The sequence below is a fragment of the Gossypium hirsutum genome, chromosome D07, assembly GCF_007990345.1.
Source record: "Gossypium hirsutum isolate 1008001.06 chromosome D07, Gossypium_hirsutum_v2.1, whole genome shotgun sequence".
Lineage (NCBI taxonomy): Eukaryota > Viridiplantae > Streptophyta > Magnoliopsida > Malvales > Malvaceae > Gossypium > Gossypium hirsutum.
In genome coordinates this window covers 4,411,042-4,555,220 of record NC_053443.1, presented here as the reverse complement: position 1 = coordinate 4,555,220, position 144,179 = coordinate 4,411,042, and the positions used below count along the sequence as shown (strand labels likewise).

General features: G+C 32.3%; 11 protein-coding genes, 1 long non-coding RNA gene and 1 pseudogene across 15 annotated transcripts; 7 read left to right on the top strand and 6 right to left on the bottom strand.

The window, feature by feature from the left end:
• Positions 1-223: 223 nt before the first annotated feature.
• On the bottom strand, positions 224-941 carry LOC121219483 (transcription factor MYB82-like; annotated as a pseudogene).
• A 21,805-nt stretch (positions 942-22,746) lies between these two features.
• On the top strand, positions 22,747-23,807 carry LOC107953686 (auxin-responsive protein IAA9-like). Its single transcript, NM_001327612.1, is given in 4 exon segments — positions 22,747-23,170; positions 23,254-23,489; positions 23,570-23,654; positions 23,731-23,807. Coding segments are annotated over 4 exon segments (708 nt in total). The 5' UTR covers positions 22,747-22,835; the 3' UTR covers positions 23,783-23,807.
• An 8,155-nt stretch (positions 23,808-31,962) lies between these two features.
• LOC107953685 (beta-1,4-mannosyl-glycoprotein 4-beta-N-acetylglucosaminyltransferase) lies at positions 31,963-35,252 on the top strand. Its single transcript, XM_016889069.2, has 2 exons — positions 31,963-32,425; positions 33,818-35,252. Exon 2 carries the CDS (start codon positions 33,907-33,909, stop codon positions 35,005-35,007), a length of 1,101 nt encoding a protein of 366 aa, XP_016744558.1. The 5' UTR covers positions 31,963-32,425; positions 33,818-33,906; the 3' UTR covers positions 35,008-35,252.
• Positions 35,253-42,491: 7,239 nt separating this feature from the next.
• LOC107953684 (BRAP2 RING ZnF UBP domain-containing protein 1) lies at positions 42,492-46,460 on the bottom strand. The gene is made up of 11 exons (XM_016889068.2): positions 45,376-46,460; positions 45,090-45,198; positions 44,893-45,007; positions 44,690-44,787; positions 44,355-44,461; positions 43,959-44,208; positions 43,652-43,705; positions 43,364-43,507; positions 43,157-43,221; positions 42,911-42,965; positions 42,492-42,828 (listed from the first exon to the last, which is right to left on the bottom strand). Exons 1-11 carry the CDS (start codon positions 45,660-45,662, stop codon positions 42,670-42,672), a joined length of 1,443 nt encoding a protein of 480 aa, XP_016744557.1. The 5' UTR covers positions 45,663-46,460; the 3' UTR covers positions 42,492-42,669.
• Positions 46,461-48,126: 1,666 nt separating this feature from the next.
• LOC107953688 (probable clathrin assembly protein At4g32285) lies at positions 48,127-50,685 on the top strand. Of its 2 annotated transcripts, none has more exons than XM_016889071.2 (2): positions 48,127-48,402; positions 48,634-50,685. In XM_016889071.2, the coding sequence occupies exon 2, from the start codon at positions 48,680-48,682 to the stop codon at positions 50,579-50,581; it is 1,902 nt and encodes a 633-aa protein (XP_016744560.1). In that variant the 5' UTR covers positions 48,127-48,402; positions 48,634-48,679; the 3' UTR covers positions 50,582-50,685. The 2 variants fall into 2 exon arrangements, with proteins under 2 accessions (XP_016744560.1, XP_016744561.1); XM_016889072.2 differs by having other exon boundaries at positions 48,581-50,685.
• A 569-nt stretch (positions 50,686-51,254) lies between these two features.
• Positions 51,255-54,229, top strand: LOC107953690 (actin-related protein 6). The gene is made up of 8 exons (XM_016889074.2): positions 51,255-52,114; positions 52,370-52,589; positions 52,677-52,740; positions 53,039-53,123; positions 53,228-53,278; positions 53,372-53,434; positions 53,517-53,664; positions 53,776-54,229. The coding sequence occupies exons 1-7, from the start codon at positions 51,420-51,422 to the stop codon at positions 53,644-53,646; spliced, it is 1,308 nt and encodes a 435-aa protein (XP_016744563.1). The 5' UTR covers positions 51,255-51,419; the 3' UTR covers positions 53,647-53,664; positions 53,776-54,229.
• Positions 54,230-54,339: 110 nt separating this feature from the next.
• Positions 54,340-68,413, bottom strand: LOC107953689 (WD repeat-containing protein 11). Its single transcript, XM_016889073.2, has 20 exons — positions 67,176-68,413; positions 66,098-66,572; positions 64,740-64,827; positions 64,471-64,652; positions 64,186-64,322; positions 63,290-63,356; positions 61,527-61,695; positions 61,323-61,437; positions 60,458-60,533; positions 60,183-60,365; positions 59,013-59,173; positions 58,558-58,663; positions 57,930-58,134; positions 57,545-57,831; positions 57,295-57,416; positions 56,193-56,337; positions 55,989-56,081; positions 55,407-55,480; positions 55,093-55,146; positions 54,340-55,013 (listed from the first exon to the last, which is right to left on the bottom strand). The coding sequence occupies exons 1-20, from the start codon at positions 68,150-68,152 to the stop codon at positions 54,725-54,727; spliced, it is 4,005 nt and encodes a 1,334-aa protein (XP_016744562.2). The 5' UTR covers positions 68,153-68,413; the 3' UTR covers positions 54,340-54,724.
• A 1,230-nt stretch (positions 68,414-69,643) lies between these two features.
• On the top strand, positions 69,644-73,780 carry LOC107953691 (protein LURP-one-related 5). The gene is made up of 2 exons (XM_016889075.2): positions 69,644-70,162; positions 73,238-73,780. The coding sequence occupies exons 1-2, from the start codon at positions 69,929-69,931 to the stop codon at positions 73,661-73,663; spliced, it is 660 nt and encodes a 219-aa protein (XP_016744564.1). The 5' UTR covers positions 69,644-69,928; the 3' UTR covers positions 73,664-73,780.
• Positions 73,781-83,010: 9,230 nt separating this feature from the next.
• Positions 83,011-86,144, bottom strand: LOC107953692 (glucan endo-1,3-beta-glucosidase 11). Its single transcript, XM_016889076.2, has 3 exons — positions 85,690-86,144; positions 83,739-84,775; positions 83,011-83,385 (listed from the first exon to the last, which is right to left on the bottom strand). Exons 1-3 carry the CDS (start codon positions 85,739-85,741, stop codon positions 83,308-83,310), a joined length of 1,167 nt encoding a protein of 388 aa, XP_016744565.2. The 5' UTR covers positions 85,742-86,144; the 3' UTR covers positions 83,011-83,307.
• An 8,288-nt stretch (positions 86,145-94,432) lies between these two features.
• Positions 94,433-96,009, top strand: LOC107953693 (thylakoid lumenal 16.5 kDa protein, chloroplastic). Its single transcript, XM_016889077.2, has 4 exons — positions 94,433-94,952; positions 95,209-95,348; positions 95,439-95,511; positions 95,612-96,009. Exons 1-4 carry the CDS (start codon positions 94,568-94,570, stop codon positions 95,719-95,721), a joined length of 708 nt encoding a protein of 235 aa, XP_016744566.1. The 5' UTR covers positions 94,433-94,567; the 3' UTR covers positions 95,722-96,009.
• LOC121219482 (methyl-CpG-binding domain-containing protein 10) lies at positions 95,951-97,550 on the bottom strand. The gene is made up of 6 exons (XM_041097730.1): positions 97,544-97,550; positions 97,042-97,103; positions 96,879-96,995; positions 96,655-96,842; positions 96,397-96,575; positions 95,951-96,051 (listed from the first exon to the last, which is right to left on the bottom strand). The coding sequence occupies exons 1-6, from the start codon at positions 97,548-97,550 to the stop codon at positions 95,951-95,953; spliced, it is 654 nt and encodes a 217-aa protein (XP_040953664.1).
• Positions 97,551-100,268: 2,718 nt separating this feature from the next.
• LOC121219272 (uncharacterized) lies at positions 100,269-101,093 on the bottom strand. The gene is made up of 2 exons (XR_005915935.1): positions 100,660-101,093; positions 100,269-100,565 (listed from the first exon to the last, which is right to left on the bottom strand). It is a non-coding gene; the product is annotated as an uncharacterized lncRNA (long non-coding RNA).
• Positions 101,094-135,698: 34,605 nt separating this feature from the next.
• LOC107953694 (axial regulator YABBY 5) lies at positions 135,699-139,201 on the top strand. 3 transcript variants are annotated; one of them, XM_016889080.2, is made up of 8 exons: positions 135,774-136,011; positions 136,165-136,241; positions 137,228-137,347; positions 138,119-138,239; positions 138,325-138,373; positions 138,456-138,531; positions 138,647-138,716; positions 139,000-139,201. In XM_016889080.2, the coding sequence occupies exons 2-7, from the start codon at positions 136,167-136,169 to the stop codon at positions 138,704-138,706; spliced, it is 501 nt and encodes a 166-aa protein (XP_016744569.2). In that variant the 5' UTR covers positions 135,774-136,011; positions 136,165-136,166; the 3' UTR covers positions 138,707-138,716; positions 139,000-139,201. The 3 variants fall into 3 exon arrangements, with proteins under 3 accessions (XP_016744567.2, XP_016744569.2, XP_016744568.2); XM_016889079.2 differs by having other exon boundaries at positions 135,831-136,006; XM_016889078.2 differs by having other exon boundaries at positions 135,699-136,241.
• The last annotated feature ends 4,978 nt before the right edge of the window (positions 139,202-144,179 follow it).

The window sequence follows — 144,179 nt, the reverse complement described above, 5'->3', positions numbered from 1 at the left end:
CATAATTGAAAAACCGAACCACACGTTCCATCCATGCGGCGGCGCTCTCATCGTCCTTCTCTTGTTTGTTTCCATCCAAATCAAACCCATCAGTTGTGTTGAAAATGGGGTGATGATCAGAATCATGTGCTTGCCTTGGTTTCTTGCTATCCTGATTCTCTATATGATTGTCCTCCATATTGTCATTATGTTGGTGTTTGAGTCAATAGTTTTTCTTTTCTTCCTAAAAGCTTTTCTTGTTCAAATGGGTATTCCAATAGTTCTTCACCTCGTTGTCAGTGCGACCAGGAAGTCTACCAGCAATTAAGACCATCTACATTGTTAAGTTCATAAAAAGGAAAAAAAAAACCAATCATCAAATACACTAACTCGAAATGAAATATATAACATTGGACAAAAGTATAAACCATGCTACCATTAACGTCATTTTAGAATTCAAACTACTAAGTGCATTATTCTTTAAAAGATAACATTCATTCAAATCTCAATCCCAATATCCCTTGCAGGAAAAGAAAGAAAGCAAATACTAACCGGTTACCAAGAAGCTTGTGCATTCGGATAATAAGGTCTTCTCCTCCTTGGACATTCCACCTCGTTTGATATTGGTCTCAGGTAATTCTTCCATCTAAGTCTACAACTTTTCCCTCCTCTCATCAATCCTGAAAACGTGTACAACATTCCATCTGAGCTATATGTATATAATTGATAATTCGATATATATATCTATATATATATATACCTGATCGTTTAGATACGGTAGCCCAATTGCCTTCACCATAAGTCTCAACATAATTTTTCAAAATCAAGTCTTCTTCTGGTTTCCATAAACCTCTTTTGGACTGTGACTTCTTTTCCTTGCGGTTTTCCATTATTCTCAGTTTGCTTTCTCTCTTGTTGACCCACTCACTATCACGCTCTTAATGAAAGATGACCATTGATATACCGAGTTAAATGAGAAAGAGATCATTATTATTATATATATATATATAGGAAAGGACAAGTCTATAGCCTACTGAGATTTATAAAACAGTCGTGCATGAAAGGGTTCACAATGGGAGGGCCCCTTTTGTTCATTACTTTTTTAACTTTTACTTCACACGAGCTCTCTAATCTGTAAAAGCAATTTACCAAAGCAAATATTTGAGTTACCACTTTCACTTTCTCCTAGATTCATGAGAGAAGGAGAGAGAACCATAAACATGTCTTATTAATTACTGTGTTACCATGGTGACATATTTTAAGATTGGCATTCAACCCAACATGTCTCATTATTACCAAATAATATTGTCGTATCCTAATAGGAAATGTACATTGCCATCATATATAATTCTTATTAATCTTGTTGCAAACCCACTATTTCCATAAGTAATTCATCTTTAAGCTCCTTGCTTAACTTCATTAAAGATAAAGAAAAAATATATAACAAAAATAGTATTGAGATATGTTAATGTTCTGAGGCACCACTACATGTATGTCTCCCCATTGCAGCTTTGTGAGCCCCATGAAATGACATGCATTACCATATAGTGTGTTTTTCCCTTTTTTTGGTGTGTGGGTTGTCGTATAAGTTGGAGAGGTTTTTTCTATTTGTTTAAAAGATGTGGAGGGAAGATGAGAGCAAGGCTAGCTTTTCCGTCAGGACGATAGGAAATTTTTGTGTTCTTATAATGGTCATATTCTATCAATTAGTCCATCCATTTTACTTAACTTACTGGAATACTCCCTCTACTTTAGTTAAGATTAAATTTAGGCTTTTAATTTTATGGGTTTATAAATCACATTAATATCAAATAAAATATATAAAAAACCCTAAAATTTCTTAAATTTAAGAAAATTCTAAAAAGTTCAGTTCTTTTTTCTAATTTTTTTAAAGAAATAGAATATTCCAAAAATCTAAAAAATCCTTTTTATTGATTTTTGAAATTGTAATTAATTTTTAGTGACTAAAAGTGGAGTCCAAATTATAACAAACTTTGTCTAAAGCCGAATCCAGATGGGTGAGGCTACCAAACCTTGGATGGTGTAATTGAAATGAAGAAAATCTTTGCTTTTGATTGCCCTATTTTCTTTCTACTCAGAAGATAAAACAAAGTAGAGGCAAACAATCATACCTCTTATCATTATTTTTTCTTTCTTCCCCTTATCATTTTTATCTTTGAATAAAATACCTCTTATCATTGGGTTATCAGCAATGGGACTTTATTTTCCAACCAAAAAGCCTCTTCCTGTTCGGACCATCATTCCACAAAGGAAAGCTTTTGTGAATGTCGTCTTATTTAGGCATTCATTTCCATAATTTTAATCCCTTGAAGAATATTTCCAACAAATTTACCACACAAATAGAAAATCTTATTTGACTTGCGGTTACCTGGGAATGTGTAACAACTAGGACCATCATTCATGTTCTTAAATGAAAGAAAACACAGAGGGTAACATGGCGTTGGCCCTTGGGCAATTTAGTTCAGGATATGCCTATAACCTCGATTGTCGTGTCACCTTCAAATACTCTCACTCTCACAGATAATCTCATTTATTGAATCATCTGTAAATACCTTAATTCTAAACCTAGATAACACAAAATCATAAAGCATGCAAATTCAAATACAACTAGGAAGTGAGTTCAAGAGAAGACAGGTATTTGAAGTTAAAAGACATAGAAGAACAAGAAAGTTGGTTGCCAACTTGATAGTTGGAAACTCTGTATATGTCAGAAACTACTGCTACATTATTATTCTCTTGTATATATATACACAATTATACATATATCATATATATGGTCTGCAATTTGCTTTTTTTCATGTCATTGTCACAACGTAAAGGTGTCCCAACGTTCACATCCCTTTACTGTCTCATACGATTGAGAGGTGGAGAAAAATAAAATTAAAATAAAAAGATAACTTTACGTGAACATCTCTGCAATCTAGATTTTTGGGTTTAAATTCTTCAATATAAGGGTTAGTGGGATTTTTTTGTATCTGTACACACTATCAAAGCTGCAATAAAATCGCAGTCTATATCTTCCCAGTTACTCCCTTTCTCACACACAACATAAGCAAAAACCAATGATGGGATATGCAAGTTAATTACTTAGGAACCTAAGGACTGGTTTTTATTTTGTTACAAAAAAAATGTGTGCACATATCACGAAGTGTGTGAAATACTTTTAAGCTGGCATGTTGGGATAAGCTTTTAGATCAGGATTCCCTTCACTTTTCCCCTCATTTCTACAATGAGGTTTCACATAAAATCTCCCCCACACGTGAAATCTGCAATGAGGTTGTTCACATCTCTCTCTTCTTATTCAGATATCCTTCATTTGTTTAAACATACATGTATCGGTCCAAAGTTATGATACTTCTCTCCTGCCAAGATTCTGCATTTGAGTCATGGGACATGATGACAAGATTCACATCTACTGTACATATAGTTGCTGACTCACCTTATCTACAATACGTATATAATAGAGCGAGAGGCTATGAACATCAGTGTTAGGAATATTAATGTTTTATCTATATATTGTTCTGTCCTATTACTATAGTTGATCGCGAATGTTGGATTGTGGCATTCGTTCATAGGGACCATCCAATTTGAGAAATTTATAATAAAGGCGGTAAAAGGTAAATTTCATCAACATGATAAAGGTTTCAGTCTCAGCATAAATATAACATTATGATACATTGACAATTTGCTCTGTCACAATTTAAATACGATATATCTAGAGTGGTTGCAAGCATTTAATATAATAAGGAAATCAGCTCCGAATGGTCCAAACCTATTCGTGAAATAATTTATTATTCTGAAATACTCTCAAAACAGAAATTGACGAAGAGTCATCCGCTTTCTAAAAAAGTTGCTGGTAGCCAGTGGAGTTTCAATGATGACAGGCATTGTCATTGATCCATCACTATTTGTGATATATGAATTATAGTATGTGAAGTGATGATGTAATTAAATTTACATGTAAGCTTTAAGGTACTAAATAGAATAATAATCAAAAGTATAATGTTATGTGCAATTAAATGATCTTGTATAAGAATCGAATAGTTGATAAGTGAAATAAGTGCTAAATTTAATAATAAAGGCGGTAAAAGGTAAATTTCATCAACATGATAAAGGTTTCAGTCTCAGCATAAATATAACATTATGATACATTGACAATTTGCTCTGTCACAACTTAAATACGATATATCTAGAGTGGTTGCAAGCATTTAATATAATAAGGAAATCAGCTCCGAATGGTCCAAACCTATTCGTGAAATCATTTATTATTCTGAAATACTCTCAAAACAGAAATTGACGAAGAGTCATCCGCTTTCTAAAAAAGTTGCTGGTAGCCAGTGGAGTTTCAATGATGACAGGCATTGTCATTGATCCATCACTATTTGTGATATATGAATTATAGTATGTGAAGTGATGATGTAATTAAATTTACATGTAAGCTTTAAGGTACTAAATAGAATAATAATCAAAAGTATAATGTTATGTGCAATTAAATGATCTTGTATAAGAATCGAATAGTTGATAAGTGAAATAAGTGCTAAATGTTGGTTTGAGTGATATGAGTGGTAATAATTAAAATTTTGACTAAAACAATTTTGGATAGCATTAATAGTAGTTCAATTTTGAAAATTCACCAAAAATTGTAGAAATTGAGTTAAATATTGAACCAAACATGAAATTGAAGCCTATTGAGTCTAGTTTAATATAGAAGAAACGGTGTAAGCAATCAAAATTTAATATTATGAGATAAATAAATTTAAGTGAGAAAAGATCAGATTAATTTTGGGTTCCCCTATTCTGATTTTGAAAATTCATTAAAAATTGTAAATAATAATAATTCAGAGTTGATATTTATATGCCTAAAAATATTAATAACACTATTTTTAATAGTAACAAATAAAAACATTATACGATATCGATACTATGATATAAATAATTTTTAGCGGAGATGGGTCAAAGCTACCTAGCAACAGATCATGGGAAGATTTGAAGAAAAAATCGTATTAATTGGCTTGATTTAAAATTTTGATCATAATTTTTATATTAAGGATGAGATGTCTAGCTTCAAAAACTTCAAATTGAACTTAATTATCAATTCTGATAAATGAGATACAAATAAAAGCATGACAGTTGCACAATGAACTGCACTATTTTGAATTGTTAAGATTTAATATTTATAGACTAAATTGTAAATAAAGCAAAATTATGTTAAAATATGAAAATCGTGAAATAAATACCCGTGTGAATAAAGGTCGTAATTAGTCAGGAAATGGAAGAATAAAGATAAAGTTCTTGAAAAGCTTGATGTACGATTTTATATGTTCTTATAATATTAAATAATGGACTAGAAATGAAAGAAATATAAAAAAAAGTAATACATTCGTGGAAATCGTGAAATAAAGTATTCATCATTAATTATTGTGAATTCGGTATCGTGAAAATCTTTTGACTAATTACTGTACAACTATTTAAGTGATCTCGTGCATCAAATATTGTGGTATGACTAAAGAAGACTTTTCATCAAGAAAGGAAACTAGAAAGAAGCCTAGTGCGATTATCTTACCTTGTTTACAAGATGTGTGATCGCATATAATAATGTATAAGTATCTCGCACATTATTCTATTACATATTAAATTAATTCATTGGGTAAAAGTTTAGTGAACCATTCTCGTCACACTAGCTTGATTCATGAAGATAAATATCTATTATTGAATAAGTGACATAATTGATAAATGTCTAGATGAGATAAATATCAAAATGGTGGAACATCTCAAACAATATCGAGTATTCATTCCTCATAGTGGAGACTTCTTCTATGAACACTGTCATCAGCACGTACTCTTCTATAGTTTTGGATGAATATCGAGTATGTCGTGCTTCTTGAGGCATTGTCTCCTCTATTGAATAGGTCCTTCAAGGAAAGGTGTAAAACATGTTAAACTATACGAAATAGGTCGTATGGCAAATTGCCTGTTGGCTGAAGAAAAAACGAAATTCACAAATTGTCAAGACTTTGAATAATGTGAATTATGTTGTCAAGCTTTATAAAAAAAGAAGAAGTAATTTTTGTTTTAATTATTGGGTTTGGTTAATTATTGAATTAAAAAATAATTTATTAGCATCATACTGTAGCTAAATTAAATATAAGAGAAAATATTTGGTTTAATAATAGTAGAGTTTTTAGATTTACAAGCAATGCAATGGGTTGATAAGTATCATAAGGGTATAGTAAAATGGTTGGTATTTGGTATACTAGTAATGTGTTTTTTTTATTTCACAAGCAGCACATGTGTCTCTTTTTTAAATATTTTATTATACTCCTATACGACATTTGTCAACCCTTGACCTTATCTGTGGAGTCTAAAAACTCCACTAGCAGTGTACAAAAAGATACATGACAACTAGACCTAATTAAGGGATCCGCCCGAAAAGTAGGAGGGTTTGAGAAAAATATATGCCCAGAAAATTGACTTGGACAAAATATAAGACTTGTTTTTTAAATGGGTTGGACCTCAAGTAAGTTATTTTGGCTCAAGCCCGGCACGACTCGAATCTAACTAATTCTTTTTCTTGTTGTTATTTTGTTGTTGTTTTGATGACATTTTGCTATTATATTGTTATTATTTTGTTGTTATTGTTTTGATATTGTATAACTCTTATTTTATTGTTAATTTTGGTACTATTTTAGAGGCATTTGCTTGTTAAGTTGCAACTATCTTAGTGTTATTTAAGTATAAAAGCTTTTTGTAATATATTTTTAATTTGTTAAGAACCATTTATTTTAGTGTATTTAATGTATGAGTCGGGTCAAGTTCAAGTTTAGCATTTTTTATCTGGATCGGGTTGTAGACTATTTTTCGAATCAAATCGAGCCTAAAATTTTATATCGATCCGACTCAACCTATAATCAGATCTAATGACAAAAACTTAAAATTATTCGTGAAATAGCAAAAAAAAATACACTGCAAACTACCCGATACTAATTTTAAATAATAGTTATTCTTTAAAAGATTATTTTCAAAGCATTGGGTGGAGATATTTTGTTACATATCTCTTATATCTTAATTTTCTCATTTTTTTTCTCAAAAATCTTATCATAATGTTTATCCCAAATTTCAAAATTTTATACAATTATAGATAAAAGGTGTGCAAACATTTAATAGGCAATTTATACATCACATCCAGTGTAACACCCCCTAACCTTAAACCGTCACCGGAACAGAGTTACGAAGTATTACCGAACATATTAGATAACTTATAACTAATTCACAAGTAAATAACATACATAGCGTACTTTAATCAATACATCACCTAGATACATGCCACATTATCAAAAGAAAGGTACATCACTAAAATTTCTTTGAGGTCGGGATTGCTCTGAATGTTGGACCGGTCACTGGCTTTCTACTAACCTGCGCACGGAAACAACTATACGCTGAATATGGGTATACTCAGTGGTGTCGAAACCATTTTTTTTGAAATTTGAAAAATGGGTATCGATTTTGAAAACAGAAAACTCTGGGAGTCGCCACCGATCTTTTATTAAAGTGTGATTGGTTCACCATTAAAAATAAATTTTAGGTCTGCGAGATTTGAGAAAACGAGTTCGGGAGTCGGTTACGCACGAGGAAGGGTTACCACCCTCGTGATGCCCAAAATTGGTACCGAATTGATTGTTTAATGTTTTCATGTCGAAATTTTGAAAAGATTTTAAAATACGATCCTTTTATCTTGAATAAAATGAATTGTATGATAAGGCTTGCTTATTTCAAAGAAATAAATTGTCACACTCAGTAAGTTAGGGTGCAACGTTTTAAATCCTCAAAATTAAATTTATCTCTTGACTTTTAAAACCTATGCATTTTGAGAAGGATTTCCGATTATCTGGGTCAAATGAGAAATCAAGACCCAATAAGTTAAGGTTCGATTTCACAAAATTCCCAAATATCGAATATTGCCTTTATTTAGAAGAACCCTCGTCTCGAGAAAATAACATGTCATACCCAATACGTTAGGGCACAACATATCGAATTCCCGAGAATGAGCTTTTTACTTGTGTTTAAAAAAGGATGCTCGGTTATCCAAATTCATCGGAGAAATTGAAGCCCAGTAAGTTAGGGCACAATTCTCTCGAGGATCATGAACACCAAACATTTGAAAGTTTATGGATAAACGATTTCAACATTTTCCTAAATGGATGTAACGCGATTGAAGGGCAACGTATTATGCAAAAGTGAATTTGAAAATAAACATACGTTAACGAATCATGAATAATAAATAAATACAAACTAGCATGGCGATAATAATAATTTCAATCATACAATATACCAATATCGATGTCAACATTTGACATAAAAAACGAGCTAATTAATGCAAACACAAGCCAAGTGTATAAGCTTTGAAATTACCAGAAAAATAAATGATATGAAAGGAAAGGAAATTGTGAATCAATAAAGCGTATATGGAAATATTAACATAAGTACTATGCAAAAACAAAAAACAAAAAAAACAAAATTTGAAATAGATTAAAATGGAGTTTAAAACAAATACTATGCGAAGTAGATTTTGAATAAATGCTATGTATGAAGAAAATCGAAAAATTGATATATACAATAATATATGAACAAATAATACATATGAAATAAAAAAAACTTAAAATGAACGATAATATGCAAAAGAGTTGAAGTGGATGATTTGAAATAAAACAAGCTTTGAAAGGAATTATATACATGAGAATAAATATAATATCATATGTATATGTGTAATATAAATTATGCATAAATAATATTAAATTTATATAAAATTATAAAATAATAAATTTGGATAGTAATACATGAAAACTTTAAATAATGATGTGATAAATTTTAAAACAATAATATGTTATAAATGAAAATAATATTGATGATAAGCTAAAAATATATATTAAGTTAAAAAAAAATAATGTCAAATTTTAAACTAATATCCAAGAATAACAGAAAAAAATTTTGAAACAGAATAAAAACCAAGTATATTAAATTATATAAATATAGACAAAATTATATCAAACTCGAAATAAATAAAAAAATAAAAAAAAAGCAAAATTGAGGATCAAAACGGCATGTGCGAATAACACGATGGATCAAAAGGGGAAATAATCCCAACACCTCGAAACGCTGCACCTTAAGAAGGACTAAACTGAAACAACAATAAAATATGCGGGGCAAATTTAACAATAAAGGAAAAATCAGATTAAAACGCTGAAACAAATCAGGAGGATCGATGGCGCAAATATTCCCTCCAAGACCAAAGCGCGCGGATTTGGCCATGCGTCGGTCGAGTCATCGGGTCAATGCCAATACGGTGCCGTTTCAAGGCCACTGAAGCAGGCCTTAAACGGCGTCATTTTCCCCACAACAGATACCTTACTCTAAAACCCTAAAATTAGCAGTTAACCTTAAACAAATCAAAAAAAATCTAAACCTTTCTCCCCCCTCCCATTCCAAAGTCGTGCCGCTTAGAAAAGGGAGTTCTCCGATCCCTTGAACCGCCGTTCGACTCCGATCACAACGGAGCAAACGACGATTCCAATCAGGTAAAATCACTTTCCTTCAGCTTTCTCTCTTAAATAGTAAATCAAAAGAAAAATAAATCAAAGATTGAAAGAAAAAAACCAAGAATCGATAGAAAATTTTCAAAATAAAATCTAAAAATCACCTTTTTCTTTCAATTTTTTCGTTCTTATTGATATTCTGTGTTTTTTTGATACAATATGCCTCTCCCTTTTATAGATTTTTTGACATGGCTTTATATTGCCAAAAAAAAAATAGAAAATCCCCCCACGAATCCCTTTTTACATTTTTCTTCTTTACCCCTCTTTCTCTGATTTTGCTTTTGTTGTCTGTTGCTGTGTGCGTTGCGTTCGTTTTTTCGTTTGTGTTGTAGGTGTACGGTGCTCAGCCAGCCTGGAGGGAGGACGCGCCTGGTGCGTGCGGAGGGACAGTGGCTACTAGCACACACGAGCAGACGAAACTGGTTGCCACATGCGGCGGCTGGAGTTTGCAGATGCCCTAGGGTTTCTGCTTGTGTTTTTTGTTTTGGGCTTCAATATAACTGGGCGAGTTTCTGGAAACGGGTTAGGGATTTGGGCCGTTCGGGTTAGATTTAACTGATTTGGAATCTGGGCTTGTTTTTGTAATTGGACTTTTTGGACATTTAATTATTTTTTTGGTTTTTATTTCTTTGTGATTTTGGGCCCGGGCAAATTGAGCCTCTTACAAGTGGAATTACCATAATTCAAATTTATAACATTAATCGATAAATTATATACATTTTTATTTTATGTCTACAATTATTCATTAATTATGTCATACTTTAAATCAACTTGATCATTAATAACAATAAGCAATATTTCACTATCTCAATTTCATTGAATTTTTCACATCTCATTCCAATAGTTCATTTCAATTCATATACAATTCATTCAATTTATCACTATATTCAATATAATTCTATTGCAATTTGTACTCACTAATATCATATAACAAAAATTTACTATTAATCACATCATGAACTTTGGGTTCATATCTTCAAATCTCATATCTCGATTTCCAATTCACATATCAATTCACAATTTCACTTTCTCATTTCTTTCCATAGCTCAATCAATCACACTTATTCAAAATTTCTCATTTCAATTATTTACCCCTATTAACAAGACTTGGACCTTGACGGATATATGGATCCAACCAAACACACCAGAATATCCAACAACACACCCCGAATAATATAAATCCTCCTTAACACACCAGTATATCATATCCTCCCAAACACACCAATAAGGCATTAGATGCCTCTTCGGATAAACCGAAGCATATATTAACAGAATCATCTTCTCGGCCGAACTACAAATCTCCCCATCACATCACAAATCCTATGGCATGCCATTTGTATCCAATCTAGTCCGATAAGTTAATAGGGTATTATTTTACTTTTCCAATTTCGAATTCATTTCCACAACAATTTCAAATATTCAATCAATTCAAAACATCTATTATTTCAATTCACAAACAATTCAAAATTATTTAATTCAATATCGATAGTCACCTTATTTTTATTTATTAAACATATTATTCAAAATTCAACAATTACTATTAATAAATTCAATACCAATACGTATTTATCATTCAATTCAATCATGATACTTACCTCAATTTGCTTATCATGTATATTAATTTAAATTTTAACAATTAATAATTAAATTCGAATTATGGTAATACTAACCAAAATTTTCTCGAATCACTCCTTGTCCACCTTCTCATTTCCTTTCTCGGACAATAACTCTTGCACGACATTAGCAATTAAATTTGGAACTTTTGAAACCCCTAAGCATTGGTTCACTTTCTTTTTCTTCATTCTCTTTTTCTTTCTCAATTTTCATTTTGCTTCTCTGTTTCTTTCTTTCTCATTTCTATTCTTTATTTTATTTTATATATATAATAATATAATAAAATATATTAATAATATTGTTGATACCATTTTTTTGATGAAAACGGAGTCGACTTGGATTTTAAAAATGAAAACGAAAATGGGAGTCGCCACCAATATTTTTTGATGAGGTGTGATCGGGTCACCTTAAAAAATGGTTATTTTTAATAAACGATTTGCTTTTATTAAAACAATGCTTTTTGGTCTGCGAAATTCAGAAAAACAAGTTCGGGAGTCGGTTACGTACGAGGAAGGATTAGCACCCTCGTAATGCCCAAAAATTGGTACCTAGTTGATTAATTAGTGTCTTAGTGTCGAAGATTGAAAATTTTAAAGAGTTTTAAAAATACAATCCTTAAAAAAAACTCGAATAACGTAGATTGAAATTTAAGATTTTTTTGTTCCGAAGGGATATCACATCCTGCACGTTAGGGCGCGATACTTTAAACCATCGAAGCCAAGATCACCTTATGGTTTCAAAAAAACATACTTTGAAGTTTTAAGAGGATATTTGGCTATTTGGTCAAACGAGAAATCAAAACCCAGCACGTTAGGGCACACTTTCTCGAATTTTCAAATGCAAAATATTACCTTTATTATGAAATTTTAGAAGGATATTTTAGCTATTTGGTCGAACGAAAAAAATCGAAACCTAACACGTTAGGGCACGTTTTTCGAACTTCCAAACGTGAAATATTGCCTTATTTTGAAATTTTAAAAGGATATTTTTAGCTATTTGGTCGAACGAAAAAAATCGAAACCCAGCACGTTAGGGCACATTTTCTCAAACTTCCAAACGTAAAATATTGCCTTATTTTGAAATTTTAAAAGGATATTTTAGCTATTTGGTCGAACGAAAAATCGAGACCCAGCAAGTTAGGGCACGTTTTCTCGAACTTCCAAACGCAAAATATTACCTTATTTTGAAATTTTTATTTGGATAAAAAGGAAATGAAATGCCTAAAAATGTACGCTTAATGTATTAGGTTTATTAGTGACATTGTTTAACACGCAAAAGGAGTTGTACATGGCTAAATACAATAGTGCGACATACGTTTTAAAATAACCGTGATATAGCATGCATAATAAAATATACATATAGCGTCGAGGCTAATAAATCTTAATATATACGCGCATGAATAAGATTAATGATATAAATAACAATATAATAAAAACAATAATAATAATCAACGATAACTATGATAACTATAAATCTAAGTTTTGAAAGTACTTGAAAAATAATAAATAAATAAATGATAGAAATGAAATTGCAATAATGATGGCAAAAATAAAATGAACAAAATCGATACTAAAATAATAAGCAAATAAATAAAATAAAATGAAATGAAATAAATAATAATAATGTAAGCTTGATCAAAAATCACAAATAAGTAAATAAAAAATATTAAATAAAACCTTCTTTTTAAAATAAATAAGTAAATAAACAAAAACAATTAAACCGACAAGGGACTAAATTGAAAACGGATCCAAAATCTGGGACTCAAATCGAAAATAAATAAAAGTGGGTGGTTCGGGACTAAAATAGAACGCGTATAAAGCGCGAGGGACTGACTGGGAAATATCCCCATCCCTTATGCGCGTCGTTTCAGCACGGACCAAAATGAAATAGGCCGAAAATTCGCGGGGCAATAACGTAAAAGAAACGAAGGCCAGATTGCATTAATGCATAAAAGCGGAGGGACTTAACATGAAAATAGCCCCTCAAAGAAAAAACACGCGGATCCCCTAGCGGGTTGGGTCGCGAGTGCGGGTCATGGGGCTAAACGACGTCGGTTCGCGTCTGGGGAGGTCACCCGAAACGGCGTCGTTTTATATCTAATATGAATTTCAAAAAAAAGAAAAAAAAACAGTTTGCTTCATTTTTTCACAAAAAAACAGATGGCTCAGCCTCTCTCTCTCTCCCTCGCAGGCTCTAAGCCCGGCCGATAGGGCCGACGCCGGCGCCGCCGTGACCCCACCGTCATTGGTGATTGGGGCAACGCAAAGGTCGCGCTTTTGGTCCGTTTTTAAGGCGCTTGAAGGCCTAAATCTCTAGGCTTCAAGGCTGAAAGGAGAAGACCCCCTGTTTTCCCCCTTCACGTCCCAATTTCGATGACCGAAATGGCCGGCTAAGGGCTTTTCAGGCGACCCTTCGGTATTATCCTTCCTCCTTTAGGCTTGTTTTCTTTTTATTTAACAGATTCGTAAAACAAAAGAAAAATAAAAAAATGACTAGTAAATAGATTGAAAAAAAAAGAAATATCAACCTCTGTTGTTCTTATTTCTGATATTCTAATATGTGTCCGAACCCATACAAAGAAAAAGCTTGTGGCTTTTATAGCCAAATTACAGACTCTTTGATGATTGCTTTTGTCGTTTTGTTATTGTTTTGTTGTCTGTTGTTTCGACTTTCTTTTTGTGTTTTTTATTTTTCTTGTTTTGTGTTTGCGTGTGGCTCTCTCTTGCAGGTAGTCTGACGCGCGTGAAGGGCCGACGACAGGCGAGTAGTGGCGGCGGTGGTGCTGACTCGCGTCGCTGGAGGCTAAAGACCTAGGTGCGGGGCACCTAGGGTTTTCCCTGAAAGTTGGCATAATTTTTGGGCCATTTGGGCTTAGGGTTAAAATTTGGGCTGAGGGTTTAATGTTTGGGCTGGTTTAGTAATTGGGCTAGGATATTTTATTTGCTTTTATTTTGGCACTGGGCCCGGGCATAAATAGGTCTGTACAAATATAATATAAAAACATACTTACTAATTAAGTAAATATAATATAATATATATTTTAAATTAAAAATATCTTAGATTTTTCAATGTTAAACCGCCTCAACTTTAAACAATGGCATAATTGCTTCTTTGATCCCTTTAATTTTTCTTAATCTATAATTAAACTTTTATCTCTATTATAATTTAATCTTTTTTTATATTTAACCTCAATTTAGACAAATTCACTTAATTAAAACCTAACTAACTACACAACTAACTTCGTAATATTTATAATAAATATTTACAAGTCCGATTTATCGGAATGAAGTCCTGGGAATACATTTTTTTAATTCAATTCTTTTTAATCAATTAACCATCGGAACATTAAAATTTCTTAACGAAACTTTAAAATTACCTTAATGACACTCTGCAAATATTTATAAAAATATTTACGGCTCAGTTTATAATATCGAGGTCTCGATCCCTCGTTTTTGACCCAATTTACCTAATAATTTCTTTTAAATCACAAAATTCACTAAAATTTTGAAATATTTCTAAAATCACGCTTAACTTATAATTATTAATTAATAAATTTTCTAAATTTTTCATCGGATTTAGTGATCTCAAATCACTGTTCTGACACTACTGAAAATTGGGCTGTTACATCCAGACTAGTTATATTCTATGATTATTAGAAAAGTGAAATCATAATATTTTTTTATTATCAATTTGGTACCCTATGATTTTAAAATATGAAGGAATTTGGAGGAGTGGGTGCTTACCTTCATCCAAAATGCATCAACGTATTAATATCAAAATATTATTATTACAATTTTTGGGTATCTGTAATTAAATTTGAACATACTAATAAGACATATGATATAATTTTGATATATATATATATTCATCAATGTCATCCTTGTATTATATCTAAAATTGTGATATGGAATAGACATAGGATGCTTTTTTTCCACCACCATTCATGTTGGATTCTTTTCTTCATTTCTCTTACGGACCCAACATAGCAAAAGCTAATGTCTAGTAACAGCCCTACCGTTGTTATTAATAGACTGTAAAATCTATTTAAATATTTTCAAGAAGCTATTGCGTTTCATTCTCATCCTATCCACCATACCACTACACACCCCTAATGGACCAACCATGTTATTAATGTACTCAACAATTTCATAATTTGTACCAAAATTCATCCTTTATACGGAAAATAGACTACAATTTTGCTATAACCAATTTCCTTTTGATACAAGATGGAAACTTGACATTTATAGGCCAACAAGATATGGGTTGTTGGAAAAGGACCCATGACTTGAAAAACATGGGTTGGAGGATTCATCACTCTATTTGGGCCTCATAAGATTACAAATAATTAAAATATGGGTCAACTACGATCAATGTCACTAAACTATTGATAAGTTTACATTTTGGTTACTCTAACTTTAAAAATTTACAAAATGGTCATTTAACTATTCAAAATTTTTTGTTTAAGTCACCGAGCTGTTAAAACTGTTGTTGTATGTCCTTTTTTGTTCGCACAGTTTGTACCAGTTGAAACCTCTCATTGCCTTTCTCTTCTACAATTCTATTTTTTTTTTCAAGAAACAACTTTGAACGTCACGAATCTACGAACCAAATGCAACCGGTTTTCTTCTCTGATCTTCGGCACTGACTGTTAAATCGACTTGGATCTAAGATATGCTCTTCTATTTGTTAATGGATACCGAGACACAGTACCAATTATCGAATGGCTGCTTGGAACTTACTAGTCGGACTTCAAAAAAAAAATTTAACGACCCAATAACTAAAATAAAAATTTTTGAATAGTTCAGTGACTTAAATAATAATTTTTAAATAATTTGATAATCATTTTATATCTTTTTGAAGTGATTGAAGTTTTATTTTTAATTGTATATAGCACATAAATATATAGAAAGTAGGTTAAATATAATTATGATAGAATAGAATATATAAATACACAAATTACTGTATCTACTGAAATCCCAATTCCAATGTCCTCCCACAAGTTTTAGGTGGAACTGTTTGTGCATGGCTTGATTTAGAAAAGCTAGGCTGTCTAAAGGGACAAGAAGGCAGTACCTTTAAATAAATTTCACATTTCACTTTCACTTTTACTTTTACTTTTATATAATACTATTGTCTTTAAGACTTGTTTGGTTAGCTTGAAATTGGCGTCATAATTTGTTTATCTAATATTCGAGTTTTGATAAATAATGGTTTTTTAGATGATACCTTTCACAAATATTACTTTTTATTAATTATTTTTATCCTCACTCAACAATTTGTGGTTTTAAAATAATAATAAACTATCACCCGCATTCCTGTTTTGCTCAAATAGATTCCTTTTTGTTAATTAAGTCAATTTTGCATTTTCATCACTCCACCCTTAAAATGTGTTTGATCACCGAACGGAATGCTGGCATGACTCGGTATAATAATAAATTTAGCCATCAATGTTTACCAATTTTACTAATTTAGTCTTGGTTTTGAAAAATATATTAAATTTAACCCTCAATATTTACACATTCTATCAATTTAATATTGATTCTAAAAATTAAAAAATATTTCATATAAATATATGAAATATTGAAAATTTTATTTTTTTAATTTTTAGAATCAATACCAAATTAACATAACATCGAGGATTAAATTTGTTGATTTTTTAGAGTTAGAATAGGTAAAATATTAAAGGCTAAATTTAGAATTGAAAGCACATTTTCAAAGTTTGTCGCATCGAACTACTAATAAAACGGCATTATCCCACGCAAAATGTTCATTTTACGTTTCGAGCAATGTGTGAACAATTTTAGGGTTGAAAAAAATGTTTAGGACGGAGTGTATGCGGTAAGCTTGTTGACCTGGGTTTAGTAAAGTTCCCTTTCATACTTTCTTTATGATTTTAATGATAAATAATTTATTTAAAAAATTAAAAAAAAGGAAATTATCATATAAGATTATATTTATATTTTAAACACGGATTACTTCTAACTTTCCCTTCATTTTGTTTCTACTATAATGTTGCAAATCAAAATTGTCTTTTTATAATTAACACAAATATGAATCTTACCTTTAAAATATTTACATTACACATATTAATTAAGTGGATAAACATTACTAAGATATATATATATATATGGTTTAGGGGTAAATTTGATCTAATATTAATATTGTTCTAGAAATTTTATTGAGATTGTCTCCATAATTTTTCTCAGTAGTCACTCTTCAAAAGATTGGAGTTTGCAAGATTATGTTACAAAAGCATACAATGTGGAGTTATTCAAAAAAATGATTTGTGTTTTGTATTTAATTTTTCATTATCTATTAGATTAGATTTTAACATTGATTATCTTTTAAGTCTATTAAAATCATTATTATTTCTTAAATCATAAATATTATAAAAATAATGACTATTTTATAATATAATAACTTTAATTAGGAAAAAAAACAAATGAAAATTTTGTTAATATATTGTTAATGTTGTAAACTTCTTTTTAAATGTATACACTAGTCGTATGGTATTAGAAATTTTTACAAAGTGTAAAAATATTATTTAAAAAAATTATGAGTTTATTTTCACCTTATTAAATAATTTAATATATAAAATAAAGCCATGGGTAAAAAATATTTATAGTCTAAAAGCGGAAATGAGAGGCAGGTTTGAGTTTTGTGTCATCTCTTTGTCCCCACGTGCGGATGTTTTGGGCAAATCCAGACAAACAGATTTCGTTGTTTCTTTGTTTAAGTTCTTCAAATTTTGACAGAATCCAGGTTCCTTTATGTTTCCACTTCAATTTGATTTCCTATTGGAATTTTTTTTTATCTTTATTTATATTTTCAAATTTTAATATATTACAAAATGTGTAATGTTATTTTTTATATAATAGTGAGAATTTAATTATTAAATTTAAGTTTGAGTTTGAGTTTGAGTTATAATTAAGCATGGGGGACCGTGAAAGTAAATGTAATGAAAAATGCATTTTATAAAGTAGAAGGAAATAATAAATTTGATTTGTTGCATTGATGTATGAGCAGAAACATTTTAGGTTTACCTAATATTAAATATCCATGTCCTTTTTATATGCTATATTGATTATCTTTTAAGGAATCGATCTTCATTATTTATACTTCTTATGAGTAGAGTCTTAAAATTAATTATGTTATTATAATTATTAGCCACAATGATTAACAGCTCATTTAGCTTATGTTTTAGAAGCTTGATATTAAACTTTAATCAACTCATTTAGGAAAATAATAATGTTTTTGTTCATATAAATCTCGTTAAGGGAGAAGAAAGTGGTGATTTCACTTAAACATGCGGACTGCTAGAACGATAAGAGAAGGAGGAGGAACTGTGAGGACCGGGAAAGTAGAGTGCAGGGAGTAATTATTCAAGGTTGCTAATTAAAGGGAGAAGATCATTTTTCCTTTTATCTAGAGGGTATTTTTAGGGAAAGTCATTTTCTTTGATAGTGGTGACATGACAAAGTAATTATCATTAAGGAGTACTCAGGAGTATACATAGTGGGGATCATTTTGTTATTCCTTTTGATGGAGTATGAAGTTATTACACTGAGGTGGATCTAAGCAGTCCTCAAAGAAGTGTTCACATTTGGAGAAATGTTCACACTAAAAAGCATGTGACCATAGTAGTGGGTGGCCTAATGTAAGGGGATGTTTCCTCTATTAATTAATGGTCTCATGACGAGTGGCTAGAACCAAAAGACTTATTAGATGAGAACGAGAAGTGAAGAATTGTTTTCAAGTGTCCAGCCCGAGTGGGGTATAATAGTTCTAAAAATATAAAAATCTAGGTTATTTGTGGTTTAAATGAAAAGATATGGTATAATTGATTGTGGTTGACTAAAATGAATAACCCCAAAAAGAGGTTTAGGGGGACCTCTTAGGAGATGGTAAAAATCAAAGCTCCCAAACAACCTAGTCGATAGACCGCCCCTCACCTACATTTGGAGACTCATTGAAAATAGCTTAACAACGCAACGAAATGAATGGTGGAGAGATTGATTTGAATTCTTAACCATCCAAGTCGCCCCATTGGATTGGACTCACTTCGATTTGCCCATGCATTTTGATTCAGTAGACACCCTGCCACTCTTTCACTCCAATTCTTTATAAAATTTTGGTCCCCCTTGTCTCCGTTATAATTAACTCGCTTTAAATGCCTGGACCAATATTAGATGTTGTAAAAATATCATGTCACATCAATAGATGGAACTCAAAATCTATAAATCATATAAGTTGAATACAAAATCAGTAAAAAAAGAAGAAGGAAAATTCAATTCTTTTTTATTATTTTAAATTTTTTTTAATTATTTGGTACATTAACCATGTTTTTTAACTCCATAAATAAGATAAAAATTATCATTTTATCTTTCTTTTGAATAAATTATTATTTATTTAATTATATTTTGAATTCTGTAGAAATTGAAAATCCAAAGTTGATTCAATTATTTCAACAATGTCAATTCATTGGTTTGTTGGAATGTGTGTGACCATCATTGCACCACCGCATGAGTCGGGCGGGGCATGGATGTCACAGTGGCCTTCGCCTGTCTTGGGGTAGCCTCCCGCATGGTTCCCTCCTTCCTAAAACTAGTTTTATAAAAAAAGAAGAAAAGAGAGATAAAATGAAGTGACTTATGCTTGTTATTCAGCACTAAAACATAGCACAAACAAGGCACATAGCGAAAAGGTGTTTTTGTTTCAAACATGACAAACTAATCTTTTGGGGCAGACATTAAGACAAGTTTGCTGTGGATTGCAGTCTCCACCATTATTCTAGGGGTTAAAAAATACCCATCCATTCCTTTAACAATTATTCTTTAAGGTGTTTGTATGTGCGGTTCATTATAAAAATATGTTCACTTCAAATCATGTATTTAATACCCTACGTGCTGATTAATAAATAACACAATTCTGTTCTCGTCGTGCATTGCATTGTTTATATTTGTTGGCTATCAATTAGGGATGCTGGGTAGCTGCCTGCTTCCCTACCAACTTCATTACTTTCAATCAAAGCAAATTTTTCACTTAAAATCGTCAGATCCCATCATTTTAACAATTGCATGCCGTGGTTGTTCTAAAAACCCTGTTGCGGAGAGCTAAACTTGTAGTACCACAAAACTACTAGGGATGCATCATTGTTAAAAACAATACTTAATGTCCCTAAAAGGCTGTTTAGCATTAATGATACACAAAATTAAGCCAAAATATAAGGAAATAGAACTTGTCGGCCAACAAAACCACAAAGAAAGCCCAAAAATAGCAAAAGAAAATGTCAAAGAGAAAGTAAGTTTTGCCAAAACACACATCCCTTCAATATTTAAATATAAATGTCTTATATCAAATTTACAATAAAATCCTTGAACTTAGAGTTCAATCCCTACGGTCCAACCAATTTATTACTTTAATACAAACTTCAACCAAGTATTAATTTAATTATAAAGTATTCAATGTTTTTAATTAATATTTTAAATTTTGACAATCAAAATATTAGTATTAAATTTAATTATTCGATTAGATTTTAATTTTATATAATCCTGAATATAGAAGATTCTGGAATAAAAGAGTGTAGCAATTGTTTTGGAATCAAAAATTGACATAATGTCAAATTTACATCTTTTGTTAATTTAATTTTTATTTAGTTGTAATTAATTTTGACTCTTAACCTTTTTAAAAAAAAGTTAAATTTGATCATCAATCTTTTAAAAATGAGTCTAATTGATCTTTTTAACAAAAATATTGTCTAAAATGTTAAAGTTTTAAATATAACAGCTCGCATGACAATTCACTTATATTTTTTTTTGTGAATTTTTTATAATTTTTAAATCATTATTTATATGGTATATAAAACAAATAGTACCATTTTAACATGAAATGCATATGAACTATTATATCGTAAAGAATTAATATTTTAATTGACATTTCTTTTAAAAATACAATTTAACCTTATTTAAAAAATAATGGTTAAAATTAACTAAACAAAATAAATATCAAATTCACAGAAAATATAAGTATTAAAGACTCATTTCAATGGGTTAAACATTGTGCGAAGGGGAAAAGAGAAGAGTAATGAAATGAACCAGATTGGGTAAGTTTTCCTCTAAAAAATGGGTAAACTACGTTAGAGATGATTATAAAATAGTGATTCCTATTTTGGTTATTCTAAATTTTTTAATTAATTTAGTCACTTTTGTTAGAATACTTTCTCGAAATGATGACTGGACCTACCACAATATAAACATTACAAATTAAAAATTATTCTTTTAATCCCTTTAAAAATTAATTTTTTGCTCTTCCCCTTCCCTTTCCTCTAATCTTCTTTTCTTATTTTCCTTTCACATACCTTGTCGCTAGTGAACAATGTCTTAAAAATGATCGTGAATGAGATAACACTTAAGTGACCATTTTGAAAAATTATACTAACTTCGTGATTAAGTTGATAAAAAAATTTAAAATGACAAAAATAAAATCGATGCTATTTTAGGATACCCTCCTATGTAGTTTACCTGACGATGAAACCAAAGACGTGTCGATCATCTTTTTTAATGCATAGGGAAATGAAGAAAGAAAAAAGGGTGGCCCTTTCTGCAGGTTTGACTATCAATTTTGTACCTAGTCAGGAATTAAAGTCTTCTTCTTTAATTTCAATCTCATAAATACCCTAATCTTTTCTCACTCTCCCTATACCGCATTGTTTCACACATGAATCTGCCCATCCACTCAACTCCCGCTTTGGGTTTTAACCCACGCAGTTTTGAGACCTAAATATCTGCTACTTTTTTTCAAATAAAAATGTTAAATTTAGGTATTTTTTAATAAAAGTATTGATTAAAACGTTAAATTTTTAAATATGATAATCCTCATGTACTTCTTGCTTCTTTTTTTGAATTTTTTTTATAAATCTTAAATTATTTGTTGATGTAACATATAAAATAAATTGCGTCGTGTCGGGATGAAGTATACGAGAATTGTCACACTGATTTTCATGCTAACATTATTAAAATTTAATTTTTTAGTCAACATTTTAGTTAAAAAATGATTTAATTCTTTTTTTGAAAATTTATTAGCCAAATTTAATTAAAATAATAATAAAATTAACAAAAGAAAATGTAAATGATAAGGACTAAATTTGAGATTATACCTAAAAAAATAATAATGTATTACCTTAATAGAGGTTAAAGTTTCAGTGTTGGTGTAGAAGTGGGCGTTAAGAGTTGAAAGAAAGGCGGGGAAAACATAGGGAAGAAACTCCCAGTTTTGGTGCCCGTGAAATGGTTTGGCAGTGTAGTGAGCAAAGGTACAGAAAACAATGGGAGAAGCAACCTAAAAAAGGAAGAGAAAGAGGGGACAAATAGGTCGGCTAAAAGTGAAGCAAAACATGGACCCACTTCACCAAATGCTACCCTCTGTCTGCTATATGTCCCCATCCCTCAATCTCACCCTTCTTCTTTATATTAAAATCCCCCCCTCCCAACTTTGTTACCAATAAACCTAGATTACTATTGCACTCTTTGCTTTGCTTTCCTTCTCTCAAGACTAATAGCATTTGTCATTTAAAGTTGGGTTTTTTTTGGGGGAGGAAATCTTTGTTTTTTTGTTGTTTGTTCTGTGGTGTGCATGGAGCTCCAACTGGGACTCTCTCTTCCATCCACTCCTATTTTTCCTTTCAAAATGTTGGACCTCAACAGCTATGGTTATGAGCTTAGGGAGGGTTTGGGTCCATTTGGCATTAATGTTAATAACAATTGCGACAGTTGCAGCAGCAGCTGCAGTTCTAGCAGTAGCGGCGGTGCTGATGATGGTGGTGGTGGCACCAAAAAACGACGCCTCTTTGATGAAGAGAATCGAATTGTTCCTAAAACGTTGCCTCTTTTGTTTTGGACAAACCAACGACCTAATGATGAAGATGAGCCGAAAGATGTCGACGACCACTCTTCTTCTGCCATTTTCAAGTACTTCACTTTCCCTTTCATCTCCTTTTTCTTTTTATTTCGTGCGCCTGTCTGTTATTGAATTGAATCTTTGGTTTTGATAGGAATGATGGAGAGGGTTTAGTGGGGTGGCCACCAGTGAAAGCGTGGAGGAAGAAGGTGCGGCGCCGCGTAGCCAATGTAAGGGCGGCGGTGGAGAATAGCTGTGGTGGTAGGGCTTCAAGTTCAACGTACGTGAAGGTAAAGATGGAAGGAAATGCAATTGCAAGGAAAATTGACATTAGTCTTCACCACTCCTTTGAATCGCTCACAACCACCCTGATGAGAATGTTTGATATATGTAAGTATATATAATAAAACAAACCCTATAGACCTTGCTTCAATTCAATCCTAGTTTCAAACATTCTTGTTTGGTAACAGCTGATGAGAATGGGCAAAAGAGCTTTAAACTCACTTATCTGGACAGAGAAGGAGACTGGCTGCTTGCTGAAGATGTTCCATGGAGGTAACTTTTTCCTTGTTATTTTATTTTTCCTGTTTGGTTACATAAAGGCTGATGAAGAAGTTTGGGTTATTTTCAGGACCTTCATTGGATCCTTGAAATGCATCAAATTAATTCGAAGCAGATGCTAATAAGTTAGTGATGGGATGGATGAAACTTGAAAGAATGGTCATGGCCTTTTCAATTCTGCTTCAATGTAAACATATAGTAAATGAAACACAAGTTCTTGTTTAAGACACAGGTATGTAGATTTGAGTGCAATAATGATACCCTGCTTCAATTATTCCAAAAACCTTCCCTACCAACTTCATCAACCTTTCAATATTTCTTTACCCAGAATTCCATTTTTCAGCTAAAACTGAAATTATGAGAACGAATCAAAATACAGTGCTACAGTTCTATTGATTTGATAAATGCATACTCTGTTTTGATACACCTCTCAAAATCATGATATTGTATATACATGAATATGAAAATTTAAATAAAAATTAAAGTACTTTTTTTTTATTAAATTGAAAGGGGAAATTATTATGTATCCTTTATAAATTTAAAGGGTACGAATACTTTGGACATAAATTCAAATATAAAAGAAAGAGAAATAAAGCAAAGTTGGTCCAAATCCAAACTCTAATGGGATACCCATAAATATAATCCCACCTTAACCTGGGCCGTCACTTATAAAGTAAACAACTTGAAAATAACAAGAAATATTGTAACCAAATGTAAGAAAATGTAAATGTTAAGGGTGACATTATGCCAATTGAAAATAATCTCTCTTTCTCATATATATATATATATATATGAAAACTATTTGGTATATTAGTAAAGTTTTTAGACTCTACAGGTAGGGCCTTATAAGGGTATAATAAAATATTAAAAAATAAATATTTTAAAAAAAGAGACATTATAATTTTTTAAAATTACTTATGAAATAAAAAAAGCACACTGTTATTGTATCAAATACTAATCCATATATATATATACACACACAAAAGTATATCTATCACACGCATGTGCATGCGAAAATTACTTTGATATAAACGTACGTGTGTGTAAAAATTATAATTTTTTTTTGAAAATATAACATATTGTTTGAAAATAATAATACGACATATTGATATATACAAAATTATAACAAAACAATAAAATAAACTAGTTTAAATTTTAAGTTGAAAGAAATAATATAAGTAGATACAATTTTTAATGTCACTTAATGCGTAAAATGACACACAAGATTTGTTAACGTAGTTCAAATAACAATTCTACTCAATAGAGTATTACTGAGTGAATGATTTATTCATCAATGGATTCGAAACCATATTAGCTAAAGCCCAAACTGACCGTACAATGTGAAGCGATTGCAACCCCAAAGAGATCCCCACTTGTTACAATCACTCAACCCCAAAACACTTCACTCATAAAAATGTTCAACTCTCCGAGAAATTCTAAATAGATAGTGTAATAAAATAAAGCATTAACCAAGAAATTCAAGATAGATAATAATTTTGGCCAACCTTGCCTTTTTTGCTATAAGCCTATGCATTTCATCTATTAATGCCAACTCACTCATTAAAAACTCTAAGATTTATCCTTTTGTGTAGCCACAACAAAGGGGCTTAGTGCATCTTCTATCCTGACATCAGTGAGAAGAGAAGCTGAGTGAATAAAACTATTCACCCTGTGAGTGGAAAATAGCTTTTTGAGATCTTGAAAGACTTTGGAATAGTAGCCATGTTCTCCTTAAGCAACCCCACATCGTGTTAATCCATCAAAATGTGATAAATAAGAGGTAGAAATGGCAAGAATTCTCGAGTAGCTAAAGACTCAGCATGGACAATTTGACTAAATATTAACTCATCACCTGCACTAGTTTCATGTTCCCCTCATTCATCCTATCTTGTCCCAATCTCTGTTTCGATAAAGGTTGGACCACTATACTCAAACTCCTCTTTAGCATTCTTCTCTATGTCAGGTGAATCTGTCTCCAACTCCTTAACCTAAGGATCCTCTTCTTTTTTCCATTGCTATGTTTGAACAGGAGAAACAACATCCTACTGTTTAGTCATCTCATTAATAAATTTTTTAGGCCCCAAAATACCATGAGAATGGTAATTCGGGATTTTGAAAATTTCATACAAACTGTTCTCAACCAAGGATTTCTCATTGTGTTATAATTGGAATGTTGTTTTTCAAGGAAAATGTATAACATTTATAATCCCTATATTTTTCACAAGGTTAAGATAGAACCTACCTCCTAGCTAGTTTTTATGGCTTAACTAAAACCATCTAGCCTTTACAAAGGCTTAACTAGAAACCTTTCTAATCCATTAAAGTTTTTTAGGTAAAAAACCTTAAAGTGATCTCTTTACAATAAAGACAAGATGAATAAACCAACAATCAACCTCTAATAAGTGTGTTTTTGCAAATTAAAGCTCCAAATACAAAAATATGAGAGTAGTAAAAGATATTAAAATATGCTCTCAAAGTTAATACACAAGAGAAAAATGAGAAATGAAGAATTTCAAGCTTTTCCTTGATTTTGATTCTTGGATATCTATTATGTCTTCAAGTGTTATTGACTTGTACTTATACCCTTTTGAGTGATTTTTGGATTTTTAGAGTCATTAAATGGAAATTAGAGCTGTTGGAGCCATTAATTTGAGCATTAAATGCAATTGTGGAGTTATATGTTCCAATACATGGCTTCAAGTACCAATACATTTCTTTGAAAAAATATGATTCTTAGCTTGTATATATCGAAACTTGTGGCAATGTTCTGATACCTCAATGTTATATTTTGGTACCTTTGTAATCATATTTCAATATGTTTTGTTGCCTTGAATGGAATAGTATTTACTTGCTATGATCTAAACCACTAAAGGGTATGTTCCCATATCTATATATGGACCAGAACATTTACTTGTAAGTTTTAATACATTTCAAGTCAGTAGGTTACTGAGTCTGTATATTTTAATATATAGGAGCATGGTTCCAAATTTGCTTAAAATCAATTTTTAGTGAAATAACATGTAGTTTTGTAAATTTGATTAAGAGATTATTATTTTATATCAAAACATTTAAAAAGAAAAGCTAACAAACTTGTCAATGGTTTGTTCTTGAGCCTCTCGATCACTAGGGGGGTTTGCTCTTTATTGATTTCTCTGTTTATTTCATCATGCACCGAATTGTCATCTGATATCTCCATTGGCGATGAAGAAACCCCAACTCTTCTTCTGGTTGATTGTTTACCATGGTTAATTTTGACAAAGAAAAAAATCCTTAAAAAGGAAATATAGAACAATCGAGCAATGGAGAGACGTGATAGAAAGAGAGAGTAGTTAAGGAAACAAGCTTATCTTTAATAAAAAAGATAATCAGTCATCCAATAAACAACCCCTTCTTTATACATTTAGTGCCAACACCTAAAAACATTCCAAGGGATAATCAACATTTGAAAAATAAATAATAAAAATAATAGATGTCGGAAATAAGCAGTAATTAATCTATGAAATGTGCCCTTTGACTACCCAAGGCAAGTCACATTCGGCATATACCAATAGCACTCCTTAAATTTTCAAACCTCTTTGAATGAAAATATCCGCAAGCTGATTTTTAGTCGAAATATGTTGTAATGCTACCCTTTTTGTCTCCACAAGTTCACGGACAAAGTGACGTCTGATATTGATATGTTTAGTACAAGAGTGCAACACAGGATTTTTAGAATTGTTAATAGCATTGGTATTGTCACAATATACTGTCAGAACATCTATTCATCCTAAGTAGCTATGCGCAGGAGTTCCCAGCTCCTATGTATTCTGCTTTAGCTGTGGATATTAATGAAATGAACTTAAAAACAAGCACTTAAGATGCTTTTCCATGATCAATACTACCGGCCTAGTTTACATCGCTATAACCAACAAGTGTTAAATTAGTGTATTTAGAAAACCATAGTCCAAAATCAAATGTAGTTTTCGCATTTTGCTGCCTTGTGATGAGACTCTTTCGGATTGGCTTGGTACCATGCATATACCACAACACTCCAACAAATATCTGGCTTGCTAACTGTTAAGTATAGTAAGCTCCTAACGATTCTTCTGTAAGATTAACAGTCTATTGAAATACCATTTCTGTCAATACTCAACTTTTCACTTAAGCTCATAGGAGTTCTAGCATCTTTAGCTTACTCAAAGCCAAATTTCTTAACCATATTCAACACATATTTCTCTAGGTTAACAAAGATGTCTTTTTCAAGTTGTTTAACTTGCAAAACAAGAAAATAAGTAAGCTCACCAACGATGCTCATTTCAAACTCCGGACGTATTAGTTCCAGAAATTCATCTTTAGCTTTGTTAAGGTTGGATCCAAAAATGATTTCATTTACATAGATCTGCACAATGGTCATGCTGCTCTTGGTCTTCTTTACAAATTAAATCTTGTCCACATTTCTCTATTTGTAGCCTTCTTGCAACAAAAACTATGACAAGCGCTCATACTAGGCTCGTGGAGCCTATTTTAATCCATACAAGGTCTTAGATAGTTTGTAAACATAGTCAGGCTTATGAGGTCCACAAAACCTTTCCTGTTTCTCCACGTATACTTCCTTATTAAGAAGTTCATTAAAAAATGCACAACGTTAAGGTGACATGCAACAAGAAGTAAAAGTCGAATGGATTCTAACTTGGCTACTGGTGCAAAGGGTTTTTATTTTTATTTTACCAAAATCAACACCTTCAACCCATGTATCACCTTGTGCCACCGCTTGAGCTTTGTTACGAGTGATGTTTTCCAAGTTCATTGCTCTTATTTTTGAAAATCCACTTGGTTTGTATCACATTGTAGACTTGAGGACGAGGAACAAGTGTCCAAACATCATTTCTTGCATTGCATTCAACCAATGTTCATCTTCCAATGCTTCCTCAATTTTCTCTAGTTCGGTGGTCGAGACATAACAGCTTGTCTTATTCATGTCTCGATAGTTAATCTATTTTTCCCTGATTCTTCTACCACCAGAAATGCTGCCAATAACATTATTAGGAGGATGATTTTTATGAATTCTTGCAAAGGGTCTCGGTTTTGAAACATCCTAAGACTGATCTGATTCTACTTCATCAGTTGTTCCATTTTCTGTTCGATCTTTTATTACAACAAAAGCATCATCTTTTGTTTCCTCCACCAATTTGCTCTCATCAAATGGAGAGTCATTTGATGAAAACTAGAAATATCTAAACAAAACCCAAAATGGTTAAACCACCCTTCGATGAAAACTTACACCTAACAAGACTTGAAATATTTAGAAAACCTTTGGAGGAAAAGCCAAGAAGAACAATGAAGTGTGCTTTTTTTTTTTTTTTAATTCCCTCCTTTTTAATTAATAAATAAAAATTTAATTATTTTAAAATAATATTGAAATGCTATAAAACTAAATTCTAATTTAATTATATTTGACTTCAAGTATAATTGAGTATTTTAAAATTATATTTATATTCAATTCTATATTAACTTCAGATAAATTCATTAAATTATTTTTATTTAAAATTAATTAATTATCATTCTTTAAAATATATTTCCCATATAATGCAATTTTTAATTTAAATTAATAATACTTATGATAATTTATAACTAATTAGATTTTTTATTTTTATTGAAAATTATAAAATAAAGGGTAAATTACACCCAAGGTACTGAACTATCAATAAGTTTACGTTTTGGTCACTCAACTTTATATGTTACTAAATTATCATTAAACTATTAGAAAGTTTTATTTAAGTCATTAGATTGTTAAAATTATTGGTGTATGACTTTCTATATTCACACTGCTTGCATTAATCAAAACCTCTCATTTCCATTATCTTTTAACTGTTCAATTTTTTTATAAAACAACTTTAAATGTCTTGAATCAACAAACCAAAATTCAAATAGTTTTTTTCTTCAATCTCCGAAACTGACTGTTAGATCAACTTGGGTATAAGGTATGTTCTTCTACTTATCTATGGGTACTAATTCACTGTATCGATTGTCCGATTGTCGCCTGGAGCTCGTTACCTAGACTTTTTCTTTTAAAAAAAATCTTAATAGCTTAATGACTTTAATAAAAACTTTCAAATAGTTTAGTGATTTAAATAAAGATTTTCGAACAGTTTAATAACCATTTTGTAACTTTTTGAAGGTGATGACCAAAATGTAAACTTACTGATAATTTAATAACCCCGAGTGTAATTTACCCTACAATAAAAAAGGAATGGATATAAAAAAATAAATAGAATAATAATTAATTAGAAAAGGGCAAATTCATATTTTTATTTAAAATTTATTTAATAAATAAACCTTAAAGTTAATATATTTTGATACGTGGGTATTTTTCAAACAATAGAAAACTATGGTGATTTTTTTAGGGATAAATCCCAAAAATTATACATGAACTATGGTTTAATGTGCAATTGTATACATGAACTTTGATTTTATGCAGTTTTGTACGTGAAATTTTGATTTGATCCAATTCTTGTAAATTATTAACACAATTATTGATATAACATCATTTTATGTTTATATATTACATACATAAATAATTATATTTATCCAGTATAAAAATAAACTGATGTATTTATTTTTTTGAACCAAAATTAGAGTTTTACTTATATAATTACACATTAAATTAAAATTCATGTATAATTGTCAGATTTATTTTTTTTACCAAGCCTTAAAGTTTGAATTTTTTTCTAGTATTTTATTAAATAAATTTTAATGCTTTTTATACAATAATTTAACAATTAAATTGCGAATTAAAAAAAATATAATAATTTTCAAGTTGATTCATAACCATAATAATGACCCATACCTATTTTTTTTAATGGGTGGAGAAAGAGAAAGTGGATGCCTAATTTTTTCCATTCAAAAAAGTGTTGGTTGCTAATAATGGTGGCCGCCTCTGAAGAATAAATGTGCCAAAACTTAGGCTTGGGCTTCAATATATTTTTTAATTCTTTAGTTTATCAACCATCAAATGATTTTCAATTTTTTATTATTATATAAAAATTAATTAATATTTTATAATACTTAACAAAAGTTTAGATATATAAATGTATTTTTTATATTAAAAATAAAATATTATTATATATTTTAAAAAATTAATAAATCTAAAATGATACATTGAAACATTCATATATTAATACGTACTACTATTAATAAAAAAATGATATATATATAACGATACAATATTTACTATTTTACTTATTGCATCAATTTAATCAATTATATTATATATAGTATAAAAAATAGTAACTTATTTAATAAAACTTTAGCTTTTGTATTGTGTATGGATCTTAATTTAGATTTATTGTGAATATATTTTAATTTTTAGTGTGTTAAAATACATATATTTTGACAAAATTTAAAATTTAGTCTTAATACTTCAAAGTCAGAAATTAAGTCATCTAATTTTTTTATTTAAAAATTTTAATCTAATCATTATGATTAAGTCGTTCTCATGTGATGTAGCATATGGTTAACAGAAAGTAAACATATTAAGTTGACAAAATTTAACGGAAACTACTAACAACAATAATGATTGGACTATCATTTTCAATTTGAAAAAGCAAGAGGATTGCATTTTGAACATTTAAAGTATAGAGATTAAATCTCTATATTTTGTATTGAGTAGACTTGATCACAGGTCGGGCTGAAGTAAACTTTTAGGCTCGAGCCTGACCTAGAGTAAAAGTGCTAAATCTGAGCCCGATCTAGCCCGCTCGTATTAATTTTTTTAGATTTTTTTATAAAAACAAATTAAAAAATATAATACATCAAATATATTAAAAATACTAAAACAATTGTTTCCCAACAGACTGAAAATATGTTAAAAAAATCTTTATACTTAAATAGCACTAAAATAGTTACAACTTAGTAAGTAAACGTCTCTAAAATAATAGTAGAATTAATAATAAAACAAAGAGTTATATAATATCCAAATAATAACAATAAAATAGTAACAATATAATAATTGAGAAATGGTAACAAAACAACAACATAAAAACAATAAAACAGCAACATAAAGCAGTAAAACAGTAGGGGAAAAAAGTTTAGCCTTATTCGGTGATGCTCGAGCTAAAATATTTTATCCAAGGTCTAACCTATTTAAAAGACGAACCTTATTTTTTGTCAAAATCTATTTTTCGAACATTATACTTTTATTCAAATTTTCAGTATTTTAAACGGCCTGAACCAATAACCCGGTCATAATTGAGTTTATTGTAGTTATAGTAGTTGGAGCATGTGAATGTGTTGTATTTATACTAGTACGTAACATTGTAGAGGTGAGCTGAAGCATACAAAAATTGGAAAGGCTATAACAGTCATTTGGCTGAACGGCACAGCAGCCCACGTATGACATAATTGATCATACTCCAATGCCATGTGTGTCTCCTCCAGTAATATATATATCACCAAACAGGTAAAACAAATGAGAGCGGTACAACAAACTGTAAATTACCCCAATTGTCCCTCTCGCCATTCTCAAGTGGACTGCACAGTCTCTCTCTCATATCATATCTCTTCGTCTTGACAAAAATACTAATTTTTTTCTCTCTTTATCCCTCCCTTTCTTTGCATGTCCCCAGCGTTTCAGGTAGGTGAAAGTAGAGTACTAAACAAATTTCTTTTTAAAAAATAGTGGGAAGGATTAAACTGTAATTTCCGGATGTTCTGGCGGGAATCCCATCGGCCCTCGAATCTCTCCGTTCTCTGTAGCATTCAACCTTCAAAAAGACTAAAAAACAGAGGTGAACTTTTTCTCTCTCTCCCTTACAATGTCTCATTTCTGTCATTTTTTTAAAAATAGAAGATACATTTTTAATCTTTAAAGTGACTACTATTTCATAGTAAAACAACAGGTTTTGGCCTTTAAATCGGACTCGTTTTTCTTTTTTTTTTTTGGGGGGGGGGATTTTTGGTTTTATGAGTATTATTTTGAGTTGAATGCTGAATTTCCCCTCATTTTTTAGTGTTTGGATATGGAATATCGAACAAAGTGTAAATCCATTGGGGTTTCATGTTTGCTTGCAATAATTTTGAACTGCGGCGCCGTTTTTTTTCTTGTGAAATTGGATTAAAATTAGAGCGGAAATATGGGGCATAAGAGTTTAATGTTACTCAGAAGAGGTGTTGCGGTGAAGTGAAAAGGTAAACTCTTTTTATGATTTTAAAAAGGAATTAATTAAGGTTTTGAACTGGTAATTAGACCATTTGTTATAAATAAATAAAAATGAATAGTCTGCGACTGTTTTAAGAGAATTACCAGATCCAGCTTATAAAGTAATAAATGCATTTTTATAGTACAATATTGGGTGGGGAAAGAGCCCCTGCTAACGCACTAGTATTACACGATACCTTTAACCACTGCAATTCGCTAAAAATTTAGCATCTTTCTTTGTTTTTGAACGGAGAGTTTTGTCCTGGTTAAACTTTTATCCCATCACCTATGGCATATTTGATTGAATTTAAGCATCTTGTGGAGCATGACTCGCATTTCATGCCAAAACAGACAATGAGATCACAACGAGCAGCCATGGTCACGATGAGAAAAAAATCTTCATCCCGGCGACACTACGAGATATGAAAATATGCAGCTGATTCCTTCGAAAACAATTTTGAGATTATTTCCTAATTCCTGCGTATTTAATATTACATTGCATTAATTAATATCTAAAATGTATCTAGGGTAAGTGGACACTAAGTATAGTTACTTTAGAGCTATTGGGATTAGTGTATGAATTAGACCTAGATAAAAAAAAATAACGGGAGACTCTTTTCGGGGTTTCGAATTTTTTTTATTTTGATTCTCTCTCTTGTACTTTTCTCATATTAGTGAAATATTTTTTTGCTCGTACCTTTTTAGAAGAGTTTTTTCACATAAAATTTATGTGTTTGATATTTTTAATTTATTTGTTATTTTACTTGTTTGCTTACACGTGTTTATCCCAACACATCTCTGTCCCTATATAATGCTAGATTTATGCTTTTTTCAGTATATGGTTTATAATGGGACAAAAATTGCCTGCATTGTTATTTGTAGAGAGAATCGATGCTTGTCTTTTAACTTTCATGAAAACCAGTTTTGGGTAAATTTGACATATTTGTTACTTTAGAACTAAAATTTTGGTGAATTTGTGCAGGCTATCTCGGTGCCATGATTGTTTGTTTGTTAATTGAATAAGCAAAGCATGCCAATTGCTGTCTTTCCTAAGCTTTTCTACTTCAAAGCATGGCAACACGACTCCGCCGCCTCACTACCAGAAGATCACCACCTAAGCTTCTTTTTTTCGCCCTCTTGATGCTTGCGCCAGTTTGCGTGATTGGCATATATAACTATGGCCAGAAGATATCCAACTTTTTTCGGCCGCTCTGGGACAAGCCCCCTCTGCCATTCAGACGCCTACCTCACTATTATGCTGAAAATGTTTCAGTGGAACACCTTTGTCGCCTCCATAATTGGTCCATACGTTCACAACCACGCCGTATCTTCGACAACATCATCTTCAGCAATGAACTAGACTTGCTTGAGATCAGGTGGCACGAGCTTAACCCCTATGTTTCGAAATTTGTAATCATGGAGTCAAACACCACTTTCACCGGCATCCGCAAACCTCTATTCTTTGCATCAAACCGTGCCAGGTTTGCCTTTGCCGAGGAGAAGATCGTCTACGGTGTATTCCCTGGCAGAATTGCATCCCCTGGTTCGCTCAAAGATCCATTCGTTCTCGAATCACTCCAACGTGGTGCTATGAACGGATTGCTTCACAGTGCCGGGATATCTAACGGAGACCTTGTAATAATGTCGGACACAGATGAGGTCCCAAGCCCCCACACACTGAAACTACTACAATGGTGTGATGGAGTACCACCTATATTGCACCTTGAGTTGAAGCATTACATGTATTCGTTCGAGTTCCCGGTGGATTACAGCAGTTGGCGAGCCACGGTTCAGATCTACACCCCACAGACTCGGTACCGGCACTCACGGCAATCGGATGTAATATTTTCGGATGCAGGATGGCATTGCAGCTTTTGCTTCCGTAGCCTGGAAGAATTCACGTTGAAGATGACTGGTTATAGCCATGCAGACAGAGTAAAGAGGAAAGCGTTTCTAAACTACTCTAGAATACAGAGAATCATATGCAGGGGAGATGATCTGTTCGATATGCTCCCAGAAGAGTATTCCTTCAAGGAGATGATTAAAAAGATGGGTTCCATTGCCCGTTCAGATTCAGCAGTTCATCTTCCTTCATATTTAATACAAAATGCAGATAGGTTTAGGTTTCTTCTCCCCGGGGGATGTAAAAGAAACATGGTGCAGTTAAAGTAGGTTCTTTTTTGTCTTCGGAAATTTCAACTAGGAAAATTAGGCTGGGCTTGGATTCTCTTAAAATTTCATGATAAATAGTATAGTGATGGGTTTTAGGCCTTTTAAGGGTTTCCATTATCTGAGCTAAATTTTCATTCTCAAATGTGAATTTTCAAAGGCCTCAGCAGGCTATATAAATACTGCTCCTTGCCTTGCTTGGCTTGGCATTAATGAACACGTAGCTTTAGGCTATATTTTAGATTCAACGTCTAAGATTAGTATTTATCTACAGACTCTTAAATAATTTAAGCTTTATATACCTTTATTCCTTAAGATTTATAATAATCTTCGTAACTCTGGTTTTACCGGAGAATTTTACTGTGCTAACAAGGCATGAAGTAGATAGGCTTCTCCATATATTCTACGGATTGAGCCAATTCAAGTGAATTAAATGAACCCCATTTAATTAATTAACCTCTATAGAACATTCCGTGTGCATTGATCACAGATTTTGACCCGTAACCCGCGACCCATGAGACTTTGACATTAGTCAACTGCAGCGATGAATGCATACCTTAAACCCAAATACCCTTAACGAGAAATATCTGAAGTTGATCTTCCTCTGCTAAAAGCTGGTGCATAACAAGAAGACTATTAAAGGTTTGAGGACCTCGATACAACCCTGTCTATGTCAACTTGTAGTAAAACCAAAAAAGGTGTAGAAAACGTGGAAAATATGAAAATGATTCTCCTTATTATTTACAGAATAGGAAAAATGCTTATATACATGAAGCAAACAGCTAACGAAGCTAACAGAAAATTACAGCTAGATAACAACTATATAACAGCTAGATGATATCAGCTAGATGATGGTTAAGTTTGTTATAAACTAACTAACAAACTTATAACTTAATTAGCTAATACACCCCCTCAAACTGGAGAGTGGATATTCTTCATTCCCAGCTTGACCAAATTTGCCTCAAAAGGAACTGCAGCAAGGGCCTTGGTAAAGATATCTGCAAGTTGATCTTTGGATGAACAAGGAAGCAATTTGATAACACCCTGAGTAGTCTTTTCTCTAATGAGATGACAATCTATCTCTATATGTTTTGTCCTCTCATGAAAAACAGGATTCGCAGCCAATTGTAAAGCAGAAGCATTATCACAATACAATGAAGTTGGACGAGAAACAGGCTGATGAAGATCAGTCATCAAAAAATGTAGCCACTGGATTTCGCATGTTATGGATGCAAGTGCTCTATACTCCGCTTCTGTGGAAGAATGAGAAACAGTAGTTTGTTTCTTTACCTTCCAGCTAATCAATGATTCACCATAGAACATACAATATCCAGTGATTGACCGTCGCGTATCCGGACAACCCGCCCAATCTGAATCACTAAAGGCTTTGAGAACTAGTTGAATTTTTGAACTAGAAAAGAACAAACTAGATCTAGAAGATCCTTTCAAATATCGAAGCACTCTATGAGCTGCCTACAAGTGTGAGAGTGTAGGCTTATCGAAATGCTGACTCAGTTGTTGTACTGCAAATGATATATCAGGGCGAGAAGACTACAAATAAATCAATCGTCCAACAAGTCGTCTATATGCAGTAACATCAGAAAGATATTCATGAGAAGCATCCTTTGACAGTTTGGTTGTAATAGGTGTTTTAGCAGGTTTGCACTCCAAGAAACCAAAATCAGAAAGAATTTCCAAGACATATTTTCTTTGGGACAAATGAATACCAGATGAACTTCGAGCTACCTCTAACCCCAAAAAATACTTTAAATCTCCAAAATCTTTGATCCGAAATGAGGTATCCAAGAAGGCCTTGACTTTGTTAATCTCATCCATGTTGTCACCAGTTAGAATCACATCATCAACATAGATTAACAAAGCAGTAAATGAAGTAGCTTCATTTTTCACAAATAAGGAATAATCAGCCATGGATTGCACATATCCAATAGATAACAAAGCTGATGTAAGCTTTGAAAACCATTGCCTACTGGCCTGTTTAAGTTCATAAAGTGACTTTTGAAGTTTACAAACCTTATTCATACCCAAATCAAATCCAGGAGGAGGAAACATATAAACTTCCTCATCAAGGTCTCCATGTAAGAAGGCATTATTAACATTTAACTGTTGGGGAAACCATTTCTTTGAAGCAGCCATAGCAAGTAACAATCTGACAGTTGTAATCTTTGCTACAGGAGAGAAAGTATCAAAGTAGTCAATACCTTCAGTTTGCGTGTAACCCTTAGCAACCAAACGAGCCTTATAACACTCAATAGAACCGTCTACTTTGTGCTTAATACGGTACACCCATTTGCAACCAATGGCTTGTTTCCCAGGTGGTAAATCAACAAGAACCCAAGTGTTATTTTGTTCAAGAGCTAAAAGTTCAGCCTGCATTGCTTCTCTCCATTGGGACTGTTTGTTGGCTTGATTAAAAGTTTGAGGTTCAATGGCTGCAGTGATGGCTGAGGTAAAATGTAAATGAGAAGTGGAGAGGTTGGCATAGGTAAGATAATTAGCTAATGGATAAAGAGTGGAGTGAGGTTGGCTTGGTGGACATAAATGGCATTGATAGTCCTGGAGGTAAGAAGGTGGTTTTCAAGTGCGAGACGGCCGAGAGGATTAAGTTGATAAGTTAGATTGAGGTGAGGGAATAGGTTCAGGAGGTGGTATATCAGTATCATAAGACATTGAAGGATCAAAAGTAATATATGGGATAGTGTCAAAGGAAGGTGTGACAGTTGGAAAGGTGGTTTCATGAAACATGACATTTCGAGAGATGAAAATGTCATGAGAAGCAGGATCAAACAAAATATAGCCTTTGACATTAGGTAGGTAACCAAGGAAAATACATTCTCTGGCACGAGGATCAAATTTATGTCTATTGGATTGTAAGGTGGTGGCAAAGCTTAGGCAACCAAAAACTTTTAAGGCTTGATAATCTGGTGGAGTAGAGTTTAGTTTTTCAAAAGGGGTAAGATTGTTTAATAAGGGTGTTGGTGTACGATTAATAAGAAATACAGAGTGTAAAATGGCATGACCCCAGAAAAGCTCAGGTAATTTGGAATGGAACAACAAGGCACGAGACACATTAAGGATATGTTGATGTTTACGCTCCACTAAACCATTTTACTGTGGAGTTTCAACACAAGAGTTTTGATAAATGATACCACGAGAAGCATAAAAAGGTGGGATATTAAACTCAGGACCATTATCACTTCGAATAGTCTTGAGTTTACAACCAAATTGTGTGTCAACCAAGAGACAAAAATTTTGAAGATGAACACGAGCTTCATATTTTGTTTTCATAAGGATAACCCAAGTAAAACGACTAAAATCATCCACAATTGTTAAAAAATAACGATGGCCAGTAATGGAAACAACACCATTAGGCCCCCAAATATCAAAATGAATCAAATAAAAAAATTTATTTGATAGTGAATGGCTTACAGGAAAAGAAAGTTTCTTTTGCTTTGCCAAATGGCAGGTTTTACAAGGAGAATCACTCGAAAAAGACAAGTTGAGAATAGATGATGACAGCAACTTGAGCCTTGAATTTGAAAGATGGCCAAGTCGATGATGCCACAATGTGAATGATGAAGAAATTTGTAATGCAGTAGGGGTTGACACTGAAAAAGAAGCAACAGGGCAGTCCAACAAATAAAGACCAGACAACACTCTAGTTGTACCAATCATCTTCATAGAGGGGAGAGCCTGTATTTCACAAGAAGATTTGTGAAACACAAAAGAACAAGATAAGGTGGATGTAAGTTTAGTGATAGAAAATAGATTAAAGGCAAATTCAGGAATGTATAGGACATTGGTAAGGTAAAGATGTGCAGAAAATATAACAGTGCCAGAGAAACGAGCAGTGACTTTAGTACCATTAAGTAATGTAATATAGATAGGTTTTATTTCAGTGTAGGATGCAAAAGAGGTTAATGTGTGTGTGATATGGTCAGTAGCACCAGTATCAACTCTCCAATAGGGTGAATGAAAAGATATAGGTGTAGAAGATATACCTTCAATAGAAGCAAGGGTGAGAGATGGAGTAGCCAGGACTTGGTTGGTGAGGTGTGGTGTAGGTTGTGATTGAGTGTGATTGGTTGATTGGTTCGAGGAAGAAAGAAGCAATGCCAACAACTGAGTTATCTGCTCCTGAGTCAAAGTAACACCAGAACCTTGTGATGTAACAGGCGGAGAATATCCAGTAACAGAATCAACCGTGTTTGTATCAATTTCCTCAAACACATTATGAACACGAGAGGTTGAATTACGAGACCTATAGCCAGGTGGAAATCCATTCTTATGATAACAAGTATCCACTGTCTGTCGTAAACCACCACAAAAGGTACATTTTCGAGTATCAGTCTTGGAATCAGAAGATCGAGAAGAAGCCTGAGATGGCCTCTTGGAAGATTGACGAACAGCATTGCTCGAAAAAACAGTAGAAGAGGGATCAAGAAGCTGTCGCTCTTGTTGAATCACCATAGAAAAAGCTTTATTGATAGTCGGAAGAGGATCCAGAAGCATGATTTGAGATCGAACAGAAACATATTGCTCATTCAATCCTTTGAGAAAACGAATGACATAGTCATTATTGTGATACTTTCGATGGTGGGAAAAGCACCACACGAGCACTGAACACGGCACGAACACGATGAAAGTGGACGAAAATTTAACAACTCGTCCCAAAGAATCTTCAACTCAGTGAAGTAATCAGTCACAGAGCGTTCTTCCTGTTTGAAAACAGAAATTTCATCGTGAAGATCAGATATACGGAAGACATCACCCTGCGAAAACCTCTCATGAAGATCGCGCCAAATCTCATGCGCGGTATCAATCCAAAGAATACTGTTAACAATGGATTGTGAAATAGAATGATGCAACCATGAAATCACCATGTTGTTGCACCGCTCCCACGCCGGATAGATCGAATCTGTGGTCGTCGGAGGAAGAATAGAACCATCAACAAACTTCAATTTGTTTTTAGAAAGAAGAGCCATTTGCATCGCTCTCGACCAAGAATTGTAATTAAGGCTGGTTAATGTTGGAGTAACAAGAACAAGCAATGGATTTTCATTTGGATGAAGAAAATACGGACGGGAAGGAAGCAATGGATCGGAAGTTGCCATTGAAAGAGCAAATCAAGAAAAACAGAGTGTTTGGCGAAAAAGAAAAATGAAAGAAAGAGAGAATTTTACATCTGATACCATGTAGAAAACGTGGAAAATATGAAAATGATTTTCCTTATTATTTATAGAATAGGAAAAATGCTTATATATATGAAGCAAACAGCTAACTAAGCTAGCAGAAAATTACAGCTAGATAACAACTATATAACAGCTAGATGATGGTTAAGTTTGTTATAAACTAACTAACAAACTTATAACTTAATTAGCTAATAAAAGGTACTGTTTATCCTCAATCTCAGTAATCCAATCACCCCCAATTGATGCTAGAAAGAAATTAGCCATAATATTCCTCATGACCTGGAATTGAACAACACTCGTTGTAAGGAACGATCCAACCAAGCAAAACGCATAAGATTCCACCGATATCGATCCTTCCCCCCATTCTCCCATGCTTCGTCCTCCTCATCCCCAATCTCCTCTTCCATAAGCAGATCGAAAGATACAATCAACTAAATGGAAATCAAATGAACAAGAAAATAAAATAAAAATAAAAAAACATGCCAAGATAGCAGACAAAGAAAACATGCCGCAAAAGCAGACTGAAAATCCTATAGATTCAAGACTTTTCAATAATCTTATATTTTATCATCTTACACTTTCGAATAATTTTCATCTTCATTTTTTGCTTTGATCTCAGTCTTTTTTTTTTCTTATACACTAAATAAATAATCCATTTGTAGGTTTAAATCGCCTTGTTTATATGCTTTCTTCTTTGTTTTTACTTCATTAACCGTGAGGTTTATTTGCAAATTTTTCGATTTCAACAGCTTTTCATTCTTTTTGGCTTTTTTTTTTTGATGATTTATTCTGGATTATAATTAGATATCATGAACTTGAAAGGTAAAAAGAAAGAGGGAGAAAAAGTAATGGTGGGAAATATTTTAAAAAAATATTTTTAGTTGTTACAATTTATATTAGTATTTGATTTATATATTTTGATATCCATGCAATTAAATTTTTTTAAAAAAATTAAATATATTTAATAAAATTACAAAAAAAGGTACACTTTGAATGGATATAGATGAAATGACATCTATGTTCGTATAAAAATTTATAATTTTAAGTTGTCAGATCATCATAAATTTAATCTCTGCTCAGGGTAATTTACCAATAAAAGTCTTTTTTTTCAAAATTTACCGAAATGGCCAACTATTTAATTATTTACCGGAATAGTCCATTTTCTGCGAAATCGCGTCCACGTCAGCGCGACTTGCTGACGTGGACGGAAATCGCGCCCTAGAGGACGCGATTTGCTGATGTGGCATGAACAGTTTATGCTTTTTAGCTTGAAAAACTTTGAAAGGCCATAACTTTTGGCTCGGTTGTCCGATTTAAAAGGTTTTTTTATTTCGAATAAATTTTCGAGATCTACGCGCAGACAAACTGTTTAGAGATGAATAGGGACTAATTTGTAAAGTATAATTTGTTAGTTACGAGTATAGAGACTAAAGTGTAATTACTTCAAAATTAGCATGAAATTTTTGTATTTAAGAATATTTGAATGTTATGGAAGGATGAAATTGAATTTGAATTGAAAAACGAAGCTTAGATTTGAAAATATGACTATTTAGGTTTTAGGGACTAAATTTAATAAAATGGTAAATTTTAGGGAACTTCTCAAAAGTGGAATGAGCTAACTTATACCTATAACAGGATGATATAAGACAATTCTGTAAAAAATGATCCGGTGTTTACTTCAAATAAATAAGGAAAATAATGATTTGAATGTTTCAAAATTTAATTTTAAACCGAAAAAATCAAAATTTAGGGGAAAAAAGATCGTTTTCGACGAAAAGTGCGGCAAACCGCCTTCGGCAATTTGTCAGCGCGTAAATCTCGAAAAGTTATTCAAAATAAAAAAAAATTCGTCTCAATCGAACAACCGAGCGAAAAGTTATACGTTTCAAAGTTTTCCAAGCTTAAAAACATAAACTGTTCATCCACGTCAACAAATCGCGTCCTCGTAGGCACGATTTGTGTCCACGTAAGCAAATCGCACTGACGTGGACGCGATGTCGCGGAAAATGACCAATTTCGATAAATTTTGAAAAAAAAACGACTTTTATTGATAAATTACTCCTCCGCTCAACCTTGTCACAAGCGCACGTCCAATAGAAATCCCCCATTTGCGCCACATGATAGATCTAAAAGTTGTTTCAATCCTTCATAAGTGGAGAAATTAATGGTAAAATCTTCCAACCCCCGATCACGTTCCATGCCATTGGCTGGAACCATTTTTTGCTGATGCCTTCTTTTACTTGCTTCGCGGTTAATAATCAATATAACTCACACATCTAAACAAATTCTGGGTATAAAACTCTAATGTCAAAACACTTACCCAGGCCGCCTAAATTTTCCATATATTATCTTCATTTTCCATTTTTTACTAAATCTTCATTTTCTGTATCTACGAATTATTCAACTGTACAACAAAAAACATGATTGTTCTTTTCCTCAGCAATATCCCATTAACCTAATTCCGCCTTCGGCCTGCTTTCTTGTGCCGCCTGGTGTTAGTCGAGGATGATTGCGTTGATGGAACAGGCAACACCGTTCCTCCCTTGATGCTATTTGAATCTGTCATGTCAGTAAGTGTCTTCTGAGCTTCGATATAGACCTTAAGATCACGTACCTGTCATGATAAATAATTACTGTCAAAGCCAGTTATCTCAAGCAATTGCATAGATACATATAAACTTAGGCCATTAAGTTACCTGCTCTTCCAGATCAAGTATCTTCTCATCCATTAACCTCGATTCAGAGGCTTCCCTAAAATGAAAACCAAAATAACCATGTAAGAAAAATACAAGAAAAAAGTCAGAAGGTAATACCCGAGAGACAAGACAAGCAACTAAGCAATGGATGGAATAAATAATTCAATTAAAAAAAGGTAAATAAAAAAATGAGTTGAATGTGGACTAGTAGCAAGCTTTGCCCCTTTGAGCAAGAAACAATAGTACCTCTCTTCGATTTCCTTGACCTTTACGTGCCAAACTTGTTGGTCTTTTATGAGTTTACGGTTGATCTGTTACAAAAAACTCAGATGGTGACAAATGCTACAAACTGTGCAACTGATAATGGTGATGTTATAAAAGAACCAATTATGCAAATGCTTTGCACAGTTAAGCGCATACAGAATTTGTATATCAGAATACATTGAAACACACCTCAGCAAGAGCATTTTTTTCCTCTGTACACTTATCCAGTTTGCTTTGGATGTCCTGCATCTCGGATGTCACAGCCTTCTCCACTGCTTCAGCAATGGTACTATCTCTTTTGCCTTTGGCTTCAGCAAGTAAAGATTCATAGTTCTGGGGGAGGGGAGTGAAAACAGAAGATAAATACTAGTTCTTAACACAGTAAAAAGCCACAATAGCACCGGTAGGACACAAACACAAGAACAGTGAAGGAAATCCATAATACTACAAATTAAAGAACATCAGTGTTACTCTTACTTGTCTTTGTTTCTCCAACTCAGTAGCCAGAAGCCGACTGTACTCGTCAAAAACCTGTTCCATTGGCACTTATGTCCAAGTCAGCACATGTGCACGTGAAGTATGGCAGTTATTTTGTTATATATAAAAAACTAAAGACACAAAGTTTCAAAACCAAATCACAAAGCATGATAATGAAATTGTTTTACTCATTCAAGGGAACCTGTTGAACTTAAAAAAATAACATAGTTAAGATTTCCATTCAACTAGTTTAAAAACTTATCGTTGAAAAATAACCAGCCAGAAGTTATTTATAAGGACAATATACCGCTTCAACTTTGCTGCTATAGATGGCCTCATTAATTCCAGAATCATCACCATAGCCACATGAATGACAAGTTCCTTCAATTGATGTGCAACGGGAGTTGATCTCAACTGGTTTGCCATCAACTTTTGAATGAGTCAAACGATGTACATAACCATCACCCACGTAATCCCATATTTGCTGTGATATTAATTCAAGGGAATAGCAATGCTGTGTATCTTTCCAATGTCTAACCCCATGACCTTCTTTATATCTGCAGTGGCCACAAAAGAGTTGGTTGAAACATAAAAGAGCACAAATTCATATAAAAAAATTCAAAACATAAATAAAATAACTGCGCTTAGATATTGATAAAAGATTTTTAACACAATAAGGAAGGACCAGCTGATAATGCATTACCTTCCACACCCCATAAAACCACATATCAAGCAGATCCAAAGATTCTCCCCTGATCCACAAATAGAACAGACTGGATTTTCTTCTTGCTGCTGGCAAAATCGGCAGACCTATCAACACACATAATACTGATTAAAACATTAATCCATATAAAAAATAGCAACAATACCAATTTTAAGTAACATGTGTCCTAAACCTAATAGATGCAGATGCAATGGTAGTAACCGATACCCAAAGAAAGAAAAAAGTAAGCTTCTCCTGGATCATGCTAGAAGGATAACAGACACTAATACAATACAAAGTGCAAAAATTATTCAAGGAACCAAGAGCTAGCTTACTGTACAGGACAAGTAAGTCCATTTTGAAGTACAATAACATTGAAATGAATGGTCACAAAATGTACTAAGTATCCCACTAGTATCCGGGTCCAATCTCTCTGTTGCCATACACCAAACAAAAAAAGAGAAGTGAAATTAATAGCATAAATATATAACAACATGAACAGACAAGATTAATAGGGTAATTTAGGCTTTATACTAACCAAGACAAATGGGGCAAGTAGGCAACTCGGTGAACCCTACAGGAGGTGTGCTTGCAATCTCACCCAATTCGGTGTATTCCACGGAATGCGTAAAAAGGATGTGACATAACTCAGCCTAAAAGAAACACAACTCGTTAATCAAAATTGTTATTCAAAAGAGGATCATAACGAAGTAATTTGAGGCAAATTTTACCAACCTCAGCAGGTGAAAACCGCTTCCCATTCAAGCTAAAATAGAATGCATCGGCCGCCGACTGGGCAGCTAGCTCTATTAATACGCTATACCTATCTTCCATTCCATCATTCCTAATATTAAAAAAACATTTAGCATTAACGAAAAAGAAATTTTTAATCCCCCCCTTTTTTTCTTATAAGCGTAAGTATAATGCAAAGATAGAATTGTGTTTTTTAAAATGAAAAGAAATCATCAAATTGGGATCAAAATGATAAAAAGGAAGCGTGATAAAGGGAGATGAATGATACCAGATGAAGAGGATGTAGGTGATATTCTCGATGTGGGAGCCAGCAAATCGGATGAAATCGGCAGCGGATAGATACTTAGGGACGGCGACGACAAAAAGAGAAGTGGAGCGAGAACTAGGATTTGGGAGGGAGCTTTGAGACGCCTTCCGATAGAGGTGAACGACCCCTCTCCTTTCGCGGAATTTAGGGTTAGGGTTTGATAGGGAAGTGGTGGTATAGAATTCGATTTCTTCGGCGTCGGTGAGGGGTAACTCGGTGTCCACCGAGTGAACTCGGAGGATGAACATAGTAACTGCGTTCACTCGCTTTCGGAGAAAATGACAGACACAGTTGGAATAAGCAACAAATTGATCCTTGAAATTGTGGGGGAAGGAAAAAGAAACGAGAGAGAAGAATTGAGCCTTCAAATTTTCTTTTCTGCACTGTTTACGTCCTCCGTGAAAATGTTATTTTAAAAAGAGATGCTATACATTGATATTTGTGGGTAAACTACAGCCATAGTCACTTAATTACGAATCATTTTCATTTTGGATAACTACTTGGTCACTAACGTTTTGAAACTTGTTTTTTTCTGGTCACCTCAACTTTTTTTTTAATCAGTAGTCCTCAATTTCCTTGATATTATATAAAAGAATTCAAAATTCTTTTTAAAAAATTGAAAATTATATAAATATATATAAATACACAACAAATTAAGTTATACATAAAAAGTTTATTTTCTTTAATTTCTTTAGTTTGGTTATGGTGCATTGATGAAACATTTTTAGTGTTGTGCTTCTTTAAGGTTGGGTTTTGATTTTATTTCTAGGTCTTGGTTAATTGATTCCATGGTTGACTGGTCACAACTTTTGCATCCATTTTCTTAAGTTTAATCCATCTTTGATCGTCTCGCTAAGCTATTCTCCTTACTCATTTCTTTCAAAGAAGTTTAAGAAGATAAATTTTTCAATAACCCAAGTTTGAAGCAACAATGTCCAACGCTATAAGAAAGCTCATAACTTAGGTTTTGAATCCAAGTAGTCAGATTCAGTGGTTGGCAAACCAAAAAATGTTAATGCCGAAAGTGATGGCGTGGATTCGTGATGATGACAATTGGGCTAGGGTGGAGTGTACTATAATTATAGTCGTAATTAGGGTTTGCCGTTTTGGTGATGGTAAGGAAGGTAAGGGCAAAATGGAAAGTGGGGAATTGAACAAACATGGTTGTTGCAGTGGCGGTGATTGTTGTCATTAGTATGAAGTTGATGATGCTGTCGATTATAGTATTCATCCATAATTTGAGAAAGGATGAACCAAAGATAAATTTTGGGTTTCTAAATAAGGGTTCAAAAAGAAAAGTTGAGCAAAACACAACATTGTACAGACCTTCAATTTCAATTGATTTTTTCTCTTTTATATATTTTGAAAATGTTGTCTAATTTTTTTTTTTTAGAGTTTTTCAAATTCTTAAAAGACTTTTGATTTTTTTATATGTTTTTATATAGAATTAGGGTTATAAAACTTAAGGATTATACTGATAAAAAAGTGTAGGCTACATTTTCATTAGTTACCAAATAGTTATTTTTATAGTTGAATGATTAAATCAAAATTTATCAATAATTAAGTGATTAGGGTAGTAACCTATTATCATTTTATGTAAAAAAAAGAAACACTATTATCTGCAATGTTTAATTTTAATTAAAAGATATTATGTTGATTCTATAGTCTATAAAAAAATAATATTTCCAAGTTTATGGCCACATTTGAAGATTAATTATTTTCTTGAAAGTAATTAATTAATTGTAAGCAGTCTGACCTTCTTTTCTCCAAAAGTCGCTTGTGAAAAGAAAGGAGAGAGAGCATTCATGCCTCTCCCTTTTTCATTTCATGAAAAATGATTTTAAAATAGAGATTATTATTTTTTATTTAATTCATTTCATATGAGTTTAGTATCAATGTTTATAAATGTTCATAGCCTCTATCTAATATTTAGATAAGAAGATAATGTGTTTCATTACACTCAAACTCATATCTTTTTGCATTGACGATACTATCAATATCAATTGAACTAATACTCAATCGGATAAAAAATTTTAAGCAGTAGCACGTATATATATATATATTTTTTATGAAAAGAGTATTAATAAAATATCATTAAAGTCAATAAATGAAATATTAACATTTGAATGTAAAATTCTAGAATGAGGTTGACATTTATCTTTTATTGATTTTGAAATTTTCTTATTCTAAGAAACATCATTATAAGGAATATTGTTGATTTGGTCTTTTCAAATAATTTATCTTTTTATTTTATTTTTTCAACTTAAAAAATTTCGATAAACGACTTAAAAAAAAAGCATGTCATTTATCCTCAATAATTTTTTTAAGAATAAATTAATTTAAAATTAGATAATTTATTATTTCAAAAAAATAACTTTTAATTTTATTTATAAAGCTAAAAGAATATATTTTTTTGATATTTTTATTTCGTTTTAAAACATATGACTTACCATTACATCTAACATCTTAATAATCTAAAAGAATAATATATTTTGATAATAAATTGTGAGAATAAAATGTGTATTATATATTATTTATTTTAGTATATCTAATAATGTATATAAATTTTTTAAAAAATTGATTTAAATTTTTAAATAGTCATCCTAAAAAGTAACTATTTCTTCTAAAAACAAATATTATATATTATTTAAGATTTAAGATTTAAAAATAAAATTTTAATTATATTAATAGATGGAAGCATCTCGCCGTCCATTACGCGCTTTTGCAAATCTTTGCCCGCTCCTTCTCTGTCTCTCTGCTTTTGAGTATAACACACACAGCTATAGAAATGGAGACAATCACGAAACTTTAATAGATTCTTCACTCCCAATTCATCTCTGCACTAAAAAAAAAAAAGAGAGTAAATTTATACAGTCACCGTTAAGTCTTTTGGGTCCGCTCTCCACCGTCTGTTACGGACACCATCTCCGCCGTGAAATTCTTCATAGATCTTCTCCTACCTTTTGGGATCTAACAAAGTCTTGAAAGGTAAACGCAGATAAACCCCCATTTTCATTTTCAATTTCGTTTTTGGATCAAGATTCTATATTAGAAGAAAAAAAAGGGACCCGATTTTAGTTTTTTTGTTAAGTTTCGATTTTCAAGGATAAAAAAGTTTATGATTTCTTTATCAAAAAGAACAAGCCAGTTTCAGTTTATATTGCAGACGTTTCGTTTTGGAGCATAAAGATTTGATCGTTCTTTCTTTCTTTATATAAGATACATAAAAAATTTAGATTAGAAAGGAAAGCAGGGTGTTTTCCCAATGGCGCCAAGCACAATCCGTAAAGCGATCGGGGCTGTGAAGGATCAGACGAGTATAAGCATAGCCAAAGTGGCGGGGAACATAGCGCCGGAACTGGAAGTTTTGGTGGTGAAAGCCACAAGCCATGATGAAGATCCGGCTGATGAGAAGTATTTCCGGGAGATCATAAGCCTCACATCATATTCTAGGGGTTATATTAGTGCTTGTATCGCTACGGTGTCGAAAAGATTGCGTAAAACCCATGATTGGATTGTGGCACTTAAGTCTTTGATGCTTGTTCATAGGCTTTTGGTTGATGGGAACCCTTGTTTTGAAGAGGAGATTGTGTATGCAACTAGGAGAGGAATGAGGGTTTTGAATATGTCTGATTTTAGGGATGAGGCGCATTCGAATTCGTGGGATCATGCTGGTTTTGTTAGGTTTTATGCTATGTATCTGGATGAGAAGGTTGAATTTTCGGTGTTTGAGAAGAAGAAGAGAGATGGGGAGGACAAGTTTGCTGAGAGAGATGAGCGGAATAGGCGTGAGTATGGTGAATTTAGGGATGATTATGACCGAGAAACTGATAGGAGATCGAGGTCTTACGGTGATTTGAATGATTCTTTAAGAAAAGATGGTAGGAAAGAGGGAACACCAATGAGGGAAATGAGGCCAGAGAGGGTTGTAGGGAGGCTGCATCAGTTGTTGAGGATTCTTGATAGAGTGTTGGGTTGTAGGCCAGCCGGTATGGCGAAAGATAGCAGGTTGGTTCTTGTTGCATTTTATCAAATTTTGAAGGAGAGTTTCGGGCTTTATGTCGAGATATGTGAAGCATTAGGGATTTTGTTGGATAGGTTTACTGAGATGGAGTACGTGGATTGTGTTAAGGGTTTTGATGCTTATGTTAGCGCTGCAAAGATGATTGATGAGCTTGTTGGGTTTTATGGTTGGTGTAAGGACGTTGGAATTGCTAGGTCATCCGAGTATCCCGAAGTGCAGAGAATTACAGATAAGCTTTTGGGTACACTTGATGGATTTTTGAAGGAAATGGCCAATGGCCAGAAGAGTCTGGAGAGACTCAGGGAAGAGAAACGACCGGTTAAGGAGGAGCCTGAAACAAACATGAATGAAATAAAGGCTCTTCCTGCACCTGAGAATTATAACCCACCTCCTCCACCACCTGAACCTGAACAACCTAAGACTGTCCCACCGCAGGTTACAGAGGACCTTGTGAATATAAGGGACGATGCGGTTTCAGCTGATGAGCAAGGGAACAAATTGGCGTTGGCTTTATTCTCTGGACCACCCACCTCAAATGCTAATGGTTCGTGGGAAGCATTTCCTTCAGATGGAGAGCGAGATGTGACTTCTGCATGGCAAACACCAGCTGCTGAGCCTGGTAAAGCGGATTGGGAATTGGTGTTGGTTGAGTCAGCTAGTAATTTATCGAAGCAGAAAGCTGGATTAGCAGGTGGTTTTGATCCGTTGTTACTGAATGGCATGTATGATCAGGGGGCGGTGAGGCAGCATGTGAGCTCCAGACAGCTAAGTGGTGGGAGTGCAAGTAGTGTTGCGATGCCTGGCCCTGGCAAGGCCGCTACTCAAGTGCTGGCTTTGCCTGCCCCGGATGGCACAGTGCAGCCAGTAGGACAGCAGGATCCTTTTGCCGCATCGCTTACAGTGCCACCGCCTTCGTATGTGCAGATAGCGGACATGGAGCAGAAGCAGCAGCTACTGGTACAGGAGCAACAGCTATGGAATCAATACGGAAGGGATGGAATGCAAGGGCAATCAAGTTTGGCCAAGATCACAGCAAGTTCCGTCTACTATGGTGCTGCTGCACAACTGGTAATGATGCCGTATGGGATGCCACAAGTGAATGGCATGGGGCAGGCAGGAGGGTACTATTATCCGCCCTACTAAAATACACATTGTAATCATGGTTCAACATTATAACAATCACATCAACCATCTTCGTTGATGTATTTTGGAATTATATAATATTCTTGCATTGGAGTTTACATGTATTTACAGCTATAATACCTTTGATAAACTATGCAGTGCAAGTATCATGTTTTCCTTTTATTTTTGTCTAAACATCACAGAGAAATGAGATGAATCATGTAAAACATGATATGATATGAAAAATCATATTTATTATTATTGATTAAATCATAACTAGGGTGATAAATTTTTTATTTATCAAAATTTCCGTTTTGTTGACTATATTGATAATTTATTTTTATTTTAAGTAAAATTTTTACTCAAGGTTTTTGATGAAAAACCATTTATTTATTTTAAATAGAAGGATAATTTCACCATCTTTAAATTAATTTTTTTATCATTTTTAGTTAAAATAATAATTCTTTAATTATTATTAATTAAATTATAAATTTTCAATTTCAAAGAATTAGGTCGTAAATCCTTGTATTTTTCAAAAGTTTAAAATTCAATTCTTATATATTTTTTTAGGAAATTAGTGCCTATACTTTTATTTCAACGCCATTTGTCAAGAAATTAAAATTAAAATTTGTAAAAGATAGAAGCATACTTTTAACCATGGGTTTGATTCAGGAAGAATAAATCTGGGAAATGAAGTTAATTTATTATTATTATGAATGTTAAGTAAATTTGTTGCTTTTATATGATGATTGCTGATGATGAAGTGAGCAGCGGCCATTTCCTTAAACGTTAAACCTCTCTTAAAAACCCCAACGCCACCTGAATCCAACATTTGTCCCCATCTCCACCAATCCCCCAAATGTCAAACGTTGTCGTACTGGACAACGGTGGTGGCTTCATTAAAGCCGGCCAAGGAGGTGAACGCAATCCCGCCGTCGTCATCCCCAACTGCCTCTACCGCCCCCTTACCTCCAAGAAGTTCCTCCACCCCACCACCACCTTCTCCTCCTCCCCCGATGACCTAACCTCCGCCGCCATTCGCCGCCCCATCGACCGCGGCTACCTAATCAACCCCGATCTCCAACGCGACATCTGGTCCCACCTCTTCACATCCCTCCTCCACGTCACCCCTTCCTCTTCTTCCCTCCTCTTAACCGAACCTCTCTTTTCCCTCCCTTCCATCCAACGCTCCACCGACGAGCTCGTCTTCGAAGACTTCGGCTTCAGCTCTCTCGTCGTCGCCGATTCCCCTTCCCTCGTCCACCTCTACGAGACCAGCTGCCGTCCATGTGGCCTGGTTTCCGAGGCACAGTGTAGTTTGGTGGTGGATTGCGGCTTCTCTTTCTCGCAAGCGGCGCCTGTATTTCAGAACATCACCTTGAATTATGGGGTGAAGAGAATTGATTTGGGTGGGAAAGCTTTGACTAATTATCTCAAGGAGTTGGTTTCCTATCGGGCCATTAATGTCATGGACGAGACTCTTCTAATGGACGATGTTAAAGAGAAGCTTTGCTTTGTTTCTCTTGATGTTGAAAGAGATCTCCAGTTTGCCAGGTATATACCCAAGTTAGTATTATTGCTTGCAATGTGTGCTTTATAACACTGGATAATGAAAAGCAATGTGTTCTGCGATTTTGAAATGATGTTGAAAATCTTCATGAATGTACTTTAATGTCTTGCCTGATGGTGATGGTGTTGTTCATGGTAAGGGTTATTATTGTTTGCTTGCAATGTGTGCTTTAAAACACTGCAAATAAATAAGCAATTTGTTCTGCTGCTATTTTGAAATGGTGTAGACCGTTTTTACAGGAAACATGGAAAAGACAATCTTTTTAGATGTACTTATGTCTTGCCTGATGGTGTTACTCACACAAAGGGTTATGTTAAAGACCCTGAAGCAGCAAAGAGGCATCTTGCATTGACCGATGGGGCCTCTTCTTCAGAAGCTATAGAAACAAAGAATGAAACAGATCAGTTGGGAGTTATGGATAAAACGGCAGAGAGGAAGAGAGTTGATTTAACTAAAAATGTAGTGTTTTTCTTTCTTATTAAGTGGATGATTTTGCCTGTTCATTTCAAGTGATATTCAAAGTATTGTCTTGGTTGCCTGGTACAGGAGTTTGACTTAACAAACGAGCGTTTTCTTGTTCCTGAGATGATCTTCCAACCTGCAGATTTGGGTGTGTATCATATTCTTTCTTTTTGATAATTGTGAACATTAATTAGGGTTTTCCAGTTTATATGGGAGCCAATTTAGGGATGTTCTAGTAGTTATTTGGGGTTCGGAGGCAGAAGTTTGGAATTTAGCATTAGAACCCATAGTCTGGTTTGTTAGAGCATGGGATATAGAATAAAGCATTTGAGAAGATGTGTTTGATTAAATTACCAATGATGTAAGAAATGGGAACGTTGTTCCATTTTTTTGCCTAATACTTCAATAACCATAAAGTGACTAGGTAATCCGTCTCTTCTTTTCAGGAATGAATGAGGCTGGACTAGCGGAATGCATTGTTAGAGCTGTCAATGCCTGCCATCCTTATCTTCATCCTGTACTTTACCAAAGGTGGTTTAATGTTCTTTCAATTACATTTCTATAAAAGCATCTGAAATTCTCAATTTTGATTTGCTCATGCCACTTACAAGTGTTCAAATCTCGTGCTTGAACAGCATAATATTGACCGGTGGGAGCACATTGTTTCCTAGATTTGTTGAGAGACTGTAAGCTCAATCACTTCCCTGATTGGCCTGTATTAATATCATCTTTGAGGGACCACTTTGATTTATTCTCATATTTTTATGCTAAATCCTCAGAGAAAAGGATCTCCGCCCTCTTGTCCCAGATGACTACCAAGTCAACATAACAACACAAGAAGAGTAAACTCTCACCTTCTAATATGTTTTACGTCTTTGAAAGCTATATCTTCCCATTTGGTAAATTCTTTGGGAATGTTGACAGTCCAATCCTAGGTGTGTGGCGAGGGGGTTCACTTCTAGCATCCAGTCCTGACTATGAATTAATGCGTGTGACTAAGGCAGAGTATGAGGAGCTTGGATCTGCACGATGTCGGAGGAGATTCTTTCGTTGAATTCTCAAGATCTTGAAGGTATTTTGTCTCTACTAGATCTAAATGGCATCTGTATCTGGCATATAGGCTTATAGATTTGGTCAGTTTTTTTTTTTATATATATATAAATTTTGAGCCAAATCATGTCAGTTTATTGATACACGAGGGGGGATGTTGCTGGGTATCAAGTGCTCTTTCAATGCTGAACATCATTCTTAAATGAAAAGCTTTGGCGGCAGACCCATGTTGTAAGAAACTTGAGCATTTTTGTCATGCTCGCTCATCAAATGGTGAATTTGCTATAATATGGCTCCTAGAATGTTGTTTCTTGTGGAGCAAGTATCTTGGAGATGAAGTTAAGCCTCCATTCCATTACTCTGGTAGAGAAGCTACCTGACTGAACCTACTCATGAGAGGGAAATGACGTGTATTAGTCGCAATCTGTCTTCAAGTTGCGCAGTACGCTACTCGAAAGTGCCCACCCATGTATGATTAATTAGGTACGAGGTTTTTTTGCCATATCTCAAAAACAATTTCGCTGTTGCGTTCGCATCAATCATCCATATTTCTTCATGAAAATATATTACCATATACATTCCTGATATTCCCACTTTTTGCTGAAAGCTTTTCTTACCATGCTTTATGATTTCCGCTTGCTAACGAAATGAACTAATTCCCACTGGTTAAGCGGAAATCAAAGGAGAAACGATAAAATTGATCAAATATGGGAGATGTATATTTTTATCATAGTGAAAATGCCACGATGAGCAACTAACAATCAAAGAATGAGTCAAACAAATGTCTTCTATGGCCAATAAATTTCACCCCCACTCTTGAGGGATGGAAGTTTTGTACAACATTCAGCTTACAACATATTCGACGGTTTCTACAGCAGCCAGCTTCTTCGGTATTCAACACCATAGATACTGCTTCCAAAACAAATTGGCATGCCTTCTCTGAGTGCCAGATTGGGATACAAGGAAAATTCTTTGGGGCATACGAGACTAAGAGATGAACATTCTGCTTGCCTCAGGTGGTATGTTCTTTTCCAACAAAATACCCCACGCCATGTTTCGAAACTACTTCGGCCTACCCTGGTTCAATCTGAAAATGGTTGAGCGTCCATGCATAGGTGCACCAATTTCCTTTGATACTCCCCAAAATATTCACCAACTGCAATTACATCATCATTTCCTGGGCTTAGACCAGGCAAGTCAACCACTGAATCATTGGTTTCATCCTCTGAACCTCCTAAATTAGTGATAAATTGCATGTGAATTTCACGGCAAGCCAGTATGAACATAGCAGCTGTGTCTGGCTGTTGTGCCTCTCGGAGGGCTGCCAATGCCTCCTGGATTGCCCCAGCTGCAACAAATAAAATAAGAGCCCTGCATCCAACCACACGCATCTTCAGCTTTAGAATGCAAATTAGGCATTGGACAAGAACAATAAGAAAAACAGTTGTACCTCCAAATGTTATGTTCAGCATGAAGGACATGCTCTGCCCACCTTTGCAACACCCTGCAATAACAACAATGTTAAATAAAGGCAACCCCTAGGAAGATATCAAATTGATACATGGGATCAAAATTTCATCGACTTGGAATCAAAATGGCAGATGGGCATATTACAGGAACGGAAGGCATATGGTTAAACCATCACAGGCAAATTTCAGCATATCTATGGAATTAAAACAGAGTAATCCTAATTCTAGGAATTTTAAATGCCAGAGAAATCTAAAATGTCCTCCCTGAAGGCAAAAAAAACCAGAAAGAAATAACCTTGCATAATCAGATCCCTTTAAATGGGCAGCAGCTAAAGTAGCAGCATCAGTCCAGTATCCAGCATCTTGCAGCTGCATATGGTTAAAATAACCATCAGTCAAAGTCATACAACAAGAATTAAGCATGATATGTAGCTGCTCTATGAAATGCTAAGAAATAATGACACTTAAGGGCTCTACTTAAAAGGATAAACATGATCTTGTGGAGCTTGCTTATGAAGTGCTTATCAAGCTTGTTAGTGGAAGCTAAATGAGCAAAGTTCACATAAATTCAAACTCGTACTTATTTATTCAATGAGCCTGGATTTGTCAGTCATCTATGTTTTATGAGCTTGATAAACTCAATCATGAGCTCACATACATACCCTAGCCACTACAAGCTTCAAATATAGACATAAATAGGTAAATGCATACCTACATATATATAAAATCATGGATAACAAAAATATACAACAAAAAAATCCTAGAGATTCTGTTATACACAAAACAAGAAAAGAAACAACCATTGGGTTGGATTTTTATTTTCAAGGTTTGTCAAGAAAACTGAAAAAAGGATTTCTTTAACAGAACCAAACCAAACCTGTGAACAAGCTTCCTGATACCTCCCAACAGCACAGAGCAGATGAGTGCCAGATAGTGATCGATCAGTTCTGACCATGTTTGCAGCAACGACCTATATCATCATAGAGCAGTGAATAACACCCAAAATAGACAGGCATTATTATTAAACCTAGACAATCACATGTTTTAATCAAGAAAGAGAGAAAACAAAGTTAGCCCTCACCTTAACTGCCAGCTCAAGAAGAGATCTTGACACTGCAGAAGAAAGAGCAACAGCACGTAGAGCATTTGGGTAGAAGTAAGGACTCTCTGGAGAAGTAGAAAGCAATAAACTGACAGCACCTTCCAAGTTTCCAATTGTGATTAGCCTGCGCATGCCAAATACAAAGTATAATTACCAGCATGGAAAACACAGAAAAGAACACAAACTTGGCCCAGCAAACAGTACTTTTCAAATGAGCTTATGACTCAACTGCTCCCTCCCTCCAACAATGCAGTACAAATAGCAGTTCCACAAACAAGATATTCTAGGCCATACCAAGCTAAAATCCTAAACAAGAACAGTAGTTCTTATGTCAAGTAAATTTCCCATGGTCTGATGCTGATAATTTTTAGAATCTTCAAACTACAGCACCATAATTTGAAATCACATCATGCATGCCATGGGGAGAATTGGAGGAAAGATTGGACAGCTTACTTTTCAGATTAATCTAGATTTAGATTAACTCAATTCTATTTAGAAAGAAACTAAGAAGAAAATTATAATTACTCGAAAAGAAGACAACAGTTCAATAGAAATAATTGATCAAGACTGGAAAATCTAGGCAACTTCTCTTCCACAAATTTTATAAACTTCAAGCAGTCTTTCCATACATCTAAAGAGTTCCAAAAATCTTATGTATTCATAACATAGAAAGTATAATTAAAGAAAATTAAAAGATAAAACACACCGTCCAATAATTGCTTTTGAGAAACTAAGGCTCCATATTGTTGGTGCTAAGGCACTTTTTTTTTTTCCATTTGCTTTTTACATTTTTCACTATTGTTGATAAACAAAATTGAAAGAAAAAAAAAGGAATGTAGTTAAAGCAAAATAATAACATAATCAAATGAATAAACAACTCAATTGCATCACAAAACTAAGTTTTTAACATAACCATCCCATATAAAAATTACAATAATACATTTATCTGAAACAAATTTTCGCTGTTTCTTCTGGAAGCAAAAGAAGTTGCAAAAGTAACAAGGTTCAACATTCAGAAAGACACTGCAGCAATTTCATCATTCAACTAATTAACAATAGCAACAAAATAACATAAACTCACTCATGCACATGGTTCTGAATTGCCTCCTCTCCTTCCAATTTCTCATGCCAAGGGATACGCTCATTAGCACTTTCCCATAAGTCTTCTTGCTCAAAAGCCATTAACCTAAGTTGACCTTGAGTCTGCTAACCAGAAAATGTCTTGCCATCAAAAGTTTTAAATCACAAGAGATATACAAGACCAACCTAAATAGAACATCTCACCCTTTCAATTATTTTATTAGGACTGTTAAAAACCACTAGAAACTTACCAATGCATCCCTTTGCCCAGTTTCTGATGTTGATTTCTCCTTTGATGTAATTCTACTAAGTAGAGATTTGTCATCAAGATCAGAATTTGGCACTGAAATAGGTGCTTTCTGTGGGGACTTATTTATTAATTTATTCATTAAGTGGTTAATAGCACGAGGCAATTGCAACCAGAAAAGTGCTTCTGAGACCTCACCAAATGTAGCAGCAGCAAAGGCAAACCTTGCAGCACAACCCTTATTGACTATGGTAGCATACAATCTAGCCCTTTCATCATCTAGTATGCAACCTTGTGCAGTGAAACAATGGAAAAGCACAAGGATAAGGAAAATTAATAAAATGTTTAAGTAGTAGAATTGGAACACTAGATAGGTTATTAAAGCCTACCTTCCTTACGGTAAGGTTCTAATACTTTTAGGAGCAATTCTGGGACTACAGAATCACCAACAGATGGTAATTCAATCAGGTAACTGCGAAGGTCTTCTGAAGATGAAGCCATTCCTGGAACGAGATGGAGCCTCTTATCTATAGTTGTACCAGTAGTATTAAACCAAGAGGGTTTTACACCCAATTGTAATATCATCCGTAGTGCCTGTAATGACATGAAATATTGGGTCAATTGTAAGTAACTCTTTGAACAGTCATTTAACCTTTGAGATAGCAAACAAATAAAATGAAGTTTCATGGAAAGTAGAACAAGGCCAGTAGGCCCATTTCAAAATACATTCCTCAATCCATTCAGGATTGTGACACCAACTCCGATGTATCACCATTAACAATTTTGTTTAAGGCCATTTTTTTTCTTTTCAATTTTAACACTTAACGCAATAGTGTTCCATCAATCCATCTACTTTTAAAGAAACGTGAAATGTTGTACATGTCTCTGCTAAATGCAAATGATCTGTTAGCATCATGTGTTAGAAGGAACCTTCAGTAGTTGGCGCTTGTATAAAATAAAACAGTAATATGGAATTATAGGTTACTAAGCCAAAATGAATAGGCAGAACATTGTTACCAGAGCATGGGGTGTAGGAAGTAATACAGGACAACATAAAGGCATCGGTCGAAATCTCTCTTTTATATTTCTTGGCAGTGCCCCAGGGACCATTTTCTTGTCATTTCTGCATTTGCACAAGTGAGGTTAATAAAGTACAAAATATATCAACTTCATATGAATCATATTTTAACTAGCAGTATTGTCCATTTCATTTCAAAACTAAACACTGATTGTTGAACCTAACCAGTCCCTCTCTCCTTGCTAGCCACTCCAGACCTATCTCAGCTTTCATTCTAATAAAGCAACCAAAAAGTCCATTCTACCAGCTCCAACCAAATTTTAACAAAAACTAATAATAATTACACTAACTTATGCTAACAAAAAATAGAGATTTCTATTTGAAACCACTCATATAGAGACTATCTACAAAGGGAAAAAAACCTTGAGAACTAAGAAGAAATTGTGGCACATACATGTTCACCTCAATAAGCCGAAAGCTACTATCAGCTCCTGCCATGCATAAAACCAACGGATCATTCTTGTCGGTCCGCAAGTGCAACCAATCCAATTCCAATACCAGGGTTCCAGGAAATTGAGGTTGTAAAAGAGAATTGGCCAATGGGTCTGGTGAATCCTGCAAATACCAAATACTATATATTATGCTCAAATCTAGAAATATCCTTCAAAAGGTCCATTGGGGCGAAAAAGAACCATTTATTCTAACTCAAACTTCTATAAGTTCACATAACATGTACCATTCAAGGTCTCAATCAGAAAGAATCTAGCAATAAAAACCACATAATGAGGCTTCAATCCTCTGGTGTATAATTTGAATATGAGTTTAGAAAGGATAAAATGCCCAAGTGAGAAGACAGGTCCAAATTGGAAAGAATGTCCAGCAAAACACCACAGAATAGGGTTGCAACCCTCTAGTGCATAATTTTAAGTATAAGGGCACATTTGTTATAAGGGAAAGCATTCACTTTCCTTGGCATTTAATAGGTCGGAATCTGATCCTCATGTTTGGTAAACTGAAAAGTGCCCAACAATCTTGGGAATCTAACTCTCATTTTTGGAAATACTTTCCTATAAACATAGAACATGATTCCTATCAGAGGTGGAAGCGTAACTTTCCCATGTAGTTGAAAAGTTAAAAATTAGCTTTGAGACAAAAATCAAAATTACCACATCCCTACTAGAGTATTTAGTGAACCAAACAAGCCAATGTAACTTTCTCAATTTAGTCAGCACATTACTATGTAAAGCAAACAATGTAATGTTACTTTTTGAGAAATCACATCCTATCACAATCATGACATTGGAAAGCACCAAAAAACCTCCAATGTAGAAGGATGCAATTAGTAACAAGAGCAAAAATGAACTTGCTTTCTAAATTTATCTTCCAATTTATGAAGGCACAGACCAAAGGAAGTTCACAAATAAAACATGTGAATGTAGAAAATAAAATATGGTAGTCCCATCTCAATTCTCAGGGGGAAACAATCCAACTTTCTAATGACTAAGAAAACACTCCAGAAACCTTTAAACACAAAATATGCATCAATTATTAAGTATAGCAAGATAATAGCAGCAGATAGATAAATGGAAGGCAGAAAATTTGATAAATGCATTTTCACACTTACAAGATCAAACACCGAAAATGTATTGTCATTAAATAGTACAGCAACCCGCCCCCGACTACGGTCTCCAGCAACAACAGGAGAGAATTTTATTCTTCGAACTCCTTCTCTGTAAGTGTTGAAAGAGGAAGACTGGCCAGTAGTGACATCCCACCACCTTATGTTACCTGACCTGTCCCCCATGACCTGATAAATTAATGATATCAGTGAAGACAACAATCTTCAAGGCAACAAGATAACATACCAACTGGATGCAATAATTTAAATATGATACATACAACATGAGGCAAGCGGTAGGCCATGGCTGTAATCAATCCATCAGATGAAACAAATGAAGAAGAAGGCCATTTTGGTCTGGAAGACAAGCAAAAATCCTTATTAGTGCAAGCAAAAAGGGAAAGGAAATGTGACTATATGCTATGAAAAATGTAGAATATAGAAAGAGAATACAAGTAATATGTGATCAGAAATAAACCAAAATGCCTATGGACTAAAAATTAGATTTTTTCTGTACAAAAAATATAAGGAAAACTTACGCAAAAAATAAATAAATAAAATGCAGAAAATAGAAGTCCCCCCCCCCCTTTTTGTCCCTAAGTACTTCATGACAAACTTGATGAGAAGGTAATCATTTTTCATTCAACACAATATTGGATTTCTGCTTCCATGTTATGGACATTACCGAAAATATAACACATAACAAGTTACAAGATTGTTTGTCAACAAGTTTAGGTTCCAAGACAACATCTTTAAGAACCTGATTTGGCATTGCAACAATGGCAACAGGATGCATGTGTTAGGTGCATATTAATAGTGCTAAATCTACAGCCACATACAAATTTGTCAAGCTCCAAAACTGTTGTTGATTTGAGGTCCCATCACCAAAATATTATCACTTCACAGCTCAAGAAAGTTGTGGCTCAAAGAAAAGTCAATGTCCACAGTAGCTAACACATTAAAAGTGAATACTATATGTTCAAGACTACTACAGGGACTCAAATTCATGGAGTACAGATGTAAAGGCAAACACAAAACAAATGGCTCACATGTAAACCAAAATAAAGAAGATTACACATTTTCTAGTAGCATGTAGGTTCAACCTGATTCTATTACATTATATTAAGCATTTACAATAAATTATACCTGAAGTCTCGGATCCTCCGGCCATGAACCTCAAAGACTCCGAGTGCACCATTAACTAAGGCAAATGCAAAACTCTCAGAAATCTCATCTTGCAAATTGTCAGAGTTCCCTGCTTCTGCATTTAGAAGTTATAGTTATTATAAGATAACCATTTGGGCAAGACAGAGGTCTTTGTAATAAGTGATGCCAAGTATAATATCCCACTTGAATCTGATGAAGATGCAATTGTGGGTGAGGTTGCCACTTCTGGTGCCACAGCTTTATTATCTTTATGGGATAATGACGATTCCCTCGAAGGACCTTTTTGAACTGGTCTGGGAACTGTTGGAAGAGTCCATTCCATTACCGTGAATGGAAGAGCTAATGATCTAAGCTACATGGAAGTATAGAGAATAATAATTATCCAAATTAAAATATTAGACAGTAAATCAAGAAGAAATTTAGGACAGATGTCATATTGATTTATACAAGTTTTAGAATAAAACTAAGAATAAAAACAAATCAATGACAGAGAAACAAGTGCTGAATTTGCCTAACGTAAATATATATTATATCAAGGAAAGTGAAATATGAAGACAATATAATTCAGCATGAAACCTTCCATAACGAAAACTCAAGGGAAAAAATCATTAGTGGACCAGGGAACTCAAAAGGAAAAAGTAAAAGGAACTAACAATATACCCAAGATATTATTTCGGAAATTAGAAAGTCTTACCAATGAAAGGAGCAATTAACACATTTGGAACAATAGCAACCCGAAAAACGGCTGAAGTGATCGTGGAGCTGTGAAACTCCAAAATTACTATTGAGTTTCATTATGAGCGATGCAAAAATGAGTATTTTGGTTTTCTATGAATTCCTATAAGTTTTGCAAGTCTAAGATTTCAGGAGGCACTAATTCCGGTGGTCAGTTATGTACTTAATGGCACAACTGCAAACGATACCTAAACATTCTTATGCTAATTTATAGAACTTGATTTTCTCTTGAACAGAGAGATAAACAATATTTTGCTTCTCATATGAAGACACCAGTATCTGCAAATGAATCAAATTTCATCTCTTTGGCCTTGCTTATGTAAGCTCAAGCAATGCATGCGCTCAAAATTCCACCAAAGAGCTATAAAATGAGCAAAAACATGTCATTTTTCCTTCTACACTAATATAAACATCGCAAATGACACTATTATGACAAATATAATCAGGTTCTTTCTATCTCGGGATATTCTGCATATTTTAAAGCAAAGCCATGTTTTTCAATGGAGTGCTGGTTGCTGGAAGGACTCAAACAAAAGCATTGCGAACAGCAATTTTGTATTAAGATGAATGATTTCTGAAATTTGAATATCATTATTACTTACACGTTTGGTTACCACATCCTTCAGTGTGACTATATCATCTAAGGTTTATTAATAATGTCTCAAGTAGGGGAAAGAAAAAGAAAACATAATAGAGAGATAAGGGGAAATGAAGACAGGAATTTGAGGTAGAATAGAAGAAACATGAATAACTCATAAACTCTTAAGTCACTCAAAAAAAAAAAAAAAAGCACATCAAAGTATTATGGACATCGGACATAAAATCCTAATATAAATGCAAAATTCCTACTTCCTAGTTAAAAATAAACCCTAACTAAAACCTTGAGGTGATTCTCACTCAATAAGCCTCCAAGAACCATGACAATCTTTCTATCTTCACTCTTGCAACTTTATTTCTGCAACAGCACCAATACAACCATTTGAGAAGCCTAATGAAATACTAGACAGACAAATGAGGGAAGGCTAGTGAACATCAACCAACAAAATGTTTAACCCTTTACTAAGATGAAGTATCAGAAGCCAGTCATCAAGTCAAAATATCTCAATTCTTCACGTAGAAAGGTTTATAGTGAAAAGAACAAGCTTACTGTTAGCAACCATTATCAGAAATACTGCAAGCCAGAAGAAGAGGAAGTTAAGCATCACACTCACCATAATTGGATTTTTTGTCATAGCCCAAACCTCAACAGGTGCATCACGAAATAAAATCAGAAGATACCTGAAAAAGTTAAAAATAACAAGATGTTACCACATTCCAGAAATCAGACAGCTAGTTAGACAAAGAAGGGAGCAGAATTAGAAAAACATCAGAAAAAGTTAGCCATATTCAGAACATATAAAGGGTTATAATTATCACATTATTGACAACCTATGAATAAAAATTGCAATTTCCAGAAACCAGGTCATTACATATTCCTTTACAAGAAATAAGAATCAAGGGAACCAGCAGGAAGAGATGATCCTCCATCTAACAGACAAGAATGCATATCACATATTTTCAGAGATACCTTGGCTACCACGATAATTAATCACCAACCCAAACCGAGGGCCCCCATTCTCTATCTCCAGGGTTTGGTGTTATGAAGCATATGCTAAAATTTTCTATTAGCCTTCAAGACCAACCTTGTGTGCAACTGCAGTTTCATTTTCCTTCTACAGATTAATTTTGACAACACAAGTCTAGGGTTTCTAATCAATATATATATCACCATAGCAGTTAATACTGGCTGCATTGACTATTTCTAAGCTGATAATAATAATTATTAAATAACAACATACACAAATGGCAACACACGATAAAAACATGAAATATGGCAGTACAGCATCCATGTTACAGCATCTCTGCTTCCTCCTTTCCTTTTACTTTTTGTAATACATGTTTACACTTGTAAGAGTAGCACACTTCTTATGCATCATAATATGTGGAAACAATCTAAAGTTGTCATATTGAAGGAGCAATTTTTGCATGAAGGGAAGTATGTATCAATTTAAAGGATGCTGCCAAATGAATGCATTGAGTAATCAAAATGAGAATTTAGAAGGAAAACCTTCCAGATGAAGAAGTCCTTAAAGCTCTTATAGGTGCACGTTCTGGCTTTTGTAAGACCCGAAAAGTTCTGTTAAGCCCACTTCTTAGACAAGTCACAACAAGTCTGTTAATGTAGCCTCCAGTTTTCTCATTCACCTAAGTCCATAGAAGTACTACTAAGGATTAAACTGTCGAACAAAGCAATGATATTAAACAAAGGAAAGGAAGATCTGCAGAGAAAGAAGAAATGAAGCTAACTATGATGCAAAAGACAGATATAGTCCTTGGAAACTTGATACACTACCTGTGTGTATGAAAACGAAACCAGTCTTGAATTACCAAGCCATCGTAAGCCCCTCACCATACTATTATGAACCGAAAAACTGGATGCAACAGCGTTGGTAGAGACATCAATGACATCAATTGTCCCACTTTGACTACCCAAAGCAACTAGTGGAACTGTTATTGCAGGATTATCTCCCCCACCTTTGCAGAATATAGTGTGATTAATAAACTTGTAAAAGTTTCACAGAAATGGAAATTCAGGAGGTAGATTGAGGAGGTGGAACTAACGAGACATAGTAGCTGTTAAAGAAGGAGATGGTACTGCCAGCATGGTCACCGTTGAAGAAAGAACCTGAAGCTGTCCAACTAAGCTAATCTGCACTAATGATTTGGCATATAAGTACGCATGAATAACCGAAAGAACTTGTACCAAGGCAAAATAAAAGGAAGTTGTTCAGAAATAATAAATGCTTTTCATTTCATTCTCAAAAACAACAAGGAGAAAATTATAAGCTTACAGGGCACCTAAACCATTCTTGATAAAGAAGAGAAACTCAATGACTGTTGTACCAAAATAAAATAATGCAGTTATGTCAACAAAGGCTTGGCAGACAAAGAAACCCATTATTTATTTAAAGATCACAAAAAGTAAAATATCTGGCAAGTAATAAGCTTGTTGATCAAATTACACTTCTTCCATTTCCAATGGATTCCATATATATCTTCCATACAGTTCAAATATGCAGTAGTTACTCTGATCTCATGGCATCATTTTCCAAGCTTAACCTTTGACCAAGCATAAAAAAGTAAGTTTGATTTTTCTCTCAATTTGACAGTTAGGTATGCTGCAGCAGCAAGTGAATAAGCATTTCAATGACGCTCTATAATAAATAAAATTCCAAAACGCTGTTTGGGCCAGAAGAGTACCATAATTAACATCATGTTCTTTTCTGATACAAAGTTCAACATGGCATCTGGCCAGTATTTTGAATCCCAGCTCAGCCAATTAATTTATGTTAAGATCACTTAATTTTATTGCACTTGCCGTCAATTCCAAGCAAAAATATGTTATAAAGCTAAAAGCTCAATGACCCAGCAAAAATTGGTCAAGTCTATACATGCCAAGGGCACTAGAAACAACACCCGAGAAAGTTTGTATCACAAACCCACAAAATGCATTTTAGCCTGGCAATTCCCTAATCTACCACTTATTCATAGTAAGCCATTCCTAAATCATAAATTGCATCGTTAACAGAAGAGATTTGGGTTATCATACAAGAAAGAAGAAAATATTTCCAAATGCAATAACAACTCTTCCTTTACCAAAGCCGTAATATCATGTCAAAAGTGGACTGAGTCTTCATATAATTGTATGATAGGAAAAGGAAGATATGCAATGTTAATATCTCCTATGTGTATATGTGTGGAGAGAAAGTAAAGTCATGACGTGTAAGTGCAACTTCGTAGATGGGAGGGCAGGTCAAGGAGCCAGCTAAAGGGGGAAAGAGAACAAAATGTTTCAAAGTTTCCCTTTGTTCAACTGATAAAACTACAGTCATCACATCAGCAAGAACTGAGGAACATTCAACAGGAAAAAGAAATATTTTGGCATGCCAGTTAGAAAGTTAAAGAATTTATTTGCAAACCTTAAATGTCACATCTGCAAAGCGAAAAGTAGAGTTTGGTAGCTGAGTTCGGCTACCATTTATGTTGTCCAGCTGCCTGCTGCCTTCTGCAGCAAGTCCATCCTTAGTAGACACTATGGTGGTGATATTTGTTGAATCAAGAGATACATTAGCAATATTTCCGGAAATTCCAGCATCCTTCTGCATAACTCCATCCCCTTCAGCAGTCAAGATCCAGCTCCATAGTTTGCCATCGTCAGAGATGGAAAACAAACGTGTCTTAGCAACAAGAAGAGTATCATCACAAAATTCAAAAGGATTATCAGAATCCACATCAGATGCACCATTTGATGAATCTGAATAAAGCTTGCTAATATTATGAAGCGTTGACTCTGATTGGCTGACAAGGACTGCAAGAACTGATGGTGACGGGACAGGTGAGCCAAGGGATGGCATCAACTCCTCCATTGTACACATTACATGTACCTGTTCTCCTCTGTAATAATAACACCCAAATGAGAGCATCCTTTTAAATGCAGAAATTTGGAAATTTGAATATCATTAACTACATTAAAGAAAACCATAAAACAAAAATATTTATAGGTTATAAGAGATAAATATGAAAATATGGTCTGATGCTTCAACTTGCTGTGACAACAAGGTATCACCTAGGAAAAGATTTCAACAGCTTTAATTGGTTGCAGATATGATTCTATCTTTACAAGAAGATAAACTAATAAATAGCTTTGTATGACTGAACCGGTGGATGTATAGTTCCCAATCACAATTTGATAAAAACCATATCATACTTCAACCAATGAGAACATTCATAACTAAATGATTTTATGTGCAGGAAGCCGAGAATCTCTTATTATATCATAAATCAAAAGGATATTTCAAAGTCTTTCCAAGTACTTTACATTGCCTAGTCTCCAATTCAAAACCTTCTGCGTCTGTTTTCCTAATTTTGTTACATAAAATTTATGATTCCTTGAATACCCAAAGTGATGTGCACTGTAGGAGCTTATTTAATCGTATCAAGTTAAATTTGAATGAGGCCAGATATTGCAGGAATAAGATAGAAATAGAAAATGCTTACTCTTTCCTTCGCCAGATGCTGATCTTCCCATCAAGGTGGGCACAATAAACCAACTCCTGATTTGGATCAGGCAATACATCAAGAAACTTGGCGCACCCGCGCGGCAATGGGGCAGAGAAAAGCGTTGTTTCATATTTCAAATCGAAAACCACCAGCTCCCTAGGAAACGTCACGTAAATGACGTTTTTCCAAAGCGGAGAAAACGACAAACGCACCGCATATAGCGGGAAAACAGCTGAAGCAGGAGAAGAAGAAGTTCCTCCAGCAGCAGCGGCAGCATCCTTTTCAAGCTTAAGTAACTCGGTACATTCAGTTCGAATCTGGAGTTCTTTGAGGGCAACATCATCATCTTTTTCTCCCAAAACTTTGATCGAAAGAAGAAACCCTTTGAGTCCAACTATACACAAATGGCGGGAGTCGAAAGGATCACGGCGGATACAGGATAGATATTCGGGTGAAGCGTCGTATTTGAAGATGCATCGAGAAGAGGAAGTGTTGTAAAGGGAAAAATAAGAAGGGCCAGAGATAGAAGCAAGGTGAAAAGAATCGGAGCGGGCCTGTACCCAACAAAGGTCTTGGATACCAGATTTAGAGGAAGGATCGGGAGGATCAATGGAGAGGATGAGAGAACGGAGGCGGAAATCGAGGAGAGCAATACGGCCGTGGCGGTCGGCGGCGGCTAGGATGAGATGCGAAGAGGAAGGTTCTGTAGAGAGAAGGTCCCGACCAAGAGGGAGCGGGGTCCACCGTACGGAAGTGACGAAAGGGGAGAGAGAAGAGGAAGAAGGAGGGAGGGGAATGGTGGCAACGAGCTGGAGGGAACGGGAGTCAACTACGGAAACGGAGGAGCCGGAGGCGAATGCTAGGAGACCGGAGGGATTTAGATCAGCAGATCCGAAGTTGTTGCGACTGGGTGGGCCTGGTAGTGTGCAATCCCATGACTCGTTGGGTAACGGTCGATGGGTTGGAATCGACATTTTCGGAAATTCAGCTTCGAGTGTCCTAACGTGTAGGCGATGACGGAGGAGAGGAAAGGAAAGAAATGAAAAGGTACATTACTGAATTTCTTTCATGGAAAAATGTTGACTCCAATGTCACTCCTCCGACTATATGGACCAAGAGACACTATAGCCCATATAATTTGTTTATACCAGTAGAGATTTGAAGAGTCGTGGAGGTAATTGGGTAAAAATCCCTGCGCTTCTCAGCTTGTTTGGTGTCTTTTAGGGTTGGCAATAAGATTATAAAATGTACGATGTGGGACAACGGAGTGTCCTATTGAATATCATCTAATTATATGAAATCAAGCTAGGAACAAAATTGTTGAATCGCATCTTGGCATGCTTAATATATGAAGGAAACCAGTCAACTTCGAAGAAAGCAATGAACAATCATGATGTTGAATAAGTATAGGATGGGACTATGAATGTGATTATACATCCCTTTTTAAAAGCTTAAACTATGAATGAAGTTACACCATCTATTTTCCTTTCCAAATATATATATTCAATTTACAAACAAACATGCTTCTTATGTTATGTTTGAAAGAGGCAATGTTAATTATTAATTACATTATTTTTTTAAAGGCCTATATGAAATTAAGGATAGTCAAAAGTTGGATTAAAATTTTTATGCAAGTTAATTATTTTTTAGAATAATAATATTGGGCGCATAGTATTATATTTTCAAGGGGATGCAGTTTTAAACTTTGGAGATAGATTTTTTTTATAGGGATAGTTGACATAAAAATAACTTTTAAAATGATGGATTTTTATGTAATTTTTTCCATTTTAGCTTTTTTTTTCCCTTTCATTTTCATTTCCTTTTCAATTCTATATGAAGATAAAAGATTGAAATTTTTTTATCCTTACCAGAATTGAAGTGAATACCTGATCTTTGCCCCAAATGTGGAGGGCATTCTTGATTAAGTTTATCAAGCTCAAAAAGAACATGAATAAATAATTTTTCTACTTGAAGATAGTGATTTATCATTTTATGCACTGAAATATTCATTAAAGGGCAATCTTCAGGAAATAAATAAATGAAATTTCCATTGTACCTTTAGAGTTTTATGAAGCATTTATGCGCATGAAGTCGTAATTTCTTTCTTTTATTCATTTCTTGTTTTTCTTGCATCAATGTGTTTTTTTTTTTTTGCAAAAATTAAGATTTCGTATAGCAAGAAGACATTTATTTGGCAAGGAACATGGGGTTGTATCCTTGAGGTTTAGTGGTGGTTTTATATTGCTTAGGTTTGGGGGAGTTATGATTTTGTACATGTAGTGAGCTGCTATTTTAGCATTATGCTTCCAGCTCCAATTAGGTTTCCAAGTTGTGGATTTGGGTTTCAACACTTGGATTGTGCCGTTGATTCAAGGTAAAATATAAGGTTATGATAAATGACAAAACCATCACTGTAAATTATTTTAAGTCTTAAAGCAGGAATGGTTGCAAGTAGGAGTGGGTATCATCAAATTATTGAGTGTAGCTGCCATCGACTTGCCCTGCCCATAGGGCCCATCTCTCATAATGAGGCTGCTCACTGATGTTGATTTTGATGGTAAGTTGAAGGAATACCTGATTTGTTTACGATGGAAGTGAATTAGTGGTTGAGTTGGGATGTGAAGCAGTGGTTGATTGACCCCACAAACCATATTCCACAAAGCAACGTGAAATGAAATCTCTTTATCTATGCGACAAAACTTATAAACCTACTTCTTCTACCTGCTTTGCTTTCCTCCACAAATCTCAGGATGGGAAGAATGGTGATGGTGGATGAGAAATTCTGTTTCGAAGAAGAAACGCAGCTAACCGTGCATAAGACGTCAGTGTTTTATCGAGGAGATGGGTTTGTGGTATACAACCCAAAAGGGGAGCTGATATTGAGGTTCGATTCTTACTATGGCCCCCATGGCCATCCACTACCCAAAGACGAGCTGGTTCTCATGGACGCCACTGGCAACTGCCTTCTCACCCTCATTCGCAAGGTCTGTCTCTTCGTTCTTTCTGCGCTTAACTATTTCCATCTTGCAAACCCCTTTTCTGGATACCCAACCTTTCAAACAAAAATAAATTATAGGGTACTAGAACCTGAAACTTTTTTTTTCTAAATTGATACTCCAATTTATATTCTGTCATTTATATTGACCAAATTCCTTAATATTATTAAGGAATTTGTCATCTGAATTTATCTAAAAGTATTTAGTTAATTCATGAATTTTTCTAAAAAATTATACTTTTTTTAAATTAATTTATACTTTTAAAAGATTTTTAAGTTTTTAATTTATGTTCACCACATGTCATATTGAGAGGTTGTCATATATTATTATAAGATGGGCCATCAATATCACGTTGGTACAAATTAACATTGTTAATGCAGAAATACTAAAACTAGGTGACAGAATATAAATATAGGTGTCAAAATTTATATACCAACAATTTTAAGTAGTTTTGAATATGTTCAATAGCAATTTACATGCTAATCTTAAAATTATATTACATTATTAAGTTGTTGGTTTGAGTGAATTTAGAGGCGAAATGTTTTAGTTTTTTTAAAAGAAATAAAGGTTTAATTGGCCAAGATTTTAGGGTTTGAAAAGGAATAAAAAAAAAGATAAAGTTTGAGTTTTTTTCAAGGGATAAATATTGAAATTATATATCAAATTTGATCTAACGTGTAATGTCATATATGAACTTTGGTTTTATGTGATTATATATATAAAATTTTAATTTGATTCAATTTTTAAAAATCACTAACAACATTATTAAATTAGCATCATATTACGTTGGATACTACATACATAAACAATTATATTTATTCAATATGAAAATAAATATATGTATTTGTTTCTTTAAATATATACAATTAAATCAAAATCAAAGTTCCATGTATACATATGAACGAAAATAAAAGTTTAATGTGTATAATTACACTAAATAAAAGTTAATGTATCAAATTGCACATTAAATTAAAATTGATGTATAAATTTGATATTTATCTTATTTTTCTAATTAGAGTGTCTGCTTCACTCGGAAGTTTAAATTTATATTATATAATTTATGTATAAATGTGAAAACTATTACAGTTTAAAGACTAATTTGGATAAAAAAAATTAAATCTTGATATGAGAGTAATTGTCAAGTTCAAACTCCAAATAGTGATTTAATTCTTAATCTTTTATCAAGGATGAAATCATGGATGGAATTCTTCAGTGTAATATTAGAACTTTTGAGGTTAACCCGATTAAGTATGGAATTCGTTTAAACTTTTAGAGTTAAAAGAAAAACACCAAATTTAAAAAAAAAAAGTTTAGGCAAAAATATTAGGCTCATTTAAAATAATGGTTGGGGTCCGTTTTAAAGTTTATTATATTATTTATTTATTTTTATATATTATATAAATTATATGGTAAGAAAAATTAAGTATAATATTTAAATATATATTAAGTTATTCTTTTTGTACAATGATGATTCAAACCCAAATTATTTTTGGGATAGATGAACACTCAGACCAATAACTTGGGATTCAAATATATTAAATTGTTTAAGTTTAAAAAACAGTAAAATAAAAAAAATGATAGCAAAAGAGATATATATACATAATTAGTAAATATTAACAAACAATAATTTTATTTTTTAAAAATTACAAAAGAGATATATATACATAATTAGTAAATATTAACAAACAATAAATTTATTTTTTAAAAATTAAAATTATAGACAGTCTAAATAAGTTTGAATTAATCATTTATAAATATAAGTAGATTTGGGTAAAATTTTAACCTTATATTTTGATTTGCGTTAATTTTAAGTAACTTAATATAATATTAATATCAAACATAAACTTGACCTAACTCGATAATAGACATCTTTATTCAATATATATATATGTTAATATTTTTTATCCATAACAAAGTAAGAAAAAACAAACTATATTATCAGGTAGATTTTAATTATTTTCAAATAGACTATCCATAAACTATACTTACGAAAATTAGGTTTATTTTAATAAGTTCAATTTAAAAGGGTTTATGGAGTTATGATATTACTATATAATTTATGCTTATTCAAGTTGGTTGGATTTAAAATATAAGTTTTAAATTTTGTTTAAATATGTCTATAATTTTAAATAGTTAATTTAAGCCTATTTTTTTTAACCATAAACGGTTTAATATATTATAGGTATAATATTTATGTGCTATAAATTATATAATATATAAAAAAAGTGTAAATTATATCTAGGTCACTTTGAAAAGGGTTTGTCTTATTTTGATTATTTTAATTTGTTTTTTCAATTTAATCATTTTAATTAAGATAATTGTCTGAATTAGCCGTTGTTGTTAAAATTTTCATTAATCTATTGATGGATTGTTGACATGGTATATTAGTCAATTGAATGACGACACATGACAATTTTTTTTTACTTTTGGCTAAAGCCTAGGGACCTATATACAATTAATCCAAAAACACTTTCTTTTCCTTTTTTTCCTTTCTCTTCTCCCTGTACCTCAGAAATGGAGCTGGCTTACATCCCTGAACAAACAAATTCAATTAAAACCCAGAATTTATGAGGAGATAAAAAATGAGGTACAGGGAGACGAGAAAGGAAAATAAGAAAGTGTTTTTGGATTAATTATATAAAGGTCCCTAGGCTTTAGTTAAAAATAACAAAAATGTCACGTATCGTTATTCAATTGGTAAATATGTTACATCAACAATCTGCCAGTGGATTAACAGAATTTTTAACGGCTTTTTAAAGTGACTAAATTGAAAGAAAAAATTTAGAATAATTAAAATAGGACAAACTCCTATTTTAAAGTGACATCAAGTGTAGCTTACGCAAAAATAAAATATGTAATATTTAAAAATAGATTAAAACGGAATAAATTGAAATCTTATAGACCATATTCGACCTATATCTTAAATGGAATTAATTCTTTCAACAAAAATTAATTTTTTAAGCCTAAAATATTACTACGAGGTGATTCACTTAATTTGGTGATTTTGCCCCATATATTTTGAGTTATAGATAATTACTGTTTTAAATGATTGTTATAAAACAGAAGCCAAGTCTCCATCAAAGGTGGGAAGGATTATTAGGCGAAAAAACAAAAAATGAAAGCCCAATTTTCTGTGTCCATCGATCATCCATCATCGGACGGTCAAATGTTGTAGTGGACGTTTACGGTGATCCAAGCCAGGAGTACCATATAGATGGCTCCTATCCCCATCGTTGCTGTACAATCTACAACACTTCTTTAGAGAGCTCATCAAAGGAACCAATGGCTGAGATCAAAAGAAAAGTGGACCCCTCAACTCATGTGATGCTGGGCAAAAATGTGTTTTTGTTGTGTCTTAGGCCAGGGTTTGACAGTGCATTTGCAATGGCCTTAGTCCTCATTCTTGATCAAATGTTTGATGATGCTGATATTGATGACGATGATGCCAAAGAGGATCCTACTCATGTTGCACTGGATTCTTCCTCTTAACTCGCTTTTTTACTACTTTTTTAAAATAAATTTAATCTGATTAAGTCAAATATTAGAATTTTATTTTAGGTAAAACCTTTTACTACATCCTTTCAAGTTTTTCTAATTTTATATTAAGTATTTTGTGTAGTATTATTTAAGTACTCGAATTGGTGTCACAAGTCAGCCGAGTATCAATTCAGTTTAGGAAATTATGAAAATACAATTACGTAATTAAAATAAGTTACATTATTCGAGGTTAATTTAGTCTTTTTATTTAAAAAACAATAAAATTATGCATAAAACGACATTTGAACCCATACCAGCTAGGTTAGTAAAATTTTAAATTTACCACTCAACCAAAGCTTTATTTTAACACTCACACTTTTATTATCTCTATCAATTGTATATATTAATAATAATGTTGTTGTTGATTGAGTTAGTGTCACAAATTAACAAGACACCAACTTAAAATTGATGAAAACACCATATTAAACAATTGTATCCATTTAGTATCTTTAATCTGATACATTTTTGTATTTAAACTCCGTTTTACTAACAATTTAATCTTTTTTTATTAAGCCCTTTTATTTTACAAAGTAACAAATATTATTTTGAGGGCATTTGTAACACCCCTTACCCGTATCCAACACCGGAATAGGGTACGAGGCATTACCAAAACACATACACTTGTAAACGTATTTAACCGAGTTATAAAATTTCATCAAAATTAAAACTTTCAAAATAATTAACATGTTTCTATAACTTTTCACAATATATCCTCAAAATATTATAATCATAATAATTAGGGCCTGCGAGACCCGATACATACTCAAGCAATTTAATGCTTCATTTCCATTTCATTCAATTCGCAATTTCTCATGCTCATAATTTAAATCATATCACTAGCAATTTCCATTTAATTCACGTACAATTCAATGACATCAAATTCAAAACTAATACGTATTTACCATTTAACTCAATGTTTATTGATTATACCATTCAATAACACATTTATGAAATTCTCAATTTAGCAATGAAAATATCACTAGTTTGAATAACAACATCGTCCTGATATAAATACACTACCTCTTATCCATTTACTTTAATTCTTTTGGGCCCATTTGTCACTTACCATCCTTAATCAAATTAGGGAACGGTCACGGAAAATTGAGTACTTCACTTTCACTTTGCCATAGTATAACTATGGTCTTACGTATGATCACTTATCACTTGTCCCTGATCAGATAAGTGTAGCCACCTATCACTTTGTTTCTTGATCAGATAAGTGTAGCTAAAGCTATCACTTATCACTTTGTCTCTTGATCAGATAAGTATAGCCGAAGCTATCACTTATCACTTTTCACTTGTCACTTGATCAGATAAGTGTAGCCGAAGCTATCACTTATCACTTTGTCACTTGATCAGATAAGTATAGCCGAAGCTATTACTTATCACTTTCCACTTGTCACTTGATTAGATAAGTGTAGCTAAAGCTACCACTTATCACTTTGTCACTTGATCAGAAGTACTCAAATCCGGCGTTCCGCTCAATTTGATCATTTATTCATATATCAGGCTTACCAACATGTGTTAATTCATAAACCATTCATGGTATTATTTCATGCCAAATCATATACTGAATATACCATACACACATACTATGAAACTTTATTTTCACACATGAGCTTAAACCATGACCAATAATGCACAAAAATAAGCATCATTCATATTTCATCGTTTATGAGTTATAATCAAACATATGACCATTTATACACGAATCATTCATATATTTCCCAATTTTCCTCCTCCTCCTCTCCATTTCACATCCTTAATGTGTATAACACACTTAAACAACATTAACCATAATTTCAATATTCACTAACATGTATATTCAAAGCTGTTTATCCGAGTCAGAGTCACTAAATTATTTTTATCCGGAGCTACAGAGCTCCAAATTAAGATCCGTTAATTTTTCCTGAAACTAGACTCACATATCTTCATACCATAAAATTTTCATAATTTTTGGTTCAGCCAAATAGTACAGTTTATTCTTTAAAGTTTCCCCTGTTTCGTTGTCTGACAGTTCCGACCACTCTTCACTAAAAATTAATTATCTCATTGTACAGAATTAGGATGATATTTTAGCTTGTTTCTTCTAAAAATAGACTCATTAAGGATTCTAACCATATAAACTATAACTCATAATCATTTTTGTACAATTTTTAATGATTTTCCAAAGTCAGAACAGGGGAACCCGAATTCATTCTGACCTTGTCTCACAAAATCTATTATATCTCATGATTTACAATTCCATTGCTCACATCATTTCTTTTATAAGAAACTAGACTCAATAAGCTTTAGTTTCATATTTTATTCATCCTCTAATTCAATCTCTACAATTTTTGGTGATTTTTCAAAGTTACACTACTGCTGCTGTCCAAAACTGCTTTAGTGCAAAATGTTGATTTCCATTTTGCCCCAAATTTCACAGTTTATACAATTCGGTCCTTTCTCAATTAACCCCTCAATTAATCTAATTTTCTCAATTAGTACTTTAGTAGACATTATAAGTTGTTACACAACTATTGAAATTCAGAATTTCCACATATAACTCTATCTTCAAACTCTTTTACTATTAGGTCCCAAACATTCACTTTCTATTCAATTCTTTCAATAAAATCAGCATATGAACAATTTAAAGCTCTAATTTCATGCTAAATCATCATATACTTCCAGCACATATTCATATCAACTTTCAACTTCTTTCATAAAATCAAAAACTAATGGATTTAACAAGTGGGCCTAGTTGTAAAAGTCATAAAAATACAAAAATTTCAAGAAATAGTCAAGAATTGAACTTACTTGTAATAAAAATATGAAGAACCAGCTTGAAGAAGCCCTTCCATGGTGTTTTAGCTGATGAGAATTCAGAAAAATGAAGAGAAATCTAGATAATTCCACTTGGGTCCTAACTTTATTAAGCAAATTTTGCAATTTTCCAATTTTGCCCTTAATTCTCCTTACTTTCTTGCTGATTTCATGCCTCTGCCGTCCAGCCCAAATAGACCTTGGGTCTATTTGCCTTTTAAGCCCTCTTCCTTTTATCATTTAAGCTATTTAATCATTTCCCAAAATTTTGCATTTGTTACAATTTAGTCCTTTTAGTTCAATTAATTATCGGAACTTTAAAATTTCTTAACGAAACTTTAATACTAACTTTTTAACACTCCATAAATATTTATAAAAATATTTATGGCTCAGTTTAAAATCCCCGAGGTCTTGATACCTCATTTCGATTCTAATTATTTTAATATTTATTTCTAGTGCACTATTCACTATTTCAAAAATTTTCCTAACTTCATATTTAACTTATACTTACTAAATTAATAATATTTTCTACCCATTTGTCGAATTTAGTGATCTCGAATCACCGTTCCGACACCTCTGAAAATTCAAGCCATTACATTTTTTTTTCGTCGGATTTGTGGTCCCGAAACCACTGTTCCGACTAAGCCTAAATCGGGCTATTACAGCATTTATGTTTTTTTTTATAATTTGATATATTTAGAAAAAAACACACAATAAGAATCATGAGAATTAAACACAAGACAACATGCTTTTCGTCATTTCAACCAAAATCATTTTAAATTTGTATATTTTGTCATATGAATGTTTTCACTCACATCGTGAGTGTGTCATAATCTAGTATTATTTATTAAACTGTGTTTTTGGAAAAGCTATTTTTCCAAATATGCTTTATTTGGATGGATATCTTGACACTCATAAGTGTTGAGTTTAAGGTGTTTGTAAAAACCTCCAAATTTTCTGTGCCCTATTGAAATCAGGGTAATTATAATGGTATGATTACAACACCTCGACAACCACGAGTGATGAGTTCATTTTTATATATTTAAAATCTCTACAGTAACACTTTAGTTTAATTTTGAAATGATCGAGGATAAATTTACTAAAATGATATTTTGATATATTGTTCTATATTTTGATTCAAGTTTATCCAAAATAGATTTTGTTCATTCAAAAGTTTATCTAAAAACTTTGTTCAATAATTTAAACGAAAATTTTTGAATAGTTTAATGATCAAATTGTAACTTTTTTTAGTTAGTGGTCAAAACAAAAACTTATCCATAGTTTAGTGACTAATTTGGTAAACTACACTCAATGTCACACAATTATTAGTAAGCTTATATTTTGGTTACTCAACTTCAAAAAGTTACAAAATGGTCATTGAACCATTCGAAAATTTTCAATTAAGTCATTAAACTATTCGAAAGCTTTTATTTAAATTACTGGGTTGCTAAGTTTTTAACCTCATATTTTATATTCCATTCAGATAGATCATGTCAAATTTGATGTAAATTAAATTTTAACTATTTATTTTATGTAAAAGTTTTCTAATCGTTCAATAAATATTAATATGTACAATATTTTAGATTGATATGAAAATATTGAAACGGTTGAGAAAATTACATGCATGAAAATTATAATTATATTGATAAATTTAATAAATATATCATTAAAATATTAATCGTACAAAAATATATAAAAACGTGAAAAACTAGTTTAGTTTTACATCCGAATGAGTGGATACTCCTCTAATTATTAATATCTTTACCATTTCAACTAAAACTACTTTAATTTTTAATAAATATATTTATTATATAATTCTTTTATCAACATCATGAGTTCTGATGTTAATAGTTTAATTGGAATAGTTGTGCCACAACTTTGTGCTTTCTTTTAAAAGAAAAATTTCGTCAATCCAAACTGCTCTATCCCGCGATGAAAAGAAACCAAACTAATGGACAAACAAAGATTGAATGCGCCCCTCTTCCATATATGTACAAATAGAATAGCCTATTTATACAGAATGGTAAAGGGGCCCCTCTATGATCATCGATCATAGATATAAATAGAAAAAGTAAGGGATATTTTAATCCTTACCAACTTGATCTTGTTGCCGAGTGTCAACTGGATTGACATTATTATCAATGTAGAAGGACGTAAGTTTAAGTGTGCTGAAGCGCATTATCCTCCTATTTATGAGTTGATGAGAGGTTATGAATAATTCTAAAAATTGTCTTAAAAATATCGTATATAATAAAAAACTATAATGAGATTAGTAAAATTTGCAACTCTTGACCCATAATTTAAAACCTCAGAACTTTCCAGGTGTCTTATTCTACAAACAAAGATAATGACAGTTTTAAGGATACTCGTCTTTGTAATTTTTATAATTTTTACAACACAAAAAACATTCCAGCCAATCATGTTTTACACCAAAACAGCCAATAGAATCTTTTTCTTGATTTCAGTTTTGGAATCTTTCAATGAAAAAAATAAAACATTCTTTCCAGGAAATTATTGGGAAAACTATAAGTAGAACTGAAACAGATAGCTTGAAAAACAGATTACCCAGTTTTAGATTCTGGGTGCAATGGAAGATCAAAGAGTAATGGTAATCCAGGATGCATCTAAACAAGTATGTTCAAGTGCCATTAAATGGGCACTTCATACCTTAATTCTTAAGCCTGGAGATTTGCTTCTCCTCCTTGGTGTCCTTCATCAGGTCAATCATCCTACACCTGTTGTGTCTCTCAAAGGAACAAGGAAGCTTGGTAAGATTTCATCATTATGGAATTATTTACAAATTTGTTTGATTGAATTTTTGCAAATTAATTTTGTTTGTTTTTGAAGTGGGATATAGGAAGAAAATGGGTTTCAGTTCAAAGTTTGCAGCAAATCACACAATTGTTGATAGGGAAAAAGGAAGGAGGAGTTTGAGAATAATGCTGAAATTTTGGAGATTTCAAAGCTTTGCAAAGCACAAAAGGTTAGTCAATTTTTCAAGCCACTATATATATATATATAATAATCAGCTAATGAGAGTTCTCCATTAGTAAACTCAGGTTGAGTTTAGGATAGAAGTAACTTCAGGAGCACCACCAGCAGTTGTGGCTATGCAATCCGCACAAAATGTGAAGGCAACATGGGTAATTCTAGACAGGTGACATTGCATTAGGGTGCAATATTTACAGAAATGCAAAATAAATTTTATTCAAAAGGATCTTTTCTGAAACAGGAAGATGAAGAAAAACAAGAAAATCTTTCTGGAAAAGCTTCCATGTGGGATATTAAGGATAAAGAAAAACAATGGCATCAAGTTATTGAGAGGACCAAGAACAAAATTTTGTTTAACTTATGATGATATGTTACCAGGGAACCCTGAAGAAGATGACCTTTTCAGCATTGAAGTTTTCCCAACATGTAAAACTATTTCTGATAAACCTGTTTAGTATTGGGTTAATACATAAATTAGTCCCCCAATTACATATCTTTTTCACAATTTGGTATTTAAACATTATTTCCGTAAAGCAACTTAACCAGTACCAATGACTAGAAAACAAGCAGAACGTTGTGATTAAACCAGCAAAAAACAACATATTCTTTCAAGAACCATTGAAATTCAAGTCAGAAATAGATGAACTCATTAGAGTCAGACACAAGAACGTAGTCATGTTGTTAGGTGACTGTCCAAAAGGAACTCATAGGCTACTTGTTTATGAGTATGTCTGTAATGATTCACTTGATCAACATCTATCAAGTAATGATAACCATATGAAAAAGAAAACAATTCTGGTGCAGGTATTTCAGCATATACTTGGCATTATAAACAAGGTATTGAAAGCTAGATTACATACATACATACATACATACATATGAAGTAGATCTTTCTCAGCAAACCTTTGGGGATGCCAAAGTTTTAGCATTTCTTCTTCTGCTGATGGGAAAGCTATAAATTTAAGAGCTCAATTACAAGAAGATAATTTAATTTACAATTATTTGTTAAAAATAATTATAATTTAATTTTAATGTTATTATAGGAAAAAATTGTGATAATTTTAATTATAATTTAATTTACAATTATTCATTAAAAATAATTTTAATTTAATTTTAATTTTATTATGAAAAATTGAGGTAAAAAAAGTTGTGCTAATTTTATTGATATAGAATTGAGTTATATATGAAGGCAGCTGAGTGTGGCTGCCAATTTGCAAGAGTCGCCACCCATGAGAATACAAACGTTTCGGTTTCACAAGCTGCTCATCATTACCAATTGATGAGGATTGAACCTAACACTGCCAAAATTGGTTCAAGTTTATCCCCTTTACCACGGAATTCACTATCAAAATGCAGAGTGGCAAACAGGTTCTCCTGTTTGGGAAAATATTGTGTCCGATAAGATAAATGTTGGGGTACCTATCGGTACATCAATTACAGAGCCAGCTGAAGCGGGTTCTTTGCAGAATCTCTTTTCCTCTTCTGATGTTGATGTTGGTGGTGAGGGAATCAGAAAGCAAGACATTAGGAACAAACATGAAATGTCGTTTGGGACGGCATATGATCTGTCCTTGCGGCTAGGTCTATTTTCTGACCCTTATGCATAAGTACAAAAGAATTCAGTTTGTGAAGCTGAAGATGTTGGTCCAAGCGACTCTATAGTTAAAGGTAAACTTAATGAGGTTTTCCAACAAAAGAGTAAAGAGTCCGGTTTTCTTCCCGGTGAGGACTGTTAATGACCATTTTGAATCTATTTCAGGAAAAGGGTTCATAGAAAGCGAAGCTTGAAACTTGGAGGCTACAATGAGAAAGCAGATGTCAACATCTAGAGGCAATTCGGAAGAACAATTTGCTGGCAGCCAGGGCCCCTATCTAATAATTGAAGAAAAGTACCAGGTTTGGAGATGATAGTTTTGCAATGTAGTTTGTCATTCAAACTTAATGGTCTCTTGATCATATTACTGAATCCCTCCTTAGTAGTGATTGTAAAATACAAATGCTGACCATGACTTGCATGGTTGGGATGCAATAGATAGTGAGTTGTAAATAAAATCTGAGCATTATTGATATCTAATAGTTGGATGATTTAATTCTCGAGACACGTCTAACCACTTAAAGCCTTTTAATAAGTAAGAATTTTAGATCTGTAGGTTTTTACTTGTACTAAGTGAAAGAAGTTCTTCACTGTGAAATTAATCGGCCATTTGTAACTATGAGGTAGTGTAAGATATAGACCTGAGTTAATAGAGAGTGAAGTGAACCAAATGGAGTTTGTAACTATGAAGTAGAGTAAGATATAGACCCAAGTTAACAGAAGACAATGGCTGAGGTTCGTTTTGGCATGTCTGCATAATATATTTCTTGCTGATAGGACAGTTTCTTTTTGGTTGGTCGAGCCCAATTTCCTACTGCAGTTTGTTGCCTGTCATGGTCGGTGCCAGGTGAGAACAAACTTCAATGATGTATTTATGTCTTCTTTACTGAATCACTTGGTTTGTGGATCAAGATGGCAAGAGGCATCTGAGTGTTGTAAGAAATGAAGTTCCTGGGTTTAATCCTGGTTAGCATTTTAACTTATAAAAGGATTCTTTGGTAGAGAGGACATCAATTTGGTGTTTGTAGAATTATGTGTTAAGCTGTGTGATTGATGAGTGGACTTCATGCCTATCTATTTTAAGAACCTACATATAATGGAAGTAGATTGCAACATGAATAGCTTCTACTGTTTTCCTTCAGACAAATGCCTGTTATTTCAGTTAAGCTTCAGAGAAGAATGCCGGCTTCGAGGATTACTTCATTTTGGGTTCTGATTTCTGACGTTTGTATGTGGAGCTGTAATAATGGTTGCTGGGTTTAATCCTGGTTAGCATTTTTTCCATTGTGGCCAGATTTTATGACTAATAACAAGATTTTTAAGCTCGGTAATTAATCATCCGCATTTTATTATTAGGCTCATTAAAAAGATAAATGTTGATCTTGAACTTTAAAGCTGGCTCCATACCCAAAACGAGGATCAAATTCTCGACCACTGATTAAAGTAAAAGAGACCCTTACCATCTCACCCAACTCTCGTAGTTAATCATTTTATATTTTTTAGAGGTAAAGGAAGACATAAATTGATTAAAAATTAAAGGGTTCGAGACAAAATGTCCCTTAGGCATTAGCCATCAATAGCCGGGTACATACGCACTTCCAAAGTAAATATAAAGAAAAGAAGAAAAAAAAAGACCACTTCCAATTCTAGCAAGGGGCATCCGCAGATCGATTGCCTTCTCTAAAGATATAGATATATTTAATTCATCTTTGATCAAACTTTATCAATCTAAGAACACTCAAACCCACATCTTTCTACACCGATAACAATACTGATATTATTCAAGTTAAGACTCGGTTGGGATCAACTAAATTAATCTTTAGTTGTAGCTTGTTTATATTTGATCCATGTTAAAACTAAAAACAGTAAGCACAAAAGATTACATAAGAAAGAGGGAAAAAAGAAAAAAGAGTGAAACCCCACAAATGTATGTTTTATATACTAACTAAAGTTATAAGAAGAATTTATTCAGGCACAAGAGATATACATTTTTCTGAGATTTATAATCAGCAACTTCCCCACCATGTGTTTACTAAAGGTACAAAAATCAGGTGTATTGGATTGTTCTCTAAGGTTTGACATGAAAAAAATATATAAGTAGTAACCCTAAAACTAATTAAATTCTGGGTTCTGACTTAGCATCAAATGCAAAAATGCAAGTGCAGAACAGAATGAGCCCCGACATGCATTCAATGTTCAATCACCATCTTCACAACACAAGCAGTAGTGCAGTAGCCATTGTTAATATTATGGAGTAGGAGCCAGACCAACTGGATGCTCGAATTTCCTGCAGAAGTTCACATAGCAAAACAGAATGAAATGGGAGGGAAAAAGATCATACAGCATATTTTATTTTTTATGTGATGTTACAAGAGCTAATCATCACAAACAAGTGAATCATTCAAACCACGTATTTGCTATGTTCAAGGCTACATTTTATCGAACCTTAAGCGGATGCAACGTCCGATTGTTCCTTCACTAACAAATAATAGAAAGCAGAATGAAAACAAAATAATTACCACACCAAGAACATGAAAAACCTATAATGTTCTACAAATATGCTTTATTCTGTCTGAGAATACTTGAAACTGATCTGCAAAATGTTAAAATATATGTCAAGGGTGGGAGGAAACCTTGTACCTTCAAAGACAGCAGTGATGAATCTGCAGATGAAGATTTAAACCCATGAAACCCAATGTCATATGAGATGCTTCCATCAGGTTTAAACAGTCCATAATTCCTCTCAGATGTTGGCCCAGGCTTCAAATTTTCATTAAAGATTGCAAAAACATAAACCTTAAGCACACTTTTTGGCCTGAGTGGAGTTCCTTTCATCTTTGCAAGTCTTTTCCGCAAATTGTAATTATAAGTCCTTGCATTGTTCGCGGTTGCCGCAGCTTCATTCTCATCGCCATGTGAAGCCCACCCGGTCTCTGTGACAATGACTTCCATCTTTCCATATCCAGCATCTTCTAATGCAGCATAGGCTGCATCAATCTGAGCATCAAGCAAGTTATCATAATGCAACTTAGTTTTTGGATCATCTGCTCCTTTTGTTGGTAGGAAGAGAGCATAATTTATATCAATTTGGTCTTTATTAGACATGTAGGCTAGAAAAGGGTAAGCATTTAAACAGAAAGGCGAGCCGATTTGCGAAAAAAACTCTAAGAGTGGCTTCATGTACTGAACAACATTATCTTTGAATACACATGATGAAGGAGGGAAGGAATCAGCAAAAACAGCCTGTGAATGTGCAGTGGTAATCTGAACTAAATGACTTAATTTAAGCTTATCTAATGCATTGTAAACATTCTTAACTGCACCCAGAAGAAATCCTGAAAATTCATCACTGCTTCCTAAGACTTCATTCCCTATAGCGATCCCACGAATATGTGTATCGGGAAGATATGCCAATACATTGTCCTTCACCCAATTCATAGCATGATCTGCATTGGCACTCACATCTCTCAGATTTTCGTTTGGGAGTCCAACCACAAGTTCCAGCCCTGTCCCACTAAATGCTTTAAGGACACTCTGATCAAAATCATAAATTCGAACATTCTTTATTTTCGCTGCCCTAAGAAGTGTTACAACGTCATCAGGTGAAAGTATGTTATTTGCAATCCTTCCATAATTAATGCCATACGTTCCTGTGAATGCTTGCACGGTCACAGATGCTGGAGAAAAAAAAACAAAAACAACTTTTTAATCACTGTCATATTATTTCTGAGAACTAGCAATATAATCTTTACTTATCAACCCCGAAAGAGTAGAGATAACTATTTTGGTAAGAAAAAGAAAACTAAAGCTGCTGTTTCCCTTGCTAATGCATCTCAGTTCCTATGAATTCTACAATAGCATAGAAAGCTAGGGTGGAAAGAAGGTAGATATCAAGAGACCTATAGAAAGAGACTCCCTACTCACACTCGTATAAAACAGTTCCAGCACGGAAACCAAACGACTGCCATTAACAATTGAACATAGTTGTACACTAGTAAAACCAGCTTTATGGACCAAAGCTGTATTAAAGAAAAAAAATCTCATATTTTGATGAGACTTGAATCGAAACATTATCTACCAAACTGATTTCCTATTTAATCTAATAGCCCTAACAAGATAATAATAGGATTCAAATCCCAAATCCAACTGAATATGTACAGCAACTAAAATACAATTGCAGCCTGAAAAAGAACAATCCTTTCAAGAGAAAAACAAGTAGTTAAATAAATCATGATGCAAAGGAAGTAAATTTAATTAAAAAGGGCAAATTTCCAAGCAAAAGACTGAAAGAGTAGTTTCTTAGTTGACAACATCTTTATTTCTGAAAGGAGTTTGAAACTTTCACCAGAGCTTTACAATTAACAAAATATGAGAACAACCCACTAAAATTCACCATTAAGAAAGCATGAATCCAATTTTAAACAAGGTAAACTTTCATTAGAAAAGACACTATAAACTGATCCAAACAATTAATTCAACAAATTCCAATGTCAACCCAATTCAGAGAAAATAAAAAACTAACCAAAAAAAAAACAACCCACAAACGAATTGATTATGAACCTCAAAAAGAAAAGAGTAAAGGAGAAAGTACCGATCGCAGCAAGAAAGAGCAGGAAGAATAGATGAACCCCAAAACTTTTCATGGCCTTATTTTTTTTTTTTCAAAGAAGAATCAAATGATCCAACTTTAAGAATCGATCCTCAGAAGGGAAAGACAAAAAGGAAATCGAAAATTGAAGAAATTCCTTCAATGCAATGCTCCTTGTAACTCTGGCATGCCATAAGACAGTAAAGATTCTCCCTTTATACTTTACTTTCCCACTTTACACCACACTCTCTCCATGCCTAGAGTTTTTTCACACTCATAAAAATCTCAGCTTCAACTAAAATCTGGGAATGGAAGACTGTGAGCTATGACGAGGTTTTAATAGAGAACAAAAGATTTTTTTTTTCTTTTTTATCTCTCTTTTGGCGGTCGTTTTCTGTGGGAGAAGGGTTTATTGGGCTTTGATAGAAAAATTATAATTTTTAAAGTCTGGCTTAGCTACTGCTCTATTTAAATTACTAAAATAATATATATATGCTTTTATTACACAAAAAAAAAATTATTTGGGTTTAGGTGTTGAAGCTGTTGTCTTGCTTTCATTTGTCTCTCGTTGGTCAATGCTTACTTGCCAATTTAGATGTGTTAGATCTTTGGTTTTCTACTCACTCGCTTACTCTTAGACTTTCTACACGTGCCACATTTCGGAAGAATTAAAAGCTTCTCTTTTATGTTACAAATATACTTAAGAGCAGAGGTGTACATGGTCGGGTTCAATTAAATTCTTAGGCTCGGTTTTGGTTCGATTCAAAAATTGAGTCTAAAATTTTATTTAAGTTCGATTTGATTCGCTCATATTAAATTTTTTATATTAGTTTTTATATACAATTTATTTTAATAATAAAATATTAAAAATATTAAACTCTAAAATAGTAACAAAATTAATAATAAAATAAGAATTATATAATATCCAAATAATAACAATAAAATAATAGCAACATAATAGTAAAATGATAACAAAATAGTAGAAAAATAGCAAGAAAAAAAAATATTTTTTATTTTTACAAATTCGGGCCGAGCCAAGCTTACCTTGGGTCAAAAAGCCTTACTCGAGGCTAGGCCCATTTTTTAAACAAGCCTTTTTTTGTTCAAACTAATTTTTCAGAGCTATATTTTTATCCAAATCCTCTCACTTTTCGAACAAATCTTTGCTCGCCCTAGACAGGCCTAGTTAAGAGTTATAATAATTACCTTAGAAAAGATTGGATTGAGAGTCGGAATTTAGTTAAATTTGATTTAAAATAAATTTTAAAAAATTCTAAAAATTGCGGGATTTAAACAATAATAAAATATAGATTGATAATCTACACATACATAATGTCATGGGACAAAAGTATAATATACATTTTAATATTGTAAATATTTTATGTAATATTATTAATTAATTTTAAACTAAAAGATTTTACACATGCACTAGGGATAAGATTTATAGTGTTAATAATTATATTTTATTACATTTATTTTGTGGTACACCTGCAGCGCAAGAGCACAAGAAAAAAGAGAAAAATGTAGGTGGTGTTAAGTGGTGAGGGGGACATTTTTATCACGATTTGGTCAGAAACTAGCGTAACCAACAACCATTTTTGTCACTTACTATATATTAAATTGTCGTTTAATGATATTCTCATCATCATATTCTTTTTCTTAAAAATTAATTTAGCATTTTTTTTCTTTGCAAGAATTATTATTTTGTTCGACACTTTTTACGAAAATAAAGGTTTAATTATGAATTTTATATATTTTATTTTAAAAACTGAAAAGTAATTTTTTTAATTTTAATTTTTCATAATGAAAAGTGATATTAAAACTTTATAGTTAAACTGTTAATTTGGAAATTTAAAAAAATGGTTCGAGAATTTAAATGTAACAAATTAGCAAACCTTAGCCATTCATGTTCATGCGCTTATAAACAAATGGACTAACTTTTTAGTTTTTATAAAATACGAGAATTAAGTTATAATAAATTAAAGTAGAGAAATTTACTTTTTTAATTTTCGTAAAATGGAAGGATGAAATTGATAATCAGACCAGAAAATAGCAATGCATAATAATTTTATAAACATTTATTAAATATGTATCGGACAATAAAATAAATGTTTGGGTACAATAATACATCTGTAGAATAATATTCAGAATTAAAGTACAATACATAAGAATAAATTATAATCAAAATAAAATCAGAATGATGTGGTTTATTTTAGTTGGTGAATGGAGTTGGGCATTCGGGTGTTGCGTTGGTGAGGGCAAGTGAATGATTAGAAGACAAAAGAAGGTTTCACATATAGACTATAAAGTAGTGAACTTTATGCTATTGGATTCTGAAACTGTTGCAATTAATGCACATATTTGACGCGTATTCATTACAAACAAAAACAAAAAGCCAATCATTTTGAAGAAGCTGTAGTCGAAGACTTGTTGGAAATTGAGATGCAGTCAATGGAGGAATTTCACGTACAAATAATTAATTTTGATATTTATTGATAGAGGTCAAGATAGAAAGGATGATCTTCTCGTTCTAAAAAATAGAGTAAAAGTTCCCCTTAAATAAAGTGCTTGAGATTACTTAAATTACGAGGACCCCAAGTTGGATTATTATTATAATTATTTAAGAAAATTATTCTAGCTTAGCTTGCCTCTTTTAAAATCCAACCAAAGAGGGCATAGATAGAAAACTCTTTGATGCCTTAACAAACAAGAAACAAGACTGTTTTAATTTGGCAGGCAATGTTTATTTTTTATATTAAATTTTTCGGGGTATCATTTCATGTAAAAGTCAAATAAACTATTAATGTAACATTCCTCGTGTGGATGGAAGACAATTTTTATACAAAAAGGGCTTTTATACTAATCTTTGCGATGAAGGATTTTAAAAGGAAAAAAGGAGGAGTTTTGTTGTTTTCCCCTTAAAGAGAGTAGTTTAATTTATACCTGGTTTACCCATATTTATGTTGTTGTTTTTTTTAATTTATCGACATATGTTATTTTTGGAGAGATAAAAAAAATGACCCCATTGTAACAATTTATAATTCATTTTTATTTCTCTTAAAGTAATTTTCTGATTTTACTTGTGTTTATATGTGAATTTTTTAGAAGCATTTGTAAGTGAATTTAAATGTAAAAGTTTCACAACTTAACCTAGGCTGTTGGGTTGTGTTATGAGACACAAAATGCATTTATTTTTTTTTTTGTATATCTACACATCTCTCAAGTAAATTTTTTTGTTGTTGTTATTTTTTTTTTTTGCCTTCAGTGCTTTCTTATGATTCAAACTTTCAATCTTAAATAAAAGAGTGAACTCAACCGAGTGATTTAATTAGTTTAATCGGTTTCAATAAATGAAATAATATTTATTTTTAAAGAATACACTATTTTTGTGTAAGCACACCTAAAAGTAATAAATTTTAAATCATTTATGAATATTCGAAGAAATGACAAAAAGAAATAATGATGCAAATTCAAGGGTTAAAACATAGTGTAATGAACAAGTAAAAGAAGTAGGGAAACGATTATGAAGATTCAACTGACAATTTTTTTTTGTTTTTGTTTCAGTGATGCTTTTTATTTTTTAAAATAGAAAAAAGAAAAGAAAGTGAAGCCATTGAAATAAAGATGTTAATGATGTCACAATGTTCATCTGAAACAATAGGACGTCAAGTCCGTACTTGCTGGACTTCAATGAAACCCTACTATAATTATGTGCAGTGGAAGAGAAGAAAGATGGTTTTTAGAAAGCAAAAAACTCCCATATTTTAATTCATTAACCATGTAATCAAAGATAATTTTATTTATTTTGAGATTAACTTTTCCAGCTAGTATATATTGAAAATGATGCGTGGATCTCAACACGATTAAGTCTTGTATTATCAAAATAAATAAAGATTTAGTGGTATAAAAGAAGAAAAAAAAAAGGGCTAGTCTTTGCTCTTTAGAGCTGGCTTCGAAGGTATAACATTTTGGTGATTGTAGGAATAGTAAGCTTTTTGGAAGCCAATTCAGACGATCCACTCAAGGGAATCTACTTTTCTCTTCATCTCTTCAGTGGGGTAAAGGTAATTTAAAGCATCACCATTTTGTTTAGTGGCCCATCTTTTCACTGCATTTTTCTTGCCTTCTGCTTGGAAGAAAAGAAAAAGAAATGCTATTTCTGCTCACTCAAAATCCTGCTCAACAACATGAAAATGATTACATTAATTTCGATAATTTAATGTTCATTATATATTGAGTTAATAAGTTTAATTAACCTTGATTCTTATTATTTGTTGAGGGATATGAGATGCCAACACGAATCTTGAACGGTAGAGTTATTTTTTCTGGAGCATTTATGTTCGGTTTTAGTCCTGAAATTTTGTCTCCTTACTTCGAGGAAAACTTAAAGGGGATTCATGAAGTTTAGGTGGGAGTGCCTAAGTCTATCAAAGAAATGTTATTATCATTGGCTAGACAAGTGGTAATGTTCTTACCTGTTAGAATTAAGTGACCCGAATCCTTATTTAAATAAAATACAGTGGTAAAATAAAATAAAAGTAAAATCCATATAGAACTACACTTTTTTTATTTTATTTTAGAATAAGGTTTTTTAAACCTTATTAAACTCCATCTATTTGATATTGATTAGAATAAGGTGTTTTAATCTTACTACACTCCTATTAGAATATGGTTTTACAAGCCTATAAATAGACATAGTCTACTCCTTTTGTACTCATTCGAATTTGACATAGTGAATTTTCTTCTCCTTTGCCCGTGGTTTTTTTCCCGAAAGGGTTTCTACGTAAAAATCTGTGTGTTCTTTATTTTTCTTTCTCTTTTCTTTGCGATATATTGTCATTACCGACATTCTATTTTTACAAGTTGGTTTCAAAACTTTCGGGTTGTTCATCCCAATCACGATAATGATGTCTTTAACGTATGAAATTCCGCTGTTGGATCGCAACACCAGATTCACGTTGTGGCAGATAAAGATGCAGACAGTTCCTGCACAGATAGACTTAAAGGAAGCCCTACTAGGGGTAGATAAGATGCCTTCGACATTGATGGAGAAAGAGAAGAAGCGCAAGGATCTAAAGGCGTTAACACAGTTACATCTGCATTTGTCTAATAAAATTTTGCAGGATGTGATGAAGCAGAAGACTGTCGCTGGATTATGGAAGAGGCTAGAACAAATATGTATGTCGAAAACTCTAACCAGCAAGCTGCATATGAAGCAGTGTTTTTATACTCATCGTTTGGAGGAAGGTGCGTCTGTGCACGAACACTTAACAATGTTTAAAGAAATTCTCTCAAACTTGGGGGCCATGGAGGTTCAGTATGATAATGAACATCTAGGGTTGGTTCTATTTTGTTCGTTGCCCCCTTCTTATTCAACCTTTAGAGACACAATTTTATATAGCCGCGAGTCTCTCACAATTGATGAGGTTTATGATTCTCTAACCTCGTATGATAAGATTAAGCATCTTGTGGTTAAAACCGACTCTCAGGGAGAGGGTCTCATTGTTCGTGGGAGACAAGATCAGAATGTTGATGATGATCGTGGAAGGACACAGGAACGGAATCCTCGCGGTAAATCTAAGGGTAGATCGAAGTCTTCAAACAGAGGCAAAACTTGTAACTTCTGCAAGAAGAAATGACACATTAAATCTGAGTGTTATAAGCTACAGAACAAGATCAAAAGGGAGGCTGCAAATCAAAAGGGAAAACAACTATAAAATTTCGGTGAAGCTGATGTTGTAGAAGACTACAGCGATAGTGAACTTCTAGCTGCTTCTGTCAACAATTCTAAAGTGAGCGAGGGGTGGATCCTTGATTCGGGCTGCATTTTCTACATGAGTCCCAATCGGGATTGGTTTACAATTCTAAAGTAGCCTTCCTTGACACGGTTCCAAGTCAGACCAACCCACAATACAAAGCCAAAACCAAAAGCAGTAAGTTGTGTCAGCCCCCAGCTTCGTTACTTCGTCCACTTCAGCCTTGATTTCTAAGGAATCAAATTGATTTAATTCAAATAAATTGGTTTAGCTGATTTTTCAGTTTATCTCCCATAAGTAATCGCCTTCCATGATTTATTCCACCAATTTCCTTTTTTTTTAATATCTTGATTAAAACTCTAAATTTATATATCCATATGCTTGCCAAAATAATTAAATATTTAATATTCAAATTCCAATACCCCTACACAACTAAACCAATTACTCAAATAAATATCCAAATAACTCAATCCAAAAATTTAAATTAAAAATTTAAATTAATTTAAACTTAATACGTTTGATAAAAAAATATTATTTATTGATCATATTTTAGTATATAAGCTCGTAATAAATTAATTTCAATTGATAATTTTTAGCCACTCACATGACTTATTTTGAGAAAAGATACATTTTTTATTATTATTTTGAAGATGACATTTTTTTTATAAGAATCCAAGTTTGACAATGAAGTTGGTTCGATTTGATTTGATTTTGAATGATTTATTAGTTTATTTTATTATTAATATATAACATAATGTCATTTTTATACTAAGGAGGTGATAAGTTAGAATTATGATAAGGAGGTTGAAGGGCATTATTGCAGATAAGAAAGTTCCACAGTCTGCAAGGGTTAGTGTTCATATATGATGTTCGTTAGTGGCTAAGAAGGAGATGGTAAAGACATGAGAACGTGTCCGACAGAGATGAAGAAAGGAGCTCTCGTTCGTCATGACGATGACTTGGCCTGCGAGACAGAAGTGATCCCTGGCGAGCAATGGTCTTGGACGAACAACCACTTGTGGATGCACCTAGATGAGTCCTTCCTTCGTGGGGAGTCTTCGAACGAGTGAATTTCAAGAAAAGGAGTTAAGGAATGACCTTGGCTTATGGGGAAAGCCTTGGACGGATGATGTTGTCAAGGGATAATCTTCAAGGAGTAGTGCGAAGGAATGATCTTTGTCCAAGGAGAGGGCTACAGACAAGTGGTGGCACCAAGTATAACTCCCTCTATGTGTATCTTGTGGCAAACTCTTCTTAGATACCTGCATAGAGAAAACTAACGTGAGAAAGCATCGGAGGTTGTCCTCCGGGGTGCACTCCGATGATTAAGACTTAGTTTGGGAGGGCAATGTATTTATCTTCGGTAATGTTAAAAACAACGGTGGCGGTGAGATTAGTTATTGTAGTGATGAGATTGGATACTGTAACGGTTAGATTAAAAATAACGATAGATGTGTGTTTGGATTCAAACGCAACTGTAGCGGTGAGATGAGAATAAAAAATGACCACTATAGACATTAGTTTACAATGTATTTATAATAAAATAAATATTTATATTTATATTTATATTAAATAATATAACATAAAATAAAATTGTATTTTTTTATAAAATGATTATTAAAATATTAAAATCATATGCAATACAATTTAAATACTTTTAAATTATATTCATAATAAATAATAAAATATATTTAAATTATTTTATATTAAATAATAATTAAACTTATATATTTATGATAATAAATTTATAAATTTAATATATTTTTATATAAAAATTATATAATAATATCTAATAATACTTTTACTTCCTATAAAAGTAAAAAAAAAAAATCAGAGAACAAGGGTAATAAAGAAACTGACCTCAACTTTTTCTTCACTGGCAGTTTTGGCTCCAATGAAAATTGAGAGCGACAATAGGTGAGAGTGCACAATTGCACCGCACCTCAAATCTTTCAAACAAGAAACCAGTGCAGTGAAAAGGAATATTCACCTAATATTCCATCTCAGCATGGGTAAAATCCAATCCAAAAGAAGCCTAAGTTAGTTATAAAAAAAAAAGTAAAAGAATATGCTAAGTAAAATAAGTAAAATTATTATATTAAATTATTTAAATATTATTTATTATATTTACTTTTCAAATATTCTATATATAACCAATTTTACAAATAATTTATATTGATTTAGGGTTAGTGTTTGGTACATTAGCATTGCATTTTTTTAATTCCACAAGTCACTTTAAAAAATTATTATGTATAGTTTTAAAAAAAGAATTTATTATGTATCTCTTGTTTTTTAATATTTTATTATATGCTGTAAGATTTTTGTCAATCCCTTAACTCCGTATGTGGAGTTCAAAAACTCCACTTCACCAAATATTATTACATCATGACAATAAAACTAATATTTTAGAGATATGATAACTATACATTTATTTCTTAGTTAAAATTTGTTATTAGTTTCTATATTTTGTGAAAGTTATGGAGTTTGCCTTTGTACTTTTACTTGATCAATTTTAGTTTTTCTATTTTTCAAAATTTAAAATTTTAGCCCTGACCCAAACCATAGCAGTTAAATTCAATTACTAATCCTATACTATTCATACAGTTGTGGATTTAGTTCATATTCTCTAATTAGATCATGTTGAGTCCCTGTACTTTTTAAAATTTCAAATTTTAGTTTTAACATAACTAATAGTTGTTAACCCATTAATTGGATTTTTAGTGGAGTAATGTGTGGAATAATAAGCTGACATGATATTACACTTAGGATAATATATTTGGCGCATCATATTATGAAAATAGCAAAATTTTACTTAATGAATTTAATAATTATTGTTTGGCAAGGAGGGAAATTTAAAATCTAGAAAGAACAGAGACTAAAAATGTCCAAATAAAAATACGGGATTAAATCCATAACTTTTGTTAAGTACAGGGACTAATGGCAGAATTGAACCTTATTTCTTCTATTAAATGAAATCAGTGATCAAAAAAGAGAAAGCCTCCCAAAGCATCTGAAAAGTGACTGGACCAGATAACAGAACAGAATCCAGCAACCTTATCTTCTGAAAATGCCAATACCTCTAATTTTCCCACTAAATTTACCAGAAAAAAAATTAAAAAAAGAAAATGGCAACTGCATTTCTCTCAACTGCTAATTCCTTCTTCCCATCATCTATTTCCCCTTCAACATCTTCTTCCTGTTCGTCATCATCATCATCATCATCATCATTAGGGACTGCATTAGTTTACCTCAACAATCAAAATGTCCAAAGAAGAACCCTTTGCAAAGCATTCAATGAATCACCACCACCAACTCCAGCTTTAACTAAAAGAGGCTTCTCCCTTTGCTTCATCACCAGCTTAGTGTTGGCTGCTGGTAATGGTTGCTCCAATGCCATTGCAGCAATTCTAGAGGCCGATGATGATGAAGAGCTCTTGGAGAAAGTCAAGAAGGATAGAAAGAAGAGGCTTGAAAGACAAGGAGTAATCAGTTCATCGGGTCAAGAGAAAGGTTGGTTGAAGTTAGTTCTATGTTCTTCCTGTGTTTGATTGAAGTTCTATGAAACCTTGTTTATGTCTCAATGAAATTGAATTTGATAATCTGCTTTATTATTACGTCACCAGTACAATATGAATATATGATGGCTTTCATTGGGGGGAGATGTAGTTTATAACATTTTCCATGCCATTTTCTCACATTCAATAGTAAATATTCATATCCATGATGCTGTTTGCTGACATTAGGGCAATGAAATGAAATGTTGCAGGGTATTTGCAGGATGTGGTGTATAAGTTAAGCGAAATAGGTCAAGCCATTGACAACAATGATCTATCTACAGCTAGTTCAGTTCTTGGGGGAAGCACTGATACAGAGTGGGTCAAGAATGCCAATGTAGCCTTCAACAAGGTCAATAATAAATGTCATATTAGTTCAGTTCTTGATGGCTTATGTTCTAGAGATGTCATGAGTGGTTTTCTTTACTGTTGTTCTTAACAGCTGAGCTCTAGCCCTGAAGAAAAGACTCAGGTGGAGACGTTCAATTCTTCATTAGCTTCATTGATATCATCAGGTGGGTCAATCTTTCAAATAAAACCTAATATTCTCCAGCATCGAAATCGAACAATCTGATCATGATCATGGCTTTCTCTTGTTTTGCATTTACTCTGCAGTTACAAAAAATGATGTTGAATCATCCAAAGTAGCATTTGTGACATCTGCAACTGCATTTGAGAAATGGACGACCTTGACAGGGCTCGTTGGACAACTTAAAGGACTTTGAAGATAAGGATGACGAATCTACATTTTGTTCTTTCTTTTAGCTTCCATTTGAAACACATTTAAATGTTCCATGTATCATCCACTGGAGATTTTACTGGAACCAAATACTACCCTTTTTTTCTCTTGCTTCTTCGTTTTGACAATTCATCTAGTCCAAAACTTGAGGTTAACAAGCTGTTTCTTTCATAAGAGTTGTAATAACTTTGCTCAATTTGTTTGAGCTTCGGTTGTTAGTAAGATTTCTCAATCTCAAAAGCACCACAAATTTGTGATGCAATCATTGAAGTTAGCTGCCCTGGATCTTGTTTTATCAGTAAACCAGTTTGTGAATCTGCAACAGATTGCAACATACCAGAAGGGCATTAGTAGTTTCATCCATTACTGTAACTTATAACTTAACACCACATATTACATCCATTTGCTGTATTAGATGCCATGATATTAGATATATCACTGTAAACTATAGCTCTGACCAATACATAGGAAGCAGCCACATTAGACAGCTATCTACCATTATATAGAAAAGATGTTTCAATGAACAATCAGTTACTATCCCTAATGAAACTAGAGTTGTTTGCAGCGTCCAAAAATCTAAAAGGGTCACAATTGGGGGAGTAAAAGAGACGCCTACATCGTGTTAATCTATTGCATATGGAAACTCAAGGCTTGACCTCACCTGCATTACTACCGTTCTGAATTGCTGCTTCTGTTTTCTTACTAATTTCTTTGCCAACTGAATAGTTTTGTCCCTCATTGCAATTAGATGATTGTTTCTCCTTGATTACTCCTTCAGGTTCACTGGTGCTTCTTTCTTGTTTCGATTTTTCTTCTCCTCCCACCTCATTTTTTTTTGTTCTGTTCCCCAGATTGAAGCTCTTTTTCAGCTTCAGCCACTGGTTGTTTAACCTTTCCTTCAATCAACAAACTCTCCAACCTTTCTTCTTCCATTGGGGAAAATCCAGAAGCACCAGCTTGAGCTCCATCCTGGGACTTCTCAGATACTGCTTTAACATTTTCCTTACGTTCTTTGATATCAGTAGATATATTAGCATCTTCTGCATGTTGAACTTCTTGAGAAGTGGGTTCAGTTTTGCTATTAGCATCTTCTGTTTCATCTTTATTCTAATTTTCATTTTCCTTCGCAGCAACGTTTCCAACCTCTCCTTCCACATTCATTTTCTCAGACTTTTCAGCCTCTTCCATGTGAATGTCTTTAGTCTCCTCAATTCCTCCAGATGCAGTCTCGGATTCCTTGTTATCCTTCGAAGCCGCTGCCTCGTTTTTTTGAAAGTTCACTTTATGTTGTTGGCATTGCTTTTACCTTCTCACTAATCCTTGCAGATCTCCTTGGGGTCTCGCCGGTGCCCCAATAAAATTCTGATACTGCTGGACCCCCAATAAAATTTATCCAATAAATATTCTTAATTTAAATTTTTTTCTACCATATTTTTACATATATACAGTAAAACTTTTTTTTTTCCTATTTTTAACAAAATATTAATTATATCTAATCACGATAAAATAAATATACTAGCAATTAAAAAAGTATTTCCAATTGTAGTTAAAATAAGAAAAAATAAGTTTGTCACTAGATATATATATATATACATATCATAATTTATACTTTTATTTTGCAGTTGTGGAAGTCTTATTCATCACTTGTCATTATATATATATTATTTTTAGAATTTTTTTAATAATTATTTATAACTATTATAATGTTTTATAGCTTTGTGTTCGTACATAACAACTCTGGATAAATGGGTATCTAAAATTAAATGAATTTGGATGTTCATTTATTAAGATTCATTCTAGATGTGTACATGCCATGTTAACTTCTTATGATTTATGTCTGTCAAATCAGTGATTATTAAGAATAAAATCTATCAACAGTGAGTTTTATTAATAGAAGAGAACAATTACATTTTTTTAATCAATTATGGTTCAATTAGGTGTACTTTTCTTTAAAATTTTAATTAATTTTTTAATTTTCTCCTAAGAGTTATTTCTAAAATTAGAAAAACAAAATTTTCAATTTACCATTTACTAGAGAGTATAAATATAGCCCACTGGCTAGTATGGATTGTTCATTTCTAATCCATTTAATTTGTGGGTCACCATTTTATGGCTTGTCCTGCCCATATAGGAATGAACAGAAAAAAAGCCCATAAACGTAACTGGGGACCATTAAAAGAGCCCGTTAATATTATAATTTATTAACAGAAATTTAGGCTCATGAAACAATTTTTTTTTTTGAAAAATAGAAAACATAGAAGAAAACGTGAAATGAAAAAAAAAATTTATTGTTTTTACTAAAAATATTTTGTAAAAGTGAAAATGATAAAAATAAGAGTTTTTAACTTTAAGATGAATTGCTATAAAAAAAAATGAGATGAATTGGTCCTAGTCTAAACTCTATAAACTTAAAAATATTTATTTTTCAACAGTTTTTCTAATATTAAATCTAGTACATTGGTTCGAAGCTATATAAATGTAATAATTTTTATTTTATTTTTTGAAAAAAAAATAATTACCACACATGTTTTCATGTTTAAAAACAAATTTTTATTTCTATTTTCTAAACTTATTTTTCAATTTAAAAAAAATAAAAAATGAAATTATTTTCTGAAATTAAAAATAAAAATGTAAAATATTTTCAAATTTTTGGACATTAAAAATATTTAAAAATATTTAAAAAATCATTAAAAATATAAAAAAATCATAAAAAAAATATGGACCCAAAAATCATAAAACTTAGAAATTTATTTTAAAAATTCATAACCTTTTTTTTTGAAATTATAAAAAAATATTTTTAAAATTATAAGTATGCAAACGTAAATAAAAATAAAAATATTCACAAAATTTTTTAAAAAATCATTTGCTTGAAAATCTAGATTTTTTTTTTTAGAAAATCTTAAAATTTTATCATATTTTTAAAAATTTTATGGACTTTTTTTTCTCTTAATGAAAGTTTTTATATTTTTAAGGAATTACTAGATTTTAGTAAAAAAATCATAAAATTCTTTAAAAAGGAGTAGAAACCCCTAAATCAAAGAATGCAAAAAGAATATATATTTTTAAACTTTTTGAGAGTTATTTGACATGAGTTATGAGAGTATGTATCTTTTTTCTTCTTTTGACATTTTAATTTCATACATTATAATTTCAGACATAGATATAAGTTTTAATTAATCATTTTTCTTCGAACCTAAGAGGTGAAAACTTCTTATACGTTTCTAAAAGGTATTATTTAACTACATCTATCCCACTGAGCCAACTTTTAAAGAATTTTATGAATTTTTTTACTAAAAAAACTTAAAATTCCTTAAAAAATAAAAAAAATGCAATAAAAAGCCCTGATTTTTCAAAAAAAAATCATAAAATTTTAAGATATTCTAAAAAAAACACTTAGAATTCCAAACAATCAAATTTTTCGAAAAAGTTTATGAAAATTTTTATATCTTATAAAGATTCACATACTTATAAATTTAAAAATATTGTTTATGATTTTAAAAAAATAGACTATGATTTTTAAAATTTCTTTTAATAATTTTCCAAGTTTTAAGAATTTTTGGGGTTTTCATATTTTAATTATTTTTTTTAGATTTTAAAGATTTTTTTAATTTTTCTGATATTTTTTAAAAATTTAAAATTTTTTACTTTTAATTGACACGTGGCAATGTATTATTGGATGATTAAACTTTTTTTAGCGAAAAATATATAGGTGAGTAACAGAGACAAATTAAAAATACATGAGCGTCTGATAGAAAAATAATACATGTATCAAAACGATAATTTAATTATAGTACAAGAGCAAAAAAAATATTATACCAAAAAACTACATATAAGTTTGTTGCTGATAATTGTACATAATGTTTAATGTAATGTAACAATTTTTATGTCAATGCCTATTTGGTTCATTAATCATCAAAATTTTAAATGTTGCTTAAGGTGATCTTGTTGTAGTGATATATATATATATATTATATATAAACATATATTAAACTCATTTGCTCTTTTAATTTAGCTACAGTTGTTTGGATAGTAATGACACTATAAAGAAAATGCCATATACCAATAGAATAAATCCGTTGGTGTAAGCCTCAAAATCCGTCGATATATATCTTAAAGATTTATATTGATGGTCAAAAGAGATACCTCGACGAACAGGTGATTGTTGCTATAGGGGGGGGGGTCACTATAAACCTATTGGCATATATCTCTAATCCTATAATGGCGGCTTGTCCGTCAGCAAAAACGTTTTAGACGCTACCATACCTTTATCGACAGTGACCTCTATCGGCACATTACTAAATGATATAGTGACGGAACAATTTCCGCCAATAAAGACATTTGACTTTTTTTTATTTTGTCGTTGGTATAGGACTGAAATCCGTCAGCAAAACTTTTTGGTAATAATTAAAAGTTTTTTAAGCATTTTCATAATTATATTTAATTCATTAAAATAACTATTTAAAAATTATTAAATGAAAAATATAATTATAATCATTCATATAAATTAAGAAAAAAAAGGGCGAATCACAAATCTAAGCCAACTAAATTTTATGACATCTCCATTATCCATACTCCATCAAACAGATGTGTACACCAAGTAACTAGTTAATTTCCTTACATCAAACACAATGCCACACATAAGTTTACTCATGAAAAACAAATTTACAAAATTATTATCCCTAAAAAACAACAATTATACACCACCTTACATGAAGTTTGCAAAAGCTTTGGAGGTCATAGTCTTCCATGGAAGCACTTCCTTATTCCTTTCGTGTAACTCTTCTTGTAAGTTTCCCTTATGAATGTACTCAAACACCAAGGCCCCTTCCTCTTAAACATATTAAAAAGTTTTCAATTAATCTACAAAAAAGGACTTGTCTTTTTATCTTTTTGAAGAGTGAAGCAAAAGACTCACGCAACGTACCTAAATCATCGCAGTAACGAAGAAGCTTAACAATGTTGTCATGTTGGAGTCGGAGCAACATATCTAGTTCTTGTTTAAACACTTGGATAAGTCGATCACCGCTGATGTGGACTTTAACTGCACCTTGTCTTGAATTACCAAACAAGTTAGCCAAGTAGACAATGCTAAACCTCCCTCGACCAATCACAAGTGAGAAATTGATGTGGGATTACTTCATCAAAGTTTCTTAAGGCATCTGAACAAGAACCCCATGACAAACAATAAGGCTAGAACCAAGACAAGAGAAACAATGACGAGGATATCAAGTTGAGGGTGAGAGTGGGGTTGAGTTATTTTAAAAGAGTTAAAACTATCCTCATTTTCCTTTGTTACTTTTCCCAAGAAACAAACAATAAGAAGGAGAAAAAAGAAAAAAGAAAACCTTACAAGCTTTAGTTTTATGTTGCAAATAAACCAAAAACAAAAAAGTGTTTTTGGACTAATTCGAGCAATCCCTAACTTTAGTCAAAAGTAAAAAGAATACCACATCAGTAATTCATTAGTAGAGTAATGGAATTTTTAATGGAAATGACCAATTCGAGCAATTATTTTAATTAGAGTGACTAAATTGACAAAAAAAAATTAAAATGATCAAAATAGAAACGTCGTTATTTAAGAGTGACCTGCAGTATAGTTTACCTTTAATAATATAGTTGGTGAGATGTGCTACGAATTACGCCTATAACTAAAAGGCATGGATGAAAGAGATGGTCCAAATCCATAAATGGAATAGTAGGAAGATATGTGTACGGATCATTGAAAATGAAATGGCATTAGGAATATGGGCGAAGTCAGGAATTTTTTTTAAGGGGGTCGAAATTAAATTATAATTTCTACGATCATTTTAATAATCTATATCTTTATAATTTTTAAAGCATTAAATTAAATATTTATTATTTTTAAAGGGGTTAAAGTGTAATTTTACTTTTATTAATATAAAATTTTAAAAATTTTAATGGAGCGTAAATGAAAAATTTTCTATTTGCCCCTGATTAGGAACAAGTACATTGATTCTAGCCTACTTTCAGATCTAATCTGTTTCTTTCAATTGTGTACATCATTGGAATTGAAATTTGTATTTAACCGCTAAGAATTTTAGAATATACTCAATTTAGTTATCATACGAAAGAGCCCAACATTATTATTTATTGGCAGTACCACTTTGTGTTAGGTGAATTTGAATGTTTAAAAGAGAATACAAATGAAATGTGATGATATAAAAAGTGAATGTGTGGGAAAATTTCAAATTACATCAATTTTTTTTTATAATAAGAACTAAATTGTAAAGTGTACAAAAGTTTAAATGTGAAATAAAGTGTTGTGTTAGGAAGTTTAAATGGAATGTTAAGTGTTAGTGAATTAGTTACAAAATGAAGTTAAAGATTGAAATTAATAGGACAAGGTAAGAACATCAAGATTTCAATATATTTTTGAGTTTGATATTATTGAAAATGTATGAAATTGATGTTAAAGTAGAGTTTTATTATATAAGGTTCTATGTTCTTGATATGTTAGTGAAGGGAAATAAGAGGAAGTGATGGGAAATATTGTAGAGAAAGGAAAGGAGGGTGTTCTAAATTTGGTTATCAACATTTTACACTAAAACAGTTCTGGACAGCAGCAGTAGTCTGACTTTGAAAATTCACCAAAAATCATAGAAATTGAATTAGAGGTTGAATAGAATATGTAATTAAATTTTATCGAGTCTAGTTTTCCATAGAAGAAACAGTGTAAGCAATGGAATTGTAAATTATGAGATATAATAAATTTTGTGAGACAACATCAGAATGATTTCGGGTTCCCCTGTTCTGACTTTGAAAATCATTAAAAAATGTAAAAAAATAATTAGGGGTTTAAATTTATATGTTTAAATTATTAATGAGTCTATTTTTAATAGAAACAAACGGAAACATCATTCAAACCCTGTACAAAGAGATAATTAATTTTTAGTAAGCAAAGGTCGAAGTTGTCAAACAGCATAGCAGGGATAAATTTGAGTATTTTACTGTACTTATTGGCTAAACTATAAATTTTGAAAATTTTATGGTGGAAAGATATTTGAGTTTAGTTTCAAAAACATCAAGAAAATCTTAATTTATAATTTTTTAGCTCAAGATATAAATAATTTATTGACTATAACTTAAGTGGACAACTTTGATATGGACATAAGTAAATAGTAGAATTATAGATAATATTACATATAAGCATGATATATACATTAAGGATGTGGAATAGAGAGGAGGAGGAAAGAAATATATGAATATTCAACTAGCATGAGTTTTCATTAAAAATGGTTAATTTGAATGATTCGGGCTCAAGGACTAAATTGAATAAAATCAAAACTTTAGGGGTAGTTTTGTAAAAATGTCAAAACGACCAGTTTGCATGAAATGAATTATTTTATTATCTAAATTAATAAATTTAATGAAATTATTTAATTTAGATCGAGATTGGGAGGAAAATAGAGGAAAATAGAAAATTACAAAAATGCCCCTGAATCTTGGTATTTCTGCAATTTAGCCTTGTAAGTTCGTATGAACTATATTCTGTATAATTTTGATTAAAGTGAATGTTATTTGGTGATGGATATTATGTATATATGTGTTCTATTGTTGGAATTGAATTTTGATTAGTGAATGAAAAAAGTGAATTTGACATTGGAAGTAAATTTTGAAATGAAAGTGAATTTGAATTGAGAATTAGAAACTCTATTAACTAGTCGGGCTGAGTCGAATATAGTTGGTATGCCACAGGATTGGAAGAGTTCAGGGATAATTCAACCTTGAGTCGATGAGACATTGGGTGTCACTATTTTACTTCGTATAGATTCGATGAGATACTGGGTATCACTTTACTTCGGCTAGGCCGATGAGACACTGGGTGTCAACATTGCTTCGAACTATCCAATGAGGCACTGAGTGCCAATATGATGTGTTTTGTTGGATCCATGTATCCGCCAAAGTCCGAATTTGTTAATAGGGGTAATTAATTGAAAAGTTAGATCGAACGAAATGAATCAGTTGAGCCATTGAAAAGAAACGTGATTGAGGAATATAATTTGAAAGTGTGAATTGAATTATTATTAGAAATATATATTATCGAATTTAATACTCAGTTTGGATTAACGCGGGATTGAGTACAATCATTCTGTGGCAAAGGATGAATTGACGGATAAGACCATAACTGGGTTATGGCATTATGAACGTAAGACCATGGTTGGTCGACCATGACCGTGTTTATATGTAAGACCATAGCTGAGCTAGGGAATTCTGATGATAAGACCATAATTGGGTTATGGCATTACAAATGTAAGATCATAGCAGGGTCATGGCAATGCATGTGTAAGACCATAGTTGGACTATGACACAAAAAGAACGATGTACTCATATTCGTAAGCTGTTCTTCGATTCAGTAAGAAATGTTAAGAGAATTATGTGATTGAATTAAAAGATTTATAGATTATTATTAATATTGATCTGAAGGAAGTGTGTTTATTGATTATATTGTATTTGACAAGGAAATTATGTATGTTCAGACGAGTAATAAACTCAAGTGTGACATGTTGAGAAAATAAGTTTATCAATGTTGAATTTATATGTAAAATGTGCAAGTACGCTAACCAGTATTGTTGCTTGATGTTTAGGCAAGTGCCAAGCTATTGGTTGATTGGTAATATGATTATTTATATAATGTATTGAATTGGTAAGTATTTAAGTGAAAATATGCTAGTGCTCATGAAAAAGTGGTAAGGTTTAAATTATGCAATTTCTTATGAAATGATTTATCATGTGAATCAATTCGAAAAAAGCTTTGGTTAAATGCACTAGCTTGTGACCATGGTTGAATGATATGTTTAGGACTTGTGTGTCATGCATATGGAATAAGCATGGAAAGTAATGAAATGCAAATGAAAATAAAGAAATTCAGAAGAATATAAAGTTGTTTAAAATCCTATTATGCTAGGGATAATATGTACAAGTGATGATGTGGATATATTTACCTTGTGAGTTGATGAATATAGCTACATGAGGATTATGGTATCAATATTAAATTATTCTTGATATTTATAAATTTCATAGTTGAAATGAATGGACCTGATTAAAGTTTATACGAGCTTATTAAGCATTTATTGTGTGACACCCATAACCCGTATCTGTCGCCGAATTAGGGTTATGAGGCATTACTGGACCTAACAGGATAAAACATAATCACGGAACACTCTTAATCACTTAATCATGAAGTTACTTTTATGACTTTGACAGACATAACTAATCACAAATAGATTCAATTACAAATCAGCACTAATAAAATTTATCATTTATTCCATACTTAATAGTCAACTTCACTGACATATACTAAACCATCAAAACAATTAACGATGCAAGTATTACCATCACAATCGAATTCTAATACTCAAGGCATATTCGGACTTATATACCTTTCATATCAATTTACAATTTAACTTATTACCAAATTCATATATAGATGTGCAATTCATTTGAGTCAAATAAATAAATAAAAGCAAAACATCTACATATAATACGTTATGTCAAATAAATATATTTATTCACAAAAATCCAATAACTTATCAATTAACAACCATACCATCACATATTCATGCTATTATATCAAATAATTTGCCATGACATTTAAATTTCTCAAATATATGAGTCATAACCGAATGCATGTAGTATTAAAACTGATACGAGCCAAGGAGGTGACGCTCAAGGGGTTGTTTTTCCTAGTGGTCCAATCACTCGAAGCAAGGCACGACAATTAAAATCAAAGATGAATGCTTTTGTCCAAGACTTTGTTGCTACAAATTTAATTCATCATGTTCGTGACGTTGACAAATACGGGAATGCAATTCACTGGACCAATCTTGGAATAGTGCAAGCCCATAAATTGGTAGATTAATCTTTTATGCATATTATTATTATTATTATTTACTTAATTCTCATTAGTTGGGACACATCACTTATGAGTTAAGTAATTTTATTGGTTAGGCTATTATTTATTTATTTTCTTAGATAATTTTAAAGAGTTTTATTAGGGTTCTATTACTCTTGTATTTTGCCTATAAATAGGCTTGCTTTCTACACATTGGGGGGGTCGAATAAAAAGAGAGTATTTATTTTCTTCCAAATTTGTGTAAGGCAAATTTTTGAGAGTAGAGTGATTCTTCTCTTGCTATTTAGTTTGGAGTTTGTTACTTTCGAGGGTATTTCGGAGTTACAAATATTCAAATTTCTTTCCTGTTCATCGGTGTTTCTAGAGGTTCTTCTTCTAGGGGTTTCGTAGGGAGCTGCTCAATCATTGGCGTTTTTGGTTACCAGTTAACCAAGGGTTCCATAGGGCAAATCTATCCTCTTTTTTTTCTTATTATTATTTAACTAATTTTATTTATTCTCGTTTTATTTCTAATTTGTGTTTCTCTTGTGTCTAGATCCGGGTTTCCGCATCAGTTGGTATCAGTTTCAGGCCATTCGGTGTTATTTTTGAAGCTAAAAAAAACAGCAAAAGAAAACCGCAAAAAAAAGTTGCCTACCTTTCATACGAAGGTTTCTTCTTTTCCTATTATTTTTATTATTATTATTTTTATTTTTTCCAAAATTGAATTTCTTTTCCTTCTTCTTTTCTTAACTCAAGTATAATTAAAGCTTCAAATTTTAAAAATCTTAAGACACCAAACGTTTCCGATTTTTGTTTTTTTAATTTGGGTAGAGTTTTCTTCAGTTTTCTTCTTATTAAAGCTTTTCTTTGACTCTAGAGTTAGGGATCGTTGCAGGTATACGTTTTTTCTTTCTCTTACGCTTTCTAACACTTTGTTTCTTCTTGTGTTAGCAGATATTAAAGGCACGCACAATTCCTTCATCCGTGTAGCCTCCATTACAAGTTGCCTCGTCAAGTTTATTGGCCTCTTAGAGCAATTAGGGTCTTCATTGTTTCTTTGAAGTTTGCACCTCCGTTATTTGATCTTGATTAGTAACCCTCTCCAAACATATTTACAAGTTTTGAATCATTCAGAGAGTTATTCTTTTGAGAGCTAACGAGTGAGGTTATTATTATTTTTTCTTTCTTGGTCCTGTTTGTGTGATCTTTCACAGATACCATGCTGCTCACTAGATCCCAAACTAGTAAAAATGAAGAGGATAAGCAAAAAAGAGAGAACGATCCTTTGGTCGAGTTGTTACAAAAAGAGATGAAAAAGTTGCAAACTCAATTCGAACATCGCATAACCTAGATGTTACAAGAGCAAAGGGAGTATCTTGATACAAAACTTACAACTCAAGAGAGATACATTGCCGATAATTACAAGAAGTTGAACGAAGCCTTTATAAGCCGATCAAATTCGCAAGATCAAACTTTTAAACGAAGGGAGGACCATGTTTTTGATGATGACTTTGAGTCCGAGTATGTACCCAGAGAAAGGTTGGAACGAAACAATGACACCCCCAAACCAAAATTTCCTTCTTTCTCAGGGAAGAATGATCATGATGCTTACCTTGATTGGGAGGAAAAGATGGAAGCAGTCTTTGCTTGTTACAATTACTCTGATGAGAAAAAGGTAACATACGCTGTCGCTGAGTTCATTGATTATGCACTGACATGGTGGAATCAATTATGTAAAAGCATGATTCTTTATAGAGAGCAACCTGTTACTACTTGGGTTAAAATGAAGTGCATCTTGTGAAAACGGTTTGTTCCACCATATTATTATCGAGAACTCCATCAAAGACTCCAACATCTTGTTCAAGGAGATAGATTTGTGGATGACTACTACAAAGAGATGGAGACTATTCAGATTAGAGCCAATCTTGTTGAAGAGGCTGAGGTGACTATGGCTAGATTCCTTGCCGGCCTAAAGCCTGAGATTATGAATCGAGTTGAGTTACAACACTACATGGATGTTGAAGAGATGCTTCAAACCGCACTCACCATTGAAAAGAAATTACGAAAGAAAGGGACAACGAGGGGTGCTAGTTCAGTTTCTAATCCTGTTTGGAGAGGAAATTGGCAAAAACAAGATGATAGATTGTGGAATGGGAGAGATGCACGGTTCAAGCCAAATGAGCCTAGAACTTACTCCAAAGATAGAGGTATGCCTAATTCATTTAAAGGTTCTACTTCTACTAATCGAGCTCCATCTTCTTCTTCTACTTCTCCTAGTGCCATTAAGCAGGCAAAAGATATTACCTGCTTCAAATGCCAAGGAAGGGGTCACTATGCTCGAGAATGCCCTAATAAAAAGTCATTGGTGATTCCAGAAGATGGCGAGGTTGATTTTGAGTCTGATAACGAAGATGAGATGCCTCATTTGGAAGATACTGATGATGTGCATACTCATGATGAGTATGAAGAATACTTGGAGTATGGTGAGAAAGCACTTGTTGCTCGAAGGCCTTTAAATGTCTAGTTTAAAGAGGAAGGGCGCGAACAAAGAGATAACATTTTCCACACGAGATGTTTGATTGGCGGACAACTTAGTTCATTGATCATCGATAGTGGAAGTTGCACCAATGTGGTGAGTTCTTCCCTTGTTGAGAAACTTGGCCTACATTGTGTGAAGCATCCAAGGCCATACCGCTTGCAATGGCTGAATGATAGTGGGGAGGTAAAAGTATCTAAACAATGCTTAGTTTCATTTTCCATTGGTAGATACCCTGATAAAGTTTTGTGTGATGTTGTTCCAATGCTAGCTGGGCACATATTACTTGGACGCCCATGGCAGTTTGATCGACGAGTACATCATGATGGTTTCCTTAACCAATATACCTTTGTGTTCCTTGGAAAGAAGTTTACTTTGGCTCCACTTCCTCCTCAAGATGTCTACAATGATCAACTCAAACTTGCTAGTGAGATGGGTAAGGGAAATGAGGATAAATCATTGAAAAAGGCTGAGAGTAAAGAGACCCTTAGTGTTAAAAGCCAACTTAAAGGCCCAACATTGGTGAGTGATTGCACACACAAGTCACGAGATGAGAGAGTGAGTTTATTCACTAGGTTTCGAGATATCAAATTTGCTCTTTGTACAAAACAAACATTTGTAATTATTAGGTTTAGGGAAAACTTTGTTTTGACTAACCTTAATACACATTTGCCTAGTTATTTTGTTGATCTTTTGCAAGATTTTGAGGGTGTATTTCCTTCTGAAATGCCTAAGGGATTACCTCCTTTACGAGGGATTGAACATCAAATTGACTTTGTGCCTGGTTCGAGTATTCTGAATAGACCAGTCTTTCGAAGTAATCCTGAAGAAACTAAGGAGTGGTAAAGGCAAGTTGAAGATCTCTTAGAGAAAGGGTTGATTCGTGAGAGTCTAAGCTCTTGTGCGGTCCCTGTACTTCTCGTCCCAAAAAAAGATGGTTCTTGGAGAATGTGTGTTGATTGTCGTGCTGTCAACAAGATTACGGTAAAGTATCGATATCCAATTCCTCGATTAGATGATATGTTGGATGAGCTTAATGGTGCATGCATTTTCTCTAAAATTGACTTAAAAAGTGGTTACCATCAAATAAGAATGAAACAAGGTGATGAATGGAAAACTGCTTTTAAGACTAAGTATGACCTGTATGAGTGGTTAGTCATGCCATTTGGCTTAACTAATGCTCCTAGCACATTCATGAGATTAATGAACCACATACTTAGACCTTTTTTAGGAAAATTTGTCGTTGTGTATTTTGTTGACATACTGATTTATAGCAAAACTTTGAATGATCATGTTGGGCATGTTAAATTAGTATTAAATGTGTTAAGGCATGAACGACTCTTTGCTAATCTTGGAAAATGCACATTTTGTATAGATAAGCTTGTTTTTTTTGGTTTTGTGATAAGTTGTACAGGAATCCATGTGGATAAGGAGAAGGTAAAGGCAATTAAAGAATGACCTATCCCTAAAACTGTTTCTGAGGTAAGGTCTTTCCTTGGGTTAGCCGGTTTCTACCGCAGGTTTGTTCGTAACTTTTCCACAATTGCTTCACCTTTAAGTGCACTTATTAAAAAGGATGTATCTTTTCATTGGACAGATAAGCAAGAATTAGCATTTAATGAACTTAAAGATAAATTGTGTAATGCTCCTATTCTTGTTTGACCTAATTTTGAAAAGACCTTTGAGATTGAATGTGATGCTTTTGGTGTAGGTATAGGTGCCGTCCTCATGCAAGATAGTAAACCACTAGCCTACTTTAGTGAGAAACTTGGTGGAGCACATTTGAACTATTCGACCTATGATAAAGAGTTGTATGCCTTGGTAAGGGCATTAGAAGTTTGGCAACATTACCTTTTACCAAAGGAGTTTGTGATTCACACTGACCATGAATCACTTGAGCACTTAAAGGGACAAGGTAAGTTGAACAAGCGACATGCGAGGTGGGTTGGATTCATTGAATCTTTTCCTTATGTTATAAGGTATAAGAAAGGTAAAGATAATATTGTGGCTGATGCTCTATCAAGGAGGTACAATTTACTTAGTACTTTGCATACTAAGTTATTAGGTTTTGAGTATTTCAAAGATTTATATGCCACTGATTCTGATTTTGCAAGCATTTATGACGCATGTGAACATGGTGCATTTCACAAATTTTATAAGCATGATGACTATCTTTTTCGAAATAATAGACTATGCTTACCAAAGTGTTCAATATGAGAATTGTTGGTTCGAAAGGCTCATAGTGGTGGTCTTATGGGTCATTTTGGAGTCACTAAGACTTATGATGTTTTACATGAGCATTACTTGTAAACAAGCTAAATCCACTGTGCTGCCTCATGGTCTATATACTCCTCTTCCTGTTCCTAGTTCACCTTGGACTGACATTTCAATGGATTTTGTAATAGGTTTACCAAGGGCAAAGCGTGGACGAGATAGCATCTTTGTGGTTGTGGATCGATTTTCTAAAATGGCTCATTTCATTCTATGCCATAAGACTGATGATGCAACCCATGTTGCCTATCTATTTTTTCATGAAGTTGTGAGATTACATGGAATCCCAAGGACTATCGTTTCCGATAGAGATGCAAAATTTCTTAGTCACTTTTGGAAGGTGTTATGGGGTAAGTTAGGTACTAAACTACTTTACTCTACTACATGCGACCCTCAAACTGATGGTCAAACCAAGGTGGTAAATCGAGTTTTGGGATCTTTGCTTAGAGCCATAATAGGTAAGAATGTTAAATCTTGGGAAGAATGGATACCCTATGTTGAGTTTGCTTATAATTGTTCTGTTCATTCTTCCACAGGTTTTAATCCTTTTGAGATTGTATATGGCTTTAATCCACTTACTGTTTTAGATTTGCTTCCTTTACCTTTGAATGAGATTGCTAATTTAGATGGTGAAAGAAAAGCTGATTTAGTGAAAGAGATCCATGAGAAGGCTCGTAAAGCCATTGAGAAAAAGAATGAGTCCAATGCACATCGAGCTAATAAAGGGCGCAAGTCTTGTTTGAACCTGGAGATTGGGTATGGGTGCATATGAGGAAGGAACGATTTCCTTCTAAGAGAAAGAATAAACTTGATGCACGAGAAGATGGATCATTCCAAGTACTCGAGAAAATAAATGACAATGCTTATCGTATTGATCTTCCTGGTGAGTATAGTGTAGTGCTACTTTCAATGTTTCTGATCTTTCTCCTTTTGAATTTAATGTAGGTTCAAATTCGATGATGAATCTTCTTGAAGAGGGGGAGAATGATACGAGCCAAAGAGGTGACACAAATTTCATGTAATTTATACACATTTAATCATAATCATTTAACATATTCAAACCTAATATTCATCCAATTCATGTATATATATTTATAACATTATTTAACCATTTAAATACATATCATGTTCGAAAATATAATTTCTTTACACTTAGACTTATAACAACATATAAGGCCGAACATGCATAGGTGATTACTCATCCATTAACTTATCTATTAACTAGTCACTTTACTCATATTTTGTTTTAAGCCCTAGCTTAATACAAACATTCCTTAGTAGAGCATATTAACCATAACACATCCATGATACAGCTTAATCGGAATCTTACACAAACATGTCCATAGCAACTATAATTCACAAATTAGTTCCTCAAAGCCAAAATGATATAATCCGAACCTAAACCTAATAATCTAATCCATAAACAAACCTATACACGTTCAAATGTATGATAAATCTCATAACTACATACAACAAATCTCAACCATAAATATCACTCACATATATGAACCATACAAGTTGCATCATCAACTATGAAATAATATTCAATTCATGAACCTATTTCTAAGCCAAATAAGCTTAACCACATTGTAACAGCCCGATTTTTTGGTCTAGTTGGAACAATGGTTTCGGGACCACAAATTCGACGAGAAAAATTTTATTTTTATGGTCTAAAATTTCATAAACTGATTTCGTGAAAATTTCGTTCGAAAATTTCGACGTTTAAGCACTCAATTTATTTAAAAAGTCAAAATTGATATGTAATACCCCGAAAATTTTTACAGTAAGATATTATCTTTGATATAGTAAGGAAATAAAGTGAAAAAAGGAGAATTTTAAGTTATGACAACATTGGGAAGTATATTATGACATATTAATTAAAGAAAGGATTAAATTGCAAAAGTGAGAAAAGTTTTGTTATCCAAGAGTAAATACTCAAAATTTGAGGGGTTAAAGTGTAAATATCAAAAAGTTTAAGAACCAATAGTGTAAATATTTTAAGGGTGGAATAATCTAGAAACTAAGGAAAATGGATGAATTGAGACCAAATTAAATAAATGAAGAATTATGAGGGACTAAATTATAATTTTACCAAATTAAGTGATGACTCAAGGATGAAATTTTAAAATATCTAAAGGGAAAAATGGTCAATTAGAAGAAAGATAAATGTAGAAAATAATGATGATGTTGGAGATATTTTAGATTAAATAAATAAATAAATATTAGTTTATTAATAATTTAATTTAATTTTTAAATGACATTTTATCATTTTATTATTATTTTATTTAGTATATATATATGGAAAAAAAGATAATGAATCACCTTCCTTTCCCATGCATTTCACGTTAGAAGAGAAGAGAAGAAAGAAAGTTTTGCTTTCTTTACAATTTGGTCATTCCACAAAAAATTTACCATTTTCAGGCTGTTTTACCCATATAACCCAAAAAATATTATATTTACAAAAATAACCCAAGTTTAAAAATAATCACCAAAATAACTTAAAATGAACAGTACCCACTCTTGTTTTGCACCAATGATTGGCTAATCATTGTGTCAGACTTAAAAAAATTATTTTTTTGGGTTCTGGCCTGTCAATGGCCGGAACCCATATATATTTTTTAAAAATTGTGTAATACTGAAATACGGATATACAAAAAAGAAAAAAAACAAAAAAAAATTTTGGGTGCTGGCCTGTCAATGGCCGGCACCCAGTACACAGTACAATTTTTTTTTCGTGTCAGAATCAGATAAAAAAATACGAAAAAAAATTAAAAAAAAATTTTTTTGGGTGCTGGCCTGTCAATGGCCGGAACCCAGTACACAGTACAAAGAAAAAAAATTTATTTTTTTTTCGCGTCAGAATCAGATAAAAAATAGGAAAAAATTCCAGTACACAGTACAAAGAAAAAAAAATTATTTTTTTTTCGCGTCAGAATCAGATAAAAAAATAGGAAAAAATTTAAAAAAAAATTTTGGGTGCTGGCCTGTCAATGGCCGGCACCCAGTACGCAGTACAAAGAAAAAAAAATTATTTTCTTTTCGTGTCAGAATCAGATAAAAAAATACGAAAAAAATTTAAAAAAATTTTGGGTGCTGGCCTGTCAATGGCCGGCACCCAGTACACAGTACAAAAAAAAATTATTTTTTTTCGTGTCAGAATCAGATAAAAAAATACGAAAAAAATAAAAAAAAATTTTTTCTTTGTACTGCGTACTAGGTGCCGACCATTGACAGGCCAGCACCCAAAATTTTTTTTAATTTTTTTCATATTTTTTTATCTGATTCTGACATGAAAAAAAATAATTTTTTTATCTTTGTACTGTGTACTGGGTGCCGGCCATTGACAGGCCAGCACCCAAAATTTTTTTTATTTATTTTTTTCGTATTTTTTATCTGATTCTGACACGAAATTTTTTTTTCTTTGTACTGCGTATTGGGTGCCGGCCATTGACAGGCCAGCATCCAAAAACTTTTTTTTTAATTTTTTTGTATTTATTTATCTGATTCTGACACGAAAAAAATAATTTTTTTTCTTTATACTGTGTACTGGGTGCCGGCCATTGACAGGCTAGCACCCAATTTTTTTTTTTATTTTTTTATCTGATTCTGACACGAAAAAAAATAAATTTTTTTTCTTTGTATTGTGTACTGGGTGCCGGCCATTGACAGGCCAGCACCCAAATTTTTTTTTTATTTTTTCGTATTTTTTTATCTGATTCTGACACGAAAAAAAATAAAAAAATTTTTTGTACTGTGTACTGGGTGCCGGCCATTGACAGGCCAGCACCCAAATTTTTTTTTTGTTTTTTTTCTTTTTCGTATATCCGTATTTCAGTATTACACAATTTTTTAAAAAAAATACATGGGTTCCGGCCATTGACAGGCCAGAACCCAAAAAAATAAATTTTTTTAAGTCTGACACAATGATTAGCCAATCATTGGTGCAAAAAAAGAGTGGGTACTGTTCATTTTAGGTTATTTTGGTGATTGTTTTTAAACTTGAGTTATTTTTGTAAATATAATATTTTTTTGGGTTATTTGGGTAAAACAGCCCCATTTTCACCTAGAAATCAAAAGAATTTCCATAGCTACCAAGAGAGAAAAATGTTAAGGAGACTATGGGGAGCTAGAATATCAAGTTAGATTCAAGAAACAGACGCTGGAGGAGAGAACATCAAGATTCCAATATACTTTTGAGTTTGATTTTATTGAAAAAGTAGGAAATTAATGTTAATGTAGAGTTTCATTATATAAGGTTCTATATTCTTGTTATGTTAGTAAAGGGAAATAAGAGAAAATGATGGAAAATATTGAAGAGAAAGGAAAGGAAGGTTTTATAAATTTAATTATCAACATTTTATACTAAAACAGTTTTGGACAACAGCAGTAGGTTAAGTTTGAAAAATCACCATAAATTGTAGAAATTGAATTAGAGGATGAAAAAAATATGGAGTTAAATCTTATTTAGTTTAGTTTCTCATAGAAGAAACGGTGTAAGTAATGGAATTTTAAATCATGAGATATAATGAATTTTGTGAGACAAGGTCAGAATAAATTCGGGTTCCCCTATTTTGACTTGGAAAAATCATTAAAAATTGTATAAAAATAATTATGGGTTATAATTTATATATTTAAAATCCTGAATTATTATATTTTTAATAAAAACAAATGAGGACATCATCCGAATTCTATACAAAGAGATAATTAATTTTTAGTGAAGAGGGGTCGAAACTGTTGAACAGTGAAATAGGGGAAACTTTAGAGAATAAGATGTACTTATTGGCTGAATAAAAAATTTTTAAAATTTTATGGTAAGAATATATGTGAGTTTAGTTTCAGTTAAAATTAACGGATCTTAATTTGGAGCTCTGTAGCTCGAGATATAAATAAAATAGTGACTCTAACTCAGACAGACAGCTTGAATTTACATAAAGGAAAATAGTGATAGTATGGATAATTTTGATTAAATGTGTTATACACATTAAGGATGAGGAATGGAGAGGAGGTGGAGGAAAAATTGAAAAATATATGAATGATTTGTGTGTAATTGGTAATACACTCGATTATAATTGATAGACGATGAAATAAAAATGATGCATATATTTGTGCAATATTGGTCATGGTTTAAGCTCATGTAGGAAAATAAAGTTCATAGTACGTGTGTATGGTATATTTGGTATATGATTTGGCATGAAGTAATGTCATGAATGAGTATTGAATTAACACATGTTGGTAAGTTTGATACATGAATAAATATTGTGATCATGAAAGGGGTGGTAAGGTTTAAATTATGAAATCTTTAGTGAAATGGTTTATTATGTGATTATGTCCAAAAGGAATTATGTTTCAATGCACTAGCTTGCGACTATGGTTGAACGATATGTTTATGTCTTGTGTGATATGCATAGGAAACGAGTGTGGAAAGGTAATGAAATAGTAAATTCATACGGCTGAACTTTTATGATTAATTGTTAATGTGAGAATGATATAATGTATCAATATTTATATTGTTATTGAATTATGATTATGGTAAAAATGAGAATAAGATAAGATTGTTAGTTCAAATTAAGGGATACGCAGGATTGAGTACATATGCTTGGTAACCAGTGATGAATTGACGGATAAGTCCACGGTGGATCCATGGCAAAGTGTGAAACGTATGTATGGTATTTCAGTGAAGAAAACCATACTGAGTTGTGAAAAGTAGGTATGGTATTTCGATAAAGAAAACCATACTGAGTTGTGAAAAGTAGGTATGGTGTTTCAGTGAAGAAAACCATACTGAGTTGTGAAAAGTAGGTATGGTATTTTCGTGAAGAAAACCATACTGAGTTATAGCAATGTGAAATATTCAAGCAAATCATGGCACCGGGCAAATGATGTACTCAAATCTGTAAGACGATCCTTAATTTGACAAGTATTTGTAGTACAATTGAAGCTAAATGTTGGAATATAAGTTGACATCTGATATTGAGCTCGACTGAGAAAATTCATTATTTGAGATTGTGGTTGGCAGGAAATGTTACATTATATATATTGTGAAGAATTATAAAAGCATGTTAATAATTTGAAAGTTTTAATTTTTTTAATGAAATTTTATAACTCGGTTCAATACGTTTACAGTGTATGTGTTTTGGTAATGCCTCGTACCCTATTCTGTGTCGAATACGGGTAAGGGGTGTTACACAAAGCATCATCTAAATCCAATATGTCAAAAGCAAGAGTACTAAACTTTACCCATCAAACATATTTGCCTTAGCCGAATATATACATTACCTAAATCTAATTAATCATGCACATGATAACATAAGCATATACTCCATATTGTCCATTAAACTATATGCATCAAAGTCAAATTCAAACAAAAAGAGATAAGCCATTTTCGCATGGCTTTTAAATACGCATACACATTGGTTCCAAAATCAACATTTTAACTATGCTATACATGCCATATATTTGAAAACAATTTAGCAAAGTACCAAAAGAAAATGTCAGTGTGATGGGCTTAGCTGACGATCCCCGAACACATAGCGATCACCAAAATCTATACATCAAAAATATTATCCAACACATTGTAAGCTAATTTAGCTTAGTAAGTTACAAGCAAATAAACTCTACAATTTAACTTGATATCTCAAATAATATTTAACCAATTCATACTACTAAATCATCTTACCTTTAGCTTACCATATCATAAGATAATTATTAACTTAATACTATGATTTAACTAAAATCAATATAATTACACAACCATAATAATTTCTTCAAATTTAAATACAAGGCCAAATACATTATGCATTTCATCATCATGTAATATAAAGAATCATCTTATATATATATATGATTCCAAATATAATCAGCACATAGGTTTAATACTTACAAAGCTCAACCTTGAATACAACCATAACGGTTATTACTGAAGAACTCCAAGTATTTACTCATTTTACTATCATGATTTCTCAATAAGTCAAATACTCAATGCTAATAGTTATTCAGAAATATTTAATAAGTTCACACACTTAGTGCTTAATAATCAAACTCGCATACTTAGTGCTTTACCATTAAACTCGCACACTTAGTGCTTTACAATTAAACTCACATACTTAGTGCTAATCTCATTATTATAAATTTTTATACCCACACACTTAGTGTCGAAAGTCAGCGACTCAATACATATTATTTCAATAATTTTATCACTACATGTATATATATACCATTCAATTCATCATAATTACATAGATACTAAGATGATTTAAAACGATACAAATATATATGCTTAATAACTTACCTCGGATGTCGTCGACTAATAGATCGGCTACTCAACTACTTTCGATTTCTCCCGAACTAAATCTGATTTCTTGGTTTCTTGATCTAAACATATTCAAATAAATCTCATTTAAACATATTTTCATTCAATTTAGTCTAAGAACACATAAATGGGAAAATTACATTTTTACCCCTAATATTTCACATTTTCACAATTTAGCCCTTTTTGCTCAAAACACAAAATACACAAAATTTGACTACACTCCTTAAGGGCCGAATATTCCTAGTGTCCATACAAGCCTACACATTTCATTTATTTCACATTTTAGTCCCTCAAAAATTTATTTTTACAATTTAACCCTAATTACTCAAATTCATCAAAAATTCAAAGACAAAGCATGTTAATCTTTCATATTTCATCATCAACTATCACGAAGCTCAAGTATTCATTAATGACATTTCTCAAAATCATCAACAATTCACAAAATTAAGACATGAGTTTTGAAGTATTCAAAGCAACAATATCAAAAACGTAAAAATTATCAAAAACCGAATAAATACAAACCTTGAATTAAGCTTCAAAATAGCCGAATATTTCTTGGCTTATTTTCTTTTTCTTTTGCATGCAATCGGCTAAGAAAGATGATAATAACCTTAATTTTTTTATGTTTTTATCTAACATATATTATAATGTATTTTTAATTTACAAATTTAACCTTATATAAATAAATATAACATATATATATATTAAGGTTAACATTGTCCTTAGCCGTCCACTAATATTAGCTATGGCATAATTTCAACATAAGTGCATCATATTATAAAGACAAGTTCAATTAGGCAATCACAAATTTATCTATCAAATTTTCATTTTACGCAATTAAACATTTTTCTCAAATTAAGCACTCGAACAATAAAATTAATTTACGAAACTTTCACACATGTCAATTCATACATAATAAACACAGAATAAAAATATTAAAATATTTTTTAAATTCAGATGTGTGGTCCTGAAACTATTGTTCTGATTAGGGTCAAAATTGGGCTGTTGCATATTGCTTACATATTTATTTTTCTTTACTTTTTAGATTATCGGAAGCTCGAACGGGTTGGAAGCTTATCGGAGTTTTATCACACTATCCATTGGTTCTATCGGTAATTTTGAATGATTTGATTCTGGTTATAATGGCATGTATAAGTTAATTTGGCCAACGTTGGCTCATTAATGTTCTGATTTTGATTGGTTTCAAATATGAATGCTAGATGAAATAAAATGCCTGATAATTAATTTGTAAACTCCGGTAATGCTCCGTAACCCTATTCCGGTGACGGATTCAGGTGAGGGGTGTTACATTTAAATAATATAATTTTTTATCATAACCATCCCAAACACTCATATGTGTTCATGCTTATAATATAATTTTCATAGCTTAAACTTATATAAAAATAAATTTTTAAAGTGAAATCATGTATGAATGTTTGGAAAGTCATAGGGTAATTAGATTTAGGTGTAATTTCCTGCTTAATTACTCAAATTATCACCCTCTCTAAAGAATTGAAAAGTGTAATTGGGGTGCTTCAATTACACCAAAGTCAATGAAACCCACCAATTACAATGGTTAAATAAGCATGACACCCGTGTAATTAGAAGCAATTACACTCAAATTTAATTAAATGGATGAAAAAGTTGACGTGTGTTTACTTTGCTGACATGAGAGTCCATGTGTATAATATGTTAACAATTAGTTAAATTTTTAACAAGATTAAAAAATATAAAAAGTATTAAAAAGCATTTAATAATAAAATTATAATAATATTCTATTTTGAATTTAAAATTTTTAATTAATTATTGACGTAGCATACACATTGAATGCCACATTAGAAAAGTTAACAAACGTTAGCTTTTCCATTCATTTGGGGTGTTTTAATAAAACTGCTAGTTTAAGGGCTAAAAGAGGCAAAAAATTAAATGGAGAGATAAAATGACTTTTTTGTAAAGTTATGAAGAGATCCACTTACACCCGTATAAAACTTAAATAGTATTACACTCTTCCGTAACTTTTTATACAATTAATATTTTAATAATCTTACTGATATTTCATGCTTCAAACATGTATGCCACACATATCAAATTTGATGTAAAGTAAAAATTTTAACTATTTGTTTTATATAAAAAAATTCAATCGTTCAATAAATATTAATATATATATATATAGTATTTTAGATCAATATGATACAAATATTGGATTAATTTAAAAATTTACATGACAAGTGCAATATATGAATAAATAAAAAATCATTCAAAAATATTAATGTAGAGTTGATGACCAAACAATCCAAGAATTTAAACATAAGGTTTTGCCCAAACTTAGGCTCAGTCATTAGCCTTTTGATGCATTGACAGTGTTTGGATTTGTTTGTCTAAAAGGATGAACCTCCTTTAGAACAACTAAGACGCTAAGCATATAGATTATTAAAAGAACAAAAAAACATTAAGCATATAAACAAAAGGAAGGAGTTGACCCTTCCCAGATGAAGCAATAATCCTTGCAATAGAGATAGGTATTGTCCTTGCCCCTTGGACGAAGCAAAAACCAGGAAAAACTAAAAACTATATACATTACCTTGGACCAAACCTACAGTGTCCTTAAGGCCTAAACAACAAAACGTAGAACCTATCCATGGCAAGAGGCATCAATAGCTTTTGGGCCCTTTGCACTCTTTTCCTCGGGATGCAGAGAAATTAATAGCATTAAAGAAACGATGTGCCTCCAACTTGTTAAAAACCCATGGCTTAAACGACTTGCCGTCCTCGAATTGAGGAGAACCTTCGCGTAGGTCCATGGAGGCTTACCATTGCATCTCGAAAGTTTAAACTAGGCTAAACAACCTTTAGTCATCCGGTCAACAGAGAGAGTTCGTATTACATTATTTGATAAATTAGAATGATATTAACGAATAAGTGATAAGTATAAAATGATATTATTGTCCCTCTTCAATTAAACAATTAATATTTAATTAATACTATTATTAAATAAATTTAAAATAATTATGTCTAATAATAATTATAAAAATTAGATTGATAAATTAAAAATATTTTATTAAAATTAAGATTTATAAATATTTTCATGAATTATACTTTTAATATGAATTATAGTTTAAAATATAATAATATTTAAATATAAATTATTGGTTTAATACATAAAAATAATAATTCTATTTAAATATTAAAATTATTTATTCGTATTATAAAATAATATTAAATGCATCAAAATATTATAAAAACATAATTAAAAAAAACAATTAATTTTCTCCATCCTTATAAATACAAAAACTTTCTCACTCCATTCATTTACCCCCTCCTAAAAGACACACACTCTCTTGCTTCTCTATCTTCCTTTCAACGTTTCTTTTTCAAATTTAGAGAAATCCGGAAAACAACCTTTGAACCCAGATTTCAGCCACCATTGTCGTCGTGCTTTGTCGCCCAGTACTACCACCTCCCTAACCCCGATTTACTCTAAATTTCATCTATAGCTTCCTCTAAACCTCCTCTTTTCGTATTCCTAATAAGTTTTTCTTAAAAATCCCATCAGATGTGTAGGTCTACAAAACAAAAATTGTGAGTTCGACCTATCAAACGCTTTGCCTTCTTGATATAGTGATGATCTTTGCCTCATAATTTCAAAGTCCTGAACGTTCCTAGGAAATACCTATAATTGAAACCATCTCTCCTTTTTTCTTTGCCCATGTTCTTGATTTTGTGGGTGTATTGTTGTATTTCTATTGATTTAGTGTCGACTTTTTTATTTTGTCCATTGTCTTTTTCATTTTTTTTTGTCAAGCGCGTTTTTGGAAGTATAATTTGGGGTTTTTCAATTATCCGTGAAGTTTAATAAAAAAATACACTTATCTCCAGATTAATTTGAAAAAAATGTTGATTTTAAAAGTTAATTATTGATTTAGGCCATTATTCTCAAATTTAGGGGAGTATGTTGATTTTAGAGAGAAATTGAAAATACACTAATCTTCCTTTCAAACATTGTTTTTTTTTTCTTTTGTTGTGTGTTAGAAATTTGGGGAAAAAAGATTTATTTGTGTTTGTATTTGTGTTTGAGATAGACATTATGATAGTTTTAAGATATGTTTGAGATCACGGTGATGTAATGGCGCTTGGAGACCCACACATTTCATCTGTCGTGTGAGAATGAAGCCATCACCTTAGAAGCCCATCGCATTGTAACTTGGGCTTTCAATACATGGTGGTTATATGGTTACGAGTTGAAGTATAATTAGGACTCTTAGTTGACAGTGGTTAAGCAGTAACAGGTTCAAATTTCATGATATCGGAAGAACATGCTTTATAAACCTTAAGTTTGAAATTATAATCATAGGAAAAAAAAGATTTCCAATATAATCAACTTATTTTTTTCTCCATCTCTAACCTCATTGTTTGAAAACTATGATAGAGTTAGGGATAATAAGGCTTTCAAAAGGGTAGTAACTGTAATGGTGGAGAAAAAACTGAAACTCTAGTCTAGGCGACAACAATTGTAGTTATTAATGAGTTCTTTAATCACAGCAATCGTTGTTGCTCCGAGTCACATTTCAGCTTTTCTCCACCATCATAGTCACTCATCTCCCTGAAAGTCTTTTTACCGCCAACTCTGTCATAGGTTATAGACAATGAGGTTAAGGATACTACTTTCGTAGAGATGGAGAAAAATAGTAAGTTGATTATACTGGAAAACCTCTTTGTTTTCCCCTATAATTATATCTCAAACTTATGTATGGGGGTTTTTAAAACATTTTGTTCTGGTGACATTAAACTTGAACCCTTGATCGCATAACTACTGTCAACTGGGGGCCCGAGTTATACTTGAACTTGTGACCACATAACCACCGTTACTTAGGAACCCTGTTATACTTCAAATCGTGATCGTATAACCACCGTGAACTTGGAGCCTGAGTTGTAATGCGATGGGCTTTAAGGTGATGGTTTCATCCCCACATGGAAGATGAAATGTGTGGGTCTCCGAGTGCCACCGCATCACCGTGAACTCAAGCACACCTTGAAATTATCAGAATGTCTCCCTCAAATACAAACACAAATAAATATTTCCCTTCAAAAATTTCAACACTCAACCAAAAGAAAAACAATAATTTAAAAGAGAACTTTTTATTTTCTAAGGGATGGTGGGCGAAAGAGCTGATGGAGTAGGGGGAGCAAAACTCCATTTATATAAGCAATCGAGGGGGAATTTTTTTTAAAAAATGATGTGGGTGCTCGTAACTGTCCGAGATTCCTAGGATGAGATGTCAAAAAATTATCTCCGGATTCCCGAGTTCCAAAAACTTTTCACGGGATTCACTATTAGGGTTAGGGTTGAAAATGTGTAGGAAGAAAATGCCTACTGTAGGAGGCGATTTCAATTGAGGTAGTAGCAGGGACGCTAAAAGCATGTCCTATAAAAGGCGTTTTCAGCTAAGGTGGTTACAACGGAGGCTGAAAGCACGTCTTGCATTATGGTTTCAAACTCATAGGACCCCAAAAGACAAATGAACGTTATATACATATATTCAATTACTCATTTCATGCCAAAACAACCTTAACCATTCATACATTCATTATTAAGCTTCAATTACTCAAAAACATCAAGTTAACCATCTATACCATATGATTGGTTCAACTTTAGGTACATGTCATCTATTAAGACGTAAAGAACTGAACAAACATTAGTTATCAATTCATATTCCATTCATGCCAAATATTTCCATCAACATATCATTTATATGAATACAAGTTTTATATATCCATTCATGTACCATTCAAGCCAAGTTTCTAAGATGATGCACAAATTCATTTAACTAAGCTTTTTCATTTATACCAAATCATGCTATACTGCAATCAACTATTCAATATAAACATGTCATGCCATACTTTTACTATCAAATCACGTTCATTCCCATTTCTAATCATTTCATTATTTATATCATCATTTCAATTTCGTATCAAAACTATTTATCTGTTCTATTACTAATCGACCCTCTGAGCTTGTAAAATCTGGTTCACATGATTTTTCACATGCTATCATTAATCACATTTCACATATGTACACTTATAATGTCAATACAAATCATCATTTAATTCAAATCTCATTTATCAATTTCATATTCTATAATCCCTATTAACCAACCTCGAAATCAACAATCAGGTATACGAGACCCATCCAACACACCAAGTAACCAACAAACACATCAATAGCTCGTAGGAGCATAACCATCCAACACACCAGTGGCTTGATAGAGAATGGCTCGAAGGCATCAAATCATATCCCTCTAACACACCAATGTTCAACCAACACACCATTGTATAAAAGTGCAAGGCCGAAGGCATAAATCACCTCCAAATCTCTACAAATCTCTTTATACACTATAGACCCTAATTGGCATGCCAATTATACCTGACTTTGCCCGAACTATTAATAAGGTACCAATAATCCCATTACATTTTATAACCAATTTATATATTATCATCCTCAATTCATTTCATCAACAATTCATGTATATATCCAATGTCATATAGCATAGTTCATATCACATATCACATGTAACGCCCCTAACCCGTATCTGATGCCGAAACAGGGTTACGAAGCATTACCAGACTTACTATCGAACAAACCAACATTTCATTTTCATTACACATTCAAAAAAACCAAACATAATCAATCATATGGTCTCTAATATGAGCCTTCGAGACCCAAAATAGACATTAAAAACAAATCGAGACTAAAACGTGAACTTAAGAAATTTTTCAAAAAATATTGAAAATTTTTAATGTGCAGGGGACACACGCCCGTGTGGCCAGGCCGTGTGTTTTACACGGCCAAGAGACATGCCCGTGTCTTAGGCCGTGTGGGCATTCAAAAAAGGGATACACGGCCATACCCCAGCCTGTTTCTGCACTAGTGTAACTCACTGATTTGAGTTACATGGCCAAGCTACACTCCCAAATGCTAGGCCGTGTGAGACTACTGACATGATTTCTAAAGAGGTTATAGGAGACACACAACCATGTCACCTGGCCTAGCTAACATGTACTCATGGAAAAACCTAGATATTTAAACATTTTACAAATTAGTCTCTAGACTAGTTAGATTAAGCTAAACAACTCCAAAAACATAGAAATCATAAAAAACGGGACAAACAATACTCATATGCAAGCAAAATTGAGAAGGCCGAATGTTTAAGCTTCCATGGATGTTCTTCCTTTTGATTTTCTATGGTGAATGAACAATTTAGGGAGATGACATGTTTTATTTCTTTTTTTTTACTAAATTATGAACTTAATTACTAAATTAACCTTACTATTAACCTTATAATCACTTCATTTTATGTTCATCTTTGTCCACTAGTAATTTTAAGGGTCTAATTACCATATAAGAACCTCTACTTTAAATTTCTATAGCTATTTAATACATTTAGCTAATAGAACACAACTTTTGCACTTTATGCGATTTAGTCCTTTTTATCAAATTAAGCATACAAATAATAAAATTTCTTAATGAAATTTTTATACTACCTTGTTAACATACTGTAGACATTAAAATAATATTAAAATAAATTTTTTGACCTCATATTTATGGTTCCGAAACCACTATTTTGATTTCACTAAAAACGAGCTGTTACATCACATATCAATTATAAAACACTCTTTTATACTATATTCAATTCAGTAAAATTTATTGACATTTTGTATCATTTAATAAGAATCATTTCATACGACAATATATGTTCACCTCAATAGCTAATCATGCAATCAACATGTATATGCATATAAATAATATTATCTTGAATCATAAAAGTACAAACTGAATTCTCTTATCACTCGTCAATGACTCACTTTTCCTTTCTCTCGCAATGGCCCGTCGTTGTCTTTAGCTATGTTAGATAATTCAATAATAGAAACAATATTAGTTTGCCTCAAATTAACGTTCAAATACAAATCCAAACATATTTTGTATTTTATTCAATTTAGTCTCTATACTTGGGATATGCATTTTTTTATATCTAGCATCGGATCAAAATCCTATTTCATTTCTTTTCATTAGGGACCTTATACTTCCTATTCATAACATAATTTCTTGATGATTTTTAATTTATTCAATTTAGTCCTAATGTTATAAAGTTATCTAACAAGCTTAATTAGTTTTACAATTAGTCCCTTTTTTCAATCGAAGCTTACTAACTATGAATTTCTTCAAATTAAACCCAAAATCATAAATTTCTCTCTAATGGTAACTTGGAAAAAAAACTTAACAATTGAACAAATTGATTCATCCCTCGCTCCACTAATTTTTATATATAGTATGTTTAATAATTTAATTAGTTTAATTAGATATTAATTAATTAATTATTAATTCATATTTTAGTTTAATTAATTATAGCTTATACATAATCAATATCATCATCACATCCCACTATCTATATGAAGAATTTTGGTTTTTTTACCATATAAGCCCTTTGGGTAATTTCTATTTAGGTCCTCAAGCCTTTTTCAATTTAAAAGTCAATAGCGATTGGATTTTTACAATTTAGTCCCTGAGTTTTAATTAATTATTTTCTCGATTAAATTATTTAATAGATCTTTATATATTTTCATATTAACTCCATAAATATCCCTATTTTATATTTATGGGCTCGATTTATAGAAATGAGGTTCTGAAGTCGTATTTTCTGACAACGCTGAAAATCGGGTCGTTACAATTCTCCCCATAAAGAAATTTCATCCTCCAAATTTACTTGAAAAGAAGTTCGGATATTACGTTCTCATAACCTCTTTCGCTTCCTAAGTATCCTTTTCTATCATTGTAACTATGCCATAATACTTTCACTAATAGCATACATTTTTTTCTCAACTATTTTACTTCTTGAGCCAAGATCTCTATCAGTTTCTCTTCGTACGATGGATTAAGTTGCACCTCATTCGCTTCCACGGGCACCACATAAGATGGATCTGATCGATTCCATCGAAGTATTAATACATTATAAATCTTTTGCAACTCTGGTGGCTAGGCTAAACGGTAGACAAATTGCCCTACTCTTTCAATGATTTCGTACAACCCTATATATCTAGGACTTAACTTTCCCTTGCGACCAAAACACAAATTTTTCTTCCACAAACAAACTATTAAGAATGCTTTCTCACCCATGACATATTCCATTTCTTTCTGTTTTAGATTAGCATACAACTTTTGCATATCCGAGGTTGCTTTCAACTTACCTCTTTTATTTGATCAATCAACATAAGCCTTACTTTCAATTCAGCCAACAAGTTGCCATCATCACATACACCCAACTGAGCGGACATTGATCTCAAATCAATAATTGATTTTCAACTTAAGGCTTCAACCACCAGATTCACTTTTCCAATGTGGTAATCAATTGTACAATCATAATCTGTTAACAATTCAATTTAGCGACTTGTCTCAAATTTAGTTCTTTTTAGGAGAGAAGATAGTTGAGACTTTTATAACCTGTACCGATATAACACTTTTCACCATAGAAATAGTGCCTCTAGATCTTTAGAGCAAAGACCACAATGGCTAGCTCTAAATCATTCGTCATATAATTACGTTCATGTGGCTTCAGCTGCCGAGACGCATATTCATTTACCTTACCATCCTATATCAAAACACAACCCAATCCATTCAATTAAGCATCACTGAATACAAAATATTCTAGCTTTGATTCAAGCAAGGACAAAATCGATGCTTCTGTCAACATGACCTTCAACTTTTCAAAACGCTCATGGCACTAGTCATTCCACATGAATGAAACATTCTTTTGTAAGAGCTTCATCAACTCAAATGGCATCAAGAGAAATTCATAAAGAGCATATCACATATAAAACGTTATTTTTGGCACGTCACTCTCTTTCACCTTTAACATATAATATCTAAATCACAGATTAACCTTAGAGAATATTGATACACCTATCAATTGATCAAACACATTGTTGATACACGACAACGAATATATGTTCTTGATTGTCAACTTATTCAACCGTCGATAATCAATACAGAGTTGCACCGAGCTATCCTTCTTTTAACAAAAAATACTGACGTTCCCTAAGGCTATATACTAGGACGTCTAAAGCCACGGTCCAGAGGATCTTGCATTTGAATTTTCAGCTCTTATAAGTCCATTGTTTCCATATAGTACAGAGTAATAGACACTAGAGCTGTACCTAGGTAAACTTCAATTGCAAATTCAACCTCAGGATCAGGAGGCAATCTTGGAAATTCTTCTGGAAACACATTCAAAAACTCACATATTGTCCAGATTTTTGCTTATTTGGCATTCATTCGAGTTTGAGTTAATAACATTGGCCATATATGTTTCACAACCTTAATTTAGAAGTTTATTAGCTCGAACTGACGAAATGATATGAGTAGAATCACTTTACCTTATGCCCCTCACTTCAATTGTCACATCCTGAAAACTGGGTTAGTGGGAATTAGGTTAGTGAAACCAAGAGTGGTCACGTCTTGTTATTTTTAAATTAAGGTTGTGGGAATTGTGTAAAGTAATTTGATTTGGTTCAGTGGTTAGGTGTTCTAGTTGTGTGTTTGAGGACTTGTGCTCGTTTTTTTTCCATTTGGAATAGTTCCATTAATTTTGAAACTATATCTGACTTGGTTCGTGAGTTGTTATATTTTATTTTTATTTAATTATTAATAAGAATGTGACTGCTGGTTTAGTGGTAAGACTTTAGCTTATTCTTAGATCTTAAGTTTAAAACTCGTTATGTCAAAACAAAATTATTTTTTTTGTTTTCTTTTTGTTATGTGAACTATAGTATCAGTACGTTATTAAATTTAAACTCATAACAATTTGATAGGTTATCAAGAAATCATAATTGATTTAGTTAATGTTTTCTTTATAAAAAAATAATAGGAAATTATTCCCCGTATTGCTTTACATTGCTTATTGTCCCACTCCCCCCATTTTTTTTTCCATTTTCCATTTTCCCTTTCCCTTTTTAATTTTTTTTTGAGGTTCAAGTTTGTGCAGGAGGGAATCTTAGCTAGTGGGTATTAAATTTTTGGTAGCAACTTTTTAATTTCTATTCACAATTTAGATTTACAACATTGTTCTTGATATCTTTTAAAAGGTAAACAGTGTTCAATCAATCCCTTACCTACTTGAATATGAAGATTTTATCGGTCTCTTATTATGATTTATTTCATGGTGAGTTCCATAAACTTTTATGAATTCAAAATGCCAACTAATATTGGCTTTAAAATTTGGAAAAAAAACTTTAAGTTGACTATTCTGTTTGTAACACCCCAAACCCGGTCTAAACGTTATGATCGAATCTGGCGATGTCACATTGTAACACCCCTTACCCGTATTCGACGTCGGAATAGGGTACGAGGCATTACTAGAAGACATACATTTGCATACGTATTAAATCGAGTTTCAAAATTTCATCCGAATTAAAACTTTCAAATTATTAACGTGCTTTTATAATTCTTTACAACATATCCTCGAAATACTATATTCATAACAAATAGGGTCTACGAGGCCCAATATTTACTCATGTAATTCAAAGTTTCATTTCCATTTCATTCAATTCACAATTTCTCATGTTCACAATTCAAATAAATTTCTCAATCCAATATATATATTTCAATCATCTAAGAATATAATTCAAGTTACACGAACTTGCCAGGCTAAATTGCAGAAATATCAAAATTCAGGGACATTTTGGTAATTTTCTATTTTCCTCTAATTTCCACCCAATCTTGATATAAATTAATATTTCATTCAATTTATTAATTTAAATAATAAAACAATTCATTTCATGCAATTTGGTCACTTTTTGACATCTTTACCAATTTACCCTTAAAATATTACTTTTATTCAATTTAGTCCTTGAACCTAAAACATGCAAATTGACCAATTTTAACGAGAACTCATGCTAGTTGAATTATCATTTATTTTCCTCCTCCTCCTCTCCATTCCAAACCCTTAATGTATATAACATGCTTATATGTAACATTATCTATAATTTCACTATTTATTTATTTGTTCATTCAAAGCTGTCCACTTGAGTCATAGTCACTAAATTATTTATATCTTGAGCTAAGAAACTCCAAATTAAGATCCGATAAATTCTTACAAAACTAGACTCACATATATTCTTACCATAATATTTTCAGAATTTTTGGTTTAGCCAATAAGTACTGTTTATTCTTTAAAGTCATCACTATTCTGCTTTCTGATAGTTCCAACCCTTCTTCACTAAAAATTAATTATCTCCTCATACAGGATTCAGATGATGTTATCGTTTGTTTATATTGAAAATAGACTCATTCAAGATTTTAAACATATAAATTTAAGCCTATAATTATTTTTATTAAATTTTTTATGATTTTCCAAAGTCAGAACAGGGGAACCTGAATTCATTCTAACCTTGTCTCACAAAATTTATTATATCTCATGATTTACAATTCCATTACTTACACCGTTTCTTCTATGAGAAACTAGACTTAATAATATTTAATTCCATATTTTTTCATTCTCTAATTTCATTTCCACAATTTATGGTGATTTTTAAAATTTAACCTACTGCTGCTATCCAAAACTGTTTTAGTGCAAGATGTTGATTACTAAGTTTATAACTCCCTAATTCCCTTTCTCTATAATATTTCCCATAATTTTCACTTATTTCGCTTCACTAATATATCAAGAACATAAGACTTTATTTAAGAAAACTCTACTATAACATCATTTCCATGCTTTTTCAACAATAACAAACTTAAAAATATATTGAAATCTTGAAGTTCTTACCTTGTGCTATTGATTTCAATCTTTAACTTGATTTTCTCTCTCCTTCAGCTTCTATTTCTTGAATCTAATTTGACATTCTAACTTCCCATTGTCTCCTTATTATTTTTCTCTCTTAGAAGCTATGGAAATTCTTTTGATTTCTAGATGAAAATAGTGAATTTTTGGTGAAAGGACCAAATTGTAAAGAAAACAAAACTTTCTTTCTTCTCTTCTCTACTAACGTTGGGTGCATGGAAAGATGATGATTTTTTTCATCATCTTTCCTCCCTTTTATATTAATCATTTATCAATAAAATAATACTAAAAATCTTAATAAAATATTAATTAAATAATATTTTAATTAATTAATTAAAAATATCACAAACATCATCATTACCTTCTAGAATTCTCTCTCTATTTGACCATTTTGCCCTTTATAATCTTTTGAAATTCCATCATTGAGTCATCACTTAATTTGGTAAAATTGTAATTTAGTCCCTCAAAATTCTTCACCTTTTCAATTTGGTCTTAATTCATCCATTTTCCTTAGTTTCTAGATTATTCCACTCTTAAAATATTTACACTACTGGTCGTTCAACTTTTTCGTATTTACACTTCAATCCCTCAAATTTTGAGTATTTACTCTTGGACAACAAAATTTTTCTCACTTTTGCGATTTAATCCTTTCTTGAATTAATATGTCATAATATAATTCCCATTGTTGTCATAACTCAAAATTTCCCTTTTTGTCACTTTATTTCCTTATTTTACTATCAATGATACCTACTTCCTTACTGTAGTAATTTTCGGGGTATTACTGTAGTAATTTTTGGGGTATTACAGTAGTAATTTTCGGGATATTACACTGTTGATGGTTATTTGTGAATTTGTGGGAGAAGTGATTTATTAATTTTATGTTCTAAATTCAATGCGTTGAAAATTTTTAGGCTTGGTTCTTCTTGGGCTTGGTCAATTGCTTGCATTTGGCATAAGCTTCCAAGATTCTTTAGATTTTGAAGTGTTGTTTATGTGAGGGCATAGTTAACAGTCCCTATGTTGATAGCATAGTTTTTGTAGCAAATATGTATTGTGCATGTTAAAGAATAACTTGCAAATTTCGAAGTCTTCTGTAAATATATTCATGATATTTTGTGGGCTTCTATGCCTATCATTAAGTCTTATGTTATGATGATTTTCTTTTAAGTTTAATCAGTCTCCTTTTTTAAAAAATTTAACATTTACAGTATTTAATTTTTAAACTTTATATGGAAATTATTGATCAGTTTTATAAAATATGTTTATTCAGATTCTCTTTTGTTTTTCCTTCTTCTGCCAGTTTTCTATAACTTCACGTGGGTAATCTCTTGTTACCTTCCCTTGTTTATTTTCTTTAGTGTCATCCAGAACTTGATTCCTCATAGTGGCATTGGCAATTCTATGTTTTCATCATTGGTTGTGTGTGCTTCGGAACTTCGATGAAAATAGCGAGATACATAACTCGCTAGCAGTCTAGTTGCTCTTTAACTGCTGATCTTTTTTGGAGAACTGAAATTGTTGCTGTTGTGTCAACATCGTGTTACAATCAGGTGTGTGACTCAAACTCGTAAAAACAGTGATAGGATCTGTGATTGGCTGGATGGAGTTGGTGTGTAACGGATGGGGGTAGGATATGTGTCTACATTTGTATCTGAATTTGAATATGCATCTGTATTTGTATCTGATTATGAAAATACATCTGATTTTGTATACGAGAATGTGTTTGAATCTATATCTAAAAACATGTCTGTTTATTTTTTTTTGTATCTGATTTGTTGTTTGGGATGTGCTACACACTGAGCTTTATAGCTCATCCCTTTGTTTTATCTCTGACTTTTCAGGTTGATTTCTCGTTTAAGTTGATTTGATTATTTTTAATTAATTAAGTTTTTCGGAATTTTGATTTTTGGACTAAGTTTTCAGTTTTGGTTTTGTTTTTGCCGGGTGTTTTTTTTTTTTGTATTTTAACATGAAACTGCAAATCATACGATTTATCAAATTAGAATTTGGTTTATAAAAATTAAAACTCTGAATTTTTTGCTATGAAACTAAATAAGTAATTATGTGATTTTACTGTAAGATAAGTGTTTCGAACATAAGATTTGACTAAAATATGTAAGAGTTTTTGACACACTTATACTTACAGAACATACACTGAAAGCAAAAGTTTTCAAACTTGAGATTTCCAAAAACTCGTATGAGCTTAGATAAATTAAGATTTCAGATCATACGATTTTTAAGCTGGATTTTTAATTTGTTTTTCAAAAGAGTCGGTGTAACTCCTCTAGATTTGACTATAATGTTTAACCTGGGTTTGGGGTGTTACGTCAATGATATCACCTTCAGTACTCTGTATAGAGAACTTTTTGTAACAGTCTAATATCACACTATGTTCAGTCAACCAGTCCATTCTTAGAATTACATTAAGATTGCCAAACAATATGACCAACAAATCAATTGGAAATGGTTTATTCTGGATTTCTAATAGACAATTCATGTACACTTGATCAACAAGCACAGTTTGTTTCGAAGGACTTGAAACAAATATTGCTATTTGTGCTTCCTCCCACAGTGTTCACATGTTAGAATGATCGCATCTTTTGTCGGACCCTTAGTATTGCCCACCAATATTGTTGATTGGCTAGTTCACTTTTTTTATATGATATTCAATGGTGTTGATCTCCATGAACCTCGAGACTCTTTAGCTTGCTTAAGTAGAGGTTGTGAACTAGTGGTCCCAATTCTTTTTTCGAATGTTCGAAAATTCTTAGCTGAGGAAGGGTTAACAATTTTTGACCTCATAAATTGACGAGTTGCAACCGTCGGTGAAGTCTTCAAAGTAACTTCCGCTATTCCTTGAAGCAAATCAGCTATTGTGCGGAGTAAGTCCTTGACGCCTCGAATCTCATGGTGAAATCTATTCTCTTTATTTCTACATCGAGTATTGGTTTGATCATTATTGTGTACTTTGATATCCACTTGATTCTCACTCTCAACAGAATGATCATTACTTTAACTTCTGCTTCAACAACACATATCGATTCGTCAGACATTTTTAGCTATAAAATAAACAATATAAAATCATCATCCAAATCTTGACTCAGACTCAATTTGACCTTGGAATGTACTTCTAGACTCAATCTAGAGCTCGATTTAGTCCGATAATCAGCTAAACCTGTAGGTCTGATACCACTAAATGTAACATCCCATACCTGACTTGATTGTCAGATCTAAGTTATAAGATGCCACATTCAATACCGAAACAACTACTACTACAATTTCGATCCATTCAATAATTTATACAAGTTATTCCATATAATACATCAATATAACATGCTTCTATTCTTATCCGGGTGAATACGAGCTTACGAAAGCTCTTATAATAACTTGAGACCATTTGACGACTAAAATGAAAAGTTTTGAAAATGTTATGGGTTGGCGTCGCGACTATAAGGGTCTCCCATCGTGACTTCAGGAGTGCAATGTTATGACCTTAAAGACAGTAGGTTGATGTCGCAACCTCAAACAGAGGATGTCCCAACATTAAAAGTTGGTGTCGCGACATCCATGGATTGTGTTGCAACTTTGAAGGCAAAATCCTTCAAACTAATACATCGTTGGTTTCAACCTGCTATATTGCAAAATTTAGTCCCAAAAGACAAATTAACATTATATACATATGTTCAGTTACTCATTTCAGCTGCTGTTTATGGTATATTTTTTTAAGCTTTTCAAAGAGTTTTTTTATCTGATTTCCAATAAGGTGGAAAAGTGTCAATTATGAATGTTTTTTAGATGCATTTAATCGAGCGGGTGCCTTCGATTACGAGGGATTGTTTGCATTGATCTATCCTTTTATGTGTCTTGACTTTCTAAGTGTGATCCTTTATGAGTCGTTTTTCATGATTTTCTAAGTGTGATCCTTTATGGGTGTGATCCTTTTATGTGTCTTGATTTTCTAAGTGTGATCCTTTATGAGTCGTTTTTCATGATATATTTAAGTCTTGTTTGTAGCTTTTGTGCCTCTTTTAATAAAACTTTTATTTGCCGAGAAAAGAAATGTACAGTAATAAGTTACCGATAGGGATGAGTGATATAAAGAGATGATTCAGACGCTATTAATCAGTTTCCTGCCGCCTCAAGAGCGAGGTTCAAACTACAAAGCAATGCAGTATCTTGCAGAGAGAATGAGAGAGGCATACCAACCACACACACATACATTTATGTATATACACGTCCATGTTACCTTCTCTTTTACACAATTCCTACATGAAATGAATACCATATATCCTTTACTGCACCAATAACATCCTGAAATATTTTTTTTTTAATTCCAGTTAACCCATACAAATTTAGAAAATGTTCATTTGACTAGTTATAAGATTATTTTTTTACATTTAATGTATTGCTTTTACAAAGTTCAAAATAATATACCTTTTATTAATATCACATTAACTATTGCCAGTTAAGCATCGGTTAACATTTTTCTTTAAGAAAAAACAATTTATTATTTGTATTTTTTCCCTAAAATATCAGCTTAACCTGGTTGGATTTTAGTTAACATTTTCCTTTCAATTTAATTATAAAAAATCATATGAGTAAACTTCCTCTTTCTATTTACAGCAAATTAATGCACCTTTGGCTCATGAGTGATGAGGGGACATTGGTTAACGCCGTGAAATCCAACTATCACAGAGTCCATCAAACTCTCTCCATATGATACATGAAAATATACTTTGCGATTTTGGGTTTCATGATATTCAAATTTCACTCTCATTGCTTTAAGTTTCAAACAATTTTAGGTTTCAGGTTTACTGTTACCCGTTATTCCCAAATATATGGCGCAATATATATACATACATATGACAATTACTTAAGTGAATAATGGACTATAGTTGAAGAAAAGAAGGGAATGAGATACAAAATTCGCCCCGCTCCTCCGCTGCGGTTGTCGCAGGGGGTCAGGATCAGGGTCGCATTCATTTCATCATAATACCAAGTATAATTTGACAGAGTTGGTAATACTTCCAAACTTTCCTTTTCTTTGAAACCCTAATTTTTCATGGGGTTAATAACCAAGTTCATTCATCCGATTCTTCACTGAAAATGATTTTCTACAAGAGATTTAGGGTTGGAATCTTAGTATGGGTTTGGTTGAAGGGACTTATATGTCTAACTATAAACCCGGTCACACCTATAAGGAGAAAAAAGAAACCCTTTATTTGCTCTTCAAGGTCCCAGCATTTGATGCCAGCCGTGGGCACTAGTACTAAAATTTAACCTTTTTATTTTCTCACCATATATTATCAGCTTCACTCTCTTTTATATTACCCTCATTGGATCTTATCTATCTCTTTCCTTCTTCTCTTTTCCCTTTTCTCTCTCTCTCTCTCTCTCAGAATAAAATTTCTATATATGAAGGACATTTAGTTTACTGTCGTGATACATAACCCGGTTTTAAAGAAAGGAGTTGAGTGAGAATAATAAAAGCTCTTCCTTTAAGCTTCCAACTTATTCTTTCATCTTGTGGTTTTTGTTACTTTGTTGCAGATCGAAGCTATTGATTCTCTTTCCCTTTATCTTATCTTCGTTGCTCTAAGTTTTGATTTAATTCTTTTGCTTGAAAGACATGTCGACCTGCACCAACCTTGCGCCTGAGCAACTTTGCTATATCCCTTGCAACTTCTGCAACATAGTTCTCGCGGTATCTGATCTCATATATAAATATAATATGTATTCTTTTTAATGGGTGGATCTGCTTCCTTTATTTTATGTTCACAGTTCTTATCAGCAACCCACTAACTCATTATTTGGTATCTTATTTCTCGGTGTCTATGTTTGGAAGAAGAACAGTTTAGATCCCGATAAAAGCTGTTTTTGTTTCGGAGATCAGTTCTCCCGTGTTCTTATTTATTTATTTATACTGAAATCCATTGATTTTCATACTGGGGTTGCTTGTTTTTTTCTTAGCAGTCAGGTCCCCGTCTTTGGACTTTTTCTTTTTCTTCTTCTTTTGCAGTAAAAAAAAAAAGTAATAATGCAAAGACCCAGAGAAGGAGGGTGTGACTTGTGAGAGAGAGAGAGAGAGAAAGGGGGGTGGGCTTGGAGATTACTTCTTATTTAATAATATTATTATGTTATTTATAGTAAATAGAAGAGTTTATTTTAACGTCCAAAGTCCAAACACTGGCATTTTGTTGATAATCTGATGAGGACAACTCCTCAACTCCCTTGGTTTGCTATTGTTGTTACATACCTTTCCCTTGCTAAAAACACTGCTACGGCCTGCTTCCTCTGCTAACTCAGCTTCTTTAGCTAATGGGGAAATGAGCAAAAGAAGATCTATCTACTTTGATCATTTCCCAGAAAACACCCATCTCAAACACATTAAGAAACCCACCATTCACCCAAAATTTTACTATTACTACTATCTTCTTTCCATCCAACCAAAAAAAAAAGAAGAAAAACTCAAAAACCCATTTCTCTTCTTCTCTCCATAATTAATGTCCTAGTTTTCCTTTTTTGTTGATCGAGTATAAAAAGAATCCAATTTTTTTTATGCTATAGCTGATCTGGGATTTTATTTCAGTTTTTTTACAGTTTACAATTGAATCTTCCTTTGCAATCATAGTATTTGAGAAAGACATAGTACAGTATGTGGTAGCTTAATTGTATTGAATTAATACGCAGGTAAGCGTTCCATGCAGCAGCCTATTCGATAGTGTGACAGTCCGGTGTGGGCACTGCACCAACCTATGGTCGGTGAACATGGCGGCTGCATTTCAGTCACTGTCATGGCAAGATGCTCAGGTGATATGAATCCTGTTTGTATTTATGCCTCCCAAACTAGGGCTTTTGGGTTCCTCCACATTTTCTTCTTTTCCATTTAAAATATAAGCCAAAGCTTTAGGAGAATTTTTTAGTTTTTTTCCTCCTCTATGAAATAGTTGCAGTACTCACAGGAAGTGGAAACCCTAGCAGCCGCCATCTTGGAAATTGTTTTATTCACTCTTTTATATATATAGAGAGAGAGAGAGAGAGAGATGGATTTTACCCACACATTATGTTTTTTTCATTCTTCTTCTAAGGGCTGCTACTTTTGGTAGCTTGATTTGATTGACATATAAGTTAGGGTTCTTAGGTTTAATGATTTTTTGTTTTTGGAAAGAAAGAAAGGGAAAAAATCGGTAGATTTGTGAGAATTCCTTGGGTTAGAAACTGATTTAGGGCCGGCCTTAAATGATCTTATTTATGTCCCTATGTTTCTTAAATGACGCTGCAATTCTAACAGATTCAGTCACTTCAATGCTGGTTTTGCTCCTTCTCTCTCTCTCTCTTACAACATCATTTCAGATCAGTGGACTCAGCTTTATCTCTTTCTCTTTTTCGCACCTTCCTCTATGGTTGCTTCCAACTTGCATCTCTTCCATTTGTTCTTTTTTATTATTATTTATTTTTGGCAAAAACTACACAAATGCTTCATGTTACCATGAAATAAAATAAAAGAGAGGACCCAATTATGAAAATATGGCTCTCTTTTTCTTGATTGATGATATAATCTTAAAGTTGGAATTTTTATAGGGAGCCAGTTATGCAACACAAGATTACAGGACCGATCAGGGCTCCTCTTCCAAATGCAACACCAAGTTCTCAATGCGAGCTCCTTCCAAAAATGCTACTGAGGAAAGGGTAGTTAATCGACGTAAGTAAATTAAACTAATCTGTGTTTTTGTTTAATTAAGAAATAATTTCACAACTTATAAAGGTATTATTATTTTCATTTTCAGCTCCCGAGAAGAGGCAGCGAGTGCCTTCTGCATACAACCAGTTCATAAAGTAAGAAAATCGCACTCCATAATTTGTATACATGATAGGGGTTAATTTATATGAAAAAAATATCGTTATGAAATTGATGCAGAGAGGAGATCCAAAGGATCAAGGCCAACAATCCTGATATCAGCCACAGGGAAGCATTCAGCACTGCTGCTAAGAATGTATGTTCATTTAAGGCTGCAGAAACTTTCATCAGAATGACTGACTTTTTTAAGATTTTCATATCAAATATTTTTGGCTATTGAGTATTGACCCACCTCCTTTTATATAATATAGTGGGCGCACTTCCCTCATATTCATTTTGGGCTCATGCTGGAAAACCAAAAATCAAACTAAGATGGATGATGTAAGTGTATGAATCCCCTTTCTCTCTCTCTCTCTCTGTAGACATTTCTATTTATGGAAAGTTGAGAAATCATCCTTGAACACTATAAATTGATGGGAATTTGGGAAAGAATTATTAGCAAATATATCCTTAAAGATTATATCAGTGAAGATAAAATGGTAGGCCAAGTATATTCCATATCTGATTCAATAAACCCTCCCTTTTTATTAAGGCCATGCACATACAGCAAGTGAAAGGGTAGTTGATTATTTTATGGGATATTGAATTTCATGATTTTGAACAGGCAGTCATGGCAAGGAGTCTGACGAACAAAGTACCCTAATTCCCAGTTAAAGCTATGGTTTGGACATGTGTGTTTTTAAGGCATGAATTTATATCCTTTTATGTTATTAATTTACTCCAACTCAGTTATGTTCTCATCCTCATAAAATGAACCTATACTAATAATAAATTCCACTTAAGAATAAATATATTCTTTGTGAAAATCAAGAGTCTTTAGTAATTACATTACTTCAATTATTTAGTTCTCTTGCATCCATGATATAGATTTACTCATTTCTCATAATTTTGAATACAATTTTAACATTGTATATCTCCACAAAACTCCATTGCTATAAGAGGGATGGCACCTTTTCAATAGTTTTTTGAACCTAATAAAAGAAAAGAAAAATACTAGCAAGCTTCTTTTTTTTAAAAAAAAAATTCTATCACAAATCTAATGGTAGTGAAAGATTAACATAAATCTATAAGTGTACAATCAAGGGTAGTTTATCAAAATTATTTTAACCTAATAAAAGAAAAAAAATTACTACCAAAGATTTTGGATCAATTTTCAAAATGGATAGGAATAGCAATCACCATCATGCTGGAGTATTGGATCCTGACTTTGATTCATTTTCTCCATTTTCCTTCAACTCACTTTCATTTTGCCTTTTGGTTTTTGTACTCTACTAACCCTAAAAAATACCTCAATTGTATATATTTTTTTCTTTTCATTTTGATAAACTACACTTATTGTATGGTTATATTTATGTCAGTCTTTTACTATTTATGCTAAAGTTAAAAAAAGGATTAAAATTTATTTTCATTTTTTTTACTAAAAAATTTTGCAAAATTGAAAATTTTAAAAATAAGGACTTTTAATTTTAATTTTAATTGATAAATTAACCCTATTTCAAGTATATATAAATACATATTTAACCTTTTAATTTCTCATGTTTCTATTACAATAAAATAAATAATAAATATGTTTTCATATTTTTATATTAGAATATATTTTCATTTTCATTTTCATTTAAGAAATTGAGTTTTCTAATTTTCAAAAAATAAAATAGAAAATATTTTCATTCACACATCTTAAAATGATTTATTTTTGTTCACTAGAATTTATTTCGCATGTGATATCAAATGCAAAGTAATTTGACATAACTATTAAAGATATAAAATTTATTATTTTTTAAAAATTACTAAAATTTATTCAAAAACATATACTAATTTAATTTGTATAAATTAATATCAATTACATCAAACTTCAATAAGCAATTTAAGAATTGTGGCAATAGTGATTTCATTTATGAGTTAAATGAGATTAACTTGGTGATTAAGGATTATTATATAGAATCTATTTGAATTCGAATTTTTAGATAGCAAGTGGTATGTCTTTATTTAGACAATTTCCTTTGAATATAATATGTTGTGTAAGTATATTCCTATTGTGGGTGGGTGATTACTAATTTTTTAATTCTACATTATAAAAAAAAAAAAGGGAAATTGAAGACATCAACATTTCGTATCGATATCAATATTGATTATATTGATCTATGCATTTCGTTACGATAAACTATAATAAATTAAAACTTTAAATTATATTTTTCTTTTTGGTGAAAATTTTAGCTTAGACATTTCATCCTATTCTGCCTACATTGAATTCAATAATTTATACCACACTACTAATGAAAATACGTATTTATTGTAATTAAATACAGACTAACTTCAATTTCATCCAACTTAAATGACTATTTTGATGAAAATACATTAGTTTAATTAAATTTAATTATAATATATACTACTATAAATAAACGTAATGTCATTACAGTTTTACCACTTGACACGTGTTTTTGGTTAGCCTTTTGGTTTTTTTTTTAATTATAAGATAAAGGTCAAATTTCAGTTTTGACACCTATATTATACTAAAACTTAAGTTTAATCTATATACTTTATTTATTTTTATTTAATTTAGTTTCTCTACTTTTATAATGTCATTAGTTAGCCTAAATAATTAATATTGTTAATTATTTCAATAAAAATGTTAGCGCTAATTTTTCTTAAGAACACTACTCCAACAAAAAAATTTATCTTATTATGACGAGTTAAGATGATGTTTTTAAGAAAAATCCTATTGAATATTTTTAACATTATTTTTATTGTTACATAACTACTCAATGAATATATATTTTTTTATTTCAAAATGTTATGGACAATGGTAATATCTTATACCTTCTTGTAGAGTTTTTTTTTTTATTCTGCTAGCAATGTATAGAATAATTACCCTAAACGTTAACATAAAAATTAATATTGTATATTTTTAATTAATAAAACGAATTTTATGGGATAATCTTGTTGTTGAATGTATAGGGTGATTTTTATTTATTTATTTATTTTGGATTTGTTGAATGATGAGTTCCATTTATGAAGTTTATTGATGAATATTTCATATTTTAAATTTATTCAATATTATTCATTTTATATTTGTATATGTTTGACATATACATATATAAAATATTTTAAGAAATATCAATAAACCCAAAATAATATACCGAAACACATTGATATATATATACATGCTAATACTAATATTTAATAATTGAAAGAATATTTTAAAATTCTATTTTATGTTTCCAATATATCCTTAACAAAATCAACTCCAATAATTCATATTTAATAAATTTTTTATGAAACTTGATTTCTTTTGATTATATAATCTCGAATCTTCCATATACTAAGTAAAAGCAAAGAAAAAATCTTTTCAATTAATTAAATTAATTGCTTGATCTTCATTTGGTAAAGAAGTGATGAAAATAATTATGAGTTTTGTTTAGAATGAAAGATAAAATGAATTAATTAAATTAATTGTAAGGATTTTTTTTATTTGCTTTTAGCTTAGGAAGATTCAAGATTATATAATTAAAAGAAATTTAAATTTCATAGAAAATTATTAAATATGAGTTACTTGAGTTGATTTCGTGAAGGAAAATTTGGAAACCTTAATAAAAATTTAAAATATCCTTTCAATTATTAAATATTAGTATTAGCCTATATTTATATCAATGTGCTTCGGTATATCATTTTGGGTTTATTGATATTTTTTAAAATATCGAAGATGAGTTATTTGATTTGATTTTAATTTGAAAGTATAAAATACAATGTTAAATTTTATAAGGATATTAAATTATTTATAACAATTAATTTTAATATTATAGTAACAAATCGACTGACACTATCAAGGGATAAAAGAAATTTAAATAAATTTAATTGAATTTGATTTTTAAAATTTAAAATGGTAACAACAGACGTTCGATAAGCATAGAGGGCAAATGGTAACTTCTCATGCCAATATTTATAAGTCTCAGTCATTTTCCCCACAATCTTCTTAATATTCTTATTGGCTGCCTCTACTACACCATTCATTTTTGGGAGATATGGTGACGAGTTATGGTGTTTGATCTTGAATTAACTACAGACCTCTGCTATCGTACTGTTTCTCAAGTTCAATGCATTGTTAGATATAATCCTTTTTGGCATTCCATACCGACACATGATCTCTTTCTTTAAGAATTTGCTGACTACCGACTTCGTGACATTGACGTAAGAAGTGACCTGTACCCACTTGGTAATGTAATCAATGACTACGAAGATGAATCGATGCCCATTGGAAGCTTTTGGCGAGATCGGCCCAATGACATCCACCCCCCTCATAGAGAAAGGCCATGGAGAAGTCATAACATGAAGATGTGAAGAAGCATATGAATTTTGTCTCCATAAATTTGACACGTATGACATCTCTTGGCATAAATGATACAATCCTCTTCCACGGTGGACCAATAATACCTGAATCTCATAATTTTCTTGGCCATTGCAAAACCATTAGCATGTGTTCCGCAAACACCCTTATGGACCTCATCCAAGATTTTCTTAGCCTCAACAGCGTCCACACATCTTAGTAGCACCTTATCCTTTCTTCTTTTGTATAGGATCTCCCCATCTAAGGCATAATCATTGGCCAGCCTCCTCAGCATCCTTTTATCATTCTCGGTTGCCTGATCAGGGTATTCACGATTCTTTACATATCGCAGTATATCGTTGTACCAAGGGTGATCATCTTTTTCCTCTTTCTCGATGTTGTAGCAATGAGTCGGAGCCTCATAAATACTCATCTGGATAGGTTTTACATCCTCTTGTTTGTTCATTTTAACTATGGAAGCTAAAGTAGCTAGGGCATTAGCCATCTGATTTTCATCTCACAGAAGGTAGCAGAAGGTGATGTCATCAAACTCTTTAATTAACTCTAGGACCAACCTTTTATACTAGATCAACTTAGGATCTTTTATTTTTCATTCACCTTTGAGTTGATAGATCACTAGTACAGATTCCCCATATACCTCTAGTACTTTGATCTTGTGTTTTATGGCTACACAGATACCTATGATGCATACTTCGTATTCTGCCATATTGTTCGTGCAATTAAAATCCAATTTACTAGTAAAAGAATGATGATCTCTGTTTCGGGATACCAGGACTGTCCTGATTCCATTACCCATAGCGTTTAAAGCTCCGTCTAAATTTATTTTCCAAGGACGTCCATCTTGAGCATCTTCTTTAGTGGTTGCAACATACATTATATCTTCATTTGGGAAATCAAAATTCAAAGGCTCGTAATCTTTTAGAGCTCTACTGGCTAGAAAATCTGCTATTGCACTCCCTTTTATTGCCTTGTGGTTCACATAGGCTATATCAAATTTAGAAAGCAGAATTTTCCATCGGGTCATTCTTCCATTCAGAGCAGTCGACTCCATCATGTATTTTAGAGGGTCCATTTTTTAGATTAGTCAAGTTGTGTAGTACAACATGTATTGCCTCAGCTTTCGAGTTGTCTAGATCAATGCGCAACACAACTTCTCAATTGACGAATATCTTGTCTTACATTTAGTGAATTTCTTACTAAAGTAGTATATCGCTCTTTCTTTTCTTCCTGACTCATCGTGTTGGCCAAGCACGCATCCCATAGAATTCTTAAATACTGCAAAGTACAATATTAGTGGCTTACTTGGACTAGGTGGCATGAGTACTGGAGCATTAGATAGGTAATGTTTGACCTTGTCAAAAGTCTTCTGGCATTCCTCATCCCATACACCTGGATCGTACTTTTTAAAGAGATGGAATATGGGGTCGCATTTTTAAGTTAAT

What these genes read in the sequence shown, in the direction of transcription:
- LOC107953688 (XM_016889071.2), top strand. Translation starts at nt 48,680, where the DNA reads ATGGCGCCAAGCACAATCCGTAAAGCGATCGGGGCTGTGAAGGATCAG.
- LOC107953684 (XM_016889068.2), bottom strand. Translation starts at nt 45,662, where the DNA reads ATGTTCATCCTCCGAGTTCACTCGGTGGACACCGAGTTACCCCTCACC. An exon ending in GGTTTTATGGGGTGTGGAAG is followed by an intron (nt 44,209 to 44,354) that starts GTAATGCATTAT and finishes TGGCCACTGCAG; the next exon opens with ATATAAAGAAGGTCATGGGG. An exon ending in AAAAAAATGCTCTTGCTGAG is followed by an intron (nt 43,222 to 43,363) that starts GTGTGTTTCAAT and finishes TTTTTGTAACAG; the next exon opens with ATCAACCGTAAACTCATAAA.
- LOC107953691 (XM_016889075.2), top strand. Translation starts at nt 69,929, where the DNA reads ATGGGAAGAATGGTGATGGTGGATGAGAAATTCTGTTTCGAAGAAGAA. An exon ending in TTCTCACCCTCATTCGCAAG is followed by an intron (nt 70,163 to 73,237) that starts GTCTGTCTCTTC and finishes GTTATAAAACAG; the next exon opens with AAGCCAAGTCTCCATCAAAG.
- LOC107953692 (XM_016889076.2), bottom strand. Translation starts at nt 85,741, where the DNA reads ATGAAAAGTTTTGGGGTTCATCTATTCTTCCTGCTCTTTCTTGCTGCG. An exon ending in GCTCTTTCTTGCTGCGATCG is followed by an intron (nt 84,776 to 85,689) that starts GTACTTTCTCCT and finishes TTTTTTCTCCAG; the next exon opens with CATCTGTGACCGTGCAAGCA. An exon ending in CATCACTGCTGTCTTTGAAG is followed by an intron (nt 83,386 to 83,738) that starts GTACAAGGTTTC and finishes GAACTTCTGCAG; the next exon opens with GAAATTCGAGCATCCAGTTG.
- LOC107953693 (XM_016889077.2), top strand. Translation starts at nt 94,568, where the DNA reads ATGGCAACTGCATTTCTCTCAACTGCTAATTCCTTCTTCCCATCATCT. An exon ending in TTCATCGGGTCAAGAGAAAG is followed by an intron (nt 94,953 to 95,208) that starts GTTGGTTGAAGT and finishes GAAATGTTGCAG; the next exon opens with GGTATTTGCAGGATGTGGTG. An exon ending in CCAATGTAGCCTTCAACAAG is followed by an intron (nt 95,349 to 95,438) that starts GTCAATAATAAA and finishes TGTTCTTAACAG; the next exon opens with CTGAGCTCTAGCCCTGAAGA.
- LOC121219482 (XM_041097730.1), bottom strand. An exon ending in AAATGAATGTGGAAGGAGAG is followed by an intron (nt 96,843 to 96,878) that starts GTTGGAAACGTT and finishes AATGAAAATTAG; the next exon opens with AATAAAGATGAAACAGAAGA. An exon ending in TCCCCAATGGAAGAAGAAAG is followed by an intron (nt 96,576 to 96,654) that starts GTTGGAGAGTTT and finishes TCTGGGGAACAG; the next exon opens with AACAAAAAAAAATGAGGTGG.
- LOC107953685 (XM_016889069.2), top strand. Translation starts at nt 33,907, where the DNA reads ATGGCAACACGACTCCGCCGCCTCACTACCAGAAGATCACCACCTAAG.
- LOC107953690 (XM_016889074.2), top strand. Translation starts at nt 51,420, where the DNA reads ATGTCAAACGTTGTCGTACTGGACAACGGTGGTGGCTTCATTAAAGCC. An exon ending in GAGTTGATTTAACTAAAAAT is followed by an intron (nt 52,590 to 52,676) that starts GTAGTGTTTTTC and finishes TGCCTGGTACAG; the next exon opens with GAGTTTGACTTAACAAACGA. An exon ending in CCTAGATTTGTTGAGAGACT is followed by an intron (nt 53,279 to 53,371) that starts GTAAGCTCAATC and finishes CTAAATCCTCAG; the next exon opens with AGAAAAGGATCTCCGCCCTC.
- LOC107953694 (XM_016889078.2), top strand. Translation starts at nt 136,167, where the DNA reads ATGTCGACCTGCACCAACCTTGCGCCTGAGCAACTTTGCTATATCCCT. An exon ending in GGAAAGGGTAGTTAATCGAC is followed by an intron (nt 138,240 to 138,324) that starts GTAAGTAAATTA and finishes TTTCATTTTCAG; the next exon opens with CTCCCGAGAAGAGGCAGCGA. An exon ending in TCAGCACTGCTGCTAAGAAT is followed by an intron (nt 138,532 to 138,646) that starts GTATGTTCATTT and finishes TATATAATATAG; the next exon opens with TGGGCGCACTTCCCTCATAT.
- LOC107953689 (XM_016889073.2), bottom strand. Translation starts at nt 68,152, where the DNA reads ATGTCGATTCCAACCCATCGACCGTTACCCAACGAGTCATGGGATTGC. An exon ending in AGCATCTGGCGAAGGAAAGA is followed by an intron (nt 66,573 to 67,175) that starts GTAAGCATTTTC and finishes TTATTATTACAG; the next exon opens with AGGAGAACAGGTACATGTAA. An exon ending in AGAACCTTACCGTAAGGAAG is followed by an intron (nt 57,832 to 57,929) that starts GTAGGCTTTAAT and finishes TCACTGCACAAG; the next exon opens with GTTGCATACTAGATGATGAA.